We start from the raw sequence: 114,827 nt of genomic DNA on the forward strand, positions 1-114,827 counted from the left end.
TGCGGATGACACTTTTGGGAAACGAGAAGTGGGGGTAACATGACGTCTCCCTCATTTCTCGCTCACGTCAGTAGATACCAGTGTTGCCAACCGTATTATAATTATAGTACTGTACTATAATTTTGGTCCGCGTACTATGTACGATATAAAACAGGTACGCTCAAAATACTATAATTTTGAATATCGGAAAAAATATGTTAAAAGTACCTACTAAAATTTCGATATTTCCGTTCGATAAATTGGCGCAAAGTACTATAATTTCGCAATTTTATTTGGAGAACTTGGAAAAAAAAATGCTCGAAAAACGTAAAAAAATCCTTTAAAACTTTGGTTTAAAATGAAATTTCTTGAATTCTGGTCGCATTCGGTTAAAGCATTTTTGGTCGGAAGAGGTACCGAAATAAAAAGGGGTCTCAGAGTTTCTCAAATTCTCTGTTTTTTTATTTCTGAGACACAAAAAACCAATACATTTTCAACAGAGATAACAACGAGTACTATATTTTTCCCCCAAATACTATAATTTTGGAGGCTCTGAACTATAATTCCACTTTGAAAAAATGGCAACACTGGTAGGTACCTCAGTAGCAGAGATAATCTTTGTTAGTAGTGCTTCAAACGCGAGCTCGAAAGTACGCGTGGTAAATTTTTACTCCGTTAAACTATCAGTTAACGGTGTAAATTTGACAGAAATGAACCGATTCTTAATTTAAAATAATCGAACCATAAACAAAAGAACAATTATTTTTGTTTTATTTTAAAATTAAGGTTGTTTAGTGAGTTTTCTTTCATATTTTTTTTTATAAATTTATGGAGATTTAAGTTACATATCTTTCTTTTTTGCAACTCGTCTTGGAAACAGGTATTAAGGTAAGATTTTAATCTACTTTTTATATTACAAGTACATTTGAATATTTAAAATAAGGATATTTTTATTTACCTAAACAATTAAGTAAATTTAGTATACCTAAAAGTAAAAATTTATAATACCTATATTTATTTTAATTTTATATTGAGACGAAAGTCATTAAATTTTATGGAATTGTAATAATATAAAATGACGATTAAAACTACAATAGGATATTTATAAAACAAATAAAAGTTGACATGTATAATAAGTAAGAATCGTTGTTGTAAATTAATTTAAAAACACACCCTTCTGCTTGATTGTTTATAAAATTTTATTATTAATAATTGAATAATAACTATAAAACTGTTTGATTTTAAACTGGTAAATATTATATTAATTTATTCACGGTTTACAAATTAGAACAGTTTATTTAATCATGACCGTGGCAACGAAATTAAACCAAGACCATTAGCATTAATTTAATTCGTTCTGAAATAATAAAAAAACAATACAGACCTAAGTTAAAAAGGCACTTTTATTAACCATTACAAATTCGGAAAATTGAAAAAAGAACGACTGTTAATCAGTACATACCTACTTACCTATTAAATATTTTTTTTTTGTAAACGTCTGTAAGTATATTTTAAAGATGTTATTAACAGCTATCATTGAAAAAATGATCTGATAATATAATTACAGCGCTCGAAATGGACGGGAACGCATCGGAGCACAGTTATACTGCTCCGTTTTGTGGAAAAATTAAAAATGGTGCACCTGTTCGGGAATTATTATGAAAATCATTATATCAATTTACATTTTTTTTTTTTTTTAATAAAGTTTCATAAGAAGCTTGGCATGTCGTACACAATTATGTTTACAAACAATAATATGATTATGTGTTGTTTTATTACAATTTGTGATACACTAACATAAATTCTGATTAATGAGAGTTTTGTACCATTCCATAGGATTTGCGTTTAGTAGTCCAGGATTCGCCTTCTGACATCTTCAATGGCTTTGGATATTGTATGACAATACTAATTGATATAATTAAACGATTTAAACAGTGACGTCTTGCGGGGTTAGAAAAAACTAAGACTGTTGTTGCATTTGTCTATCTAGGGTAGGTACGTAGGTATATAAAAAAAATCTGGCATAATTAAATATTTTTGGAAAATCGTCAAGAGCTCCGGTTCATCAACTTTTACCACCACCACAACAAGATTTTAACAACATCAACAATTTACCTAGAAGTATAAAATCAATATATTAATAAAACGACAATCTATAAAAAAATATATATTTGCTAATATAGATATTTCTCTATTTTATCGTTAAACCTAGAGGACAATGATTAGCACTTAGATAGTTATAAATATTTTCACAGGTTATACCTAGTAGGGACAATCTTTGATGCCTTGATGATTTAAAGGGGGCCTTGAAACAGTTCAAACAAGTCATACCATTATTAAATTATAACAAAATCTTAAACGTGGCCAGTCAGTGTGTCGGGCTTATATGTCACTAAATGCGACACTGGAGAAATATTAATCTTATATATTTAATCTAAAGGGAATCATTATAAATGAGGTGCATGTAAATATATTTAGGTCAAACTAAACGCCGATAAGTATAGTGTAGGTATATACTTATAATCGAATATTTAGATATACTGACTAGAATAGATAAAATGCAATAATCAACAATGGTTTTAGATTATGTATGTCTTTTTTTTTTTTTAATATTTATAGTGTATAATTATGGAAATATTCCAATATAAAACGTTAATAATTGTCTAAAATTCATATGAATTTAAGTGCTGACAAAAATACACGAGAATTAAAATAATATCGATTTTGATCATTTCATTATCACTAAAGTCCGGCACTTACTGCAGAGGTCCATGGCCCCCACATCCTTATGCGGGCTCCCAGGGCAAGATCTTTAGCAGGTTGCCATACCTATCGCTAAAACTAAGGGCAGTGTGATGCTCTGCGCGAGCGTTGCCCAATTATATTACGCGGGGTAAAACTAATTATATAATTATACAAATTGTCTTTCGTTTTACATTGCAGTTATTACATAGGATTTTGAAAGTAATCTGGAAATCGATGTCTGTAAAATATATAACATTTTCAAATAAATTGGATAATCAAAATTAAAAAAAAACTTTAATTGAGTACCTACCTACTTATATTTTTTTTGAAATCGGTATTTTTATTATTTAAATATTTTATTAAAAATAAAATTAAAATTTGCTTAAAATTAATGTCATATATATTATGCTAAAACTGTTTTTTAGATAAATATTTTATAAAGACTCCTTTTGTCTTCTTGAATTCATCTTACTTAGTTGGCCGACCCGCCACGCCTGGCCCCATATTAGAGCCCCATCAGTCCCTCACCCCCGTCCAGAGTTTTTCAATACGTAATGAACCTAAATGGTAAATGGGTTAAATCCTTCAAACTGTTGAGATTTTTAAAAACGGTCTTCGTTTGGTAATTACGATATAGATACCAAGCAGCGCTTGGAATGGAAAGTTTACGAACCGGAGCGCTCGAAATTTTCTGAAGATATTAACATAGTTATCAAATTGTATTTGTATTTTATAAAGATAAGTGTGCTAGATTTTTTTGTTATATGGCCTATCTAGCTTAAATTGTCAAATTATGTTTTCCACGAGACAGAGCGATAATTAAATTTTACCGCTTTCACGAACCTGAACGGCGCTCCGGTCCATTTCGATCCCTGGTACCAAGTTTACCTAAAATAAAGTAAATCAACCTCAAACAAAGCTTTGTATTACTAGTGTATCCAACAAATAACATTTTGTAAACTGTAAATTTTGTATAATTGATTGTATAAACAATATTTTGAATTATCCATTTAAAGAGATGTACATGGTCATGATGTTATTCTAACTATATTTTTTAATGAATGTCATATCCGGATACATTTTAATTCGCACATTAATGGACGTGAATGCATATTTACTTTAAGTACAGACAATTTAAATTTGACCTTTACAACAATGTACTCACTCACTTAATATGTATTATAACTATGTTAGTATTCAGCGACAGGTTTTTTTTTTGCAAAACAGAAAAATCAAAAAAAAAATACTTCGTGGAAGTTACGTTTTCTCCCCGATTCTCTCTTTCATGCATAGGCGTACGTGAGAATACTCAAATGACTATCAAAATTTTGCATTATTATTGATCATAATAATTCATTCAAAATATCAACAATCAGTCTTTAAAATATTGCCCAACAGAGTAATAAAAAATAGTTTAATTCCCAGGAATGGAGAAACATATTTTTTTTAATTAAATGGAACACTACTTTTTCTTATAGGCCATCCATGGACTGAAACCGTATGCGGTTTCGAACCGTGTGCCATACTAAGCTTCTTTGTTTAATTCATGGAAATATATTTTCACAAAGTATATTAGCATCTGATCGTATCCGTTTATACAAACTTACAAATTTAGTGAAAATATATTTTCATGAACAAAAATCATAAGTTCAGTACGGCACATGGATCTAAGCCGCATACGGTTTCAGTCCATGAATGGCCTCTTATTCTGCGCCAGGACCTCATGACTTAAAATAGTGTCCCGGATGATTTGGCTGTCAAACAGCCTTCTGAACGAGTTGGCCTCACTCTTCTTGGAATTCTACGACATAAATTGGTGCACTAATTTGAGGCAGACACACACGGATACTAGCGATCCTAATAATTATGCGCGTTAAGCCAAGCGCATTCGAAAACCACTAATTGTGAATACAACATAATAATAGGCAGGCCAGGTGTTTATTGATAGACTCAAATTTGGGACTGTCTAAGTATGTAAAATGTACCCGGAAATTTGTGGTATTACGTGGTTGAAGCGACTAGGAGCTATAAGGAGTAGGCGGAGTAAATGTGGAAGTCAGTAACATCTGTTAGATTTTCTTAACCCAGTCTCTCCCACCGCCTTATTAAAAATCAATTACAAAATATTTTTTTCTAAATTGACCCCTCTAGACTATTTTCATGTGTGCGCACCTGATCTATATAAATTGTGGCAATAAGTCACAGTTGCGAATTATGGCTTAATACAATCTCAGTTCAGTGTACAAGCAAATTTGTGTACTTAATAAGTTTCAGCATATTGGCAAATAACTAATTATGTGATTAAAAAACTTTCTTGCTCCCAAAGTTTTTAGTTCAATTCGTCTTATATGTTTATCATTAGATAAGAAATTTAGTTTGCATGTTAACATATTAGGTACTTACATAACATGGAGGTCTTTGATTATTTTGTCAACTATGTATGGAGAGTCTTTAAGTTAGAGGATGCGTTAGGGGCAAAATATAAGGTTACTAGGGGCATCTAGATACGAATCGTGCAATTAAAATATTATTTATTCAATTATTAGCAAGTGCGACTACGTTAAAACTAAAATTTGGAAAGACCCTGACGTTGGCTAGCAATCAAGACAATTTTATTACCAAACCACAAAAGCCAGTCGCCAATATTAGTAAAATTTGAGAATGACTTTTAGTTAATTTCGTCGTAATTGGGTAAGCTGCGGGTGGCTTAATTTTATTGTTAAAGCACATTGATCGGAATCCGATGGATGTAGGTCCAGTCAGGCACCATATTTTTTTACAAGGCGTTACCGAATACTGTACAGATATTAAATATTTTTATCATTTAACTTAAGTATGGTAAATTCTCTAGAAGGTGTAATTAGTAGAGAGTGGTAGAGCTGAAAGCCTGGAAGTCACATATTCAATATTTTTCAGGAGAGCAGTTTTACAATAGTTAATCTAATCTAGTTAAAATACTCACTCGCGTTCGGACTAAAATTCCGTATGTTGGACTTCCGAACTTTTGAAATTAATCTTTTTGCTATAGATTAAAGGAAAAAATGACTTAAATTGGAGATCCACTCTTTCAGTTCAAAAATATAATAAATGGACTACCGTCGATTTGGAAGTAAGTATTTTGAAAACCATGTGGCACCTGCATACTTAACTAAAAAATGATAAAAATGTGACTTACGCACTTTCAGCTCTAAGGTACAGCATTAATTATTGTCATAGATTTTTGACGACGTATTTCTTATTCTATAAAGAAATCAAACTAGTTATAAATAAAAATGTGTTTAATTTGAAATAATTTTTACTTATATTTAATCAAGCACCGGTGTTGTCGCAATATTTGTTTTGTATGCGCCTTTGGTAGTAAAATGCGGTAGTTTATATTCGGGACGATTCTGTGCTTTTATTTATTTTTTTGACAATGAACTGAAACGATTGACCATGCAATCCAAACGCTCTGTGTATTTTTAATTCATTCGATGTTGTGTTTACATTATTGTCGTAATGAATTTTTATATGGAGTGGATAAGCGCGGTTCAATGTCAACCGTTGACATTTTAAATTATAATCAAGTTTATAATGCTATACTTATGTATTCGTCGCCGGACAACAGCTGCTGGAACTTTTACAGAATTAATCACAAACATCCTTTTTATGTGAGTACATACACATCTGCTTTAAATTAATGTGAATAAAATTAATCCACGTATCGCTCATATTTTATCTAACTTAGAACGAAATTAATAAATACAGTATGAATTTGGTCCAATTTGATGATTCGCTTGTACCTAACAAGGTTTTTAATTGAATGATTTCTATGGTTGCATGGCAAAAGTTCTTAAGTCACGTTTTTACGGAATTGATTTTAATGCCAATGTGTGTAAATAATTGTGTTTTTTTGTGAATTACAGATTTTGACAAATGTAAGAAAAATAAATACTTAGATATTTTAATTTGTAGAAATAACGTAAATTGAGAAAATCATTTTTAACTCTCAGTAAAATTACTTTTTCAAAACAATGGATATAACACAATATCAATAACTTAATTATTCATAAATAATGTAAAAAGGATTAAAAAAAGATATACCAATTATGTAACTTTTAAGCAAGAGTAGTTTGAAAACTATGATTTATTTCAAAACCGATTAAGTATCTCAGCTGCAACCAAACTGACTTAAGCACTTTTACCCTTTTATGTTTAAGCCTTTGAACTAAGAAAGACAAATAATGCATAGGTACTGAGATTTAAATGAGTTTAATTGAGCGAATAAATACCAATCCAAAATTTTCTATCCTTATGCAGCCTAAATATATCAAATCTAAAGTTAGATAAAATCATCATTAGAATCTGAAAGCTAATGATTAAAATACCACACTATCCTTCACTGAGCAACAATTGCTCTTAGTTAAACAGATGCCTTTTGACACACTTAGAACTTCATACACCTTACATTTTCATCAATATAATATTATCTCTTGAGAATTGCCTCTGAGTCCGAAACGTCGAGGAAAGAAGGAGGAAGAACACGCGGTGGAAACCCAAAAATCTATCACGATAACAAACAACCGTGAAATTCTCAAAAATTATATTTTATGCATTATTAACAACATTCATTCAATATTGTCAATAGTGGCGGGCTTAGTTGCTTTAATACGTTCAATAAACCAAAGTACAGACCCATTTAAATGTTAAGTAGGTATCTAGTAAAAATATCAATGGACTCAATTTGTCCTAAATACTTATTATAGTATAATTTAATATATTTATTATATTGTTAAATAACTGTTTTGAACTGTTTCGAGCCCCCATTTTCAATCTTCTGACGAGCAAGTCAGTGAACATTAACATTTACCTATATCCTAATTCGTAGTTCTCAATTAAACTGTATTACCTACTAAAAACGTTCATAAATATTTACCATAATAAAGTAATATTGAAATAAACGAAGTTCGTTTTACACTTTCTTTTAGTATAGTGGTTTGATATTTTTGATATATCTATGAACGGGAGCACTCGATAATTTTACGGAAATATTAACATAATTATATAAAATGATGTAATAAAAGTTATCTAATATTTCGCGTATTTTATAAAAATAAGCGTGCTAGATTTTTAACATGGAACATGTTTTACTCATGATCTCCGACGCAAAAGCGTTACTAAAAATAGACGTAGAATAACTAAAGACACGCCCCGCTCCGATTACTTACGCGCGCCGATTATTTTCATTTTACGTTCAGTAGCCTACATTCTGTGCGACGAATTGTTCGTCTGTTATTTTAGTTTTATTATTGTAATTACATAATTTTCATAAAAGTAAAATTGTTTGATTGGATTCGGTTACTTTGACAAATAATTTTTCTTTCGAATTTGGACAACCAGCATTCAGAGAATCAGTAAGCAAAGCATGTTCCATGTTTAATACTTTTAGCCGTCAGGGCTTAAGTAACCATCGTTTGAGGGCCCAATAAAACATATTATCTAGCTCAGATGGTCAAATTATTTTTTCCACGAGACGTAGTGATAATTTTGGAGGTTTTATGAGCCGAAACGGCGCTCCGGTCCATTTCGAATCCTGGTATTTCTACAATATACATAGCTAAATAGCTACTAGGGAAAACAATCTAATGAATTATTCAAACGATTTGATTTATGATTCACATACTTACACCTTGTATAGATATCGGTGCCGACTTCCATATTATAATATACATAAATTGTCTACGAATAAATTAACTTTATAATATTATTTAAATACACCTACGTTGTTTTTATTCACATTGCATGCTTGATCGCATCAAACATAACACCTATAAAAGAAGTTACATGATCAGTATAAAAACACTTTTCTAAATTATGTCCGTGTTGATACAAATAAACACTGTTTTTTTGTAAAATACTTGGGTAATTTACAACTGTTTATTTGCAACGTTTATTAGCTTAACTATTTAGCAGATTCCTGGAATATAATAGAATCGAGTCAGAGAATTAAACATACAAGTAGATGCCTACTATTCTGATGAATGCGTTGCTGATTCAGTATGTACCTAATACAGGCGTCGTAACCACATATCAGATTAATAAATAGTATTAAGATAGGCTATACCCCAAATACAGAATATCGAAGGAGGGTTTTGAATGTGTGAGATTCCTACGAAAATGAAAGACACATTATACCTTTACGTGTAATAATGTGTGTTGCAACCTTCAAATACACCAATATTGAATGAGCGTCAGAGCAAAACCGAGAGCAGTTGTCAGAACGAAGCACGACGGTATTCTTGACACGTGTTTAAGCTTATCCCACACTCGAGATCGATTGCCTGTTACTCCGCACCCATTAGGTATTTCAGTTACCATTAATTCTGTGTTCCTTTTTAAACTTCGCGTCACATTCAATTTTTAGTTTTAATAATAGTTTGTTTGATAGTGTGTAATATTATTATTATATTCACCAATTATTTTTATTTCAATCTGTAATAATATATGAATATTTTAAGTACTTACCAGATATAAAGCCAAAGTGATTTCTAATCAGTAGCGGAACATCAAATCCTGCCCCCCTCCCCCCTTATATAATTGTTTTATTTTATGAAATATATTTTGATCGCCAAAAATTGTATAAATTTGAAAGTAGGTGTGTAGTATCGTGAAAGCAAATTTTCTAAGCAAAAACCTAGTAAACAAAATTGCACTGCAGGTGAATTTTAACTGTATATCTTGGTTTTGAAGCGAGAATAATTATAGCCAAATCATAATACGTTGTAACATTCAAGTATTAAATTGTGTAAAACATCATCAGCAGTATCTCAAACAGTATAATGGTTTATTAGACTTATCCTCAATACATGTTTGGACCTTGAATTTATGCAAGTATATCTTGCGCAATGTAGTTCCGCCACTGGACTTATTTCATTTTGAGGTGCAAATTCAAATTGAAGCAAGCCGAAGTCAGCTGAGAAGAAAATTTATTATTATGCACTTATAACTCATGGAAGAAAATGCTTGTTCACTCAAAATTGATCAAGAATCGGATATATTTACAGAACAGATTAATAAATAAAATTTAAAAGCCATCGCCATGTACCAAAGTTCTGAAGCAGGGTAGTTTATAGCCTGACCGCCATAAAACGCAAGTAAAAAAAACCGCGTCGACTGTTTCCAAAGATTGAAAGCACGCTACATTAACGTGACTGCGACCCGGGTTTCTCATTTCGTGTTTATTTGCCTTTTGGTGAGTGTATACAGTGCCTGAATATGCCGAAAGACGAAACCCGGGTCGCAAAAAACGACTCAAATGGAATAGTACAAAACTTAAATCCATTAGAATTTAAAATACATATGTTTAACTATTGAAAATAACATATGCCTTTAACACGTGATTAAGTTTATCCCATATTTTCCACACTCGAGATTTTTAGCCTATTATACCACACCCAGTAGGGTAAGCCAGTTCCCTGGTTATCAATATTAATTAGTATAGATATTAATATATTAAAACATTAATTAGATAGGTATGTAAAAAAATTAAAAACTTATAATTGCAAAAGGAATTTATAAATTAATTTACTTAGGTACCACAATTAATCAAATCAGTGAAATCACCAGTAATTTTTTTTTCATAAGTATTAGGCTCTATATTAAAATAACTAAGAATAAAAGCACATATGGATTTATTATTACTTATACAATAGCTTAACTAAAAAAAAAAACTTAACACTACTTATCCATACTAATTTATACACTACTATCTCATCAATATGAATATTTTTCAAAATTTAATTTTTGATGTTTCATTATATTGTGATTCAAAATTTTTCACCTATTGTTATTGATGTATATATAGATTATAAGGATTCAAAACTATTGGTACCTATTTCGCTGTTTTTGTATGAGAATTCACTAGTCCAATTTTATTGAAAGTTCGGTTTATAAAGCTACAATAATATTAACTAACGTCACTTTTTATGTTTGCTATCCAACTGCACGTATAAAATGAAGTAAATTTTCTTAATATCGCAAAAACATCGAAAGAATATATTATTATTAATATTTCCACGGAGTAGCAAGGTTTAATAAAATTCAATACCGGATTTAGTTGCGTAGAGAGATTTACTGTTACAAATATATGTTACATTTTCACTGCGATCTGATAAGAAACCGGAATGGCATCAAACCTGAGATGCCGAACGCAATCTCCTCACTCTTTACAGTAAAATTAACCGTAATCCTTTGGTTTCATCAACGAATGAGATACGTCTTTCTGCAACGCCAGCGCAGGATGTCAGGAAACCGCATTATTTTTAAATACGTCACTTTGATATTTGCATACCTAATTGAATGACAAGTCATAACAAAGATTGTTGTTGCTAGCAACAAAAAACTAGATAGATTAATCACTATTACGTACATACGTATCAACACAAATAACTCGGTGTTTTTAACACAATTATTATAATAGTAATGTTAAATTATTAATGAATGGAAAATTGAACAAAATAAATGAATCAATATTTATATATATATTTACATATTACATTGATAAAGTACATAATATTATATATTTTCTGCGCGGTAAATTGTAGTCTTTTTTTTCTTGCGCTGAAAGATAATTTATCTGTCAAATACCTATATTGTTTTTGAAAAACATAATCTAAAACACTGTACCGTACCTACAGTTTAGAACACCAAAGTCTTTAAATCTAAGTCGATACTATCCCTCTATTTTGTGCTAAATCGACCAGTGGGTCTATTCTATATACAAGGCAGCTATCGACGGTAGTTGATCATATTTATGTATTGAGGTATTATAATTATTACAATTAGCCGTCTAAACTGTCTCCATCTCGCTCTAAAAGTTAACACAGCCAAGAGAGGGGCTATTAAAACGAGATTTTTTTGACAGTTTAGACGGTTACATAAATAAATAAATATGATAATCTACCGTCGATAGCCGCCTTGTGTATAGAATAGACCCACAGGTCATCGTTTGTCTTCAGGCTATGGATGTCAATTTCTTTGTCATCCTTTGCACATGGCTCAGCCATCTGATGAGGCCCAGTTTGATGGACATTTTACACTGCGTAGCTCAGTACCAAATTTAGAAGGATAACTTACTTGTCGCTACTAGAGAATGTCATTTTTCACTAGGTACGCCTATATTCTGGTCTAAAACAAATGAAAGGATGCTGGAAGAAGACCTCCTCATAGCTCTTCCTATTCTTCTCGGTTGTTAATTGATTTTTTTAATATCAGATATTTTATAGATATAGTGTCATACAAACGAGATAGTTTTCAGCCTTTCCAGTGTGATTGTTAAAATATTATTAATAGTTAGGTAATTAATTATCATAAGCTATATTATTATTGAAGTGGACTCTGTGTTTTCTTTTTAATCCGTGCTTATTTGACTCATCGTACGTATTATGAAAACAAATGAAAGTTTCACGAGTCATGTCTGATGTCTGCAAACTGATTCATGAACCTCTGACCTAAATATTCAAAATACAGTGTTATTACTTTAAAATTTACATTATTTATTTTATTTTTTATTTAAAATAGTTATATATTATAACTATAATCATATTTTAATAAAATTGTATAGAAACCTTGATACTTTTTACACATTGTATAATATAACATTATATATTAATAAAATTCTACCACAAAGCAATTACGACGATTAGATCGATTGGAACAGAAACAATATAAAATTGGTTTTTAATTAGAATGAAATATTTATTATACTTACAACATATACAACTGATAGACTTTATACAGTCAAAATAAATTATAATTATTGGGTAAAATTTGGTCCATTATGCAGTGACGTCTTTTTATCAAAGATATTCAGGAAATATCCAAATTTATTTATCTTACTGAGAATTTTATATCTATTCCAGTAACTGTGCCGCTGGGGATATTTTTTTCACGATTAAAGTTGTAACCTACGTCATATATGAAATCAACACCAATCCAAGGGAGACTCGACAGCTCTAAATTTTTATCAATTATTGAAATATATAATAACATAATATGGGTAATTGGGTATATAGTATTGTTTTATTATTATCAAATTGTTGAATAAATAATTGTACACACTATCACCAAAATAATGAAGACAACAGAATGCTGTCGAGAGTACCGGTTTAAATACTTAGTGAAATTAGTATACGGTTACAGAATGCAGGACATCATATTTTGATTTTTTTTTAAGTTAAAATTACTAATTAATAATAGATGTAGCTATCATCTTATGATATTAGTTATATATTAAAATCCAATATATATTAAGAATTACTTGATTTATAAATACTATTTTTATTTAGATTTGTCAAAATAATGAATGATCAGTTCGGTCAGTAATGGTCCCCCATCTTCCAAATATCTTGAAGAGTATTATATTTAGCTAAAGTTTTAATATTATCTTTCTTTTATCACTTAGTTTAGGTACTTCTATCATAAACTTTTTACCTATGTCATTTTGTATAAAAAGGTTAAAAAAAGAACAAGCAAACTATATTTTACATGTTTTCTTGATTACAATTTATAAAAAATTAGCTTAAAATATAAATAATAATAAATAATAGAAAAATTTAATACTAATAAATATTTAAAGGATGCATTTGAATTAAATGAATAATAAGTGAGTTATATCAATTTTAGTAATCAGTGTGCCTCTGAGTGATCCTGCGAAATCTACATTGTCTTCAATGAGTTTATAAATGCTTGTCAAATTGATCACGACTTATTGTAGTCAGAGTAACACGTCTCCTGCAAAGGTTTATGCGCGGTGATGAGCTTTCTTTCTTGTCTCCCGAAAGACGTGGAGCCCGACACTTACATTTGAAAAAAAAATGCTTTCTCAACCTTACTCTTTAGTTGAAAAAAGATCATACCGCCCCCCGAATAATGTTCTATCGTAGATGGCTCAGAAGGATATTTTTGTTGTAATTTTCAATACGTTATTATATTATGTATTGTGAGGAACTTCTGTATTTTCAATGTTTGCCAGCCACCTTACCAGTAACGTGTCGTGGGGATAGGCAGGTAATGCGTTGCATAGGAGCGACAAATGAAGGAACGAAGAAAAATATTACATCTTTTGACAGCGAAGCATTAAGCATAAGTAACTATTGTTGTATTGTAATACTTATTGCAATATATATAATATTGTAATGGTGATTTATGGCACTAGGGAAATTTTCACAAGGTTGCATCCAAACCTGCCAGTGCCACAGATCTAACTCCGCCACTGGTGAGAGTAAATTTCGCGGTAATGCACTGATTCTCAGTAGATAGTGTGTGTCAATTACAAGATTTTTTGTGTGTTTGTTTGTTTTACATAGCCGAAAATAAATAATAAAATATGTACTTAGTGTATGTAATAACTGGTAGACAACTAAACATTATTTTTTTCTAAAAATGAAACATGCTATGTTTGATTATGGGCGGTACTTTGCCTAGGGAAGTCACTGCAACGCTCTCTTTCATAATCCTAATTGACAGAGATACCTTGGGGCAGTTTCTGGAATTACCCCAGGAAACAATACGTATACATTTTCATTTGCACATCAAAATGATTAACCGGGAAATTAATTGATTTCTCAGATATTGATCGTAGAAAACAGCATCAAATTTTCTGTAAACCGCTTTTAGTTCTAAGTAAGGAAAATCGCTAAATTGTAAAGTGCTTTATATTAAATATTTAGAGGTCGGCAGAGGCTTAATGGAAACTTCATCTTGAAAAGGCTTGTGAACTTTGTGAAGAATCATCTATCTTAACTTTAGAGGTAAAAATACAACGATGGCAGATAAAATTAAGAATTTATATTTCTTTTGCAAGCAGAGATTTAATAATTTAATTTGACTTTGGGGCCCGAAAACGGGGCAGGATTATACCCACAGGGGTGCTAAGCACTTCATTAAGGCTATACTTCAGCTGGGGCACGGTCTAAAACGATCGTGACTACGCGACGCGAAGATTGTGCAAATGACGGGTGCTGAACAAAACATAATTTGTCATAAAAAATCAACATACGTCCATTTAATGTTATGTTTATTGTTCTATTACTAATAACAATAATATATTCATTGACATGTTTTCTTTTTCAAGCAAATGGGTAACGTTTTTTAGTCATCTTTACACGATTTAAGAATTAATTCCCCCGACGCCATCCCAAAAATATTGACGTATTCACAGCTCGACTTTCGCTCTCCGATTGCCAGCCAGTCCGAAATTTCGTCGCACGTATAGTTGAAAATTATTTGCCGTTTCATTGAAGTACCGTCTTAAGCCCTGCCTAATAATAACAAATATTATGCTATCTATATAATATCCAAAGTTATGTATGATTTAATTTCATTATTTTAGATATTTTATAGATAGACGAGTATTTTTTTACTATTAACTAATATGGCTTGGTTTTCACAGGGTTTAATTGAATTTAAAAAACTTACCAACAACATCTGTAAATTGTAGTATTATTGCAATGACAACAGATACGCATGACTGACAAAGCTTAGTGTGCACTATTTATGGCGGACCTTAACAGCCTACTTCCACCCTTCGCGACTTGGACTACTAGGTATATTATTATATGTATTCTTCCTAATAAGTGATCTCTCTATCATGGAAATATAGAAGTATGTCAGAGTTGTGTGTGAGATATAAACTTTTATATTACGACTAGATAGTATTTAAGTATTTCGTCGAAGTAATGAAAAAATAATAACAAGATAAAAAGAACTTTTTTGAATTTTCTGTTGAATCATGTGTCAATGAATGAATGAATCATCAATCAATCAATGTCATTTTGACATTTCATATTGATTTCCATAGTAACGAACGTATATATTAATAATTTAGATGCTAGGACCGCAGACCCCTAGCAACCAATAATAGTGGATTGGAATACGGATTTCTTCCGAAATAACTTTTTATACAAAACAGAATTAACTGAAAATGAATTCAGTTCTACTTAAAGATGGCTAAAAGTATTAAAAGAATGCAATTGGCATCGTGTTCTGATATATTCTAAAAGTTTCAAAAATGTCTAGCTAGTCGGGAAGTTAGTTAAAAATCGATTGCAAGATTTGTACTGAATAAACAACCACCGGACAAATAAGAATACGACCTAATAAAAACGTTGTAAAAAGTATCGATAAGCTTTGTTTATTTATTAAAAATAGCAAATAATAAAATAATTTTAACATAAAAATACTTTAATATGACCATTAACTATTTTAAATGGGGAAAACCAACATAATGTGATATAGTGTTATCACTCAGATATCACAAAAACGGTCACTAATTATTTAATACTGTATTCATTAAAATGTTACAAACCATAGATGTTAAAAAAAATGTAATATCACAGAAATGTGAGTTTTTTTTTCAAGACAAATATGATAATAAATTATAATAATACTCGTGACAGTGGTGACTATCTACGCATATGAGAATTGTTTTGATAATGATGTGACAGATGAATAGTTACCGACCAATAAACAAATATGTAGAATTTTACACTCATATTATCAATTTTTTAAATGGAATTCTACCAAGTAATCGCTAACTCAATTAACGAGTTCTCTTACCAACAACCGTCAATCCGCGTGAGGCAGCGCTTGAAATGGAAAATTTAACGAACCGGAACGCTCGACAATTTTCTGAAGATATTAACATACTCGTACTTAGTTATCAAATTTTATGTGTATTTTATAAAACTTAGTGTGTTAGATTTGTTTTTATATGAGTTTCTCAGAGTCATAACTCACATATTCCAAAAATCGAGTTTTGAGATAATCGCAGAACTACCGGAGCACTGTTTTTTTGTAATTAGAAGAAAAGTATTGAACTCCCTTGAATATTAATGAGTGAGTCGATTTACATTATTTTATTAAAATATAAATAATACTCCTACAACTGCAGATACAGCACACTATGGGAAATAGAGCTCCCTGATTGGATAGGAAGGCCTTGATGACAGAACTCACATTATTAATTGAAAAATGTTATGACACCGACAGTCAACAGTTTTCACATGGTTTAAAGTGACTTTTGGTAGCCAACTATTTTTCTTTATTTAGATTATTGCCCTTAAAATCACTTGGTATATTTAACTCAAAGGTGACAAAAGTGCAAAATGTGAGTTATGACTCTAGGCGACTCATATTATTATGACCAATCACGGTTAAATTATTTTTTCCACGAGACGGAGCGATAATTTTACCGATTTCACGAACCGGAACGGCGCTCCGTGCACTCCGGTCCATTTCGAGCCCTGGTGTGAGGTGGTTGGTGTATTAGTATTTTTGGGATTAATTTTATCTAAACATATTCGGTTAATTTTTGCAAATTTATAATTTCGCGCGGTTCTCAACGCTGCTACGAACAGTGCATAAGGACATGGTCCTTTAACTAACCATCTGGGAACAGTAATATTATGGCTCAAATAGACTCTATGACGATCGGTCATATAAATGCCGAAAAACCCGTTTCATATGTTGGCGTCCTTTGTCACAGGGTGTCACAGAGTGTAAATACGATGTCATAGCTGTCATACAATATGTATGTATAATATGTCGGAATGGCATAAATATGATCATAGAAACTAAATCGCTCTTACCATATATGTGTCGCTACATTTCAAAATCAGCCAAGTCCACCTTTAGGTATTTTGGAACTACTGCTTTCTAACATTTCTGCATTATCAAAATGTGGAATTTATTAATTTAAAATATTCTATACTCGAAATAATATAAACTTTCACCCTTGTGACTATGTATTTGAGAAAACAAAAAGCTATTTTTCTCCTATTCATCTATTATGGACTTGGCTGATTTTGAAATCTAGCGAAACATATGTGCCCGATCGTCATATAGTCTATTTGAACCTTTAGTTAACCAGATTTCAATCATCTATCCGTCGCCATTTCATCGCGTTGTAGGCTGGAATAAAATATGAAACCATTCTTCTAATTCTCCGTCTGTAAATAATTATCTTATAGTGCTTAAGTCTTGATAAAATACATACGATCGTACGATCATCAGGATCTCGACCGTGTGTGAATAAATTATGTATTATGATTTACCACTCCACTCCTTGGAATACAATCCCGACTCTTACCTCTCTGTAGTAAATTGAAATATAACGCGTAATCTAAATATTACATTACCTATCATTACTTATGAGTTGACAGTTTATTTGAATGAAATGCATGTGTCAATGTGCGTAAGTATATTCACCTCAATTTCAGACAACCGCAAGATTAGTGATAAACATAATTAGACAGTTATTTGAAGGTACGTACATAGTGAGGTTAGATAGGAAAATCCTTCTAAATTCTGCAAACACCGGTATAATGTGTGGCATGGACACTGTTGGCCACTTCCTTCAAATATCTCTTACTTCCTTTGATAAAAAAAATTGTAGGTTGATAACCAATAACCTAGTTTCCTCTTAAATACATTGTGGGTTCAATTTTGCAGAGCAAATAAAATTTATAAAAGATTTTAATTTTAATTATAATTATTTGAATTATTGAATTGTCCAGCCTTACAATAATTTTAATAAGCATGATATTTTTAACACGTTTTTATTAGCTCGTATTCTTGTGTGTCCAGTATATATTTTTTCTTGTTTCTCCAAAATTTGTATTGGACGATTGAAGATTTTTAACTAACTTCCCGGCTAGCTAGACATTTGAAACTTTTAGAATATATCAGAACACGACGGCAATGCATTCTTTTAATACTTTTAGCCATTTTTAAGCAGAATTGAATTCATTTTCAATTAATTCTGTTTTGTATGGAAAGTTATTATTGTTGGTTGCTAAGGAGGTTCTAGCAACTTAATTATTAATATATACGTGCGTTACTATGAAAATCAATATGAAATGTCAAAATGACATTTCAGTATTCTATATTTATTCAGTATTTCTATCAAGTACAATAAAAAGTTTTTGTCAAGTTTATACGATTCAACAGAAAATTTAAAAACGTGGTATATGAAAAGTTCTTTTTATCTGGTAATTATTTATTTATATAATTAGTTGGTGTAAGTAGATATTAAAACCATTTTTATATAATATCTACAAAATATGTATCATCTCAATCAATCGCTTGTACGATCTTTTCTGTTTGTACGTCTGTAATACTTATAGTTAGGGCTGTTAGATTGAAATGTTCTGTAACTAAGGACCTCGGGTCTTGTCAGCATTATTTCGTCAATGTAAGAATTACCAAGTCATTTAGCTATCGTATAATCGTCCAATCTACAGTCAGCATATTCTACACGCGTAGCATTCTTCGATGAGGTTTGACTGCCTAGGGTTTGGTCATCGAAACGCTCGAAGTTGCAAGTATGCAGATGTCAGCAGATTTCCTACTTGCAAACTATATCAACGATGACTCTCGCAATTTACCGAATATTCATGTCTATAATAACGAGTCATAGTATCAATCTTAATCTCAGTCCGATCAGTAATATTCGTGTCAGCCAGATCTCAGTATCCGCATCGCTATGCACAGCATCTCATCCACCGAGCCTCGGACCTCGGACCAGTAACATAGCTCTTGTAACATACTCTTGTATTGACTATTTACACTGCAATAAATACTCGCGCCTTAATTCATCAGAGCAACCACCAATCTAAATATCATCTCAACTCCTGGGCACCTCCTACAACGGCCTCGTCCCTTTTCAACGAGATCTGCCAAAGTTATATTGAATATGAGCATTCATTGTGATCGGTTGTTCTTATACTTATTGCACTATACCTATACATACTACATACCAATCAGTGTTTTCAACCGATGTGCCGCGTTCGCATCGTCCGCTAAATAGAAAAACGCCACTGATTTCAAAAAATGTAATACTAGGTAATACGTATTCATTCCTTAATTTGCCGACCAATTCGCTCCACCTAAGCAACGCATGACATGCCTACCCCCACGGGACTTCACTGCTACTTCCTATACCAGATAATTTCAAAACGATGAACAACATCAATAATATGTTGTGACTATTGGCAGCAGTGCAGTTGTTTACAATCATATTATTATTATGAAGGAATATCTCTGTTTTATGTGTCACTTTATTTAAATAGCGCTATCGAAATGAGTAAATATTGTTTTTTTAATCATGGTCACAATGTATTATTTGCAGAATTTATATTTTTTAAATTAAATATCTAAGTGTTGAAATGTTACATTTTTAAATAATACCTAACCTTATTTTAAAAGGATCATTCTTTTATGAGTAATTTAATAATTTAATGAGTTGTTAGTACAGTGTATATTAATTTATTCCCCGAATTTTACAATTATTTGCTTGTAAAAAACAATGATTTTATTTTATCGTGTAAAGTTTATTACGACTTATCTAATGTATGCACGTCCCAATTTTTTTGTGAGTAGGTAAGTACTTATATTTATAGTAACATCTATCAACATAACAACTACTAGTCGCTCGAACTTATCATATTACATTGTATTAGATGTAATGATTAGTCGATATCAAACTTTTTAATCAAGCAGGTTACAAATAATCTCTCAATTGAATAATCGTTCCTCGCATACTGTGTTTGTCCGAAAATGACGTACAACTATTAAATAATAAAGCCATGTAATGTTGAAATTAATAGATAATGAAACAAAAACCAAAAATTAAAACAGTTGTTTATTTATTAATCAAATTTGTATCCATATGAAAATAAATATAGTAGTTGGACATCATACCAAGTTAAAATACCAAACAACTACAAAATGGTGATTCCGACGGAAAGTGATGAACAGCTACATACTTATTCATTTTATTATATATAGAGATTCCTACAAAACTTGTGTAACTAATAGTAAACATCATAAGTATATTTTTTGGATGTTATACTAATATAATATGTATTTAGTACATATACCAAAGATTGTCTGTGGTTAATGACATAAACAATAATATTCTATAGAAAATATGAAACAATACGTTTGTTCGTTTATGGTGTGATGATTAACAGTAAACCTATTAAACTATATTAAATTCTATATATTGGTGTAGGTATTGTTCGATAGCTATTATTTTCACGCTTTTATAAAAAGGCTAGTCTTGATAGTGGTGTGACAACCGAAATAGATATCGACTAATAACCAATCTGTGTAATTTAATATAACTAATATTATCATTTTTATTCATCCAGATTTTTCTTTATTCTTAATTATTACATTTTGTTTATTATTTCATCACCTTATCACTCTGAAGGCCAGATAAGACCTTGTAGAATCTAGTAGGATGGTTACAGTGTCCTAAATCTCATTAAAAAAAATAATGACTTTTTTCTACTACAGAAGAATTTATTGACATTTTTTCACATACTGAATCAGTAATATACAACGGCCGAAATGGAAACTTTTATGAACCGAAGCGCTCGATAATTTTACGAAAATATTAACATGGTTATCTAATTTTATGTGTAGGTATATATTGTATTAAAATAAATATGTTAAATTTTATAAGTATATGGCCTATGTAAATCAGATGGTGAAATTAATTTTACCACGGGATGGAGCAATAATTCTGGGGATTTTATGAACCAGAACAGCTCTCCGGTGCGTTCCGGTCCATTTCAAGCCCTGAATATATCATTATTGTTTATATTCACCACAAAATAATAGTGATTAGGTACCTACCCACTTTAAACTAGATATTATACTTTTGGAAATTAAAAAATATTGAAAAAAAACTGATCAGAGTGCAAAAAGATTCTTATTATAGAAACTATTATATAATTTTCGAAAATCTCAAAAATTTATCAAGCCGTAATGCAGAACCATACTTAGAAGCGTAAGTAGAAAAGATGGACGTCTAACCTACGATACCGAAAAGGGTAAGCTAGTTTGAATGAGAAATATCTATTATTTATATTATTGCACACACGGTGGAGGCCCATATGATCCTATTAGGATCGGACATGGTTGAAAAAAAATTGCATACACGTATTACTTATAGTGTTTAATAATATTAATTGTTAAAAATTGTTTATTGGTATTATTATTTAAACTTTAAAAAATGGGAGTATCTCAGATAGAATAATTACTAGAAACAATTCGCAGTCATAGACGGATCTATAGTTTTAAAAGATAAAAGAATTCTGTAAATGATGTACCCAAGTTCGAATCACATTCGTTCAAACTTCCTTCAAACAGGTGTGTTTATAAGGTTTTTCATAATGATGTTCTTATAAATTTGTGCTTCTAAAATAAATCCGCGCATGTTAATAATATAATTTCGTTGTTTCGTTTGGAACATTAACCGTCCGCAGCCCTGCCATTGAGAGAGAAAGGTGTATTGGTGAGGATGCGTCGAAACGCGGACCTTCGTCGTGACATACTGACCGTGAAACCATTCCGCCATAATATAAAATTGTCGACAAGACACTGACTGACTGCAACATAAATAACATTACTACAACATCGGAATCGTCAGTAAATATTTTTACTTTTCGATTTTAAAAAATCGAACATCATCCTCAATTGCACCCATGAAAAATAATTAAAAATGTTAGTAGATATCTAGAAATATTATATGATTCAGTTATTAGAATAGCTACCCGTACGCAATGAGTATAACTTTCAGTACTATAAAATATTCTCAGTAATACTGATCGTGTAAATCGTGTAATGATGGAGTGATGATATGTGATGAATATTCAAATATTTTGATATTTAAACATCAGTATTGGCAGTACCATAATATACATTAGATGCACTATATTTATTTTTGTGTAGCTATTTGTTAAAGTAACAATTTCAAAAACTGCAGAACGTTACATTGCTTTAAAATCAGGGGTCGAAATGGATCAGAGTGCACCGGAGCGGCAAAATTATCGCTTCGTCTCGTGGAAAAAATAATTTCACCATCTGACCTAAATAGGCCGTTTAACACAACATATAACACACTTATTTTTTATAAAATAGACATAACTTTAGATAACTATGGTATTATTATGTTTGAAAATTATCTAAAGCTCCGGTTCGTAAAAAAATACATTAAAAGAGCTGTTTAAAAAATATCCTAGTAGGTATTTATTTAATCTATAACTTTACCATCGTGTTTTCTCAAACAGTAGGTAGGTACCCATAGATTGACGAAGATGTGCTAGTAGTTACTTAGTAGGTAGAAAGCATTTTATAAACTCTGCTGGATGACGTCGCCTATTTCTTCATGAAGTATCCAGAATTAGAAATGTATCTCAGTCGCTACGGTTCCCCTACTTATATAATTTAATCTTAATTTGGCAGCAGGAAAGAATGCCTATTTGATGAAGATAAACGGAAATACCAACAGAAAAGAATGATGCATATTTTTCACAATATGAGAGAGAAAACTCATTGCACCACCACTCTATTAACGTGTTAAACAGTCAGTGGTGACTTGTCACGTAGCCTAAATTTCTCAATGAGTGGAGGGCCCTTAAGTAGAGCAAATAAAACATGAAACAGTATACGTACGTTACATACATTCATAATTATTTGTTTACTCATGTTAATTCATTACAATAAATTTATACAATATGATTTTTTCCCCTATGTTCCCTAAAAGTTTATATCGTAGAATACTGGAAAGTAGTCGGAAAGGAGTACTTTAAATCGCAACAAAGGGGGTATATATTAACGGTTCCATAAATAAACAGAACATGGAGAAACACAACGGTGACAAAACAGAACATGAAAAAACAGGACAGTGACAAAACAGAACAGCGATAAATATGACCCATTCAGGAAAAATATAATATTTAATATAGAAATTGTCATATCATTATGTTGTAAAGACTTTTAATAACAAAAGTTGCTAGAAAGCCTCACTTAAACGGGACTCAACTCGGTGTTGCCGGCTAGCTAGATTTATATCTCGTCTTAATCAATTTAATATGTTCAATAAAAAATAATGATAATAATTCTGTGGAGTTGTGCATGATTATCAAAATCAAGCATATAAATTGAGGTTTTTACGCCGAATGGCCGACGTGCAGTGATTGTATATATTTTGTTTATACGCTTTAGTTTTATTAGTATTTAATTAATAAATAGATACGACAAAAATGAATGTTTTATTTTTCCCCTGGTTGTTCTGTTTTATCATGTTCTGTTTTCAAGTTGTTCAAGTTTCATCAACATTTGTCCGGTAGTTTTTTAGTTAACCTTAAAAATGGAAATAGGCAGATATACAGCTGATATTCGAATCATTTATTAATTACTACCTATAGATTACGAGATAAATTAGGATTTTTTTTATCATAAAAAACTCTTGCATAACTTTTGATTTCAATAATAACATAATAACAATTAATTGTATTGACTGAGGGTCGAATAAACGCCTTCATACGTATCGTTTAAATGTCGTATACGTATAGAATAGTTGAAACCCATCAATAATAATTAAAAATATATTTATTACTATCTGACCTTAGCTGATTTAAAAAAAAAAATATTTGCATTTCATGATTTTAAAGAAAATTCAATTAAACTGTGTCATTTTCTATCTCTCTTCTGTTTCGAATCGATGATGAATCTACTATTCTATAAATATTCAAATTATGGAATGTTCAAAGTTTAAAAAAAAACGGTGATTGTACAAATTTATTTTTAATCGATTTCGAATTCTCTGTCATGGCTGGTGATTTACCGTTAATTGTTAGTTTGTTTTTTATTGCAATTGAGGGCTGCTTAATTAACAGTGTCAATGAATTCACCGGACAGATTTCATTGTCACGAAAAATACACAAACAAGATAGAGGTAGATGAGAATGCAATAGACACAAAGCAATCTCGCGAAAAGATCTTTGAACTGAATTCATTTATTTTAAAATTGCATCCAAATGAATACATTTGAATGCCATTACCAGCAGGTATTGGAACCTACGGTAGGTTTTGTCAAATGATACAGGGATTCTGTTTTTATCGATTCACCTTCACCTCAAAGGTAACAACAATGTACGAATAACAAATTTACTAAGCATCAATAACATTGAAGCTAAGAGTAGTTGTCTCAATTATTGATTACACGATTTAAAATCATGGCCCCCACAAAGGTGGGCTGACAAGGGTCTAGCCTGGGGTCGTTGTGGGTTGACCAGATAAGTGAGACAAACACACATCACAAATTTTCTCTAATAGTAAAAAAAAAGTCGCTCAGTTTATGAATAGTAACATTTTAAAATACGTGGTTGTGCGTTGCAATTTTTTATTTTTGTTGACAACACTCAACTACTATATAATTCAAATGGATGTACTATTCAAAAATACAAAAAAATACACTGAATACCCTTAATTTTACCTCGAATACCATATGGAAAACACTACGTGTGAGAATCACACTGCTTTTGACCTTAGCGATAGGTATGGGGGCCCGCTTCAGGATGGGGCAATGTTTAAAATACATTCATATATAATAAGACCCCTTACCTTACGCACTATCAACCGGTTTCCGGCAACCAGATTACCAACAACCAAGAGTCGTAAGGAAGAAGGTATAAATGACGCAAAATCGCCAGGAGTTTTAAAGGGGGCCTCTAAAAAGTTCAAACCAGTCATACAATTATTAAATTTACCAAAATCTTTAAATGATGTGTATTTCTCACAGATTGAGTATAAATTATTATTACCCTAGGTACAACAAATCCTTGCAATTAACAGCATAACCTCTCAGATATGTACTTGTACACAATAAAATAAGCCATTAATATTATTATGTACCGTCGCTGGGATCTTCAATAATAATCATGTTCAGTTAAATGTTGAGATTTTTGGTATTCAATTTTTTTTCGTATCTCCACGTCCCTAAACCCGCCACTGCCTTCGCAATCAATTTAAGTATTCATAATTTTGACTGGAAGATTAGGCAGGGGCAATGTGATTATTGTTACGGTTGCTACTGCGGACAGTATTTCATGAAACTCACTCCAACTTTTTCTCTCGCTCGGCGCCCCCCCGATACGATTTTTTCGTGTTAAAACTATGGAAAATGTAACCTCACGGTAAATTGGTATATATAATATATTACAACTAATAAAACATTCATTGTAATATACATTATATTATAAATTTATAACGTTATTTTGATAATATACTGAATAATGAAATGAGTGTCAATTTTTTCGATGTGATTACTATTTTCCGGTTTATAATAAAATAATATTTAAATGGCGGATCTAATCAATTTAACACTTTCTAGTGAAGACAATGAATTCTACGTAAAGCACATAATCATGAATCATAGTGCTATCCTACTTCCTAAAATTAATATTGTCCGCAATAAATTGTATGACCCAAATTCAGCGAAGCGTTAACTGTAAACTAATTCCCAATAATCCAACTCAAGAGATAAATTTAATATTACGTGAGAAAATTATTAAATTAATGTCTTGAACGCTAGTCGTATACCCACCTGTTCAGTCATCTGTAAAGATCTAAATGTTATAAGCCAGTGGTGGGTTAAAGTAGATGGGGTCCCAAAACACTAACTTATTCTGAGCATCCCCTACGTTAAAAATGAAACCAATCAATTCAAAGTAAATAATTACAAGATAAAAAGAGCTTTTTTTATAAACGTTTTTAAATTTTCTGTTGAATCATATAAACTTGACTTGACTAGCTTAAACGATCAAAAAAAAATTGTAGTTGATAGAAATACTGAATAATGAAATGTCATTCCATATTGATTTCCATAGTAACGCACGTATATATTATTACAAAATTAGTTGCTAGGACCCCCCTAGCAAACAATAGTGGTATCGAAATAACTTTTCATACAAAACAGAATTAACTAAAAATGAATCCAATTCTACTTAAAGATGGCTAAAAGTATTAAAAAATATGCATCGGCATCGTGTTCTGATATATTCTAAAAGTTTCAAATGTCTAGCTAGTCGGGAAGTTAGTAAAAAATTGATTGTAAGATTTGTACCGGACAAATAAGAATAGGACCTAAGAAAAACGTTGTAAAATAAGATGTATTACGTTGATATGTGTTCTTTTTGATTAGACAAAAAATAAGTTATGTTACCAAATTACTTTTGAATTAATTAACTATGTTTTATTCAACGAATAATTCACAAGATTTAAGAATGTAACATTCTAATTGTTGAACATACATAATTTTGAAAACACTAAGACACCCCGCAGAAATCGAACCTGCATCCGTCCGATATCGCGCCCTTGCACATATAACCACTATGCTAAAGGAGTCATACTTAATTGTGACAGATTTTAACTAGCTTTGGACTTCAACTCAATTTGGAAAGCACTTCAGCATAGTGGTTCCATGTGCATGGGCGCGATACCCGGGAGATTCAGGTTCGATTCCTGCGGGGTGCCTACGTTTTTTCAAAAAGATTTTTTCTATTGGTTATAATACATTTTCTCAGAATCAAAATTATGTATATGTTCAAAAGAAGAATATTATCATTTTCACGCAGACTGGTAAATTGAGTATAACATATCACGTAGGTACCTAACTCCAAAATCAAATTTAAAAAATAATAATATGATGTCGTATTCAGTTAATTATCCCGGGAAGTTACCTATCTTCCATGGTTAACCGCGAGCTGTCAAATGTCGTTGAGTGGAGTTTTTTTTATCCAATTGGAGATTCTAATGGGACGCATTTGGAGTATCACGTAATGCGTGTTAACTGTGCTAATAATTATTGTAAATAACTGACTTTTTTATGGAATTGCTCCGAGTGATATCCCTGTTACTTTGGAACAATAAAAGTAACGAAAATGTGTTATCGTGTTAACTATTTGGAATAGCCGTGCTGATGATAAAAGGCAAGAGTTGTTCAATTTCCCATAGCTTTGATAAAAGTTTGTTTGCGTTGAAGAATGACAATGCAGCTTAGACTATAGATATAGACTATAGAATGCAGAGATGTGGTCAGATCTCTGCCAGTTTTGATATCAGAAAGTAAATCAACTGCCTACCTGAAGTTGAACATGCCTGATGTATAGCTAGCCACTGTATGTCTGTCGCAGTAAATGTTGTTCACTAGTTTTATAAAGAAAATACACACAATATGTTGCCTCGCGCCATTTTTGTTTAGGCACCCATAACTTTCCGAACATCACGAGATAACCTCGGTTTAGGATCGATGCACGCGAGACGCTAAGTGCTTATACCACGCTACATACTCAAATGTATATAATTATTTATTTATTATTAATGTTTGTTATGATTAAATTTGGTAGGGTTTTTACAGCTAAAAGTGATGATTTTATCTCAATCAAAAATAATACGACCGCAATAAAGGTACCTATATTAATTGTGTTGATAAAAAATAGGGAAAACCCCGACATATTGGCAGCTGGTGTTTCACAAAGGTTATATATTTACAAAAAAAAAACAAGTTGCAGTTTATTTAAGTGTGCACGATTTTTTACTTGAGTAATGCCTAATGTAACAATATTATTCAAATTAAATGTCAAATACCAGTCAGTGGTTCTATTATATACACAAGGCGGCTATCGACAGCTAAGACTGCAATTGTATCCGATTAGAATCACCAATTGGATAAAACAAATGAAATTATTCGAATCAAATAATAAGACCCTGCGTCGACGCACGTCTAATGCAACGCCGTGTGTCTGCTGCCTAAAGTTATAAATATTATCATATTTATTTATTGAGGCGGTTAATTATTACAATAAGTTAATCGTCTAAACTGTCTATCTCCCTCTAAAAATTAACACAGCCGTTAGAGGGACTGTTAGCACTTTTTAGCATAGCACTTTTTGACAGTTTATACGGTTAACTTATTGTAATAAGTAACCGTCTCAATACATAAATATGATAAACTACCGTCGATAGCCGCCTTGTGTATAGAATAGCTTCGCAGAAGTCAACAATTACCCTTCAATGTGGTATAAATGTCATGTCTTCAAAGTAAAAAAATGTAATTAGTCTAAAAACAACTTTCCTCTCCAAAATGCGTTGTTCTACGATGTCATTAAAATGAATTTGAACACATGAAATATAAATTAACATCTCTGAATTATGGAAGAGCTACATGGCCATTGTTTATAGAATAGTTATTTAATTTTGTTGATTCGTCGCCCTTTCTTCTAATCCTAAGGTGTATTTTTCAGTCCCCACCATTGATATACTACTAGATGAGGAGTTCCCATACAAGTGTAATTTTAAAAATGTACCACAAAAGAAGATATTACGAATATCGTCTTATAATATTTTCTTGTAGGTATAATGCGTTAAGACCGTTAACATGGGTTAACCCGTATTGCCCTGGCTGTAAAACTAAATTTTCGTTCTTGGAATAGTGACCCTAAGGGTGTCTGCAACCCAAAGCTTGCAAGCTACCAAAAATTCATGTCTGAGCGGACAGAGCAAGTCGTCATGCGCTGACTATTAGTTAGAGTAAGATGCAAGCTAGATCGGGCTTACTCATAATTATTGCCAGGTCGTTTTCGAGACAAATATTAAGTGAGCTTATATCGAGTTAAGTCCGCTGATATTAAAACAGTAAGTTTTAACACTGGCCGAGTCGCTGAAAATCGGGCGTCATTTTAAGAAGCATTTGATTCAGTGGTATATCAATGGTCCACACACTTCTTGTAACTGAGATTATAAAACTATACCAATTTTAGTAAGCTATTTTGTCGTAGAATAATATTGTCCGATATGAAAAATAACAACATTAGGTATAACGGTTGTGTTAGTTTCCGTAATCGGGTGAAATTCTCTGGCAAACTATATCGTAGTATTTTTGTATGGAAACACTACATTTGTTTATTTAAATTAATCTAAGATTTCCCTATCCAATATTAAAATTATTGAAAATGGCAATGATAACATCATAATATTAGTGATTTAATTTTTACGTGATTGTGTTTTAGACTCTTTTGATATTAGTTGCAGGGATTTTGTTTATGCTTTGCGTAATGTTTTATACTCGATTTGTGAGAAACATAATTATAATTTAACAATTGCATGACTGCTTTGAACGGTTCCGAGCCCCATTTTTAAATATTATGACGAATCGATTGCGTCATCTACGTCAAAGAAAATTGCCGCTCCATACCACAGTTTTATTTGATAATTCGATAACAATTTGCCCATAAAAACTATTACCCTTTCATAGTAACACGACATGTCGCCAGGAAGGAAAATTAGTCATGTTTTTTTTTCTGTTTCAGTTCCAGGACAATGGGGACCATAAAAATGATGACGTGGATTAGTTTAGTCGTGACAATATTAAGCATCTTCCAAACAACTGCACAAGAATATCCATTCCCAGCATCAGCTGCCGCTAATGCTGACCTCTCGCCGAGACTATCATCAGGTAATGTTGTAATACCAAGGCTGATTCTTTCCAGGCCGTGTCACTGAATTGTGGTAGGTGGTACTAGTTATCTTCAAATGCAAAGCGGTAACCTGTTCGCAAAATATTATGATGAATTTTGATTGCATATTTCGTTAAAAAAATTACCATTTATTTCAATATGTAACAATCAACATTTTACTATATTGCATTCGAATTATGAGCAATAAGTAGTACTCCCATCGACGTTTAAGTTTCGTGTCACGGCCTGACTATAGTGGGCACTGTTTTATGCAGTTACTAAATAAAAATCGTACGTTTTAAACATATTATAATAATTGTAGTAATCTCGCAGTTATACCTATAATATGCTATGTAGATACCAGAGAACATAAAATTAATGGGAACTGGCTTAGCCTGCCGGCTATGGTAGCAGTTTTGAAGCAGGGCCTAGCTGAGTTTAGCTGCGATTGCCGAATTAATATAAAAATTAAGCTTAAATAAAAAGAAGGAAATGAAATGGGAAAAAACGACTTAACCATCATTTTTATCGGTTTTTCTTGACCAAAATAATTATCTTCATGCACTTGTCTATGTCTATTTTTTAACTTTGACCGAGAACCATGACAAAAACGTTTTTGTGCCTCCTGTAAAATTTTATTTGTGTGGGTTAAGTCCTTTTTTCTTTTAACAGACGATATGTTGATATGGAGGGACTTAATATGTCGAGGGATTAGTTTCAACTTTAATTAAAACCACTTATTAGGGCAATTGAATATTAAGTATATGTGAGTATTTTTGACTTATCCCAGTGTTGCTTTGAGGTAACGTATAGCAGAATGTCCGAATCTTATAAGTATACCTACTTAAGTATGTGTTATCTTGGCATAGAATCTTTACTATTTTACAACGGTCCTGGTCTCCAACAGTATCTTACTGGGCACCTTCTACGCACATTTTCTCTCGCCTTTTTTGCCTCGGAATCCAGCAAGAATGTCGCTCAGTGGACGGCACGGCATTATCGTATGTCAATGCACTCAAGGCACTCAGTGATCGTAGTAAAACTAAACTTATTCTCACTAACGTGGAATATATCAATACCAAAAGCAAATTTTGTTTTCACCATTAATACAGATGGCATAATATGACTCTTAAGTTTGTATTATAATTAATTGGTAGTTTAGAAAGTAAAAACTAGCTATTTTTCAAGATGTGTTTGTTGTTTTTAATTACTTACTTGATTTTTTTATCTTGCTACAGTAATTAATTAGTGTTTGGAAAAACCTGTACTGATACTAAACGAGTTTTAGAGTATTTTTGTATGTAACATAATAATTATAAAAAATAACTACATATTTATTTACGTTCAGATAGACATACCTACCTACGTATTTATTACGTGCATATTTATTAGTGGTGTTTATAAATTATTAGTATTAAGAATGTTGCTATATCTTATATCAGCATACCGCATACTTAAACATACGATGTGAAATCAATGGTCCAGTGAGTAACAATTACTAAATAGATAACGTGTAATTGTAATGATCGTGTATTTTTGATCAAAGGCCAATTACCTTTCATGTAACATGTAACAAATGACTGAGTATAAACCAGTTACGATAATATTATAAACTAAATTACATATATGACATTGGAATTCAACTTAAACTTGTAATATGACAATCCATCCCGATTATGCACTCACCGGTTACGATTTCTATGGCAATTTACGTCAGTGAAAGTGGTGAAAACTGACATTTCCACGGATAAACATTTACAATGTCGCATTAAAGATTATTATTACCAGATCGTTTAGTGTTTTTTTCTCTCTTCTGTGACATAGGGGGTATCTAGCGATTAATGCAAGCCTGTGGCCATGATCACAACAGCGGATAATGGCCTAATAAGAAAGTTTTCATTTTCACGCTTGTTTGATTAACTTTAATTAAATACAAAAAAGGTAACTTGTTTCTGTTTTCTTGTTCATAATCGTATGGTTTGTTAAGATTCAAGTTTATGTATCTCAAGATGCAGGTTAATGACACAGAAATGGTAAAATTATCATAACAAACCATTCAAAACAATACATTCTGTTGTAATTAACTATTTCTTTTATTCAACGAATAATTCACAAGATTTAAGAATGTACATTCTAATTATTGAACTTACATAATTCTGAAAACACTCATGAGAAAATATAGCCAATAGAAAAAAATCTTTTTCGAAAAAAAGTAAGACACCCGGCAGGATCGAACCTCTGTCTCTTGGGTATCGCGCCCTGTGCATTACCACTATGCTACGACTGCCATGCTTAATTGCAACAATTTTTAACTATGTATTAGCTTTTATTAATACCTGCTCATTAGTGCTCTCCAAATTGAGTTACATTCTGTTGTTTATTATAGTATTATTATATTAGTATACGTTTAATAACTTTGCACTTTTTTTACACTTTTTACTACACTGATACGGCTTTTTGCCCGATTACCTTGCATAAAATTAGATCAAATGATATTCACTTCTATAAATATATTATGTAGTAATAAATAAATAAATACATAATATAGGTATATAAAAACAATATTTTTAGAATATATTACATTATTTTCATCCTAGAGCCGGAGTGCAAAGTTATGAAGCGTATACCCGACCGTGTACAAGCAACAGAATTTTAGATTTCGGGGTTTTGGATTTAGCATATTTTTAATCTCTAATTTAATTTACAAGGAGGGATGCAATTTACAGTAGGTATAAACATTTACCGATTACGTGACATCAAAAAAATATAAACTTTTTGGACAATCTGAAAACTATCTTCAAGCCATATTATTATATAATTATTTTCGTCATTTATCTATTTCCTATATCGCAATGTTTGTTTGAAAATGAAAATAGTCGATATACTGGATTATTTGTTAGGTTAGGTTAGGTTATCATTCTTGAATTCACGAATTTTGCCGAAATTGGTTATGAAAATTGCCGCAGTTCCCGCCTGGCATCCAGTAAACAGACTTGTACCCAATCTTTTATATAATATGAGTTTGGTCATTTTCTTTATTTAAGTTATACACATATTTATTTACCTAACAGAATACACTATTTTTGACAAAACACATTATAAACCTTATTTAGAAATCGAGCTGCATCTTGGAATTGCATGCCCTACTGAAAGTTACCTCTACTTAATTTTATGTGTAATTATTATTTATCTACATCGTAATTACATTTTTCATTATGATTCATAACAGCAATCGTACAGATAAGAAATTTAAATAATGATAATATTCATAATGATAATTACAATGCAACCATAATTTAAATTAATTATTAGTTGTTTCTTGAATATTCAGAAACAAAATATAAATTACTTAAAGATATATGTTTCTCTCATAAACTAAGTATATGGTCAGCACCAGAGGCGGCTCCTCTAATACCATGCAAGTGCTACGCACCGCCTGTATTTTTGAAGACATCGCTCAACTTTTCATTGTTATTCATATGTGTATCACTCACTTCGCGAAGTAGAACATGTAGCAGTATTATGTTATGAACAATACTCCGTTCGTGGGCGCAAAGCAATAATTGCGATCTAAATAGATTTTCAGTTTGCACAGGATTACAATGAGGTCATTGTATACTTTTTTAAACCGTGGCCCAATGTTCCTGTAGTAGCGTTTTATGAGCATTTTTTACACACTTTATGATCGGCGCACGAAATTAGGACTCTAGAAACAAAAACGCCAGTTTCTGTTTTATAACAATGTTGCGAGTTAATTTTTAACATTTTTACATTTAAGATTTAATGAATCGCCAACATTTTACGAAACTACGAACCGCCGCATTTATTTCTAAACCACTCAAATACATTCAATATAATAAAAAAAACACAACAGCACTACATGAGTAGTAGGTCGTAGCTGAATATAAAATAAGAACGATAATATAAGAGAAACATACTTTTAATGCCATATAAATACATCAGAAATAAAACTGAGTTCGAATGAACGTTGATTTACAATATAAATATTACCCGCGTAATGTTAGTTCATTTTTAATTTCACGTAAATCAATAATAATGTAAGATTTAAAAAATAAACATACTGCTTTACACTTTTAACAAAGTGAATTACCCAGACGTTTGGCTGACGCATTGTTCCTAGCGTAAAGCCATAAACGGTGATATTTATTTTTCTTAATTGATCTTAAATTATTCTACGTGTTCAAAAACTTTTTTAAGAAATAGAATAAATAAACAAAGACATATTTAATTTACCTTCTGAGAAGTTCGACGTTCAGTCATTTTACACTAAGATATTATCTTAGCTTATGGCCTTCGATGATTAAGGTAATCATGAAGAGACGCTGTACGACCTCTACGTGGCTAGGACACGTGTTCTTGATGCCGCCAAAGAGTGTGACACTTCGTACCCTTATGGCACAGCCTCAAGGGTTCCGTTGCCATGGCCGGCCCTCCCTCACCCTGCAGCGGTGCCACAAAAGCGACCAACGTGCTGCAGGCCTGACATGGCGGGAGGCGCAAGAGTTGGCGATGGACCGAGGGAAGTGCGCGAACTTGTGCTTGCCCTATGCTCCAATGCTGGGTGACAGGGTGAAAGAAGAAGATCTTCTCTTCATAGAAGGTAAGCCATTGCGCACTACCAGAAAATGCTATTTTGAAGATCACCGGCCGCCACTGGTCAGCACACGTGATCAGGTACCGCTGCAGAATATAGACATAGGACAGCATGCGTATGAAGGGGTGGACAAGTTCACGTATCTCGGATCCAGCCTAAATACCCAAAATAAGACAGCAGAGGAGATAAAAATCCGCCTTATCTCCGGGAATAAATGCTGGCATGCCTGCAAGCAACTGGTGGGGTCGAAAATTCTAGGCCGAAGAAGTAAGCTTCTAATTTATAAAACAATTATAGGCCAGTGGTTACTTATGGCTGTGAGACTTGGTGCTTAACTCAAAACGAGGAAAACAAATTAGCTGTTTCGAGCGTACAATACTCCGCAAAATCTTTGGACCCACGTTGGAAAATGGGAACTACAGAATAAAAATGAACCACGAGTTGGAAGAGCTGATTGAACAGCAAACAATCATAAGATACTGTAAGTCCCAAAGACTACGATGGGCGGGACATGTGGAGAGAATGCCTGAAGTTAGAGCGAAGGATCATGACAAAGTGGCTACCCCAACGGAAGAGACCCAGAGGCCGTCCAAGAAGAAGATGGGCTGACGCCGTAGAAGTAGACTTGGTTCATATATGAAGACCCGGTAACTAGAGAAGTGTGCCAAGAGACCGGAGTGAGTGGAGAGCGGTTGTGGAGGAGGCCAAATCCCACCCCGGGATGTAGCGCCGTGAAAGAAGAAGAAGATATGTTTCTCTCAATATATTATACAATGCCTCTTCCTGTCCCTTCGATAAGTTGAGATCAGTGACGTTACTATACAAAGTGCCGCCCTTAGACAAACTAAACTAATTAGTTTTCCAATACAATCTCATCTTCACCTAGATATTTTTGAGTCTTCCATTTTGCAGTAATGTATTGTTAATTTTATCATTTATCTATCGTATTAGAATATGCGTCAGAAGAAAAAAATACTTGTTATTGATTTATTCCCAAATAACATATGCTGCTAATGATTCCGGAATGTCTCTAAACATTTAGTTGACTACATATCATTAACAACAGTTATTTTTGAGATCTTCTGTCTGGAATTTGTCGCCCATATGCGGCGCATCATGGCCCCCACAAGGGAGGGGGAGGGGGCTGACAGGGCTCTAGCCTGGGGGCCCGGGCTTTGGGGGGCCCTGCGTGGCGCGTCTACCTTATAAGTGAGATAAACATAAATCACAAATTTGCTCGAATGCGCTATTTTCCTTCACGAGTAAAAAGATTTTAAAATATGCAGTTGTGTGATACAATTTCTAATTATTGTGTCGATATTCGACAACTCCATAATTGGAATGGGTGTATTCGAGAATACAAAAAATCGTTAAAAATACACTGATTACCCTTAATTTTACCTGGAACACCATTTGGAGAACGCTTCTGAAGAGTCTGCTGAGAGTCACTGCCTTTAACGCTGCGATAGGTAGGGGGGCCGCCAAAGATCCTGGCATTGGGACTCGCTGCAAGATATGGGGGCCATGCGGCGCATAATATGCCCACATCGGACGTCATTGGTTCAGTTATACCCAAAACAGGAACTGATTCAGGGTGTATATTTTCAATAATAATAATAAGTCTAATTATTGTTTTTTCAGGTCCCGTAGTGCCTTTCAATGGAGAATTCAAAGATTCAGGATTTAATTTGGAATTCACTTATCACAATCATGATGAAGTGACCCGATTTTTAAGAGCAACCAGCGCTAGATATCCGAACTTGACAGCCCTTTATTCAATTGGAAAATCAGTTCAAGGTACGTCATCTCACAAAAACTGTATTATTATTCAATGTTGTGACCCCATAACTGTGGATTACAATTCATATAATATGGAAAATCCCTTGGCAATTTCAACAGGTATGTACTGTACCTTTCCCACATGTTTTCTGACCTTCAACAAAAAACAGTTATTTCGGGGTTTTCAAGCGACATAGCCAAACAATTACTGGAAAATGCAACACATGCAAAAAGATGAGAGTAGTAATAATCGATGCATGTATCTAATTGACTATTCATAGACGTAATATTAATTGACAATATTTTGAATACGTGTAATGCATAAGTAAGCAATTATATATTCCGCTATAAAAGTTCTGGATAAATAGCCATATTATGATTTAAAAATAAAACAATAAAAAACGTTCCATATTTTGAATTTCAGGGCGCGATCTTTGGGTGATGGTTGTTTCGACATCTCCCTATGAGCACATGATCGGGAAACCGGATGTCAAATATGTCGGAAACATTCATGGAAATGAAGCTGTAGGAAAAGAATTACTACTGCACATGATTCAGGTATTTATTTCGAATTTTAAATTAATCTTTCGATGCATAATAATAATGTTAGTGACAAATAATGGTGCCTGTGGTAGGTAACATATGCTGACACAAGTCCTTTTTTACCATGCTCGATCTCAAGAAGATCATATTGGCTTCCACAGAGTAGAGGTTGAATTAACAGATTTTGTTTTTTTACGATAAATGGATGTAAGCCACTTGCTCGGCCTATTAAGCCCATATTCTTGGCTCAAACACAACACATACACGAAAAAAAGTATGGATTTGAAGACCCGGGACCAGAGCTCGAAATGGACTGGAGCGCATCGGAGCGCCGTTCCGGTTCAAGAAATCGGCAAATTCGTCTCGTGGAAAAATTAATTTGACCGTTTGAAGTAGATAACAATAAAATATACTTACATAAAATTAGATAACTCTATGTTAATAATTTTTGGAAAAATAGCGAGCGCTCCTGTTCGTAGAATTTTCTATTTCGAGCGCTACCCAGGACACGAACTCGGAACTCACGACTTTGTTAGACGACGCGGTATCCGCTCAGCCATCGTGAGTATGGACAGCCATCTTTACGGGAATTCAATTTGAATTTTGTTTCATCTCAAGTATTTTCAAACACAGAAAATTATACTGCGTGTCGAATCATATTGAAATAACAATTGTAAACGATTAACACTAGGTAGGTAATTATAATAATAAAACATAAGTACCTATTATGAATTAGCAAAAATGTTAATGTCGTATTTGTGAAAACGTCTATAAAAAAGCAATCAAATTTTCTCACGTTTTTCTAGATCCTTCGAATATAACTAAATTGATTTGTCTACAACTCGTGTTTTACGTACGGCACCAATTCATAATTGACACGCTAAACATACAAACTATTTTTGCGAACATGCTACCATTGGCGCTGATCGTGCCCGGAAATTTATATGTATGCAGTTCGCCGTATCACACTTCACTGTGAAATGTTGTATTGGAAATATAATAATAGTCGTAGCGTTGGACTATCATGCCGTGGGTCCCAGGTTCGAATCCTGGGTCTGGCAAGTAAACATATTGTTTTTAGATTTGTTTCTGTCAGGGTATGGACCTAGTGGGTTGAGCAAGTGGCTGACATCCATTTCTCGTAAAAAACAAAATCTGTTAATACAAACCTCTACTCTGTGGAGGCCCATATGATCCTATTAGGATCGGAGATGGTCGAAAGAAAAGATATTAATGGCTGTCCAACCTATTGTATAGTACTGAGATAAAATTCATGTCTAAATAAAACACGGTTTTTGCCGGTTTACAGGAAGCCAGCGGCTAGGATTATTTGTTAGGTTAGGTTAAGTTTATATTGGAACATTATTGTCTGCAATGCTCCACGAACAACGCGTAATATATCTACAGATGACCGTATAGTATACGGTCATCTCTATATTACATATATATATATAATTTGTATGAATTAATATGCTTTCAGTATTTAGTGTCTTCATATGAAACCGATCCCTATATCAAGTGGCTGTTGGACAATACTAGAATTCATATTCTACCGTCTTTGAATCCTGATGGATATGCAGTCAGCAAAGAGGGGCAGTGCGATGGAGGGCAAGGAAGGTAATAAAATGTTAAATTAAATGTCAATATTTTCTTCCTTTATAATATTATGATGTGAGGTGAATTTATCTTTCCTCATTATTTAACTGTTCATTATCAGTCACAAAAAAATATAATAAACATAGATAAAAACAATAATTAGATATTACAAAAAAATGTGTCTAATTTTGATCCCAGTTTTAAGCAGATTCCTTCTTGGTACCAATTATCCTCGAATGCAAAGGCAACGCATCATTATATAATATCATGCATCCTCTGCACTGGCCGCCAATTTTATTGATTTAGCGGCCTTCATGAGTGATTCATTTGTAATCATTAATTTCAGAAAAGTATGAAACTAGAACTAAACAAACTTTCGAGTTATTGAAGTAGGCGACATTAATGATTGGTAGTTTACGAATATTACTTATGTATCGGCTCAATTATTAATGAATGATGAACTACGTAAGCCTGTAGTAACACTTTTTAATGAGAGGTTGCATAGATGATTTACATACGAGGGTGGGTCAATAAGTCCTTAGAAAAGCCGACAGGTGGCGCGACTAGTACTGTAAGCGGTTTGTTTTCATGCAGCGGCACTACCGATTCAGTATGCTGCGAAGTTTCAATCAGATTGGTCGGGTTGTTGTGTGTTTCTCGTACATTTAAAAAAAAAATTGCTTGTGGAAAATGGAAAAATGGAAAATGGAGAAAATTGAGTTTAGAGCTGTTATTAAACATTTTAATATAAAAGGGTTAACAGCAAAGGAAATAAAAAATGAGTTGGATTTAGTTCACGGCATATCTGCTCCTTCACTTGCAACTATTTATAACTGGTTAAATGAATTTAAACGTGGTCGTACATCAACAAAGAATGAACCACGCTCAGGACGTCCTGTAGAGGTGACTACACCAGAAATGATCAATAAAATCCACGATATGGTGTTAAGTGACCAAATATTACGTTGAGTGAGATAATTGAGGTTACAGGGATCTCAAAAGGTAGCGTCATTTCTATTTTACATGACAAATTGGGCATGAAAAAAATTTCTGCAAGATGGGTGCCGCGTTTGCTCACAGTCGACAATAAACGCAATAGGGTGGTGGCCTCTAAAGCCCTGTTGTCGCTCATGCAACGCAATCCGGATGAATTTTTTCGTCGCTTTGTGACTGTAGATGAAACATGGATACACCACTATACTCCCGAGACGAAAGAACAGTCAAAGCAGTGGATTGCGAAAGGCGAACCATGTCCAAAGAAGGCGAAAACCGTAAAATCAGGCGGTAAGGTTATGGCTACTGTATTTTGGGATGCACGTGGAATTATTTTCCATCAGGACAATGCCCGTGTTCACACATGTTTACGATCAATGGCTAAAATTGAAGAATTGAAGTTCGAATTGGTCGACCACCCACCGTATTCGCCAGATTTAGCCCCCAGTGACTTTTTCCTTTTCCCAAACTTAAAAAAATGGCTAAGTGGACAACGTTTTTTTTCAAATGAAGAAGTCATCGATCCGACAAATGCTTATTTTGAGGACCTTCCGAAAACTTATTTTTCTGACGGTTTAAAAAAAATTGAGAAACGTCTAACCAAGTGTATTGAGCTCCAAGGAGATTATGTTGAGAAATAAAAAAAAAATACAAAAATAAAAACTGTTTTAATGCTTTTTTCTAAGGAATTATTGACCCACCCTCGTACATCTGGCCTATATTTAAAAAACGACTAATTAGTGATACAGGAACCCCTTCTATTTAAAATAACCCGTTATAAATCTGATTAGATACAACGCTCGAGGCTTCGATCTGAACCGAAACTTCCCTGACTACTTCAAACAGAATAACAAAAGGGCTCAACCAGAAACGGAAGCCGTCAAAGAATGGATCAGCAAAATTCAGTTTGTGCTGTCGGGATCTCTTCACGGAGGGGCATTGGTGGCCAGTTACCCCTTCGATAACACACCCAATTCGAGTAAGTATTATTTTAAAGTTTGTTTAAATATTCTTGTATACCTATTATATTTAGAATTATTGCTATATGAGTGCTTTCTGGTAATACGCAGAGATACAGTGGCCAAGATGGAGCACGCTTCAGCACGTCTTACAGGAGATCTTAACAATATTATAATTAATATTAGACACATTTAAATCTCGTAAATATAGAAAAATAAGTCATTGTTATATTTAACTTGCGAATAACTATATAACTTAAATATCTTTATGTATGTGAGAAAAAATAAAATGTGAGAGATTAGTTAGTCCAATTCCATTTATTAGTTAATTAGTTCAAGTGATAATGGGTTTTTGTTACCAATCTAACTTATGTCAAAGTAGAAGGGGGATGATTAAGATTTAAAAAAAAAAAAACAGCGACCCAGCACTATTTTGTTTAGCACTACATGACTGATGATGACAGTCAGGTGGACCTAGGCCGTCTCAAGCAGACTTCTCCGATCTCTGCAAGGTTCTCCATCCTTCTTCTCAGTCGATCACTTCTATCATTTAAAAGTCAGTATGTAGGCCATTAAGCAACAGGTGTCGTGGTCTTCAACACATCGTTTTTTCTGGACCACTGAACATTAGGCTATTTGTCAGTGCTCGATGATCCATGTGTGTCACCTGGCTTTGTGTTTTGATAAATCTGATGAGCTGTCAGTGTTGACACCAGCCTCATCAAAGAGCTTGTCGATGTAGCCAGATTCTATTATCACAGATGGGACCAAAGATCTTTTGCTTATTATAATAGAAGTATTAAATTAGAGTGATTTATGATATAATGTTTTAATTCCATCACTTTGTTTAATGCAATACGAAAGGAATATGCAGATCGTCTGCTCTATGCTCGGGTAAGATATGATCAATATCATATCGTCACCTCAATACTACAACTAGATAACTCTGATTTAGTTATTGTTCGGAAAATGAAATTTAGACTTTACTTGATTAACATAAATCTAGATTCTAGGCTATAATTATTATTGGAAAATCGTGCTTTGTTTAATTGGAAACAATTAAATAATGTTCAATTAATCGAAATAATATTGCAGAAATATTATTGTATTTATTTAATGCATTTATGGTTTTAAAGTTATCTAATATTTTCAAACACAAAATTATTACAGTTCCCATTAAGGGGGAGAGGCATGCCAGCAGAGGCACCAAACGGAAAAATACAAAGTTTGCAATTTGAGACATTTTTTTGATAATTTACGATTTCAACTGTATTAATTAATAAATATGTATCTGAAAACAATAAAAAGATTTTTTTTCAAAGTAAAGTCAAAGATAAACTTACAATTGTAAAAAAAATGTGAATTTGATACATATTTATGTCACGTCTAACGTTATAATTACATTATATTTATGGTCATATTTATTATAAAAATTTAGTTTAAGTTTTAAATTTTTCACTGTGTAGATTTTTGACTAATTCTTCGTTTTAATATTTTTTATTTATTTTAAAAAACACCGATTTTCATAAAAATATAAATGTGTAGGTATAACTTGAAATTCTTTTTATTTATGAAGAATCATATTATTCAATAGCTATTTCAAAAACAGTGAAAATCAAGTTGTCTGGTAAAGTTGTAGTATTGAGGTGACGATATATACCTATATAAAAATAGAAATCCTAATATATATTTTCAGATTTAATATCATAATATATATTACATTTTTTTGTCAAGATATTTCAATTTTAATTAGATGAATCTAACATTATTTGCTGTTATTGCACGTGGAGTGGGCAAGCTAAAGTTTAATAACTTTTTTACAAATAATTTATTATGATGATGCATAGAAGAAAATAGTAATAGAAAAACCACAAAATAAACCAATGGATAAGTAAACAGACAATAGTACACAATGTGATAGAGGTCGCTAAGCAGATAAAATGGTAATGGGCTGGAGATGTCGCTCGGCGAGTGGACAACCGCTGGACAAATGCCTTCATACAGTGGTACTCAAGGGGCACTATATAATTATATGAATGCCCTGAAACCCAATGGATAGACGAACTCATAAAGTTCGGTGGATATACGTGGCAGCAAAGAACAAGGGCTAAGAAGAGTGGAAGAGAGGCCTTTATTCAGCAGTGGATCGACCCCGGCTGACGATGATGATGATATTCCACGCTTATGTAAAATTAAAATCCTCCCAGCTCCCAAATAGCAAGTCCTACACCATACCATGTTTGCTCTAATAGGGAGCAGTACCAGACAGCTAGTCCTTTCTTCCAATTTCTTTTACATTTGTGGCAATAAAATGTTTTCTACCTACATGTCCCCTCGGAGCAGTGTTCCAGAGCTACTCCTCATCGCCGTCCCTCACTCCAGATGATGACATCTTCAAGCACCTCTCGCTCACGTACTCCAACAACCACGCCAAGATGTCCCGAGGAGTCTCCTGCAAATCTGGATCTCAGAACTTTGAGAATGGTATCACGAATGGAGCTGCATGGTATCCATTGACAGGTACTTTCGTCATCTTTTCTTCGAGCTTCCACAGCTCTGTTTAACCCTTTGGCTGCTACGATGTTGTGCAAAATCCGGTCGAGGATTGCTACCAATAATTGTCGATAAATTAAAGTATTGTATTATTTTTAGACACCTTACCACTCTAATTGATTCTGCGAAATCGGAATATTATGAAATCACGTTTCGTAATTAATTTATCATTTTGAATAGATAACGAGGGAAGTAATTGACATATCTCTTTCTCGCTCTATCATACGGGCGATTGCGAGAGCGAGCGAAATGCACTATCCGCGCACAGAGTTTTGATTTTTATCAGTTATTGGAAACATTCGGTTATTCCACAAGAGGGATAATACAAAGTAGTGGAATCAGGAAACTACCCGGCTGAAAAGAAAAATTTTGCATGGTGGCCTCGTTAAAACATCGCGTACAATATGCATGATTTGTGAAAAAGGTCTTCATGGTGTTTATTTATTGGAACATTTAAAATATGTATTGCAAATGATTTTATTTCATTATTTTTTTATAAATGAAACTGATTTTATATAGCACAAATCCACTCTACTTTAAACACTGAGTTGAGTAAAAGTCTTTCCCATTATTTCAAATGCATAAAATAAAATAAAACATTGTCCTTCCACCAAGAATTTGACTGTAAACAAATTTTTATATGGTAAACTGAAATTTGTATTTGGAATTGTTTTTATAGTAAAAAGAGTGATGCCATGAAAAAAAATACAATAGTTATAAGTTCTAAACCTACCCAGTCACAAAACATATATGAATCGGGTTATATTACACAACAATAAAACTAAATAGTTAAAACAATGTTTCGTACCACTGGTGCAGTAGTATGTTCCCAAATTCCCAGGCATCAAAAGCAAAACGACGATCGTTGTTAGCATTTCTGGCCATTATCAAAAACAACGATATATCGTTGCGTAGCATTCTAAGGGTTAAGGCCAATCTATGGTCGCACCAATGGAGTATACTGTATTGGGTCGGTTGGTTGTATGTATTATATGCGTGAAATGTATCAAATTAGTTGCAGCCTTTGTTTGATCGTATTAGTGTCATAGCTGATTATGTATTAATTAGTGCAACAGCAACATGTCCGTTTGGTTGAGCAAGCCGATGATGAATTTATAATACATACCTATGGGTCTATTCTATGCTTATCGACCGCTAAAGTGATAAATATTATCAAACTTAGGGTAGGTTTGTATCAAAATATTAGCACTTATTGTAACAATTACACGAAGCTGGTTTTTATTGTTGCAATAAGTGCGATATTTTAACAGCAGCAAGATAGGTGCTGTTAAAATATCGCACTTATTGCAACAATAAAAACCAGCTTCGTGTAATTGTTACAATAAGTGCTAATATTTTGATACAAACCTACCCTAAGTTTGATACTATTTATCAATTTAGTGTTCGATAAGTATAGAATAGACCCACTACAGATAGATGGCGTTGGCAAATTATATTATTTTTGTAGAATGTGAAATAATGAAGTTATTATTTAAATTAAAAAGTATTTTTATTAAGAGGGTGGGCTTTAAATAATAACTTAGTATGGAGTCACCATTGATTATTAAAATACAAATACGATGTTATTTTAAATGTCATCTCTACTATACAGGAGGTATGCAAGACTACAACTACGTATGGTACGGGTGCATGGAAGTTACGCTAGAACTCTCCTGTTGCAAATTCCCGCCAGCACATGAATTGCCCAAGTATTGGCAAGATAACAAAATGGTAAGCATTTACATTGATCGTTAAAATAATATAAATGAATTAACTCTATAATAAAATTCTCCAACACTAGAAATTAAAAATAACTGTATAAGTCATACTGTAGACATGGGGTCGTCCACCTTTTTTGACTTACAGACCATGTTCAGTTTATAGTATTAATAATACAACTGCATGTGTTTCAAAAAAAATAGATAGTTAGTGTAAAAAATATCTAGTTGAGTAGGTACGTATTAATTTTTATTATTTTAATCTTCAAAAATACAGAAATGTTTAAATTAGGATATATTATGAAAAAAATTTATTAAGTGAAAACTTATTTAGTATGTCAGTTAATGTATTTCTGTAGGACTTGCTGTCAGTTGTCCTCAGTCTGTCAGCCGGTAACGTGACACTAAGTCAATACAGAGTCTGATATACTATACAAGAATGCTATTCTATATTGTGCAAATATGTAAAAACTAATTTTATGTGCGTAAAAAAGTCGATGGGATCAGTAGTTGTCACGTGGAAGTATAACACAAAAAATATTTATTCTTTATTTAATTGGACTCATATTCCCTTTGAATGATGTGACACTATGGGTCACGTGACCAAGCTGATCTGTAAGCGACGCAGTGCAGAACTGGGTGTATTCATTTTTTACAGAGTAGGGGGGGAGATCAGGGCGGAATTGTGTTATTTCCTGTTTCAATATATGAGGTCACTCCATCTGTTTTACATTTAATTAATTTTAAAAACAAAATTAAAGGATTAAAAACATAATACAGTTTGTCTCCTACTTAATGTGATGTTTTGTTGTTATTTTCCCTCTAGTGAAATTATCTACCTGAAACTAAAACTAAGTCCAGAAGAAAATATTATATTCTTTCAAAAGTATTGATACTCTATTAGTTCATACTTACTACCGATCTAAAAATATGGAATATCAGTAGAGTTTTTTTAATTTCCAGTCACTCATCAAGTTCTTGTCGGAGGCGCACAGGGGAGCACATGGTTTTGTCATGGACGACAACGGTAACCCGGTTGAGAAGGCTTCGCTCAAGGTCAAAGGAAGGGATGTCGGATTCCAGACCACTAAATACGGAGAGTTCTGGAGAATTTTGATGCCTGGAATGTACAAATTGGAGGTAAATAAATTATTGATCTATTACCCATCTGATGGGACAACTACTCAAATCGATCTTTAATATTATGGCTATGCCGATATTAGATTTTTTTTTTTTAGAATTATTAATAACCATGTCATTGCTTTTTCATACAAGGTGGTTGTTAGTAATTTTGAACAATCACAAACACCCAGGCTTTGAGAAAAACACATAAATATTGTGTGTCCTGACCGGGAATCGAACCCAAGAACTCTCGGGTGGAAGGCAAGCGCCTTACGCACTGCACCACGAGAGCTGCCTAAAATGATTACTAGATTTAATTAAAAGAAAGAATTTCAGGTTATACACATTTATATTTTTTTTTTAAATTTCTGTTTTTAAAATTAACTATTCAAAAATCTTTTCTATACTTTAGAGAACACAATAACATTTTATTATTTTAACATTTATAAATTTTAACGATAAAAATAACCATAATTCCACAATATGTAATAATAAGACGAGATCCTTTAATGAATGTTTGAATGAATGAAAATTTTTTTGAAATTGTAGCCTATCTTTGAGACCAAAAATTATTTATTTTTCTCGTTGTTTACAAATGTAAATTATCAATTAATTGTAATAAATTATAAACTTCGTTGTTTGCCACCAGGTGCCTCTTGTTGGTGGTGTTTCTATTTTCAAGATACATTTTAAATGAGTAATTTTTTTTGTTTTTAGGTTTACGCCGATGGTTTTGTTCCAAAGGAAGTTGATTTCATCGTAGTCGAGGCTCATCCAACTCTATTGAATGTCACATTGCATTCTGCTAAGGTAAAATATTACCTATAGCCATAATGGTCTATTGTAATTAAAAATATAAATTTATGTGGAAACAAATTGGTGACGGTTAATGGTTAAAATCGTAGGAGCCTAATTATATTAACATGAAATGGAGACTTATAGAATCAATTCCCAATAATTGAAGAGGTTTGCATGTGTATTTTTTTGTTAATGATAAATACTTACCATTATAATGAACGAAAATTCTGGATATGGATATATTGGTTTTTGTTTTATGGCCTGACCGTCATTAAGTCGTAAACCAAAGCAGGCATCTAAATTCTTGATCTATGAAGAGTAGCTTTGACATTTCTATCTTATTAATTTGTTCTGTGAGTACACCATTTTAATAATTCCTCTAATTTATTTTTGTAGTACAATTATTACATCTCCAATTAGCGGCAACCCCGAATTTATTCCAAATGTAAATACATAATGTGTACTGAAGATAATGGAGTGGACTTGTGCAAAACGATACAGAAAATTCTTCAACACAACTGTACTGATAAATTCTGGTCAGTTATCTGCCGTCACATTCCATTACCCTACTAGTTTCATCATGAGACAGTATTTAAAAATGGAAATGTCAACTTTGTGAACATAATATAATACATAACAGATTTATTACTATTTATTCATCATTATTTGCCTATTGTTTTCTCAATGATTCATGTAATAGTTGATGAATTACACATTATACATAAATAATTCTAATTGATTTATATTTATTTTGTACTATTCCATTTGTGACATTTTTTACGACCTGGGTTTCGTCTTTCGACATCTTCTCTTAATCCATTGTTTATGAATATTAACATTTCAATACACTTAGGTACTGAATATATTGATAATGAATGTTTAATGTATCTTCTACAGTATTTTCAAATCACTTTCTAATTTCTATCTACTTTCTATTGTATGATAAGGTTGCGTGATAATGTTGTCACATTGTATTAGTATATTAATTTATTATGCAGGTAAAGGAGCGTTAACTGTATTCTATGTCAGTGTGCATTTGCCATAAGTGAGTTATGCATCAGTGGCGAAGGGTGGAGATAGACTGTTACGATCCGACATAAATAGTGCACATTAAATTTTCTCAGTGATACGTATTTGTTATGTATTGTATTCATTGAACCAAAACTACAATGTGTGGATAGTGTTTGTTAGTTTTTAAAATTCAATTAAACCCTGCCTAATCCAAGCCATAGTAGATAATAGTAAAAAAATATTTGTTTATCTATAAAATATCTAAAATTATGCCATTAAACCATATAAAATTTTAGATATTTTATAGATAAATGAATTTTCAATAAACTATGGTTTGGTACAGGCTGGGCTTAATGAATTTTAAAAAACTAACTAACACCATCTGCAATATGTATTCTTAATTCCACAAAAACAAATAAAAATTACTGAAAAATTGTGCAGTATTTTTGTCAGATCACCAACAGCAAACCAAACTAAACTATTATGGGTTGGTATGCCATTAAACCATATATAATTTTAGATATTCTATAGATAAATGAATTTTCAATAAATTATGGTTTGGTTCAGGCTGGGCTTAATGAATTTAAAAAAACTAACTAGCACCATCTGCAATATGTATTCTTAATTCAACAAAAACAAATAAATATGACTGAAAAAGTGTGCAGTATTTTTGTCAGATCTCCAACAGCAAACCTAACCAAACCTAACTAAACTATTATGAGTTGGTTTAGGCAGGGTTTAATTGAATTTTAAAAACTAATCAATACCATCTGCAATATGCATTCTATTAAGTATGACTGACAAAGTTTAATCTACATTATGTCGAATCTTAACAGCCTACCTCCCACCCCTCGCCACTGGTATGCATTAATGCCTGAATATGTCGAAATGCAAAACCTGGGTAATAAAAAATGATTGGAATAGTATAAATTTTAAATCAATTATAATTTAAATTCAACTTGTAATATTTGAAAAGCTGTGTAATGAACTTGACATTACAGTATGTTTAAGGTTAACCAAAGCATTGGTCAATAAAACATTTGGTGTGGTGTGGTTTTAAATAATATGGATTTAAATTTGAAGAATATACATAATTCCATTCTTATTTCAGTACCTACTCACATAAAAAAAATATTCCCCTTTGTACCCCTGTGTGTGCACCCAATTTATTATGAATCCCCCCTTTAGGGCACCTACTTCACGAAACAGAGTTCCAAGCCACGGAAGCCATATCAACAACCCAACCGAAAACCCATCGCCATGGCACCCTACGAAGGAGAGATCCTATTCCCTGACAACTAAACCATTCCTTACATCACAGTTGACAACCTGTAGACATTATTTTCCTTCCCTTAATATTCGCAACCCTGTATGAATAATTTAGTTTACCTTTGATCTTATTTTAAGACTCGAAAAAGACCTTTACACTTTAATTATATTTTATTCCACCCTTAGTTTAGTAACGTTTTTTTAATGAATTACCCACATATTAATTCATAATTCAAAAGTGCTGAACCTATGAAATAAATTAGTAACAAAATTAGCCTCAAAAACTAGTCGGTATATAATTTGACATAAAAATATATAATATTATGATATAAATTACTTTCCAATTAGTTTGATTATAGTAGCTATTGCATACATAAAATGAACGCAACATCGACCCATATAGGTACAATTTTTAACATTTACACAGCTCGAAACTTTTCATAATAAGTACACCTGCTAGGTATCTGTCAAAATATCTGAAATGTCATCAAATTAGTCTTCTCTAGCTGTTGTGTGTTGGTAGCGTGTGCACACTAGCTTTTAAGGGAGCACACATAAGAAATTGATTGCCATATAGGTACCTACTTAAACTGAGTTAAAAACAGAATTGAAAAATAAGTTGTAGTAAACGTATTTTTTTCCAAAACTAAGACTTGTTTATGAAATTATATGTGTAAATGATCGCCGCTAGACAATTTTCGTGTATCTAGCAACCCTATGTCATTACAATTCTGGCTTTTTTCACATCTCTGTTAATTATTAACACACAATAAAGTTTTAGCAGTGCACTCCCTGAGTTTTTTCGCACACATGTAACCTACCACAAAATGAAACACTGTGGCTTTATATTATTAATTAATCTCTCACTTCTTCCCCAATATTTTTGAAGCTTGCTAATGGAGCTGACAAAAGTATTCCAAACAAATACGGAAATTTTAGCAGCTGCAACAAACATGCTGTAGTATGACATTGTTTGTACCATTGCATTAAGTAACATTATGGTTTGGTGGATGTTACTTAAAGTATGTGGATAAAATTCACAAGTTGCGGTTGTGTTGAATTTATATGTGCAACTAAGTTTACAATTTTCAAAAATTTATAACTGAGTAATTCTGATTTTTATAACAGTAATTTTTTATGTGATATCAATTCCCCTGTGAGATAACATTGATTGGGTATATTATTATGTACAAGTTTCCACTACTGCTCTGACATGTCCCAAAACCATTTCCTCGAAAATGTACAAAGCCTGACCGTATTCTATATTGTGGTGACTGCTCTTCTAGTTTATATATAATCGTAAGTAAAACAAACATTTTATTTAATTAAAATTATTGTAAATATTATATATAATTTAGTCTTAACAAAATAATCAGCACGAAAATAAGTTCATTTATTAACAGAGGATTAAAGGGAGTCAAGTGAGTAACCGAGTTGAATAAATCATGTTCAACGATAAATACATGATTATAAATTCTACATAACTGATTTCATCATTCTGTAAATTTAATATGGTATGGTATTCAAATATTTATATCATTCCTATGCCAAGAAAGAAGTCGGTTACCTCCATTTTAACTGTTTTTAAATTCTTATTCTGTAAGTACTTTTCCAACATAAGTAGATGAATTCATAAAATATCAAAACCAGCTCTGTTTCTTAATAAAAATAGTATCACACTGGAGATTGATTGCAATGTTGGTGTTCATCAGATGCCATTTTTTATATTTTTTCAACCGACTTTATTAATTTTAATGATGTAAACAATGTTTTATTTCACTTTCTGTTTTTCATAATTGTTCACAAACAGAAAATATTCTATTTTCCATTAATTTGTAGACCTAAATGTACTTGATAGTTTTTTATGATTAGCTCAAAATTTCAGAAAATGGAGGTGACCGATTTTAAAACTAATTGCGTCATGTTATTCAATATTACTATGTACTATTATTGACTGAGTTTTCTTACCCAAGTTTCGCCTTTCTGCATCTTCTTCTTGCACTGTAATAATAAATATAAATAAATATATATCGATACCCCCCCCATTTGAATAAGAAAACAACTCAAAATTTCAAGGTTTTGAGTTAATAATTTCGATGTAGAAAGGTTTTCTCTTTACAATTCAGCAAAAAAGAGTTAAAATAACATACCCTTTCTGAGATTAATCATTAATTCAGTTATATACTGGAATTTCTGGGTTAATTCCTTATGAAATTGTAATATTTCATTGTGCATTGCTGAATTCCATTAAACTAAATATAAAAAACATAATATTATAATTTCTTCAAAATCAAGGCTTTAAAATAAAAATGAGAATTTCTGCAAAAAATTCAAACGCCATTATCTTGGAACAATGTTTTTTGAGTTGTGTCCCTATTGAAATATGGTATCGATATATTCTTTTTTAACACGTCGAGGCCCAATGACAGTAGTGTGAAGTAAACCAATTACAAACACCCGAGCTTTGAGAAAAATCACATAAATATATTGTGTCGTGACCTCACCGGGAATCGTATCAGGAGCCCCGGATGAAAGGCCAGCACCTTACGCACTGGACTATGAGGGTTGAGGAATTATGTGCCAATAACTTTTTGTACAAAACAGTCACATCGTAGGAATCTTTTTTACGCATAAATTGGTATAGGCGGTGATATAAAAACTGCACCTTACTGTTATATTATCATGACTGCAGACATCTTAGTGGTTATCAGCAGAACAAATCAATGTTCCCGACTCCTGTATTCGTCCCACATACAGTGCCATGAAATTGCAGCCCATAACCAACTGGTTAGAGAAAAACTCATTAGTTTTACTTATATGATTTGCATTCCTTTAACCTTCAGCCCTTCAACTTTTTATCTAACTGTACCAACTTTACCTAAACAATGTACAAAAATATATAGACATTATAGATGTTTGTTAAATACAACATCAGGGCAGTGGTACACTGGTGGAAATAGTATGATAAACTATAGACCAGAAAAAGACGGCCATATGTTTGCAAACAAAGACTGTATGAATATGACAGTTTGCTAATGTCGTGTTTTTCCGATCTTTATTACTTTATTAGGCTCATTGTCACCTAATCTATCTAAAATGACATCTTGCTTTTATAAATTTTCAAATAAAGACAAGTCATTAACACCACATTCTTTATCTCAGGACTCATCACAACGGGGGCGGGTAAGAACTATTATAATGGGAATAAAATGTGAAATACTTTTAGTTCATATATATTGGACAAAATTCACACTGATGTCACTTGTGTCTGCTATGCGAATGATATGTATTTAATGTACTAATATTATTAGAAAAATCCTGAACAAACACAATTATGGACAAAACACAATGTTTTTTGCCATATCATGCCATGTCATGGCCATATATAGAGGTACTGAAGTGGCCTTAAGCAACTGTTAATCTTATGCTGCTTAAGTCATTGATTTAAAGCCCTGTTTTCATTGGCACTTTCCATAGTACTAACTATCCTTCTAACTCTACCAGTGAAAATGTAATTGGTACAGTTGAGTAGAGTAGGATTGCACGATGGGATAGTAACTCTGCTACTCGCTTGCCTTCCCACACGATCTAGTGATACTATTCATGGGGACGCCATGTGTTTTATTTTGTTTACACGTGTTTAAAAAATCAACGATGAAAATGACACTTGCGCAAGTGAATAATTCGACTCTTCCATAGAATTTTTAATTTGCTTGTGAACAAGTACTCTACCAAAATTGGTAGTACTAGTAGAATAGTTTTGAAAGTAAGTATTAGCGCTAATTCTTCTAATGAAAACGAGGCTTTATCAAATTGGCGTATTTATGATTATTATTCTTATTAGAACGACGCTTAGTTAAAGCTGACTAACATCGACATCTCTGCATTTGGCCATAAATCTTTTAAGAAAATAGTACCTTCTGTTTGTGGTAATTTATTTAATTATATGTGTGTCAAATTGCAGCGCAATGATGGCGGTCCGTTCTACCGACCAGTGGTGCCTCCGCAGTATGTCCCAAGGCCGCCTTCGCAGCCAGAGAGCACCGGAATCCTGTCTTCCTTCACCAACGGTCTCAACAACCTTGTCAATAACATCTTCGGATGAAGTTATATACTATTTTTATTGATTCTCATGTTCTAATTATTTCAACTGATTTTTTGTTTGTGAGAATAAGACAATTTAAAGATATCGTTGGTAAGAAAAGTTAATTTATGAATGAATATAAGACATTTAAAAATTCCTTTAAAATTCGTATGGATGTACCGTAATTGTATCGATTATAAGACGTCCCCAATTAAAAGTGCCCCATTATTCATTTTTAAATGATAATAGAATTAAAAATGAAAGTCACTCAGTGTCAATAAAAAGCAGTGTATCATTTAGGTACTGCCTGTAATGTCACCATCAAGCGTCTGAAACTTCTTCAGATTCAATTTCCGATTTTTCTGAATCACGTTTCAACTCTGCGTTTTCAGAGTATCAGAGTAGATTTTTGACAGCTGTAAGACGTTATCGATTATAAAACGCACTCAGAATTCAGAGACACCAAAATAGAAAAACAAACATGCATCTTATTATCGATGCAATATTTATATTTAAAAAAAAATGTCGGTATTGAAAGATGTGCGCATGTGTGATTGAATATATAATATATTATATTAAAAACGTTGTCATTGGACCATGGTGATATGTTATCACATCCTTACGATAGAGCAGTGATGTCCAATCTTTGTGTAGTTAAACTTTAATCGTTAAAAATCACTTAAGCTTCTTCCAAACATCTAAAATAATATACTGGTACGTTATACACTTGTTTTATATTATGTGAATCAAAATCAAACAAAATTGCTGTACAGGTGATATTTAGATAAAATATAAATTATGAAATAGTGAGGCATTTGGTTTCAAAGTCAGTTAATTCCTTTTTTGTGTTGTTTTTGTGTTGTACTTTTGTGTTTGGTTAATGGTAGTGTAAAGTTATGATTATATTGAGATCCATGTCGCGTACTGTCACGGTGACAAATTTAGTCTATGGTTTCGTCACTGCAGAATATTTTTAACGAACACGATCTCTGTAAATTCAATAATATTTTGAACAGAACCAACCCGCAGACCATAGATAATAGACAACATTCTTATAGAAAATACATAGTGCCAACCGCTAAAAAGAAAAAACACGCAATTTTGACGTGATTTGAAAATGTGTAGGCATGTAGAAAATGATAAAAAAAGTTCATTGAGTCACGCAGGTGTTGATACAGTGCAGTACAACTTGAGGTGACCCCATTGTTGTTCTGGTGATTTCTGACAACTGACAATGTTCATTTAAAGGTTCAAAATGTGCTACAGGATGGGAGCATCAGTCTGATAATATTTTAAACACCAAGAAAAACGACATTACATAATTTTTTTCCCATAGCGGCAGCTTACTGTGACGTCACATGATAATACGCGACATGCACCATAATATATTTCGCGCTTATATGACAAGATCACCACTGTCACGTTTCATTCTAAACGTGTTGCAATCTACCGATTGGACATCGCTGAGATATAGAGGGAAGAGTCTTTCAAATGACATTTAGAAAAAAAGCTTTATCATATTATATACCTACATAAAAATTATTTTTAATTAGAATGACATAGGAAATAGTCATGATTCAAATTATGAAATAGTATTGTACTTACTTAACTCACTAACAATTGAATTCTTAATTCCTTTGGAAAAATTAATTGCAGTTTTAATTTGTAGGTTATAATACTTTTGTACTGATTATTTTAGAATATTATGTTATACTTTACGTAAGCTAGTTTATTTAATTTACATTTAAAACTTCTGTGCTAATTTGGTATGGCGTAATTCTTTAATTCCTACTACGGAAATGTCTGTAGAAAGTACCTGTTTGTTGAATTAGCTTGATTTATCTAATTATGTACTACAATAATGTTTCATGACCCCCGCAAATTTTAGAAAATTAATGTAGTTAATTGTAAGTGAAGTAATCAATATCAAGATCATGATCAGATGCTGAAAATATATACATAATATAGTATTAATAATTATGAGTACCTACCTATATTGTTATCAGCAAAAATTTAATATTTCTGTTTCTAATAATATGCCTAATGTTGCCAAATTTGAATTCAGAATAAACACTGTCATTTATTTTGTCAACTTCTGTTATTGATTGTTTTTTCAACCTGAAATTTTCTCAATCCTGGATAATATCGACTCTGTTCTGGCAGAACACACTAACTGGAGAATACTAGTTTTGAGTAATTTGACTTTGAAGTTGTTAAAATGTTTGAAATAATGGTCTATCATGTGAGTTTATTAAGTAATCGTAAAAAGGTTGACTTTAAAATAAAGACTGTTTATTTATTAAGAAGGTTTCCAGACGGTAAAGTTTGAAATAAGGAACATTGTGGTACTAACTCAATATGTAATTTGTTTCGAATTAGTGTTTTCTGCCAGAATAGTGACGATATGATGTGTTTCATTACTGAAAATGGACCTTATATGGTCCCGTTTAAGTATTTAAATACAATAAAAATCATTGTCAAATTAACCTGTTGCCTGGAAGCAAAACAGCGTATAGAAATCTATGTATTTTTTTGTTTCACTATGTAGTAAAATGACTCAAAAATTTTATTTAATAATGAAATTATGGAATTTGCTCTAAAAAAATTGTTATATGTCGTTATTAGACTATTGATTCTGTGAAATATAGATCACATAATATAAATCGTAACGCACAGTGACAAGATTTGCATGTAATACGCACTGCGTATTAGTGTATTAGTAAATTCCAGGCGCCTGATTGGCTGGTTTCATCAAATAATTCAAAAAAATCTATTCCAAATTGCAAGGTTACGTAGAGGGTGGTCTACCACTGCTTTATATGAGTGAAGGTTATCTTAACCGACTTTTTGTTGTTAGCCATTCACATAACTGATTGGATTCACGGTATGGACATTGAAAACACAGCATGTGAATTTGATTCGAGCCGCGGGATCGCTACGGATTTAGAGGCAAGCGTGGAAACTCTAATGCGGCCACTAAATTATAATTATAAAAGAGTTTAATAAAGTATGTGATTATAATTTTCAATGATAGGAATATATATTTGGCAATTATTAACAATTAATACGTAGGTATTTAATATAAATAAATAAACTTTTGAATTCGTTCCTAGATGGCCTAGACTCATTTTATATTTTGAAAGTGTTTAGACAATATAGATACCTACTAAATTATTTATTGGTGTAGTTCTTTACTATTAATCTCTTTGATGGAAAATTTCATAGAGAAAAACTCTGATCATGGCTTTAAAAATATATCCACAAAGAAAATTGTGATAAAAATGAACTATTATCATTGTCTTCCCATCATATTTTTATATGCGTGTTGTTCAGCATTCTTCCTAGGATAAAATAGTCTTCAATGAATTTTGATTAGAGGAGCAGAATTTTCTATGTTCTCAAGACATTAATTCTATTATGTATTATTACTAAGTATAAATTATTGCATTGAATATGTCAAGGTTAAAGTACTTGAGGATCATAGTGTAACTGTAGGGCGGCCCGCAGAAAAGTGACGTAACCTCAACTTTTAATCTGATCTCAAAAGACAATAAGATTGCTTTCTTGATCTTGCACACAGATGTGGTCAAAACATTAATATCGACTCGATTATCCAATACACAAATCAGCTACGAAGAAGCATTGATTTTCTCAAATATGAAGTGAGTGAAATATTAAATATGATCGACTTGAAACTAACTGTCAAATTTAATGTATTTAGGAACTCACTAGTCTGTGACTACTAGTTTTCATTTCTCACTTCTTGCAAATGTCCGACACTAATTGGATGTCTACAGTGTCTATGGACTTATAGACATTTGGAACAAATGCCATCTGGAATTCATTGTGATTTTAAAACTCTCTTTTCATACAAATTTAGGGTTGTTAAGAACTGTTCAAGAATATATCGTGTGAGGTTACTACCAAAAGTTGGTAAGTCTCGAAATCATGTTATGGAGTAATTGTAATCTGAAAAATTCCCTCTAAAATAATGCCTCATTCTAATTTCTTTGTGCATTATATGCATGTTCTAAATATCGGATGACCTTGATTTTTTTTCAAGCATACATAAACATGTAATCCGTTGTTAACTCTAAATACCTAAATTATCGACTTACCAACTTTTGGCAGCAAGAGAGAGAATGCACAGTCCATTTATGATTAAGTACAAAGATATTTTTCAACCTTACAGAAGAAAAGATATTATCACGACTGCCAGTATTGTATCGTGTTTTCAAAGAAGGCAAAAGCAGCAAAATCAGCATGCTAAGAACCGATTAGAAGCCGTGTTAACTATTTTCGTGGAAGTCAACCATATGTGTGTTAAATACATTGAGTTACATTTTTTTTTTAAATGTCAACTAAAAATTACATAAATATAATTGACGAAGTTGTGATTGCGTCGAGTATATATCTGCGAGCCGACTTATAATAGTATAATTATTATTTAGAATAAAGTAGTTTTAACTTTTTAACAGTGCATAGCTATTTTTAAATATTCCACAGAGCATTAAAGTATGTACTCAATTCATTTTGCCTATGGTTATAATATAGCCCCTGATTATTGATAAAACACTTAAAGATATTTCACTATCTCTTGTAATGCATTATATTTGATTACTCTGTAGATGGAGAAATAATAAAAATATTATAACGGTTCTGAATCCCTTAGTACAATACAAATAAAATTATATAAAATTACTTCCGTAAAATGATATACCTATGTAATGTGGTTAACAAATTCCAGATTGTTTCCTTAAATTAAGGATTTATGACATGTTACACAAGTTGTCTAGTATAAATAAATAATTTATTTTACGAATCTTATCTTTTACTCAAGTTTACCTTCTTTCAGATACAGAGATAAATATTTACTGTCTGAAGGGCCGAAGTGTGCTATGTGGAGATTGAAAATGAAGAATTTGGGATTTCTTTGCAAATTTAGCCTAAATAAGTAGACTTTGTAAGAAAAACGTGTATGACTTTGTTTTTGGACGTGTTATTTCTTCTTCCATCCTCTATATTCACTTCCATCCTCATTTACGAAGGTCATAACGTCATCTGCTATTTCATATTCAGTCATGATGACCCAGGGTCATTTTCATGTACGTCTGACCATTGTAAACTTATTGAATGGAGTAATAAATGTATCCATTCACTTTGAGTAAACAAATTAAACTGCTGTGCAGCTGTGTGAATTAGCGGCCATCAGTGCTAAATTCAGTCTACGAGCAGGACGGCATTATGGCTCGAATTATAATATATATATTATATACGTATAATGTAATTATCATGCGCAGAACATTGTTTACAAGCGGTGACACATGGATTTAAACATGTATAATATTAACAGGATATTTTTAACAATTTTCACATTTGACCGGATATTTTGTCCGTTATATCCAAACTCCGTTATACCGAGATTCTACTGTAATATTTTGTGAGCAGGGGTTTTTTTTAGCACACAATGGCAACATACAGATCAGCGTTACATTGCAGAATATCCTTAATTTTTTGTCTTATGTTTGAACTGGATAAGATACTTTAAAAAGTTTGTAAGATTTCATAAATTAAATTGCATTTAATTTTGACTTAACTTTATTCATATGAAAAAATACAAGTTTAAATTTAAAGAATGTTTTAATGAAATACTTAAATATTATGAACTAAATAATAAATACATTGCACTATGGATCATCAGCCTTCACCAGATCTCTGGCCAATTGGAACGAAGCAATGAGAGACGCGAGTTGAGCGTTTTCATTGCAGCCTGCCGCTAGCCTCTGCTCCATGTCGGCCATCTTGATTAGCAGTGTTACCAAAACTTCAGACGGCAATTCCGCTATAAAGAAATTTTAAAATTGACAAATTACAAGTTATATTGAGGTAGGCTCGATTATGCAAATGAATAAATGAAGTTAATTCTATACACGTGGTGACATCTATCTCAGCATACATAAAAGAAGAAGAATAATATCGTTTCTAGGAGGGTTGAGATAACAATTAGTAAAATTAATGTAAATCTTAACATGGTTTAGGGCCTAAACAGGCAAATCTGTGTTCGTTTAAAGTACTTCCCAACCTTTTTCACGTGAAGGCGTACTATTTAAATTATAAAAATTTCATGGCACACCAGAGAGAATTACCTTCATATTATTGTAGTCGAAGGCTCAATAAGTTAACGTAATCGACTCAAGTAATGAATGATAACTTGCTTAGAGCCAAGGCACACGTGCACCAACTCCAAGACACATGACGCTGATATTTGCAACAGATTGATGCAAATTGTTCACAGAGCATCGAAGAATGTAGCGGAAAGCTAGTTCAGTCTTTGCATAAACAATGCAATGCACATGTGGCAAAACCAAATATAAATGGAGGCCATGCCGTAATACATAGTATGTGAAAATGTGTTACCTACTCAAAGGGAAATCTGGCCTGTATTGAAGGATGTTTCTAATTAGAAATTAATATGCAATCTCAGTCTGTGCAGGCATACTAGAGTAGTGTCTGAGATTATAATACCGACATTCAACTTGATGAATGAATGAGTCGGTTTTTTTTATTAGTAGACTACATATTTGGAAAAAGTTGTGTAATTATTTTTTCATAATGCTGGCGACTGTACCTCTTCTGGCGGTACTGCTGCCATGTATGTCGTTGATCTCCGAGGAATGCTATACTTGTATCTCTTCATAATGTGGCCGAGCTAATCTAGTTTTAATTATGGTTAATGTAATGGTAAAAAAAAAAAATAATCATTCACTTACTTCTATGTATAAAGGAGTGAACTTCTGACAGAATATCGCTGAGTGCTAATCCTTTGGCTGTCTTCAGATCTTTGATTCCTGCAAATACTTAGATTTAAGGAAACTACCCTACTCGTAAATACAAAGAGGCCAGTAGACAACATTAATTAGAAATAATGATACATGAAAACTAACAGAAATACCTTTCTGTAAGTCATATACTCGATTCACATAAGTGAATTAAAATCTATCATACTTAGGTATATCACTGCTGAAGTATTTGAACTGTATATGAGTTCTATTATTATATTTGACTGCATTTACCGAACGAATGAAGTATGGTTAAGTAGGTAAGATGCACAGATATTGACACCGCTAAGTTGGCAATCCCGATTTCCAAAATTAAGCAATGGCTACCATTTTTTGACATTTTGCAAGATATTTCAACTAACTAATACTGTCAAAGTATTGTATTATTGGCAGGTTATCTACTTATCATGGCAGATTGTCTTTTCATAAGGTCGGAAAATTGATAAATAAATCTTGTAGTAGACATATATGAAGTTCTCATCAAATGAACCTGCAATGCGAAGTCGTTTGTAATTAACCTAATCGGTAGACTAGGGGTCCTTTTTTGGTTCACTTTCAAATGTTTAGACTCCTATATAAAAAATAGTTTTCTGTAACATCTTTGATCACTACTATAATATTTATAATTTAATAATAATAATAATTCCACTGAACAGCAGAATATAAATTAATTCTTTTAGTTTAATTCAGTAAGTCCACATAATCAAGGTTCTACCGTATTCACCAATCAACCATAACAAAAATGTTCTGGAATCGCTATAAAATGTTGTAATAGAAATAGCTCAATTTATGAATTCAAGCTCTTTGATGGTTTACTACAGTCATCTCAAAAAGGATACTTTGATAGCATACTGAGAAATCACTTTCATTTAGAAGCCAACTGACGATATTTGCAATGTCATTTCTGAGTGGGTGACCGACGCAGGTGTAAACGGTATCTTCAGTGACATTCTTATATGCCATCCACGTGCTTTGAAGAGTGTTCAGCACCTTCCTCATATCACCTCCGGACAGAGTTATAAGGGCCTTCAAGCCATCATCTGATACCGTCAATCTGAAAATGAAGAATGTGTTTGTATAAGCATATATTTCAGCAGACAATTTAAAATAGCCATAGAAAGATTTTCTTCCATGTCCGCTAACTACTTAAAGCATACTATGGACACCATCTGACATAAATAGTGCACATTAATCTTTATCAGTCATTCGTATTTGTTTTGAACTAAGACAATTTACAGATGGTATTGGTTAGTTTTTAAAAATCAATTAAACCTTGCCTAAACCAAACCATAATATAATAGTACCTAATATGTCATAGGCGATTCGACAAAATATTGTACACTTTTTCATTAGTTTTGTTTTCGTTGAACTAAGAATACATAATATTACACATGTTGTTGGTTAGCTGTTTAAAATTCATTAAGCCCTGTCTAAATCAAACCATAGTAGATGAAAAATATTGTTATATCTATAAAATATCCTAAATTATGTATGGTTTAATGGCATAATTTTAGATATTTTAAGGACGATTATTTTTTGACTATTATCTATTATGGCTTGGTTTTCGCAGTGTTTAACTGAATTTTAAAAAACTAACCAACACCATCTATCTGTAAATTGTAAACTTAGTTCAATGAAAACAAATACGTATGACTGACAAAGTTTATTGTGGACTATTTTATGTCGAATGTCAACAGCCTATCTCCCTCTTCGCCACTGCGAACAGGAGAGTTATGGAAAAGGAAGTTTAAAGTGGGAATTGGTGCAATCACTATTGCTTTTCGTAACACTAAAGGCAGAAAGTTACAAGATGTTATATTAATTAGTAATTGAAGAAGGAAAAACACATGGTGACAGCCCATAAACAAGATATAGAAAAGAAATTGGCTTACTCTTCCTGTTGTATGATATCCTTCACCCTGGGGATGATCTGTGAGGACTGCAAAGGAGCGAACCTGAAGCGAGTGCATCTTGATTGAAGAGCGGGGATGATCTTACTCAGGTAATTGCAGATTATGCAGAAACGGACGTTCTCTGTGTATTTCTCTATGACTGGAAGTTAATAAATTTTCATTTAAAAAAAGGTAAATTACAATTGTAGCTTATTATATTTTCTCTACACCAGGTATGTCCAAGTCGTTAGGGGGATGGATTTCGATCAATCACACCATAAGCTTGTAGGAATTAAGTTGTGAAAATGTAAAAAGCGTGTCCATTCATTTTTAATACAATATGATTTCCTTGAGATTTTTGAGAGAAAGGATTAACTATTCCTAATTTTATTTCGTTAACCAACGTACGTGAAAGTTATTTTCAAATTAACCATGAAGCCAACATAGCCTTGTCGTATTGCTTGATTCGAATTACATCCCCCACGGGTAATTTAACGCCTGCTCAGAGTGGCACATACCTCGACGGTTCGGGGGTGATTTTTCAACTGAAAAATATTTAAAGAAAACTACAATGTCTAAGAGAGAGTGGGAAGCAAGAGGTAGTGGATTTTTAAAGGTCCTTTTAAATGTCAGTTCTGTGTTGTCCGTTTAGTCGAGGTTTCCATTTTGCTCCGTTCAGTTTTGAAACGGCGGTGTATTTAGACAATCAGTTCTCCGTTCAGTCGAGGTTTCAGTTGCCAGGAGTTTGGAATTGGCGGTGTATATTAAAGTATTTTTTATTCACTAAAAATGAATGACACCCACGGTGGCCGCGCGGCTTAAGCATTGGACTATCATGCCGTGGGTCTCGGGTTTAAATCCTGGGTCTGGCAAGTACACATATTGTTTTTCAATCTGTGTGTGAGTCAGGGTATGGACCTAATAGGTTGAGCAAGTGGCTGACATCCATTTCTCGTAAAGAACAAAATATGTTAATACAAACCTCTACCCTGTGGATGCCCATATGATCCTATTAGGATCGGACATGGTCGGGAAAAAAAAAAAACATTATTTTTATAATTACTGGTTGGTGTAATGCAGTTCCTACATAATATTTAAAGAAATTATAATATTTCAATCCAAATTAGAAAAATAGAATTAAAAATATGGCAACATACTAATTTACACGTCAATTTAACTGGCAACTCTAAAAATGGATACGATAACTGATAGAAAATCCATTCTGTCTCATCTCCGTTTTAGTTTCAGTCAGCCGCTTCAGTTTTGCATTTACACGTCAGTTTAACGGATAGCTCGATGGAAACGGAGACTGATTGGATAGCAAAACTGATCGTTAAAAAGCACCTTAAAATCTAACATTTTTAATTGCCATTAGCAATTGTTTTCAGGTATACAGTACACTCTCAGTAATCCGCCGCTCGATTATCCGACAACTATTATAATCCGCCGTTATTTTTACTAGTTGAGAGCACAAAATCAAGCTCTATAATTCGCCGGTATTGGATTGTCAAATTCAGTAGTCCGCCGCGTACAAGTATATAACGCAGATGAGACGGGTTTATTTTGGAAACTTCTCCTTCGTAAAACGTACGTTCATGGCGAATAAAGTAATGTACCAGGGAGGAAAGTGCCCAAGGACCGCATCACAATAATTATGCCGTGCTTCAATGCAACCGGGACACACAAAATGAAGCTTTTGGTCATAAGGAAAGCCAGGAATCCTAAGCTATTCAAGAATATCTGCCTCACTGAACAACTGGTTGTGTCAAATGATTTACTGTTTAATATCTAGTTAATAAACTTAGTTTATAAATATGTATAATTTAGTAAATACTTGATTTTAATTATAAATAAAACCGTACTTTGCTAGTACAAATTTCTCAAAAAAACTATTTTTACAAAATACCTATTTTAATTTTTACCATATTTTGTATGTATGCACTATAATCCGCCGCATTCACTAATTGGACACTTATCTGGTTTTTGGGGTGGCGGATTACTGAGAGAGTACTGTACTTTGTTTTCGTCTGTAAATTGCTGTAAGTAAAAGATAAAATATTACGATTTTGTTATGTAAAAATTATTTTGATACTCTTCAGATTTTCAATAGTGATTTAGGGCATTTATGTATGGTATGGGTACTAATACCAAACCTGATTTGGTATTAGTACCTACCACAGTACCTGTCAGATGCTTTCCACAATATTGGTTGAAATAGTTAAGCCGTATCCAGACGTCTCATAGTCTAATATCTATCACTTGAAATAAATAATATTTTTTTTAGTTTCATTATCAGTCGGAGAATTTGATAGTGATAAAAAAATATTACAACACATTCTTAAAATTAAATTATCATAAATCTATCTGATACAAAGTGAATTCTTAATATTTTTATCTGTCTTATTTACATAACATGAAGCGTAGCATCCAGTTGGCTGTAGTTACTTTAGTATTTTTATCAAACCACTGTTTTGTTGGTATAGCACAGTGTTTTGAAATACCGGTTATTCAAATTCGGGATGGAAAATTAAGAGGAAGAATTGTTGAAAATAATGTAGCGAGAAATACATTTTATTATTCCTTTCAAGGAATACCGTATGCGAAGCCGCCTGTTGGAGAACTCAGGTTTAAGGTATGTTCACTCTTGCCAATCATACTATAATTATAGAATTGTACTATCTTTTTCGTTCTATGTAAAATGTAAAATAGAAAGTTATGCCATATATGACAAAAACATTATAATTTTTACAGATTTAATACGTAAATAAAACGGCCATGTAAATGATAACAAATTTATACACGGTCGAGATCTTACCGGATATGTTTATTTTATCTCAATTTTTTTTAGTTTTAGTGTGAATTTGCCATTGGTGAGCGCATAGCAGTGGCGGAGGGTGGAGGTAGGCTGTTAAGATTGACATAAATAGTTCACACTGAACTTTGTCAGTCATACGTATTTGTTTTCATTCAACTAAGATTACAATTTGCAGATAGTGTCGGTTAGTTTTAAAAATTCAATTAAACCCTGCGTAAACCAAGCCATAATAGATAACAGTCAAAAAATATTCGTCTATCTATAAAACATCTAAAATTATGCCGTTAAGTCATACATAATTTAAGATATTTTATAGATAGAAGAATATTATTTATCTATTATGGTTTGGTAAACAAACCAAAACCATCGGTAATATATTGTACTAGCTGAGCCAGCTGGCTCTCGCCAGTCTGTCTCGCTAGGTCTTGCAGATAGCTTTTTGTCATAATGACATGGTGTTGGATTTTAATATAATTGTAAAGTATGTATAGACGGCACCATAGTTTTCCCTTCGGGATGGATTTTCATTCACGTCAGACAGTTTGGCATTTCGCTGATTTGTCAGTTTTACGATTTGCAAGTCGCCACTGCCAATATAAATTTGGGGTCATATGAATATGTAATCTATTCTGGAGTCTGGCCTTCACAATATCTTCTGACATCACCTCAGGCTGATAGGCTCAGCAGAACAGCTGGCAATCGCCGATTGCTACCACTGACAATTTAATTGAATATAATATGTTTATATGTATATTGCACTTTTTCATTCATACTTATTTGTTTTCGTTGAACTAAGAATACATATTATTACACTCGGGTTGTTGGTTAATTTTTTATAATTCATTAAACCCTGTCTAAACCAAGCAATAGTAGTAAACAATATTTTTCCATCTATTAAATATCCAAAATGATGTATGATTTAATGGCATAATTTAAAATATTTTTTATACAGATGCGTATTATGGCTTGGTTTTCCCAGGGTTTAATTGAATTTTAAAAATACATCTGTAAATAATTGTAGTCTTAGTTCAATGTAAACAAATACATATAACTGACAAAGTTTAGTCTGGCCTATCTATGGTGGATCCACCCCACCTCCACCCATCGCCATTGCAGGATAGTCTAATTTTTCATACATTTAGATTATTGCGTTATAATACCTATGTTTTATTTATTCAATGGGGGAAGATCCCATTAGATTGAAAAAATGTAAAAGCTATTTCTCACAATGTCTTTTAAAATACTTATAATTACCACCCTGAAGAGGTGTGTCCATATGCTTTGCTTAGGAGCAAAAATGATACTTTATTTTAAATTCGTAAGTACTTAATATACTAATGAATAAATTCCAACATGCTAAATTTATTATTTAACAAATTATCTGGGTGGGGAAATAAAAAAAATATTATTTTTATCATGTCCAAAAATAGAAAAGGTAGCAGGTACTTACTTATTGTATCTAATTGTGTCGTAAAAAGGTCATAATTCTCTATATTTGATTATAAGTACAGTATAACCCCTATTTTACGTTTTTTAAGGGACTGAAAAAATAAACCTAATTGGAGGGAAAATGTATTGAAAAAAAGAACATTTAAGTTTTATGTTTCTAAAAAAATAACGTTTTATTAAAAAACAACATTCAATTTAAATTTTTGCGCCGAACTCAGGCCAATCACAGCGTCGTTCGCCTACCAATCACCGTGCGCCGTTCTAAAGACACGGAGCTTTCCATCCAAACACCTTACGCCGTTCGAATGTCACGACCCAATCATTGTCAAGCGCGCGTAACTCGCATATTTTGAATATTTCCGACATAAATCGCGGGAAAGAAAGACGTAAATGCGGGTATTAAATGTACTGAAATACATCAGGACTGAAAAAATTACACGCAATTGCCGGGAAAACATGAATTCCGGGCACGTAAAAACGAGGTTATACTGTATATTATATTTCACTTATAAGTATAGTGATTAAAGAACAAACACATGCATAATGTCATTATTAAAAGAAACATTATTGGAATTTAATTTTTATTGAGTACTTATTAATAGTTACTAATGATATAAAAGAAGAAGAAGGTTACTATAATTTTATATATAATTATTATTGTAAAATATATTAACATCATTAATTTTTAATTACCAGTATTAAACGTCACATCAATTTCATTTACCTACCTAAATGTAAAAATAATACAATTATTACTGAATCAGGATAGTATGTGATACTTACTATAATATTGAGAAGAACATAATATGTATAATATAATGTAGTTTCTTATATTACTCGTAAGTCTGAAATTATTCAATTTATTGATAGCAGTATTAAAATTATCTTCATCTTACAATAAATGTCTTGAATTAAATTGATTATTTATGGATGCTAATAGAAATGTCACATTTTTTCGATTATTCCTGCAAATTCTAAATTTGAATTCTGACAGGACAAATGAACTTGTTGTAGGCTGTTCGCAAAAGAAAACAAACGACAATTATTAGTCTATTAGTTTGACAGATAAGTGGCAGTGAAGTGGTTTTAGATTATATTTTCGTAGTAATTAGTGAGGAAATATGCAATTATTTCTTGTAGAAACTGATAGTACGCCAATGAGTGTCTTACAGATTTGAATAGTTTTGTGGAATATTAATTTAGATTTGTGAAATATCGATTATATAGAATGTATTAGGCGACATTATAATCAATTTGAGGTACACGGACAGCAAGATGCGATAATGTATGGTGACGGATATAAAACGCGATTTAAAAATGATATTATCTGTGATTGTGTCGAGTTTTATCATATTGTGCCGGATTCAAATGGAAGTAGATTCGGGACTCCAAAAATTGAAGTGAATTCCTTTAATAATCAACAAAATGGTATTTAAATAAAAAAATTGGTGCGTTTTCCAAACTCTCTTAGGATAATAATATAAATAGGAGATTCTTAATTCAACGAAAGCAAATAAGTATTACTGAAAAAGTGTGCACTATTTTTGTCGAATCGTCCATTCCATACCTAAACTATTAAGGTTTGGTTTAGGCAAAGTTTAACTGATTTCAACTAACTCTCACAATCTGCAATTTATATTCTTAGTTCAATGAAAACAAATAAGTATGACTGACAAAAATTAGTGTGCACTATTTATGTCGGATCTTAACAGTCTACTCCCACGCCTCGCTACTGGCGCTTAGTGCTTGCTGAAAGACGAAACCCGGTTTGCAAAAAATGACTCGAATAGAATAGTTCAAAACTTATATCAAATTCCATCAAGTAGGTACCTTAGTCGATAGTATTAATTTTTTGTCAAATTATATTATGTTGTTATCATTATCAGGCTCCGGAACCAGTTGAAAAATGGCAAGGAATAAAGGACACTACAAAGGAAGGAAACATCTGTCCACAATTACTTCAAAAGTCTTCACAAATGAGTGAAGATTGTCTTTTTCTAAATGTATACACTCCGTCCATTCTAAAAACTGGCTATCCAATATTCTTTTGGATACACGGTGGTGAATTCACGGCTGGGTCAGGAAACCGAGACACATTTGGACCGGACTTCCTCATTAGAGAAGATATTATAGTTGTCACTATTAATTACAGGTAAAAGTCTTATCTGTGATTATTATAACTGTTTAGCCAATTATATTTAATCTACCTTCCTCACCCCTGTCCCACATACAACAATAACTCAATGAACACTTGAGTTATTCCGTGCAGTTCGGTCAATGTTCAAACCGTCTTAAAACAGAGTTACATCAAATTACAGGTGCAGATCGCATCGCTATTACAAGTTTTGTGTGATAGAACAACTTTACGATCATTGATACTAATCCGTCAATCGGCACTCAGCCACATCTTTTCCCACGTGGCTGCAGTTAGCCCCCACGCTAGATACAGTCCACTTGCTCATGTTTATAATAATTGCAACCGATAACTAAACTATTAATTGAATAGGCATTTATGTAATAGAACTTTACTGAAATCGGTTTTTGTTAATTAAATTACTTTTGCATTATTAATTTTTACAGACGTTTCAGGATAATTATGATATAAGCCCATCCTCATAATGATCTAATAACAAAAATTAAATATCTAATCAACGAATGCTAATTCTCAGATTAAATTGTGCCAGAGTGCAGGTGGGGTGTTCTTGGAAACATATTTCGTTTCTTGTACATGACAATTAATAGTGTACCTAGTGAAGTTTTATTTATATATATTTATATTATTATGGTTGGTTGTATTTATTAATGTTCTTTTAGGCTTTTAAACACTAATAATAGGTGTTTTTATCTCAGTGTGGCCCTGACAAATAAATCTCAGAACATAGATGTAGTGTGAATCTCTATTTTGAAATTTCTTGCAATTAAAATTCTAATGGATTTAAGTTTTGTACTATTCCATTTGAGTCATTTTTTGCGACCCAGGTTTCGTCTTTCGGCATCTTCAGGGACTGTGTGCTCGGGTCGCAAAAAATGACTCAAATAATAGTACAAAACTTAAATCCATTAGAATTTAAATTCAAACTCTATCAAGTACCTTTGGTCGATACTATTAATTCTTGCAAATAATTTAATCATTAGCCTTAGTAACCTTTTTTAAGCTTCACTTTCATTATAATATAAAGTTCTATCTGAAGGTTTTCCTCTTTTTTCCCATTATTTAATTACATTTTCAGGTTAGGAGCTCTCGGATTTTTATGTCCTGGAGACGATGACGTTCAAGGCAATGCCGGGTTAAAGGATGTCGTAGAAGCTCTTCGATGGGTGAATAAGAATATTAAATACTTTGGAGGAGATCCTGATAGAATAACATTAGCTGGAGAAAGTGCAGGATCTGTCATAGTGCACTATATGATGTTGTCAAAAATGACATATGGACTCTTTCACGGTGCAATATTGTCCAGTGGATCAGCCATAGGTTACAGATTCTTGACAAATTCTTCAACAGAAAATGCATTTAATTTAGGACAGCAGTTTAGGCTGAATACACAAAACGTATCCGATTTAGTGACGTATTTGAGGACAAGGAAACATTCTGAAATTATTAACGCTACTGTAAATATGGGAGCGAATCAAAAACAAGGAGCAACTGTTTATACGCCTTTTATACCGTGCATTGAAAGACAAGGAAATGGAGAAAAATTTCTAGACGATTATCCGTTGAGTCTAATAAAAAATGGACAAGTAAAAACTGTACCAATCATAGCAGGTTTCAACAGAGACGAAGGTATTAAATTACTGCCGAGATTTACTCAAAATCCTGGACTATTCGAAGAAGTCAATAATGATTTTCAAAGAGTTGTACCGTCAGATCTTCAATTAGAAGACAATTCTACAGAGAAAATAACAATTGCTGATAAAATAAAGCAATTTTACTTTGACGAAAAGTATTTCAACAATGAAACTTTGACGGATTATATTAAGCTAATTGGAGATGCTATGTTTATACATTCAATTGATTATTGGTTGCGAGTTCATAACCATTACTTGAATAAAATTCCAGTCTATTATTATGAATTCAACTTTGACGGGTTGCTGAATTACGGGAAACTTAAAAATGAAATAAACTTTCCTGGATGCGGACATGGAGATGACTTAGGTTATATCTGGTATTCTGATATAACTTCAAATATACAACTCGCAGATGATGATGTCTCCTCGGTAGTCAGAAGGAGGATGGTAGCAATGTGGACTAACTTCGTAAAAACTGGGTAAGTGTTCAAAGAAGTTATAAAGTTTATATTGGAACTGTGTTGTGCATTTATAGAGCAAAGATCATAACCTAAAAAACTAGTGAGTTCAATCAGTACTCTGTTAAACATCACAGATGCATGCATGTTATATTGACAGTTCACTGGAAACGAACAATGGAATAGCATTTTATTACCTTGCAATTCGTAGGATTGGTTTTTTGGTAAAATCATGGTTTATGATAGCTAAAATGGGTTGCCTAGAGACATAACTCACATATTCCAAAAATCAAGTTTTAAGATAATCGCAAAAAACCACCAGAGCACTGTTTTTTGTAAATAGAAGAAAAGTATATTGAACTCCCTTGAATATAAATGAGTGAATGAGTTTATATATATATTTTTTTTTAATATATAATATAATACTCCTAAGGCTGCAGACACACAGCACACTATGAGAAATAAAGCTCCCTGAATGGTTAGATAGGCCTTGGTGACAGAACTTACATTATTCAATAAAAAATGTGAGTTATGACACCAACAGTCAACTTTGTCAACGATTTTCACATGGTTAACCTTATCACTGCCAGCCAATTTTTACTAGGTGGACACTTGTAGGCCAGCTATTTTCGGAATAAAATAAATCCTTTAAAAAATATGAAATTGGAACGGAATGATAAATATTTGTGAAAACTTAGCAACACAACATGTTTATCAAGTTTATCGTGAATGTTTTCACACTAAAATGATAAATATTGTTTGGAAAATATACACAGAATGTTTATTCAGAAGTTATGACGTTTACAAGAACCCGCGAATATATTCGCCCGTAGCCTGACGCGACATTCATGCTAAGGTGAATTAATTCGTCCGTGGCACGGATCAGGTTAAAAGTGACTTTTGATAGCCAACTATTTTTCTTTACATATCGTCGCTTAAGAAACAACACCGCGGAAATCGTTTAATTAAAATTTTCAGGGGAAACAAAAAACGTCTCTAAAAATTGAAAATTGATACCTTTTAACTTATTTTTTTTATGTTTAGTTAAAAAAAACATTTTTTTTTAAATTATTATAAATATTAAATTAAATTTTCAATTTTTTGAGACGTTTTTTGTTTCCCCTGAAAATTTTAATTAATTGACTTCCGCGGTGTTGTTTCTTAAGCGACGATATATAGATTAATGCTTTTAGAATCACTTGGTATATTTAGCTCAAAAATGACAAAATGAGAGTTATGACTCTAAGCGACTCAAATAAAGGTCATCCATAAATGCTGTTTTACAATTTTCGATATTTTTTGACCACCCCTCCCCTAAGCTTAGAGCATGATAGTCATATATGGATGACCCCTAAGATACATATACCCAAGACTCTAAAAGTTTATATTTTGCATATGATAATATCATGTTGTGTTAAATACGAATATGTCTCCAGAGAACTTATTTTATGATATACAGGAGGACCTCGACTTTCGCACATAATTGGTTCCTGAAAAGGTGTGCGAATGTTGAATGTTCAAAAGTAGAGGGAAGTAAAAAAAAATTTAATTGTGTGCATTTTGAAATATTATAAGATGTTTAAGTGGGGTTTGCGGGTGTTTCCCTTAAAAAGTTCTTCTTTATTTTAAATAAAATATTTTAAATGGTAAATCATTAAATTTACAATATTGCTTAACTGCTGGCACGAAATGTAAAGTGAACCAATCTTTTTATCAACGCAGTAAACCCAGGCTTTCTTATTTGATTACTGGAAGCAATTCTTTATCCTTCCCTTTCAATGCTCTGGGATTTTCTGGTTGATAAATTAACATTGGCATCAATTTTAAATCACCAGCCAAGTTTCCACCAAGAAACAATGTCAATCGGTTTTTAGAAGGTTTATGCCTAGGGGCAACTGATTCTTCCTTAGATAAGAATGTACGACTAGGCATTTTTTTCCAAAATAAACCTGTGTCATCTACATTACATATTTGGCTAGAGGAATATTCTCCATCTTCAATAATTTTGGATAATGAGGAAATAAATTCTTTTGCAGCATCTTTATCCGCATCAGCCGATTCTCCGGTGAATTTAATATAAACCAACCGTTACTTGCTTGAAAAATCGTGTTAGAATCTTCTCTAGCCTTCCAATCTTTGTGCAAACTAAGAGCCTTCGCTTGAATAATTGAAATATTCAGAGGGACATCTTTTTGATGTTGGTCGTCGATCCATGATGACAAATATTTTTCCATTTCATCTATAACTATGCCGTGTCTTTTGAAAACAACCTTTAAAGATATATTTCCACAATTTTGAACGTATTCCTTAATTTTATTTTTACTTTTCAAAATTGAACATATCGTAGTAGACCTGTTTGTATCATACGAACGTCCGATTGAAGCAAAAGATTCACCGCAATCAGAACATCATGTGAAGTCCTTGATTTCTCTTTGTTCGTATCAACACTGCAGTTTTTCTGTTTCTCACTCTTGTTTATAAATCTTTAGGGTGAAATATTTCAAATGAATCAAATTAGCAAAACGCACAACACAACAAGCCTGCACGTGCTCCTGCGCAAGACTAAACCTATCCTAGCTAGCTCACAAGCAAAGTGACGGGTGCGAGCAGGATGCAAGTGATGCAAGAAATGCACTTGCTTGTGAGTGAGCGAGAGGGGGATATCTTTACCCCACAGTGCGATGTTTTAAAAAAACGATTTTTTTTAAATGTGCGAAATAGCGAATTGTGCGAAAGTCGAACGTTCGAAAGTCGAGGTCCGCCTGTATTTTTTACGGTAAATTAATAACACTTATCTACGATCGTGGTATAATTAGATTATAGGTAAGTACAATTATTAGTAAAAAGTAGTTTTGAGAGATGCAAATAATAACAGGATAAAATATGAACCTGTAATACGAAATGATTTGTAGCTTATTTAATCATTAAACTAAATATAAAAATGGTTTTTAACAACCTTGAGTCTTTTGCGAAGCACCGAAACGCTGACAGATTTGGAGCGCTCCTTGTGAAAACCTTGCCTACGCGATAAACTACTATTGGGTGTTAACAGTAATGCAATAGTACAGTATGTTGACAGGATTAAAAGTGTAAATGTCGATTGATTGATTGATTTTCTACACTGATTATGAAAAATACACATTTTTCAAGATTTTCGTACATGACTACATTCTGACGAAACAACCACTTTATCTACTCAATGGTAAACCATCACTGACCATAATAAATACATTTAAATAGTATGCAAAAATATAACATGTCATCTTTCTATTTGTTATAGAGATCCAACACCGCGGGTTACTCCATTACTGAATATAAAATGGAAGCCAATAAAACAAAACGAGATCAATTATATTGAAATTACAAAAGATCTCAAAATGGCTGAATCACCTCAGAGAAACAGGACATTCTTTTGGGAAAATCTGTATGACTACAATGGCTAACAATATAAAGTGAAACCCCGATTTTACGTTTTCGAAGAGATAAACATAAATTCTGTCGCTAAATTTCAAAACCCGCTATAACGCTTTTTTGAAATAATTAAGATACATATATCGATGGATTCGTTATTAAAATCTCTACTTGAAAATTTTATCGCCTCATTCAAAATCCGCTACGATTAACTGTCATTTATGAAACAAAATCAATGCGTCTATCAATTCCCGCTATAACACTACTGAAACATTCAAAAATGTTTTTAGTTCAAAAAGTTTTTATTGATTTTCTCAATATAATGAAAAAGTGTTATAGCGGGTTTTGAAACTTAGCTACACAATTGAGAAATTAAAAAAAAAATTTTTTAATATAAGTCATACAAATTGGTTTGGAGCATGTTATGCTAACGTGTTCTTTCAGCTTTTCGAGAATGTTACTTTTATTTTGAATGTTTTTCTTTGCTGAGACATTAGAACGGGCATAAACATAAAATAAAACACACAAAACAACAAACTCAAACAATCGTGTTGTCTTGTAACCTTGATCTCGGGCTCATAAAATTCTTACCTTAAATAATAATTATTACAAAAATCAATCCACAAAAATTTCATTATCAGATTATAATATATTTGTTTTTCATTTGAGGTAAATTTTTCATGAACCATCAAAAGTATCCAACAATCACAGGTACATTGGGTCTAGGAAATTCGAAAATAAATAGACGTTCATGAATTATAGGTATTGTTAAGTTCCAACGAGAAGAGAGCACTTGTATTTTTATGTAAAGCCTTAGGCGTGATAATTCTCAATCCGCAATAAAAACATTATTTTAAGAGCAAAATGAATTAAAACCACTAGATAGTAGATAGAAACTAATTAAAATTCCTCGTCTGCTTTCTCTATAAAATCGTATCGAACGTCTATTTATTTCATTCGACAGTGCGGAGCCCAATTGTCCTGGCGCTCAGTTGTCCCATTCCAGGTACTTACATTCTACTTCCGAGTCAAAAATAAAACAACACAATAACAATAAGTTATATATTTCAATGAAGCAATTTCATTCATAACATGATATTGTATAAAATTAATAGGTAGATAGTTTTTTTTTTCTTTGAAAAGGTATCAAAGTGTAGATAAGTATATAATTCGGTACCGGCCTGTTATACGTTCTCCAATTGGCAGAACATCATAAAATCCATGTTTAATTGATGCATTTATTTCCAAAGACAAATAAGTCCATATAATAAGGTCAGAATCTGACAAAAAATATGTACACATTCTATATATAATTTTGCACAATGTGTAATGAATGATCTACTTATAAAATCTGTAAAAGGTGTACACGAAAATGGATGTTTAAAAACTTAATCACCTATAGAAACTGATAAATTAATAAGACACTAACAAATGCCATTATGTTCAATTTTATTTTGCTTATACTTATTGCATTTAACGGTTGAACAGCTAATAAAAATTGACCATGATATTTATATATATCTTCCAAAATTTTGTGATAAAATATTCCCATTATATATCCCATTCATTAAAAATTTATTATTGTTCAAGACTATAAATTTCAGTATGACACTTCAGAATATTTTATTATTTCATTAGTTTTATGACGACCCATTAGTGTGATTTCACCATATGGACGAACCCCAATCATAAATATTGAATTGCAAACATATCGATATTTGGAAATTGTATTTGGTAGTTGCTAAATATAGCTTTCGAAATAAGATTTGTTGAGAATTCCGCCATATGGTGTCCGTACAAGAGGCAAGTACCTGATATTTTAAATAATTTACTCTTCAGTAAGTAAATTTTCTATAAACAATGTATTGTAGTTTATGGTCTATCACAAACAAAAGATTTACTATCTTATCATTATACCTGACAAATTTAGAATCTTGTAATCTAATACAAGATATAAATTTACAGTAAATGAACAAAATAAATTATTTATTTTAACCCTTCAATCGCCGAGCCGAGGTTCAAGTATGCTAGCGTTTAAACATTGAGTCGGTTAACAGGTTAATAGTACAAGATTTTTTTTTTTTAAATTGGAATGATAAAATCACAATAATTAATGCAATCAACAACTTCATAGCTAAGCAAATTTACGACAATGCTTTTGAAAATATTTTATCTTTAGACCACACAAAATTTTTTGTAAATTAAACACCTCGGCGATATTTTTTTTTAATAGCAAGCAACATTTAAAATTAAAATAAAATTGTAATAAAATATGTAGTAGGTTTGTTCTGTGTATTTCTTAATTCAACAATAATATGTATCTTCATCATGTGCCTGTCGTTCCTCCATTTTGAAGAGTGCCTAGGAGGGTGAGGTATCAGTATATACAGGGGAGTAAAATTCCAGGTAACAAACACTCACATCAACTGATAAAATATAGAAATGTCTACTATCCATACTTGCAATAACTGACACCAATTCAAACAATTTTTCCTTTATAATAATTTTAAAACAGGGTGAACAGGTAGTTTGTGAATTACAGCCAGAACAAACCTACTATCAAAGAACACAATATTAATTTCAAAGTACATTAAATTTACAGTGTACATTATATAATTCATGTAAATACCCATAAATCGGCTTACTTTTCAAATATAACATCGGTTTTTTGTAAAAAGAGGGAATCAACCATTTTGGCGAAATCGAAATTTTAATGAAAAAATAATATGTACCTCACTAGCTTTGTTGTGTAAAAACGGCGAATTTGTATATTCACAGGAAAGTACTTAAAAACGATAATTGTAAGGGTGAATATATTTAGTATTACAAATAAAAAGCGAATGTGACATATTAGGCCTTTTAAAATATTATATTATAATGCCTATTATAAAGACAGTATTCTTTCTAAGCTTTATTATAAACTTGTTAGACATTTATAATCATCCACAGGTAATTAATAAATAAATGTAAAAAGTTAAAAATCCTTCTCCCGTAAAATGGCATTTTTTTTAATTCCCCCTTTTTACAAAACACCGAAAGTCCGTTTCAAATATTAAAATTTATACATAATATTAAATTATGACATCATATTTCAATTAATTCCGGAAAATATTGTGTAAATTGAACTTAGAAGATTTGTTATATTGTAACCGAGACGGCATATGTATCGACACTGAAAATTTTAAACAATGTAGATAGTGACATTCAAAAAATAAAATTGTATTAAAAATGATAGTATAGAGCAGTGTTCTTCAACCGGTGGTACGCGGACCAGCGCCGGTCCACGAAAGCTTTCACCATGCTTTCAACCGACTATACCGCTACACAATTCGGGGAATTCCCACTAGATGAAATGCTGACTGTTGAATCACCGTTGCTTTTATTTAATTTTAGTAGATATTTTTGCCAATATACAGAATTTGCAACCATGTAAACCAAAAAGAAGCAGCAGATGTCGCACTAACCAAAAATTGTAATTTTATAACATAAAATTTAATAAACAAAATACTATCTATATTGTTTATTATTTCTGGCTGATACCGGGCCGTGAAATATTTCTCCTATGTTCGCCGGGCCGTGGGAGTTAAAAGGTTAAAGAACGCTGGTATAGAGACATCATGTTAACACTCCAGTTACTGTAATATAACCTTAGGTTACCGTTATATTTCAGTTAATATGCGCTTCGTCATTTTAATATTTCGGCTGTTCCTTGAATCATCAATATTACATCTAATTAAAATGTTATTATCGATAGCATTATCATAATTTAATAATTTATTTTAATTTTTAAAAGGCTTAATGCTGATTGAACAAAAGCATTGACACAATCACAATTAGCTATGCCAACAAAATACTGAAAATAACATCAAGAGTATCAAGAGATACAACTGCTACATATAGAAATTTTCAGTGTCAATCGGTTTTATTTGTCATAAATTACGACAATCATTGCAAAATGCAAACAGCAGACGAAGAGGCCTTTATTTTGAGTTGCCTTATATTCTTTTTGCCTCTCTTTTTGGTGACATCATTGTTTTCCTCGTCGACACCTTCCTGAATGGCTGCAGATTTTTTACTTTTTCTGGTCGACACGGGCAGGTTTGCAGACTTCATGTTATTGTTTATTTTATTTTTCCTTTCCACGATCGGATTCCTGACTTGTTGGGCCAGCTCGGCTTTGACAATTGTCGAGTTGTAGATGGATCTACTGACCGGGATGCCGAGGATCTGAGAGACTAATGCTGTTATAGTGGCGTTCACCTAAAACAATAAAATACAATAATTTATATATTTCAGCACAAACGTTGCCTGAAAATGGGAGAGCATAATATGACATTCATTTTAGAGAGAGAAGGTTTACATATTTTTGTTTTAATATTCAAAATTTCGAATCAATTATATTCAATTATCCGGATGGATATCTTTTTAATCATCAGTTTTGCATGATTATAGGAAAAATATACAAAAAGGACGATTTAAAAAAAAATATTAATATCAAAAAAAAGTTTATTCTGGAAGTAAAATAGATGTATTAAAATGATAATGCGGATTTATTGTTATCCGGACAATCATCATCCCCAATTAGTCCGAATAATTGAGGATCTACTGTATGTTATTGTCCAGTTGTCCTGGGCTAAAGTAGAACCAATAAATAACAAATTCCTTTGTTTGTTTATCCCTGCGATTCTACTACATATATATCACCGATTTTTCTATTCATTGGAGGTAAACGATAACTAACGAAAAGAATAATAATACACATGGAACACTGGTTGTCATTAGCATGCATGTGATCACCTCTTCACCTGATCTTAACCATAATCGATTAAATGTGACACTCTCAAACTTGTGAATTATTCATTGAATAAAAGAAATGGTTTATTAAATTATTAGCAAGTCTAAGTACGTTATAAAAACAAAATATTTGAGTGATCTGTGACATAGGTTAGTAATTAAGGCATTCAGTTGATACCTATCTTGATTTAATGTACAAAAACCGATAGCCAACATTGTAGCGCAGTTTGATAAGTATTCATGTAAAAACTAATAGGTAGTTAAAATTGTTGTAATTAAGTAGGACACCCGTAGCTTAATTGGAAAAGCACACTGGCGCAAATCCAGCGGTTACAGGTTCAAGTCTCGTTGAGTGTCGTATTTTTTTCTAGTGTGTATATTATAATATGCATGAGATGTTTTCAAATTATGTATGTTCAATTATAAAATAAATAAACTTTACTAACATTTTCTCCAGTGCGAGCCGATCCAGTATAGTTATTGAGGAAGTTGTCCTTAGAGAAAGCGTGAGCACTGGACAACCGGATGGCCCTTTGGTGCTCCAGGTCGCATTTGTTTCCGAACATGGCCAAAAGCGGCTGTGCTTCCTCTTCGATGAAAATACTCCTCACCATCTCCAGCCAGTATTCCAGCCTCTCAAAGCTTGCTAGGTTTGTCACATCGTACACTAAAATTATTATCTGAAAAAGAAGATATTGACAATATTAGTTTTGTTTATTGTATTACTATTATAATGATAGTTATTGTCAACCGTTCCGAAGATGACATTAATAAAAATAACTGTATCAAAACCATTTGTTTTGTGTGTTTGAAGATCGGTAATACCAAGTTATGCTACATTTGTATGGGCTGGCGTTTAAACTATTATGATCATGGCCCCCACACTCTGAAGTGGGCACCCAGGCCATAATGTTTGGCGGGTCTCCCAACCTATCACTAAGGTTAAGGGCAGTGTAATGTTCTACAATCTACACCAGTTTTCCTCAAATGGTATTCCGCTGAACTCCAGGGTTTCGTGTAAAATAAAGGATGTTCCGTGTGTGTTTAGCGATTTTAAATAAATCCACTTGATTTGTCAGCACTCATATTATATTATGAAGCTCTGATCGCGACCCCATGTATGATAACTAGGGCCCGGATTTGTATGCAACAAAAAACATGGTTATATGCATGTACGTATGCACTTAAAATCAATAAAATATGCACTGAAACCGAAAAAATATGCAGTTAAAAATTGATATTTTTTGTGGAAAAAAATTGTAAATACCCACTTTACCCAATATTACTGATAAAACATCGAATAACTAGTTAATAATTTTTCAACATAATACGATATCAGAACAAAAACCACAAACAAAGAATATAAAGTTAATCAATTACAATTTTCAAAATAGTTTTTTCACAAGTATCTAAGTAATAAATGCAATGTAAACAGAACATAACTTAAAAAACAAAAACGACACACTTAACTATTTCTAAATAAGTACTATTTTCTGTTTTTTGCCCGAAAAAAAATTACATTATTTTTTTCAATATTATGCTCTGGCATTAAATTTTCCGCATAGGTATCTGTCAGTATTTTGTTTGTATGCGGAAAACTACCTCTCAACGTCCACTTGGGCAAACTTTAAATAATAGTGCCCGAGTTGACTTCATTTTTCCACTGATAAATCCACAGCTCGGAGATGGCATTAAAAATGCAAGTGCATCTAAACTATCTTCCTTCCTAACTTAGTTATATTTCGATAAAATAATTTAAAAAAACTAAAATTATACATTCAAAAGCTCTACAATATGCATTTATTTATAAAATATGCACCAATGTCTCAAATATGCTCTAACGTCTCAAATATGCATTTATATGCACAATAAAATTTTATTTTTGGATTCTGTGTCTTTCAAAACAGATTTCTGTGCAACTCTCATTGCTGTGCATACACTTTAACAAAACATGCACTAGCATATAAATCCGGGTCCTAATGATAACCATGGAGCATGCGATCCTTTGCCATAAAGAATAGTCATTTTTATTAGTCAGGAAACACATTGAAAATATTTGTAAAATGGAATTTTACTCTAAAAAATTGCAACATTCTTTAGCAAATTTGTGGTATGTTTATCTTAAACTTAACTGCCCTACCCGCCACGCCTATAAAATACATACTTATAATTGTTCAACAACAGATACATGTTTGAATTCTGTTTCATGCATAGATATTATGTACGTATGACGGAGGGATGTGAAAACTGCTTCCAACTCATTTTTCACTAATATGTCGCTTGTACTATTTAAATCCTCAGCACCTCAATCAATTAATGGTGATAAATATAATACAGTTAATTAAAACTTACGTGCGAGGCATAGAGGTAATTCGGCAGCATGGTCGTGGCCCCAGCGCCTCCAGCGACGTCGCACAGTTTGAGAGGCACCGGGGGTCTGGCGGGGCGCACCGTGCACTCGCCCAGGAGCACCTCCGCGCCCTGCGTGGGGGCCGCGACCCCCGACCACTGGAGTCCTACGTAACGCGCGCATAGCATACTCTAAAAAAAGGTGAAACAATAATTGTCAATAGCATACAATTGTCATAAAACATCATAATAATATTGTAAAATAAAAAACTAATGTAGGTATTTAAAATATTTCGAAACCACTTAAAAGAGATATTTTTCGATAATTATTATCGTAGATATACAGGATGTTTTAAAAAAAATCAATAAAGTGCCTACAAACATTAAGTACCTAATTACATATTTTTTTGGTTCTTGCTGGTTTACAGGAAGCCAGCCTGAAACAAATTTAGAATATAGCCGGTGTACTGGATTATTTGTTGGGTTAGGTTAGGTTAGGTTCATTCTTGAATTTTGCCAAAATAGGCTATGAAAATTAGCGCGGTGCCCACCTGGCTTCCTGTAAACCGACTTGTACCTTTTTTAATTTTAAATTTAAGACACATAGATTCAAGCGTTTATTCAAAAAACTATTAAGTAGGTACCTTATTCTATAGAACAAAATTAATAATTACTATGGCATTACAATTGTCCATTTTGTTTCACTACAAATAACATTTAATAGTACAAATTGAAATGCTTCCATTGGAATTTTGAATAATTCGAATTTACAGCGAAGTAAATGGTTAAATGGATATTTTTTCTAACCATAAAGCGAACGAACGAATGGTAAAAAATCGCAGATTAAAAATAAGATAAGTAACTTAGTTCGTCATATACGCAAAATATTGCACACTGCGGTCAATTTACCGCGAACCAAAATCAAAAATCGAACATATATCATGTTTTTATTTTTGATCACTTGCAACACTAGCTATGTTGTAATTATTGCAGGTTTAAAATTTTAGTCTACATTTTAAAATGTAAATGAACATTTGGAGTAATTCTTGTACGAAATATAAAAAAAAATGGCAAAAACTGCATATATGGATAATCGTTCTTTTTTGAGATTATACAAAAATATATGAAATTCAACTGAGATTACATCAATGTCTATCAAATAAATAATTACTGAGATATATATGAGAATAGATAGTCAATGTTTTACTTACTTTTCCTGTGGCCGATTCGCCAACCAGCGAAATCTTAATCTGTCTCTCCACACCAACATCTTCTTCCGAATCAGACATTGGCCGTCATACTTCAGCACCTTTTCAAAACTCATTGAGATAATACACAAACAGTTTTCTTGCACGGTCAATCTCCAATTAAAAAAAAAACCACTACGCCACTGATTTTAATCACACGGCCAATTTATCGACACACGAAATACGCGGTCAATTCACAATGTAAAATAAACACTACGCCACTGAATTTAATCACACACGGTCAGTTTTACCTAAGTTCGACGAATAGGTTTTACCTGGTTATTAAAAAATCAATATACCTGTTATTTTATTATTCAGGTATTATGAAACACTTTCATTTACGGAATTATTTCACATTTGAATGATTAAATTTCTTGAATATGTCAAGGTCGAATGGTAAGCATTGCTGTCTATTGAAAAATACAAAGGAATAGGTATAAATTAATATTACTCGATGTCAAACAGTTAACTTCTAAAGTTTACGGTTGACTTCAAAATTAATTATAGTCGCAAAAGGGATGCCATAAATTGTCATAATAAATCCTATAAGTATATTGCTTTATTAGTCGGGAAGATATCTGTATCAATCGAGTTGTTTTTATTGACTCTAGAATCCAATGTGGATATTAGCTGCCTTACGAAGAGGAAGAGGTAATTTTTTATTAGGTCCATTTTATTAGGATATTAGGTCCATGCTCTTGATACAAGCACACATACTATCAATTTGCCAGATACGGAATTCGAACATGAGTCCCACGACTTTATAAGCGAACATATTACCACTCATCCATCGAGGGCGCAACAGAAATATATAGAAATCTGTAGAATATAATATAATTTATACTAGCTTTTTTGTAAAATTGAATTTTACCATTTAAATGAGCTATAAATAAAACCAGCTGTTTAAATTACATTAAGGGTTTCGAAATTGTTTAATTCATCTTCAGATAGGTACCATCAAGGGCCAAGACACACGGCAACGCTGTGTTTGTGGCCGTGTTTCTTGACTTTAAGACTCTGAATATGAAATCTTTTTTTTCGAACCGATCAATATTTTGTTATGGTACAAGTCGGTTATGAGGAATACAGCGGAAAACACATTTTGAAAATACCCGATATACTGGATTATTTGTTAGTTTAGGTTAGGTTAACCTATAATCCAGTAAATCAGCTATTTTCAAAATGTGTTTGCCGCTGTATTCCACATAACCGACTTGTACCTTTGTTATTTATATACTTAAGTATAAAAAAAGGTTAAATATAAAGCATGTTATTTTAATACAACCTATTGGTGAATTACATGTAGGAATATACCAACATGAACATTTTCCTACTTAACGTATGTATATATCTTCATTTGTTCCGAACAGATTACCTCATTGCATTCGAAGATACTCAATAACTAGCACTACCATCGTAATTTAGAGCAACGGCCTGAATATAGTCGGACTTGCCGCCGCCCTAAGACCCACCAGATCGAAAAACTCCTCAAATTAGGCTGAAGTTCGTACAAGGAACTAGGAGAGGCCTTTATCAATGGATGATGATATTTTGTATGCAACGTATCATGACATAACGTTATAGGTGATTTAATTTACTGATATCGCATGCATTTTATGTCTTTCAATTTGATTAATTCAGTTTACCTCTCGGGGTCAGCAATATTTCCACTATGAACAAAAGAATTGTCAATATATCACTGTTTTAAATTAGGTAATAATTAATAACCGGTTTATTTGAATAGGTGGGAGGATAATCAAGATGGCTCAATCACTATGCAAGGTATCTTTATCAAATTGAATAAATGTATATTACATTAAAAATGTTAATGTAGTTAGTTTCGTACGAAATAATATTTTATACTAATCGATGGCTTAAGGTTAAAGCACATATTAATATGTATGGGTTTATTGAAAAAAATCGAAGGCGAAATATAATATTATAAATATTTGTATGAGACAAATACAATATTTTTACAGTATAAACGCACAGGTATTTTATTTCGTGTATTGTGACAGTATTGTGTCAAAATATATTTATTTTATATTTGCTCACTCTTAAAATACAATTATTTTTAGAATCCTCCGATTTTTAATAATCTCAAGAAATATTTTTTTCTAAATTTCGAGAATAAATTCTCATTTCTTGAGAAATCGATTGTTAATAGACAAAACTAACGAAGAGAAGTTGAAACGGAGTTTTAAAAAGTAGCCGGCAATTTTTTTTTGGCATAAATGAAGCTAAAAAAAACCCTAGACTTCGATTGTGTACGGAATATCATAAATTACCCAGTAAAAAAAGCTTTTTTTGGCGAATAACGTAAATTCGGCAAGAGGTAATTATTGATTATAATGTAGATTTCTGGAAAATCTCGAGAAATTAATAAAGTAATCTCGAATTCTCAAGAATGTTCTTGGATTCGGGAAACGAAAAAAGTCGAGAAATCACAACCTCTACTTAAGTGTATGTAGTCATTATGATAACGATCATGGCCCCCACATCCTGAAGCAGGCCCTCAGGCTAGGATTTTTGGCGGGCCCCCCTACCTATCGCTAAGGGTAAAGGCAGCGTGACGCGCTGCAATAGAGTTTTCCAAATGGTGTACGCGGTAAAATTAACGTGTATTTTTAGCGATTTTTTTGTATTTTTAATAGGTATGTACATCCATTTGAATTAGGTATGTATTGAGTATTGGGACACAGTTAAAAATTGCATCGTACAACCAAAAAAACAAAATTATTAATATTATTAAAGTAATATAGCGCCTTACTTTTACCTACACTTTTTTTGATCAAATTTGTGATCTGTGATCTTATTTATCCGGTCGACTCATCACGCCGGGCCCTTTCTGAGCCCGGGCCTCCAGGCTAGAGCCCTGTCAGCCCCCCCCTTGTGGGGGCCATGATAACGATACTAAATACCAGTGTCGAAGGGTGGAGATAGGCTGTTGAGATTCAACATAAACGGTGCACATAAAACTATATCAGTCATATTTGTTTTTATTGAACCAAGCGACAATAATTGAGATGGTATTGGTTAGTTTTTAAAAATCAATTAAACCCTGCCTCACCTTTCATTCAGACTTATTTTTGTTTTCTTTGAAATAAGAATACATAATACAGATGGTGTTGGTAAGTTTTTTTTAAATTCATTAAGCCTTGCCTAAACCAAACCATAATCGACATAATTTTAGATATTTTATAGATAAATGAATATTTTTTTACTATTATCTACTACGGCTTGGTTTTCACAGGGTTTGATTGATTTTTTTAAAAAGTAACCAACACCATCTGTAAATTGTAGTTTTAATTCAATGACTGACGAAGTTTAGTGTGCACTATTTATGTCGGATATTAACAGCCTACATCCACCCTTCACCACTACTATGCGCTTACCAATGGCAAATGCACAATAAAAATTTAAAAATTCTAAATAAAATATATATATGCGGTAATATTTAGACTGTCTTTATATTTTTTATCATTTACATGGCAGTTTTATTTACGCATTAAATCTGAAAAAATTATAGTGTTTTTGTTCTGTTTTTAAATAAATGAAATTATTCACAACAACCTAGTTTATGTCACATCGGAGGTTTCAACAAAGGCATATGTGTACTATATGAGTGAGTATAGTATGTATATAATATATGCACGAACCCATCGATATAATATATCCACTTGAACAAATATTTTTTAACAAAAATGCACACACTCGTAAATAATTTATAATATTATATGTTTACACTTTTAAATATTATAGTAAATTGATGTCCGATATCTGCAAAAAATATGTTTCGAACTTTACTTGAGGTAAAAGACATTCGCTAAGTAATGCAGTGGCGTAGACATGTGGCCTGCGTCTAGTGTGAAACTAAAATGGTCGGTCGCTATTTTTCTTGCTTTGCCGGACAGTATTGGCCGAGACACGCTGAACAATTCGGCGCCGCATACGATATTATAGAATTATTATTGTATCCGCATAATAATTATCAAAAAAGAAGAGTGTATGACCTCCATGAAAGGCAGAAATAACACCTGATAAGGTCAATTCAATTAATAATTTAAAAGGTATGTTAAAAATAAATACTATAAAATTACTAGTTTTAAAATACAAATAAAACCTATTAATTTTAAGAGAATTATTGAAAAAAAAATTGTGCTTTTTTGGACTAAGAAATCGTCTTTTTTTACAACTAAAAAGATTCATATAATCAATTCATTGATCTGACAGCAAAATTCATTTCAATTATTTAAAAAAAAATATATTGTAAATTTGTCGTTTTTCAATCAAGTTAATTCTTATCGTAGTAGATTTTTGGGTTTCCGCCCTGTGTCCTTCTTCCTTCTTTACTCGACGTTTCGGGCTCGTTGCAGAGGCCATTATCAAGAGATGATATGTTTTTCAACATATCTCACAAACATTTACAAACACTGTTTATGTTTGTGAGATATGTTGAAAAACATATCATCTCTTGATAATGGCCTCTGCAACGAGCCCGAAACGTCGAGTAAAGAAGGAAGAAGGACACACGGTGGAAACCCAAAAATCTACTACTATAAAAAACAACCGCGAAAGCCTCAAACATTATATAAGTTAATTCTTGCATATTATACTGCCCTGATATTTTTGAAGCAAGGTTTGGTCTTATATTGCTTCACTTTAGGCGATTTTATGGTACTGCTGTTTTTATTTTTGTCTCTATTGAACAATCTCGAAAAATGTACTCAGATACCATGTAGGGGAACGTGTTCGCCACAGAACGGATTAATAAGATATACATGGGAATGCCAGTTGCCATAGATCAAGACTTTGACGGCAGTTTTAGTTTATGACCTAACGAGAGGCAAGCAATTAAACGCAATAAATAGAACATATCATATTCTTTAACAAGTGTTTAATTTAATCCGATATTTCCACACTCGAGAATAGTACCTTCTTACAACCACGCCCAGAAGGTAATGCTCTTATTGGTTATTTTTGTATTCCCTGCTGTACACAATGATCCATTTTAAGCTAACGAAGATACTTTTAGAATAGTTCAGGTAGTAGGTACCAACCAACGGAAAGCTTCGGTAGAAAACGGGATATTAAAAATAAGTCTTTAAATTAAGCTCTCGGGCATGAGCTTTCATGAAACTACTAGGCGGTAGAGGGCGGCGTATTTAATTCACGCGTTGGATAAAAAAGAAAATAACGACTGCTTTAAGCGCTGGAAAGAGTTTCCCATTACATAGTACAAATAATCACATTTGCCTGCTTATTTACACGGTACGAAAACACCTATTCAACGCATAAAAGACGGAAGGCGGGGCAACCTCGGCCTTTGAACACTTTGAGGGACACTGAAAATTCTTGGAAATATTTTTTTTCTAAAGTTGACATTTTATTACGTTATTTTTTATTATTTCGCAGTCATTAATCATCATTAATTCTATCACCGTGGTAGAAATTGCCTCTTTGCTACAAATAACGATCAACACGATGCAAATTTGACATGACAAGGGACACAAGATGCGGAAAATAGCGCGATCTTGTGCTTGCCATTTGGTTCGATGCTGGAGCGTGACATGGTGAAGTAATTAACATGGTGTCTCCACCATGGATAAATGCAATTATACAGTTATTAGTGATGTACGCAAAGGGTGCTACACTAGTACAGGGTCACTCTAAAACCAAAGCCCACTATAGTCAGGCCGTGACGTATAACTGTAAACTTCGATAGTAGTGTTATTTAGTGCGCATACTTCGATTACATGTGGTAAACTGTTTGTAGAAAATGATGATTGAAATAAGTGGTAATAATTTGAACGAAATATGCAATCGACCACAGTGGTTACCCAGCATTGCTGATAAAGCTAGAATAGGCCTTTATCCAGGAGTAGATTGACGATAATTCGAACACAGATACTGTTTTAGAATATTTGATCTAGTAAGAGCTACATTTAGTCCTGGCGTTCGTTTATTTTCGTAAACACGCGAATGTTCGGCAATCCTCGGCTTCAGTCGATAAAGAAATTATTTCAATCAGTTTTATTTTTTTTCATTTCTTCAGACCCAGTTTACCCGCCAAAACTGAGGATTTAAGGAGCCAAACGCTTGTGTGTTTCCGAAAACACATGAATGCCAGAACAAATATAGCTTCCCTAACATGTTGGATGTAAAATTTGGTAAACATTACAAAACTTAATGTATTACAGCCATACACAACACGTACCTACATCGTAATGCGTCCAGTCCACCTATATCGCATATGTATTATGTGAATGATTGAAAACCAGTTCTCTTAAAAACAACGAGGCATGTAGTGGCATGGTATAATATGGAAATAATTCAAGCTTAGACACTCTAAAATGGCGTCGCGTATTCTGGAGCGAAATTCCACTGAACAAATCGTTCCAATGGCATTGTTAATATAAAGCTGGTGTGAGTTAGATCGAGACATGTTTATATTATTATTAATTATATCGCGCGTTTGCATACTAATGGCTAGTGACAAGTTCTTGTAGAAACACCGCTATTATACTCTATATCGGTGATTCTCAAAGTGGGCGGACAGTTACAAAGCAAATGCGGCGATAGGGGACATACGATGATCGAAACGGGCTAAGAATTCTAATCGTAACCTTAGCGTAGGTATAATTTTACAATAGAGTTCATTCAAAATCAAATATTTAAAATTTTTACAATTTTTAAAATACCAATGGCGAAGACCCAATATTAAACAATTATTTAACATTTAATGTTTATCTTCTGCTAGTAAAGAAATCATCTAATTATGAGAATTTATCAACCACTATAAAATACTACTTATTTGTGTCTTTATTTAAATTAGGCAATGAAATCCTTCAGAATTGTAGAAACTTTACGATTATTGCAGAGTATTCCATGCATACAAAATCTAAAGAAATACGCCGATGACGTCATAAACAATGTTCAAGATTGCTGAGTAAAGTATGCAAACTGTGATAAGCTTATGCCATACCGGAAAATAAGACTGTATGTTTGAAAAGAATCTACCGACGGCGGTTTTATCTCTCTGCTATTTGAAATATTATTGTCTATTATAGTATTTGTCTGTCTGGCTTGGTTTGAATATATTTATCTCACGCGCTTTTTACAGCACTGTGGCAGTCTGTGAAACCTTGAGTCGCAGGATCGATGCACAGGCTGATCAAATAAAGGTGCACGGTGCCTTTTTAGTAAAATATGTATTACTTATTAAAATGATATAATATTTCCATTTTCAGTAATTTGTAGGTATCAGTAAAATGTTCAAGAACAAAATTCAAATTCAAATCTCGTAAGTTGACTATCCTAGCATTTTTTTAACCTATAGCTCCTTCTCCTTCTAACAGGCTAGTGTTTTTAATGTATTTTTTTTAACTAGATAAAATTTCCGGGTGGCAGTACCACCTGTCAACTTTCTTGGATATCGCGTAATTTTGCAACAGACATTATTTTGATTAAGATTTTCCGAACACGCCATCGCTGAACTCGTTCATTTATCAAGAGGCGACGCTTATAAGATGAGCATCAACCATAATGTTTCTATTTTTGATTGAATGTGTGTTGTATAACACACTGTTAACTTCTTAGCTAAGACGCCATTTTGTTGATTGTGTACCACTTTCACTTCGATTTATCCACTTCCGAAATCTCTTCAATTTGAATCGAGCATATTCTCACAGAAATTGCTATTTTCGTTTTCAAAATCGTGTTTTTTCCGTACTTCTTTATGCCCCTTTCCGTTAATCTGTCACAAATTAATTGTTATGCCATTTAATACTTTCTATAAATACTCGATATACTAGTACTGCAATGTAAGCATCTGTCAAAATATCATTTGTTTTCTTTCACGACCCGAGTAAAATTCGATTCCTTTATGAGCGTGTTAGTTTACTTTTCAAATTTAGAATTTGCGTTTAGGTGTATGTTTTCTCCCACCTTGCCCCTTTTAATACGTCTTCTCACTGTCTCGCTCTCTCCTATACATTTACATGTTTTCTTTGATGCGTTACAGACAGATATATAGATAAATCAAGACAAATATAAATAATGTAATTATTTAAATTGGTAAGGGTGACGCGTTGAGGAAATAAATATATTATTATGTTTTAATAGAGGTCAGTAGGTAGAAAAATATTTGGAAAACTTTTCACTATATTTTTACTGGCTAGATGAGAAAATAATTCAAGCTCGGTAACTCTTTAATGATAGTCACGTATTCTGGGGCGAAATGCCACGAAACAATACGTGCTAATGGAATAATGCTCATATAGAGTGGAATGGGTCGAATCGAGTCACAGGGGGGCGCCACAATATCGCGTGCTTGGTAAAGTTCGGCGGACAGCGCGGACGCGAAATAATGAAATCGACTCGGTTTTTCGACCAAGAAAGAAGGCAGAGGAGATTTATTTATTTTTGGCACAACCCTCACTGATTAAATTCGCCCCGTGAAACGCAGAAGGGTAGGTATTTTAAGATTAATCGTATTTGGGAAATGTAAAAAAACACACGAAGGTAAAAGCAAGCATGACGCTTGAACAGGACGTATAAACATAAAACAAAAAAAATGGTACACTTTCAAATATAAGTAAAAAAAAAAACATGCTAGTCATTTTTAAGCGAACTGTGCTACCACCGAAAAAAAACACTTAGGTATCTAAATAATATTATGTACGGATATATGAAAATGCCTATAGCATGGAAAAGCTTATATTATTCAAATGGGGTTTGAAGGGCGTCTCTCTTTCCTTATAATATAACATATACAGTAGCGAGAGGTATACATAGTATAATCTCAAGTCACCAGAGGGCGAGGACTCAGTAATATCGAAGGACAATGGTTTTTTGAGTGATTCTGATTCAAATTTTCCGTTGTTTATGAATCTGCCGGTTGCCACTCAGGCACTCTTAAGCAAACGACGCCATCTTGGTAAAACGGCGACCATTTAGGTAATATTTAAATACCTGTTACATATCTCTACATTTTTTCAAGAAATGATATAAAGATCGTTAAATTCTACGCTAAAGAGGCATCTTACAATTTTTTTGGTAATTAAGTTAAACGGTTTTACCAGAATTTGAGAAATTAATATTGGCATTTAGCTATTTTCTCGGTTTTTGGAAAAATGCCTATATAACAGTAGGTATACCTATCAATTTAGTATTTAGCGAAATGGCTTTCATGTATTTATATTAAAACACTAATTGAACGAAGAAAAGTGATTTACAATAATAAAGAATTAGGTACTTTTAACCAATATGTATTATATATATATATGGGGGTCAACAACCCCAGGCCTTGTCAGCAAACGCTGCAAGATTGCAGCAACGCGACAGTTATCGCATTCGCATATCATTTCATCTACAGACAGCACGTTCTGCAATTGTGATACACATCAATAATAGCTTACCGCAATTCATTGGATATTCATTCACATACTTCAATAAATAGGTAATCACAATAATTGATGGGAAGACACTCTCCAACATCGCATCTTGGACTGAGCATATCTCACCGCGTATTACTTACTTGATGACTTACTTACGAAATACCTGTCATTGTACTTATTTATTCACCAGTCTTCCATCCGTAACCCACATACGTCCACAGAATCCACTATCAAAGATGTAGATGTATATAGGTGTATATGATATTTACATATTTGCTTTAATACGTTGTTTCTAATAAGCTAACATATTTGAATTATAGTTGAGCGTTTATTCTATGAAATCAAAATCGACATTTAAAAAAACAGTTGTGAGAAATACGCATCCTTTTTTAAATTATGACTAGTCTGTACTATTTGGAAGCCCAGGAAGTTTGGAAGTTTTCTGATGAATCGATTGCGCCAACTGCGTCAAAGACAATCGCCGGTTCATGTAATTATAAATAATGTCCGTACTAACGACTACATAATGAAAAAGGTGCATAATTAAACGTCAATCGAATCAGTGTAATAAAGTAATATACATACTTTTATTTTTCAAAGTAAACTTACTTTCTTAAGGGCGGACATGCTCAGCGTAGGTCAAAATGGAGCTTTTATTGTATTTTCAAAGCATGATCCTGGACATTCCTTAAACGTTGTAGATAATCTATTTATATAATTTTGAAGCCTTATTATCCTTTATATTTATTTTAAACATTTGATAAAGTATTTTTTATTACATAACATAGTATTCTTTTAAACCGCTCTATTGTTTTAGAATATAGTCATATTTCAGTACATAAATGTGCAGTGGTGTTAAGATTTTTTACATTTATTAATTTTTAAACGCATTTATAAAACCATCAGTATAATTTATGTCGACATTATTATAGTGAAATATTTACGATAAAAAATTATATTGATAATCTCTGTGATTCCAAATTAGATTATCTACAACGTTTAAGGAATGTCCAGGATCATGCTTTGAAAATGCAATAAAAGCTCCATTTTGACTTACGCTGAGCATGTCCCCCCTTAAGGCTATACTTCCGTTGAGGCATGGTCTACAAAGATTGTGGCTAGGCGATGCGCGGATTGTGCAAATGACGCGTGCCGAACGAAATATAATTTGTCATAAAAATCCAACATGCGTCTATTTAATGTTATGTTTATTGTTATATTACTAATAATAATAGTATATTCATTGCCATGTTTTCTTTTTTAAGTAGGTACATACGTAAAGTTTTTTTAGTCATCTTTGCACGATTTAAGAATATTTTCATCCAACGCCATGACAAAGCAAATCGACGTGCACACACCTCGACTATCGGTTTCCGATTTGCAACGAGGGAAGAATTTCATCGCACCTACTGTTGAAAATTATTTGCCGTTTCACTGAAGTATCTACGCTCTTAATATGTCAAAATGACAGCTTGCGCGCTGAGGCGGTAACGCCTATTTAAAATATGTTTACCTTAGTCGATAACCATCGTACTCAATCATCCAGTACGGTCAGAGTAAAATAGAAACATTTCTATTTCAGTCAAAATTATCGACAGTTACGTTCATAATTCAAATGATCGGCGGCCTCGGCGGGAACCGAAACTGCCCGTGAAATTTGACCAAATTGAGATCTACTCGTCTATAATAATATCCTATTGTTATATTTAGCTTTCGTTAGCGGCCGATTCATCCGATTGGGGATAAACCTGTTTGGTTAACTCTTAAATTTCTTTTCAGATCGCAGGGTAGGTACGTATTTAAAAAGAACATGATCGCATGTGACGTTTACATAATTTTTTGATCAAACGAATAAATAGCCTTACCTAACTAACATGTAAATAATTACAAGATAAAAAGAACTTTTTATATACCACGTTTTTAAATTTTCTGTTGAATCATATAAACTTGACAATTCTATGTATTAATAATTTAGGACAATTAAGGCAATTGTCAACAAATCATTTTTTTGCTATTTTGCAACAAACAAAATATAGAATACTGAAATATCATTTTGATTTCCATAGTAACGCACGTATATATTAATAATTTAGTTGCTAGGACCACCCACTTAGCAACCAATAATAGTGGATTGGATTACGGATTTATTCCGAAATAACTTTTCATACAAAACAGAATTAACCGAAAATGAATTCAATTCTACTTAAAGATGGCTAAAAGTATTAAAAGAATGCATTGGCATTGTGTTCTGGTATATTCTAAAAGTTTCAAATGTCTAGCTAGTCGGGAAGTTAGTTAAAATCGATTGCAAGATTTGTACTGGATAAACAACCACCGGACAAACAAGAATACGAGCTAAGAAATACGTGGTTGGTAAAATTGAGTTAGTGATATGAAGTTGCTCGTTATCCTATAGTTTTACAATACTGCCTATATAATTATAATAACCTAACCTAACCTAACAGTTGGTTTGTCTTTCTAAGCCGTCGAAACTGGTCCTTATCAATTAATTTATACGTATTATTATGTTTAATTTTAATTAATAAACAGTTTAATTCCATCCACTTACAAATATTATTTTGTATTCAATACCTACTGTATCAGGATTGAAGAATATTTTTTTACTATTGAAAATAGGTACATAATTTTGAAACTCCTTACAAAATATTTCAATCAGAAAAAATCTTTGTGACTAAATGGGACTCAAACCTCACATCTTTCACTGCCCGTGTGAGTGCTTTGGTTCATCATCATCATCATCAGCCTGAATCTATCCACTGCTGGATGAAGGCCTCTTCAAGCTGCTTCCACTTCTCTCGGTCCTGTCCTTCCGCAGAACTTTATCATTTCATCGATCCAGCGGTCTCTAGGTCTACCTTGCGGACGTTTTGTACTTCTTGGATACCACTGGATGACTAGATTTTTCCAACGATTGTCTCTTCCTCGAGCTATGTGTCCAGCCCATCTCTGTTTAAGGCTTTTAATAAACTCTATTACATCGTAAACCCTTGTCTGCTTCCTTATCCACTCATTCCTCTTTTTGTCCTTTCGCGTTATCTCCAGCATGCACCTCTCCATACCACGTTGTGCTACTCTAAGTTTCTAGATCTCTCTTTTACTTAGGGTTCCTGTTTCACACGCATATGTGATCACGGGAAGCACACACTGATTGAACACTTCGCTTTAGGCACAGTGGAAGGTCACTTTTGAAGACATTATTCAGGCGGCCAAAAGCACTCCAGCCTAGCTTAAAAAAGCTTTGGTTATTTGAGTAAAATATTTATACCATCCTATGGGTATCGAACTTCGCAAAGTAAAACGACCAAGAAATTCTAAAGTAAATTTTATAGGGATACGTCTCATGCACAATTTAATTAATAACTATTTTTTCAGTGCGTAATGCAAATTTTTATTTGTTTTGTTCATCTGTCATAAACTTCAAAATAACGTTTTTAAAATTGGAACTGCGCAGAAGATCCGTGAGCATTTCAGGCTTATTACAACGTTTTATACAACGTTTTTCTTAGGTCGTATTCTTATTTGTCCGGTGGTTCTTTGTCCAATACAAATCTTGCAATCAATTTTTAACTAACTTCCCGACTAACTAGACATTTGAAACTTTTAGAATATATTATCAGAACACGATGTCAATGCATTTTTTAATACGTTTAGCCATCTTTAAGTAGAATTGAATTTATTTTTGTATGTAAAGTTATTTCGACACCATTATTGGTTGCTAAGCGGATGGTCCTAGCAACTAAATTATTAAATATATACGTGCGTTACTATGGAAATCAATATAAATGTCAAAATGACATTTCAGTATTATTTCTATCAAGTACAATTTTTTTTGATCGTTTAAGATTGTCAGGTCATTTTTATATGATTCAACAGAAAATTTAAAAACGTTGTAAGTATATAAAAAGTTCTTTTTATCTTGTATTTTTTTTTTTTGGCAAATGTAAGATTATATAATATATAAGATAATATAATGATTGGGTTTATCACGCTGTCGACGTGGGGGAAGTATGATATGGACATGTAGACAAAATCAAAGTATTGATTAATGAGCCCATGAAAAGAAAGCTTGACACAAGCTATATCTGTTGGACGTTTAATAAAATATTCAAACAAATCGATACGAGCCGATTAACGAAATTTTATGTCTATTAATATCGAAATAGGACAGTGTTGTGCGAATAACGACAAATGATTGATAATTCCGAATTAGATCGATGTATTTAAACTTTAAACGAAGCGAACATTACAAAAAATATAGGTTTAATATAACATGAACATAGGTATAAAGAATATATTATACAGAAACGATTATATACCTTCGCATACATATACAATATAACCAGAGAAATCAGAAATAATAGGAACTGAAATACCTAACGGGTGTGGAGTGGCAAACGATCTCGAGTGTGGAAGAATATGGGATAAACTTAAACACGTGTCAAGAATACGTCATTCGTCGAATACTGATTACTCCCAATTTATGCAATGACGCTCATTCAATATTGGTGTATTTGAAGGTTGCAACACACACTACAGCCCGTCTAATAATGCGCGGTTCATTTTCTTACGACACTTATACATTCAAAACACTGTATTGGGGATGAGAGCCTATCGGCATTACATTTATAAATCTGTTTTAATTTCATGTACCTAGAATTACGTTTGTGAGCGAATGCGGGTCTGGGCGAAAATAGTAAAATATTTTTTTTTTTTATTTTATTTTATTGAATGAATGAACATCCGGATTGGTTGAGATCCTCATAAAACGGCCGCCGGTAAACTGTTATCGAGACCTATTTCCCCCACCTGTCGAGCGCTTGGTGACCTATCCTGTCAACATGTATACGTACGCATTGACATAACATTGACATCATATCTTCTCTCAACATTTCGTTGATCTAGCAGCTAGCTACATATTAACATCAGCCAAAATTACACCCGCCCCCCGTTAGGGCCAAAACTACCCTTAGCATGTAAAACAGTTCACTAAAAACATCTACAAGCCGTGTAACAATAAAATTTATCATTACACGAAAAAATTGTGTTACCTTAAGACAGGTCGGATAAAGGTATCATTTTATACAATTTGAATTATCTGTATAATATTTATAGAGAAATCAGTTGATAACAGGCACATAACAGATTAATAAATAGATTTCAGATAGGCTATATCCCAATAAACTACATTTTGAAGCAGGGTTTTGAATGTGTAAGTGTCCTACGAAAATGAAACACACATTATAGACGTGCAATAGTGTGTGTTGCAACATTCAAATACACCAATATTGATGAGTGTCAGTGCACAAACCGAGAGCAGTTGTCAGAGCGAAGGACAAACTTAGAATGACGTATTCCTGACACGTATTTATCGCATATTCTTCCAGACTCGAGATCGGTTGTCTGTTACCCCACACCCATTAGGTATTTCAGTTCCCATTAATTCTGTGTTTCCTGATAACAGGTAAGTATCTACATTCTGATCAGAAGTTAGAAGAAAATGTATATTTTTTTATAGTAGGTACACGAAGGGAAATATAAAACAATAGTATTTTTTTACTCATAGTCATAACTCATAACATAACCCACCGTTGGTCGATTTAACTTTATGACACCACGTACCTACTTTATAAACAAATAAAAATAAATGAAATTGGATTATGAACGTGACATAATATGCCTGACATGTTACTTCATTATGCCTGAATATACAATGCAGACAGACAAGCCTAAATTACTATCACGAAAATCAAATACATCCATACGTGTATATATATTATAATATACACGTATTATATATACACACAAAGACGTTGAAGAACTCCTTATCAACTTTATAGACGATAACCTTAAAACAGTTCCAAATTATCTACAATCAACATTCAAGTGAAACTAAAAAAATATGAGGACAAACAACAATATTGATCAGCGATATTAAATAACTGACCGCAATTATAAATTCCTTAATATCCATTTCCCGTAGTGTCCAATTATGGCAAACTAAGTAAATCTTCTTCTTATTGTGCCATCCCCTAGCGGAGGTCGGCCACCATTAAGGCGATCTTATCTTTGTCGTCTGCTACCCGGAACAGTTCGGTGGAGCTGCACTCGTACCAAGCACGGAGGTTCTTAAGCCACGAAACAGTAAATAGCTTACTGCAATTATAATTTCCGCCATATCTGTTTTTCCAAATAGTCAGCCATATCCAATGGTAGTAGCTAACTCAATTATAATAATTATTTTCTAAATATTCTTTTCAACATAGTATGTATTTTGATTGTGAGTACGTCAATAAAAAGCGGATCATAATTCATTGGAGATGTCACCCGAATATAAGTTCCCGGTCTGTTAGTATCTCAGTCTCTGTATCGCTCCGCACAACATCTCATTCTACCTCGGAACAGTATCATAAGCATTGTAACATAACTACTGTAACATACCCTTGTATCGACTGTTTACGCTGTAAATAAAACTCGCTCCTCCATCCATCGGAGCAACCACAAAATCTCGACATCTTCATCCACAACACCATGACTCCCACAGTGATGACCGCCCACAAAATAATAAAGTCTAACTATCAAACTATCTGCAATCCATTTCGAATTGTAGATAATAATATTAGCAGCAAACATAATGCTTTTTGCTCTTAGATTTATAGAGTTATTTTCCAAGGCTGCAGTGAGATAAAAATGCCTTACATTGGTGATGTAAACGTACAACCAGTTTTTATACAATAAACTATCATTGTTTGGACTTTAGATGAACAATCACAAAAAAATAATCGCGGCAATCGTACTTTGTAATCAAACGTAAAAACACACTGTCATTTTTATCCTATAATATAAGTTTATATATAGGGTAGGTACACTAAAAATATAATTAGAAAAAAATATATTTTTTGATATCTTTCACTTTACGGTGAGTGCTTTCACCTTTAACCTATCGATTCATTTATGATTAATGCGAATTATTTTTTATAATTACGTTTTAATTAAGGTACTTCAAATTATACTAATCAAGAGGCAATCTGCTTTGTGATCAATTAGTAAGGTAAATGGCATTACTAACATAATCGTAACAGACGTCCGGCGCCAGTCAAATTTTATCATCGACGGTCTTATACTTTATGAATAATATATTTTTATTATTTAATACTAGTATAGAGGAAAGCATAATTAATATTACTTTAGATAATTATAATATATAGTTTAATAATATATAGCGGCATGACTTCTAAAATATACCCATAGATGGCGCGGCCCATTGACTGGACACCGCATGCATTATGTAGATGGATGAGGATTTAACTCTATGTTGACTCCGTAATTGATATCTCTCACAGTCTTACAGCCAGTCAGTTTAGTCTGATTAGCTCTGACCCCTTTGATCATACAGGTCATCTACTTTGAGACTAATCACCAGTGTTGCCAACCGTACTATAATAATTATAGTATTTGTACTATAATTTTCGTCTGCGTACTATGTACGATATAAAACAGGTATAGTACAAATCCCTTGACTTTGGTTTAAAATGAAATATCTTGAATTTGTCGGTAAGCGTTTTTGATTGGAAGAGGTACCCAAATAAAAATGGTTCGAGAAATGTTTCAAATTCTCCGTTATTTTTTTGTAAGAAGCAAAAATCATATAAATTTTCATCATGCGACAATGCGTACTATAATTTCTTGGCCCGCGTATTATATTTCGGTCGCAAAAATATGGCAACACTGCTAATCACCTTACACTATTGAGGTTCGTTTCTAATGATAAGTGTGGTAACTAGTTGTCAAATGTGATACCTACCTGAACTGAACTAATCCTTTGGCAAGTTCATTTGGTTATTTGGTCGAGAGTCATCTTATTTTGTTGATCTGTTTTCGTGTACCGTTTGAAGTATTATCTGTTTTTATTGACTAAATCTCTGTTAACTCTGAATAAATACTAAAGTGTTTCCATTTTAAAAACATACTACAACTGGCGACGAACGTGGGCCCAAAGTGTTTCTATATTATAAATAAATAAAACCATCCTGTAAAATCATATTTTTTCTATCGTAAACAATTTAACATTTTCAAACATAGTGTATATATTTAGTATTGAAGAACAAAAACAATTATGTCACTAAAAACGTTGAAAAATCGCAATCAATTAGTGATGTAATGAAAAAAGGTTCCCCCAGTACTAGTTACAGTCACTTTGACCTTCGTCATTTCATGAATAATAATTTTAATTAAGGTAACAACATCTTTGTTATTACAAATTCTCTGAAAGTCTGTTTTCTAATTATTTTATGTAAGCCTTCGTCACGTTTGCTTGCCAATTGCGCACAATTTTATTCTTACTTACCTAATTACTAATTAATTCAGATGGGCACCTTGGGAAGGTACCGGCTTCGAATAACAACAGGATAAAATAAATATAACCTACATAATACCTTTTTGAAATTGATATAATGTGTATATCCAGGGTATATGTGATATCCAGGGCATGGACGTTTGTAATATTCTCTTCACTGTGCCTGACATAGTCATTCAGCGCTACCCTAGAGCGGGGGGTCTAAACCTTTTTCCAATAGAGACAGACCACATAAACTACCTCCACTATATTCAGGTCGGGACACGAAACTGCAAATTTAGATCGTAGTGCAAGTTGATGCTTATTATTACAATACGTCGATGTGACGTAGTTGTTATTCACAAAACACACGTTACCAAATTGAGATCCTCACATTGGTGGAATGCGACATTTTAGTTCGAAAAAAAAATCTGGTGTCGCTAGCAACAAATTTCACGCGAATCGCGCTGCATGTCGCTAGCTGTCAGTGTTGCAGTTACACTAGCGCAAACCGCTAGAGTCGGCCATTTTAATTCAAACGTCACCTGTCTACCTCAAAGGTAAAATGATCAAATAGAGTAGTGAGGTGAGATATAGGCAAGCCCAGATTCAACTCTCTTGTCGATCTCATTGATTTGAAAAAAAAACGAATGAGTAGGTATATTTATGAAAAACAATTTGTGAATTTTGCCAGACCCGGGATTTGTACCCGAAACCCTTGACTTACCAAGCGGATACGTCACCACTCGGCCATCGCAGGCGCTCGTTAGTAATACATATAAAATAATAATTTAATATTGTGCTAGGCGTAGCATCGTAGACCAAATGACAACATTGCGTAGACTCTACGTCGTAGAGTGTAGACGTAGACCATATCACCTACGTAGGTCAATTTGATTACTTATTATTATATCAGAATTATTTACGTAATCTACATATGGAATGGCCCATTATGAAGACATGTCACCCTTTCAAGGTCCAACGGTCTGCATCGTTGCCGAGCTGATTTGTAAAAGTTTTCCGAGCGGAAAATATAGTTAGTAATATTCATTGTGTCTAATAATTCGGAAATTATTATACTTTTATTTTAAATTGACGACGCCGTTGGCGCCAGCTTTTCATTTAGTTTCTATAGCAATTTTATCAAGGTGCTTACTGTGTTTCCCATTTTTTACAATACTGAATATACACCAGTGGCAAATGGTCCATGGTCTGGATAAAACAAGTCATATTTTTCTACTTCTGAAGAAAAAATATCTGATAGACTCTCTCCAACATCACTAGCACTTCGACAGCATGCTTTGAGAGCTATTTGTCAGGGCGTCTACATTTGGAGTCAGCAATGGCGAAGGGTGGACGTAGGCTGTTAAGATCCGACATAAATAGTGGATATTAAACGTATTAGTTGTCATTGAACTAAGATTAAAGTGTGTAGGTAGTGTTCGTTATTTTTTTTTTAATTCAATTATACCCTGCCTAACTAAGACATAGCAGACAATACTCAAAAAATATTCATTTATCTATAAAATATCTACAATTATTCCATTAAACCATACATAACTTTAATTAAGAATATTTTTATCGATTATGGTTTGCTAAATAGGCAGGGCTTAATGATTTTTAAAATACTAACCAACACCATATGTGATATGTATTTTTAATTCAACGAAAACAAGAGTATGAATGAAATATTATGCACAATTTTATCGGATTGTCCAAAGCATACCTAAACTAGTATGGTTTGGCTTAGCCAGGGTTTAATTGATTTTTAAAATCTAGCCAACACCATCCATAAATTGTATACCTAATTCAATAAAAACAAATTGTTTAAGGGGGGACATGCTCAGCGTAGATCAAAATGGAGCTTTTGTTCTATTTTCAAAGCATGATCCTGGACATACCTTAAACGTTGTAGATAATCTATTTATATAATTTTGAAGCCTTATTATCCTTTATATTTATTTTAAACATTTGATGACTGCATAAAAAAATTTTATTACATAAAATAGTATTTTTTTAAACCTCTCGCTCTAATGTTTTAGAATATAGTCATATTTCGGTACATAACTGTGCAGTGGTGTTAAGATTTTTTTCATGTATTAATTTTTAAACGCATTTATTAAGCCATTAGTATAATTTATGACGAGATAATTTTAGTAAAATATTTACGATAAAAAATTATATTGATAATCTCTGTGATCCCAAATTTGACAAGAATTAGGCATTTTATTATTCAAAAAATCGGCAACATTAACACATTTGAAGATAATTCTAAAGATACCAATTATAAGCTATGTCTTTGACCATTCAAGTGTGATAAACATCCTACGAATAATGATTGCTTTATAATAATTATTGACCTAAGAATAAGGTAGTGTTTTTTTTTAAATACGCCATTTCTTTTGTCATCCCCCAGTGGTTAAGCTACAACATACGGCCGTAGCCATACATTGACAAACTAAAATTGAAGTAGGGAGTAAGATCATGTTAACGCGCGTGTTTGAACATGTACCTAACCGGATTTTTTTTAACGGTACATTTTCAAACACGCGCGTTAACATAATTTTACTCCCTACTTTAATTATAGTTTGTCAATTTATGGCTACGGCCGTATGTTGTAGCTTGACCACTGGGGAATGCCAAAAGAAATGGCGTATTTCAAAAAAACACTACCTTATTCTTATGTCAATAATTATTATAAAGCAATCATTATTCGTAGGATGTTTATCACACTTGAATGGTCAAAGACATAGCTTATAATGAGTCTCTTTAGAATTATCTTCAAATGTGTCAATCTTGCCCATTTTTTGAATAATAAAATGCCTAATTCTTGTCAAATTTGGATCACAGAGATTATCAGTATAATTTTTTATCGTAAATATTTTACTAAAATTATCTCGTCATAAATTATACTAATGGTTTTATAAATGCGTTTAAAAATTAATAAATGTAAAAAATCTTAGCACCACTGCACAGTTATGTACCGAAATATGACTATATTCTAAAACATTAGAGCGAGAGGTTTAAAAGAATACTATTTTATGTAATAAAAATACTTTATGCAGTCATCAAATGTTTAAAATATAAAGGATAATAAGGCTTTAAAATTATACAAATAGATTATCTACAACGTTTAAGATATGTCCAGGATCATGCTTTGAAAGTAGAAAAAAGCTCCATTTTGTCCCACGCTGAGCACGTCCGCCCTTTATGTGCACTTTATCGTGGATCTTAAAAGCCTACCTCCACCCTCCGACACTGTAAAAAAATATATTGTATTGAGTAGGATTTTGTGAGTCATTGAGTTGAATATTTTTTTTAATACAAGAAAAATGATCTAATAACTGTAATTGTTTTTCTCGTAGTAAGTTGACACGGTTTTCTTTCCGCGTGGTCAATTACCAGCGGTCAATTTCCCGTCAAGCGGTATGATGTACGACGCTAATTTGTGTTCCTTGTGTTTGTTGTTTGCCTAATTACACCGCAATTATTCAACACAAGTCAACGATACGACAGGGCCCCATCCCTCGCAAGAAACCCGTCATCGCATTAGTAGTCGATAAAGCTTTAATTGTGTCGCCCACGACAAAAGCTCATAAGTAAGGCACGGCCTCTCCGTGACTTGCAATTTTCAATATGGTCGATAGGATTAGTTCGATAAGCCTGTTTCCAGCACGGAAAAATCAAAGACTACTTATTGGGGTTACGCGATAACCATAAATTTACACCATATAAAATGGCACTAACACTAATAATTGTCCTTGTATATTTATTTTTAAATATTTTACACGAACAGTTAATATTCCGATTATTACATATTATTATTATATTAAATATTAAATACATAATATTATTATTATATTACATTAAATATTAAAAACAAATTTTATTTTATTGTGTTAACACTGTTAACTGTCAATACATGGTGGAACTGCACTGTATTATTGATTAATATTAATAAAACGCGAAAAAAACTTGTACTTATTCCACTTTTTTATTTAATAAATTTGGACCGGTTTCATCCGCCTATTTCAGTTGAAAATGTCCCTTTGAGGCGGACGAAGCCGGTCCAAATTAATTAAATAAAAAAGTGGAATAAGTACAATTTTTTTTTGCGTTTTATTAATATTAATCGATAATTAAAACACAAGTAAATATTACCAGGTGGAAGTACCACCTATCAACATTCTCATACGTCTTCTGCTTACAGTAACGAATAGTGGAGGTAGGCTATGGAGCTCCGACATAAATAGTGTACACTAAACTTTGTCATTGAAGTTAATGGCCCCATCAAACCACATCCACCTCGCACAACACCCGGTCTTAATCGGGCGATCACGGGACCCTACGTTTGGATGTGAAACATCATTTTTTTATGACTGGGAATAACCCGAGGCAGTTAGTTACCCAAGACTGAGGTCGCCACGCTCTCAAGTGAGCTTTGACTGAGTTTACTGATTGTACTCTAATGCAAAGTGTCGGGGGAGAGAAAAGACACAGAGAATTAACAAAAAGAATTTTTTTAAATATATATAACAAAAAACTAAGCTAATCATACGGACAGCAAAAATTATGTCAAGAGATCTTCACGTCCGCAGTAAGACGCCGCAAATCTTCTAAAAGCATGATAATTGGCATTTGTGGCGACCAGGTCGGACGGCCCGATAGGCCCAACAGCTTGAGCATCTCTTCCCTCTCGGAGCACAGTAATTGAAAAACTAACCAACACCATCTTCAAATTGTATTCTTAGTTCAATGAAAACAAATAAGCACGCCTGACAAACTTTAGTGTAGATTATTTATGTCGGATCTCCATAGCCTACCAGTACCTCCACCATTCGCCACTGTCACTTTGTCTCTCGCACTGTCATACGTGTACATGTATATTCTGTTTTACTGTCTTAATTTTGTCGTTTCAAACTCAATTGTTTTGTCTGTGAGCTGTTGCATCAGCCTGGCAGAGACTTTGCTGAGCATTCCATCGCTGAACTCGTTCATTTGTCATGACTATGTGTTTCCCAATGTTACAGTAGGTTACAACAACACTCCATCCCTATTATAAGTACCCTTGAATTCATTGGATAATGCACCAATTTCTCGATATGCTGTTACCGCACTGTGCACCAGGGAATACAGATAATTTTATTTCGCGATAAGTTGACAGTCTTAATAATAACAGAAAAAAAATATTCGGTATTTTCCCTAGCATTGAACACAATACAAAAGTTAATTGTGTAAGACGGTCACTGTGGAAAAAGGCTAATAAGGACATCTCATGTTTACATGGGTCATACATAGTTGGATTACCACAACTAACTCTTAGTTATATTTTATTTTTCAAAGTGTTTGGTCCAACTTATGGGTCAAAAAGAATGGTCAATTACCAATCATTGTAAAAATACGTTTTATTCACAACATAATTAAATACAAAATATTCATAATGTTGATCAATACATACCTAAGTAGATAAAATATGGCCATGGTTTTCGGTACCTATTATCCATTCGTATCCATGCATAATATAATGCAAGATGATTCTAACGATATTTTTAATTGGGGCTTAATCACAAAACATGAAAGAAGGTGGTTCAACCCCCCTATTCTACCTCCCCATCCCCCGTTGACCCCTGACCCGCCCTCATTACGTTCAGTTGACCCGACCGCGTTTGTTGGCGATTTCACAGTCATGTCCAAATTAAATACATCAAGCCTGCACGAAATATATGGAATATTGTGTAACATCCATTTTACCGGACCATATTTCGTCGAATTACGCTATAAATGTAGTAACGTAATTTTAGTAAAGCATATAAGACCTTTTGAATACACGTGCCGATAGTTCGAAGCGTAATTCAGTGGATCTTCGGTATTATAGTAAGGTATTGCAGGGAAATTCGATTTTTGAAAATCGAACGATTGTATGCGTGGACATATTGGTAACATGTTCATTATTTTCTTCTTCTATTGGCAGTCCCAAAAACAAAATGGCGGTTTGCGTTATGATTTGAAGTCTGTTACTTTGTTTAGGTAGGTACATATACCATGTACGTGTTTCTCGGTGTTTTTGGTTTTGGTTGCCTACATTCAATATACGAGTATTATAGCTAAATTTTATATTCAAATGTCTGCTTTGATACGGCAATATATGAGATGCGTGAAATGTCAAATTGATGTCGAATTTAATCATGCACAATATTACGTAGACATTAGAAAGGGTGGCTACTATTATTTATAAACATACCACATTATCGTGAGGTTCGATAGTTTTGACATAAAACTAGACAGTCGAAGCGACGCCGAATGACAACAGTCGAGAAATAGTAACCGTAACAATAATCACAATCGCCCTGCCTAATTGCTGCGCATGTTCAAGATAAAAATAGTTCCAGAATAATAAGTTCGAAATGTCTGACTATTTTCCCCGTTTTCCTACGTTATTAAATTAAATTTAATTAGTCTTAGTACATAGTAATTAGTGAAATATATATTGACACTTTCGCGCAATATTGTGACAGATTGCGCGAAAATAAAGACCATATCGATTGGTCGGGTTGTTACCAGGGCGACTGGAAAATGTACACAAATAATGTTATTATTATTATTTCCCATATGACCCCCCCCCCTCGTTTGCCGTGCAATAACAAGAGGGTGGCGTCCTCGAGAGTGACCGCCATGACCGTCTTGCCCAATGGGTGGGTACGTCTGTTTACAAATGCGCAAAATAAAACGATAACTTAAAAATAATTTCGACATTTTTCATTTTTAACTAGTTATAAAACTTCCATTTAATCCAGCATATAAATAAATGGATTAAACAGTCAAGGATTAAATGACTATAAGGGCTTGTTTACACGGGTTTAGTACTAATCATTAGTGCGAGTAGTGAGCACTGATGATTACTATTACCCTTCCAAACCACTAAAATCAAAAACACGTGAAAGCACGTGACTCGAACATAATATGTAAATTTTCAGAAAATAAAAAAAAAGTTCTATCTCGCGTGAGGTGACATTAGTGTGGTTCTAGTCCATTTTCACACACTTTCCCAACTGACACTATTCGAAGTTGGCTCAAAATGAACTACTGGATGGGCGCCTTGGTTTGATAACATTTTAAATATCAAATAAAACGATTGCCCGTGTCGCGAGCTTGCTGTGAACTCGCGTGCGCTCACGTGACGTGAAGGTAATGTGTTTCTAGCATTATTAGACATGGGTTTCTTTTTTGCTTCACTTTAATAAATTAGAGTTTTGGCTCCATTCCCATAGAAGAAGTTCACTTCAACATCTTTGGTATTACCAATAAATTATAGAAAAATAGCATATTCACATAATATATATGAGCAGATTTTACATCACAATATACATAATATACATAATATTATCGTGCATGAAACAGGAATCAAACATATAACTGCTTTGTGTGATAAAAGTATTTTAGTCTTAACATTGGATCACGTTACATGATTAGGTAGATTAGGATTAGGTATATTAACAGATTTTTGTAAGCTACAACATACGGCCGTAGCTATAAATTGACAAACGATAAATGAAGTAGGGAGTAAGATCATGTTAAAGCGCGTATTAGAACATGTACCTAACCGAAATAAAAATATTTTTAAAAAACGGTACATGTTCAAACGCGCGCGTTAACATGATATTACTCGTTACTTCATTTATCGTTTGTCAATTTATGACTACGGCCGTATCTTGTAGCTTAGCCACTGGGAAATGCCAATAGAAATAGCGTATTTCAAAAAAATACTACCTTATCCTTAGGTCAATAATTATTATAGAGCAAACATTATTCGTAGGATGTTTATCACATTTGAATGGTCAAAGACATAGCTTATAATCAGTATCTTTAGAATTATCTTCAAATGTGTTAATCGTGCCCATTTTTTGAATAATAAAATGCAAATAATGATAAAATCACAAAGATTATAAAATATATTTTTTTATCGTAAATATGTCACTATATAATGTTAACATTAATTTTTCTAATGGTTTTGTAAATGCGTTTAAAAATTAATAAACCTAAAAAATCTTAACACCACTGCACATGGACGTACTGAAATATGACTATTTCTAAAACATTAGATCGAGAGGTTTAAAAGAATACTATTTTATGTAATAAAAATACTTTATATAGTCATCAAATGTTTAAAATAAATATAAAGGATAATAAGGCTTCAAAATTATATAAATAGATTATCTACAACGTTTAAGGAATGTCCAAGGTTATGCTCTGAAAATACCATGAAAGCTCTATTTTGACCTACGCTGAGCATGTGGGCCGTTAACGTGACGTCTTTGTTAAAACGCTAACCACATAAATAAATATTATAAAATAGAATTGTAATAACGGATCATTAGAATATTGACAATAGTTATGTAAAATTTTCAATTGCATATGTATTAGGTAGATTTCCTCTACTTTGTCAATGGTGCATTTGCATTCGTTCAATCATCACTACTTCAATTAGGTGGATTCTAGAACAGTGATATGAACACCAATAATATAAATGTATACGGCCTCCACCCCCATTGTTTCGAATGTTCTATATTTAAAATTTGTCTTTATCAGGTTCGTCTACTTCAGAATCGAACACCTCCTCGCATATCATGCAGTCCTAATATTTTATAACGAACGGAACAAATCAATGACATAACCAGTTGAAGAAAATGTTCTTCGATGAACATGGAGCCAAATATATGTAAATGAATTGGCTCGTCTCAATCATTAAATGTCAAAAAATGCAGTGAAAATTAAGGTAATGCCATTTATTTCGTCCGTGTGGACAGAGTTGGCAACAGAAAACGTCTTCAACTGCCCATTAAAATAATTTATGGTATAATAAATTATGACAATTTATTTGGTTTACAACTTTTTCTTTACGCCAACAAGCCTTTATATTGGCAAAGTGCAGTGCTAAAAACCAGGGGTGACCAACTTGTTTGTAGTTGCAATCAACTATTTACGTACGAAATTAGCCACGATCCACCAATCAAATTCGTAAAATTTAATGTGGTATATTTACAACACTATACTTCCCCTTAAAAAAATGGACATATTTTTATAAATTTACCAAGTTATTTACGATGAATCTTCTTCTACGTTAATGGGGATTTTATATATTAATTAGTGAACATTACTAAAGCTGATGATTAAATGAGCTGCAAGTCATCTCTAATTGCAGATTAATATACAGGAAACATCACACGTTTTGAGTTTTTAGATATTTTCCCAGGTCACTCATTTTAACAAAATTCACACTTTTTCTGTGATATTTATTTGCTAATCATTATTTACATGAAATATTATAGCATTGATAATACCCCATTGCCACAACAAGAAAATGCACATCTAAACACGTATTATCGTACAAGTTGCAAGATTGCATACATGGATCAAAAAAGTTCAGAAGCTTTCACGCAATAATTGGTAGTTGCATTGTGGTGCGCATGCGGAGTATAGTAATACGAACTACACCGCACAGAATATTTTGACGTTTACCGATCATCTACGAACTTGTCCGAACCTGTCTGAATCTGTAGAATAGCACTATATGATGACAACATGTCGTCTCGCTTACGCTTGAAGAATGAGATTCGAGTCAGTCAGCACTTTACATGTAATAAAATTTAAATGTATGGCAATAGTTTAAAATACACACTATTGGTGCAAGTAAATCCATGCACGTGTACAGGCGCTATAACACGCCATGCATATATTATATAATAAAAATGAATCATATTTAAAAGAAACTCACTTCTTCGTAGGGCATTCTGAGCATCATTTGTCATGGCATCTGCTTCATCGAGGATGATCAGCTTGTAGCCAGCTTTAAAGATGGTCCTTGTAGAGGCAAAACTAAGAATCTGGCCCCGCACAATGCCTATACCTCGGTCATCAGATGCGTTTAGCTCCAATACCTTTATAAAAACAAAAATAGATATCAATGGGTTAGTGCAGAAATATTACACAAAATACCTATCTGCATCTCACCTTAATTCTGTAAAAATATGGTACCTATGTCCAAATAGGTATTTGAAAAAATATTTTGACATTCAAATAAATAATATGAGATAATGTGAGGTTGCTGCTAAAAGTTGGTAAGTCAATAATTTAGGTATTTAGAGTTAACAACGGATTATATGTCTACATAGAAACCACCCACGATGGCCGCGCGGCTTAAGCATCGGCCTATAACGTCATGGGTCACAAGTTGAAATCCTGGGTCTGGCAAGTACGCATATCGTTTTTCAGTTTATGTATGAGTCAGAGTATGGACCTAATAGGTTAACTAAGTGGGTAACATCCATTTCTTTGTATAAGAAAACAAAAAATCCGTTGATACAAACTTCCACTCTGTGTAGGCCCCAGTGGCGAAGGGTGGAGGTAGGCTGTTAAGATCCGCCATAAAAAGAGCACATTAAACTTTGTCAGACATACATATTTGTTTTCATTGAAATAAGACTACAATTTACAGATAGTGTTGGTTAGTTTTTAAAATTCAATTAAACCCTGAGAAACCAAGCCATAATAGATAATAGTCAAAAAATACACGTGTATCTATAAAATATCTAAAATTATGCAATTAAATCATACATAACTTTGAATATTTTATAAATAGAATAATATTTTTTATTTATTATAGTTTGGTTTAGGCAGGGCTTAATGAATTAAAAAAAATAACCAACAATATGTGTAATATGTATTTTTAATCCAACGAAAACAAATAACTATGAATGAAAAAGTGTGCACAATTTTGTCGTATTGCCCAAATTAGACCAAAACTATTATGGTTTCGTTTAGGCAGGGTTTAATTGATTTTTAAAAACTTACTAACACCATCTGTAAATTGTAGTCTTAGTTCAATAAAAACAAATATATATGACTAAAAAAGTTTAGTGTGCACTATTTATAGCGAATCTTAACAGCCTACCTCCACCCTTCGCCACTGGTAGGCCCATATGATCCTATTAGGATCAGACATGGTCAAAAGAAAAAAGGAAGACTGTGAGAGTATGAACATAGTTTACTAGGGAGTTTTTATTGTTCAGATGTTGTATTCAAGTAATGCTGCCAAAAGTTGGTAAGTTGATATTTTAGGGTGGACGCATTTGGCGGAGCATTGAGCGGTGTACGTAACTCACGACGGGGCCTCAGTGTTAACAATGGATTATGTATCTTTATATAAATATGTATGCATGAAAAAAAAATGATGGCCATCCGATATGTAGAACACGTAACATAAAGCACAAAGAAATAATCAGCATTATGCCTGATTTTAGAGGGCATGTCAAACTTTCAGATTGCAGTTACTCCACAACATGATTTCGAGATTTACCAACTTTTCGCAGTAACACCACGATATATTCATTATCTGTAGTTTTTTTTGTAGTTTAAGAATGTATTGAACCTAAATAAAGATGAAAACAGAACGAACCTAGTGGGATTTTACCCACACTACTTTTGTTTGCCAGGACAATATAATCTATTAAGCTACAGAGCCGTAGGCCCCTGGCAAGTGAAAGCGATGTGTTCAAATACAAATCAGACCAAGATTTTTCTAGGATTTTTTTGACTTGTGTCGGAGATAAAGTATGAATTTTCAATAAAAAATATGCTACGTTCTTAAAGCTTATGTATATTCAGTATATTTTTTAAATGTAATATAATTTGGGAGATGAATATAAAACAGAGAAGAAAAGAGACTTAATGTCCAAAGCATTGGTGATCTGATAAGAATGCCCGGGATAAGGAAAGCAATGTAATTTGGTAACCAACGTTCGATAGAAGACGACACCAACAGAAGAAGAATGATGTTTTTGAGGAGTTCATAATTGCATTTCTTAAATCATGAATAAAAACGTTTCAAAACGAAGCCATTGATCACATGCACACAATTTTGTGAATGTAAGGATTTTTTTATATCTTTATGTCATTGCTTTAGGTTGACTATACTGGATAACTATGTTACCCATTAGAGGTGGAAAAACTGGTCGATTTTGAAGACTAAGTATACTTACTACCAGTATAAAAAAAATACTAAGTATCTTCCAAACTGGTTCAAAAATACTTACTAGTATTTGGGATATTATCTCGCTCGCGTGCATTTAATGACAATAGTATTTAAAGGCGAGTCGCAATGATCTCATTGCATGCGTCCGAACAAGTTTATTGGGCCACATATACTGAGTATGGGTAGTTGCATGCTGAGACTTGAGTACACAAACTGGTGACAGTATTACCTATATAGACTAGTACCTACCCATCGTTATGTTTGTTGTTGAATGTTTGGATTTCATCTTAATTTTGACACAGCATGGTTGTCTAAAAAATTTTGATTTCTAAATTTCATAGTGATGATTTTGGGCCATCTTTCAAGTTTTTTTGACAATATAGTACACTGTACAGTTACCGAACTCAAAAATGTAGTTAACCAATGCGCAAAAATTAAATTTACCATAGAATTAAACTGTTGTGGAGTGTACATTTGCTTTGCGCACGCCAGAATTGTTGAAGTTTTCCCCGTTCCAGGTGGTCCATAGAATAGTAGATGAGGCAGCTGTTCTTCTTGCATAAACTTATTAACTGGAAAAAATATTCACATATTACGTTTTACAATAGTCAGTGTTTACACGAATTTTCGTACCTACCTAAGCATATGCATTTGACATTGTTTGTGTATGAGAATGCATAGATATTGGGTAATTGTGCCGCAGAGGTGGACACGAGATTTTATAATGTTTTTTTACGAAAACAGTTTATTCCATGTAGAAAATTATAATAAATACCTTTTTCTGTCAGCGCATAGGCTTTTCGATCCAATAATCGTTAATTGAAAATTTGAAATTTTCATACATTTTGATACACCATTATCACAAACTAAGATTATATGAGGTAATATTAGGTTGGGGTAGGTTAGATTAGGTTAGGTTATGTTAGGTTAGGTTTGGTTTTGTCTAAAAAGAAAGTTGTAAAATCTCATGTCCACCTCTGCGGCACATTTACCAGATATTGTATTGTAATTAAAAAATTCAGTTAATACTTACTGGTTTTAATTATATCTTCGTGGGAAACCAAGTCATCTAGCTTGGCCGGACGATATTTCTCAACCCTGTAAAGAACAATATAACCTGTACAAATACTATTTTCACATATTTATGACAAAATATCGACATAAGTTCTGTTCATATTTAACGAAAACAATCTTACCATGGCAGATTAGTTTTTACGTCTCCTAGTGTCATGATTAATTAATTGTTAGAATAAATATAACAAAACAGAAGTTTCGTTTTCACCGCAATTTTTTGATTTTTGACAGCTCAATAAGAAAAGTTGCCGCCAATAACAAACGTCACTTGACGACAGCTAAATATATTTTTTCCCAGCCAGTCATACTAAAATGATTATACATTATACTTAATCATACTGTTGGTTTATAATATTTTCTTTGATCAGCCTGATAAATAAATTATTTGTACTTACCTATATTAGTTGTCAATTTAGTATGGATGTATATTTTTTTTTATTTAAATCAGAATATGTTGAAAAAACATTTTTATAGGTATTGAGATGGAACTTAGTTCTTTGTTTGAGATGAAGCAAATGGATTGAAGCAAAAAAAAGAGCCATTGGTTCACTGATTAAGTTACCTAACTACAAGTTATTGAAATGCATAGGTACATAACCCACCTAGTTAATATTCCATGCACAAACCAATCCAGCACAGTTTCTATGGTAGGTGATTTTATTGTCCCAATAAAATAATTGTCTCTTCATTATACTTCAACTTCTAAGTCATATTATCATCTTTAGGAGCTACAAAAGTTTTTCTCAGGACTCGCCACTCAAGACTTTGAAGAGGTTATTCAGGATGTTTTTGTTTAATAAATAGGTACCTACCCAATAATGGTGTTGGCACCTCAACATTCACGGATATAAAAAAAATAAAAATATTGTAGGTACCGTTTACTAATCGTCTAATATCTAAAAATGGTAGCTCAGAGTGAAATGTTATTAAAAAGTCACGAAATGAAGAAGTTGAGGAATGTATTTTCATGTGACTCATTCCCAGCAAATCTATAGCATCAAGATGTAAAAATACTGCAGCTGGGTACGACACCATCCAGTTTAGCAGGTAGATACAGAATCCGTTATATTTTATTGGGTACCTACCTATGTTATTGAGAAATTGTGTGTTTAAAAATATAAGAAGTTTTCCAGTCATTATCGTCAGAAAAAGGCAAGAAAATCGATTCACTCTGGAAGTGAAAACAATACATGGTCACACCCATCAACAGGTAAAATATTTAAACCAAATTGATGAAATAATGTTTACCGAAAAAAAAAATCACCAAATGACACATCATCTAATCGGTGGCGGGCCACAGAAAATTATTCATATTTTAAACAAAATTACACTTACGAATTTTGTGAAAATCTGCATTTCATTTTTAAATTCTTTCACTGCTGACTAGTTAATTACCACAACTCGGTCAGTGATAAAGACGGCGTGTAGTAATTAGCATGGTACTTAAATGTGGTAATTAACTGGTCAGCAGTGAAAGTATATGTTTCTAATGGCCACGTGCCAGGCGTGTTAGCACGGAATGTGTTAAATGCTTTAATTTTTCTTCAACTCATCAATATACTTAACAATTAATAAAATGTCATGTAAATCAATGCTAATAAAGTCAGGCAATCAGAAAAATGGTAAAGGGGATACATTTCGAAAAATTATCCCTAATAATTTATTATTAATTTTTAAGACAGTGAGAGGGCGGGCTAACCAAATCTATCAGGTTTCACAGACTTCGTCACCCCTACTATTAGCTATACTACAGCTTCTCGTCACTTCAGCTGCGTACTACCGAACATTCTTTTTGTCTAGCAATGAACACCTGGCCAGCAGCT

The 114,827-nt window shown here is 32.7% G+C and overlaps 4 protein-coding genes across 9 annotated transcripts; 2 read left to right on the plus strand and 2 right to left on the minus strand.

The window, feature by feature from the left end:
* The first annotated feature begins 732 nt into the window (after nt 1-732).
* Nucleotides 733-54,607, plus strand: LOC147073724 (carboxypeptidase D). 2 transcript variants are annotated; one of them, XM_085944741.1, is made up of 11 exons: nt 733-867; nt 29,925-30,070; nt 36,328-36,483; nt 36,890-37,023; nt 38,489-38,625; nt 40,389-40,576; nt 42,900-43,076; nt 44,722-44,840; nt 45,791-45,967; nt 46,667-46,759; nt 52,992-54,607. In XM_085944741.1, exons 2-11 carry the CDS (start codon nt 29,935-29,937, stop codon nt 53,130-53,132), a joined length of 1,458 nt encoding a protein of 485 aa, XP_085800867.1. In that variant the 5' UTR covers nt 733-867; nt 29,925-29,934; the 3' UTR covers nt 53,133-54,607. The 2 variants fall into 2 exon arrangements, with proteins under 2 accessions (XP_085800867.1, XP_085800868.1); XM_085944742.1 differs by lacking the exon at nt 52,992-54,607 and adding an exon at nt 48,947-49,203.
* A 4,060-nt stretch (nt 54,608-58,667) lies between these two features.
* On the minus strand, nt 58,668-113,238 carry RfC3 (replication factor C subunit RfC3). Its single transcript, XM_085944917.1, has 8 exons — nt 113,127-113,238; nt 112,964-113,028; nt 112,375-112,502; nt 109,675-109,837; nt 61,843-62,002; nt 60,790-61,004; nt 59,882-59,959; nt 58,668-58,953 (listed from the first exon to the last, which is right to left on the minus strand). Exons 1-8 carry the CDS (start codon nt 113,159-113,161, stop codon nt 58,799-58,801), a joined length of 999 nt encoding a protein of 332 aa, XP_085801043.1. The 5' UTR covers nt 113,162-113,238; the 3' UTR covers nt 58,668-58,798.
* Nucleotides 64,409-74,267, plus strand: LOC147073726 (carboxylic ester hydrolase-like). Its single transcript, XM_085944923.1, has 4 exons — nt 64,409-64,474; nt 67,993-68,258; nt 69,337-70,371; nt 73,631-74,267. The coding sequence occupies exons 2-4, from the start codon at nt 68,083-68,085 to the stop codon at nt 73,791-73,793; spliced, it is 1,374 nt and encodes a 457-aa protein (XP_085801049.1). The 5' UTR covers nt 64,409-64,474; nt 67,993-68,082; the 3' UTR covers nt 73,794-74,267.
* Nucleotides 75,847-86,032, minus strand: LOC147073727 (ras-related protein Rab-28-like). Of its 5 annotated transcripts, none has more exons than XM_085944922.1 (5): nt 85,959-86,032; nt 82,116-82,426; nt 80,908-81,096; nt 79,002-79,235; nt 75,847-78,021 (listed from the first exon to the last, which is right to left on the minus strand). In XM_085944922.1, exons 2-5 carry the CDS (start codon nt 82,191-82,193, stop codon nt 77,707-77,709), a joined length of 816 nt encoding a protein of 271 aa, XP_085801048.1. In that variant the 5' UTR covers nt 82,194-82,426; nt 85,959-86,032; the 3' UTR covers nt 75,847-77,706. The 5 variants fall into 5 exon arrangements, with proteins under 5 accessions (XP_085801048.1, XP_085801044.1, XP_085801047.1 ...); XM_085944918.1 differs by having other exon boundaries at nt 82,116-82,561; XM_085944921.1 differs by having other exon boundaries at nt 82,116-82,561; nt 85,897-86,032.
* Nucleotides 113,239-114,827: the final 1,589 nt, after the last annotated feature.

Source organism: Rhyacophila brunnea, unplaced genomic scaffold (genome assembly GCF_057557595.1).
Source record: "Rhyacophila brunnea isolate RB1 unplaced genomic scaffold, BYU_Rbru_1.0 scaffold_17, whole genome shotgun sequence".
Classification (NCBI taxonomy): domain Eukaryota; kingdom Metazoa; phylum Arthropoda; class Insecta; order Trichoptera; family Rhyacophilidae; genus Rhyacophila; species Rhyacophila brunnea.

Coding starts and splice junctions, on each gene's coding strand:
- LOC147073726 (XM_085944923.1), top strand. CDS start 68,083: ATGAGTGAAGATTGTCTTTTTCTAAATGTATACACTCCGTCCATTCTA. Junction 68,259..69,336: donor GTTGTCACTATTAATTACAG/GTAAAAGTCTTA, acceptor TTACATTTTCAG/GTTAGGAGCTCTCGGATTTT. Junction 70,372..73,630: donor ACTAACTTCGTAAAAACTGG/GTAAGTGTTCAA, acceptor TATTTGTTATAG/AGATCCAACACCGCGGGTTA.
- LOC147073724 (XM_085944741.1), top strand. CDS start 29,935: ATGGGGACCATAAAAATGATGACGTGGATTAGTTTAGTCGTGACAATA. Junction 43,077..44,721: donor TGCATGGTATCCATTGACAG/GTACTTTCGTCA, acceptor TCTACTATACAG/GAGGTATGCAAGACTACAAC. Junction 46,760..52,991: donor TCACATTGCATTCTGCTAAG/GTAAAATATTAC, acceptor GTCAAATTGCAG/CGCAATGATGGCGGTCCGTT.
- LOC147073727 (XM_085944922.1), bottom strand. CDS start 82,193: ATGTCTGATTCGGAAGAAGATGTTGGTGTGGAGAGACAGATTAAGATT. Junction 81,097..82,115: donor GCGAATCGGCCACAGGAAAA/GTAAGTAAAACA, acceptor ACCTTTTTTTAG/AGTATGCTATGCGCGCGTTA. Junction 78,022..79,001: donor CGGCTCGCACTGGAGAAAAT/GTTAGTAAAGTT, acceptor TTATTGTTTTAG/GTGAACGCCACTATAACAGC.
- RfC3 (XM_085944917.1), bottom strand. CDS start 113,161: ATGACACTAGGAGACGTAAAAACTAATCTGCCATG. Junction 113,029..113,126: donor GTAAAAACTAATCTGCCATG/GTAAGATTGTTT, acceptor TGTTCTTTACAG/GGTTGAGAAATATCGTCCGG. Junction 61,005..61,842: donor GATATCATACAACAGGAAGA/GTAAGCCAATTT, acceptor CTTCATTTTCAG/ATTGACGGTATCAGATGATG.